General features: G+C 40.1%; 9 protein-coding genes and 1 long non-coding RNA gene across 16 annotated transcripts in view; 2 read left to right on the forward strand and 8 right to left on the reverse strand.

Moving 5' to 3' along the window:
* The first annotated feature begins 2374 nt into the window (after positions 1-2374).
* itga8 (integrin, alpha 8) lies at positions 2375-52866 on the forward strand. The gene is made up of 30 exons (XM_014996008.2): positions 2375-2798; positions 3010-3140; positions 5631-5731; positions 5812-5935; positions 8975-9036; positions 9470-9515; positions 11927-12052; positions 12188-12232; positions 15644-15687; positions 19434-19490; positions 19608-19660; positions 19756-19961; positions 25594-25791; positions 30416-30461; positions 30552-30659; positions 35140-35195; positions 36236-36393; positions 36510-36641; positions 37857-37924; positions 38388-38535; positions 40032-40124; positions 42984-43063; positions 44255-44335; positions 45406-45511; positions 46775-46933; positions 49265-49381; positions 49484-49597; positions 49687-49788; positions 49880-50002; positions 51639-52866. The coding sequence occupies exons 1-30, from the start codon at positions 2605-2607 to the stop codon at positions 51726-51728; spliced, it is 3168 nt and encodes a 1055-aa protein (XP_014851494.2). The 5' UTR covers positions 2375-2604; the 3' UTR covers positions 51729-52866.
* Positions 52867-54088: 1222 nt separating this feature from the next.
* LOC106923118 (ataxin-1-like) lies at positions 54089-69387 on the reverse strand. Its single transcript, XM_014996006.2, has 3 exons — positions 68990-69387; positions 62701-64721; positions 54089-62530 (listed from the first exon to the last, which is right to left on the reverse strand). Exons 2-3 carry the CDS (start codon positions 64492-64494, stop codon positions 61847-61849), a joined length of 2478 nt encoding a protein of 825 aa, XP_014851492.2. The 5' UTR covers positions 64495-64721; positions 68990-69387; the 3' UTR covers positions 54089-61846.
* Positions 69388-74496: 5109 nt separating this feature from the next.
* LOC148155044 (uncharacterized) lies at positions 74497-76951 on the reverse strand. 4 transcript variants are annotated; one of them, XR_015765694.1, is made up of 6 exons: positions 76660-76951; positions 75545-75654; positions 75338-75455; positions 75094-75161; positions 74904-75019; positions 74497-74804 (listed from the first exon to the last, which is right to left on the reverse strand). It is a non-coding gene; the product is annotated as an uncharacterized LOC148155044 (long non-coding RNA). The 4 variants fall into 4 exon arrangements; XR_015765693.1 differs by having other exon boundaries at positions 75545-75633; positions 76660-76949; XR_015765695.1 differs by lacking the exon at positions 76660-76951 and adding an exon at positions 76245-76639.
* Positions 76952-102075: 25124 nt separating this feature from the next.
* Positions 102076-107544, reverse strand: LOC106906619 (protein FAM8A1-like). The gene is made up of 5 exons (XM_014971958.2): positions 107047-107544; positions 105790-105910; positions 105282-105405; positions 105036-105175; positions 102076-104931 (listed from the first exon to the last, which is right to left on the reverse strand). The coding sequence occupies exons 1-5, from the start codon at positions 107510-107512 to the stop codon at positions 104787-104789; spliced, it is 996 nt and encodes a 331-aa protein (XP_014827444.2). The 5' UTR covers positions 107513-107544; the 3' UTR covers positions 102076-104786.
* A 1547-nt stretch (positions 107545-109091) lies between these two features.
* On the reverse strand, positions 109092-110031 carry fabp4b (fatty acid binding protein 4b). Its single transcript, XM_014971946.2, has 4 exons — positions 109849-110031; positions 109596-109771; positions 109406-109507; positions 109092-109211 (listed from the first exon to the last, which is right to left on the reverse strand). The coding sequence occupies exons 1-4, from the start codon at positions 109919-109921 to the stop codon at positions 109158-109160; spliced, it is 405 nt and encodes a 134-aa protein (XP_014827432.1). The 5' UTR covers positions 109922-110031; the 3' UTR covers positions 109092-109157.
* An 8591-nt stretch (positions 110032-118622) lies between these two features.
* On the forward strand, positions 118623-122294 carry LOC106906611 (hairy/enhancer-of-split related with YRPW motif protein 1-like). The gene is made up of 5 exons (XM_014971953.2): positions 118623-119804; positions 119992-120067; positions 120237-120320; positions 120463-120544; positions 120647-122294. The coding sequence occupies exons 1-5, from the start codon at positions 119719-119721 to the stop codon at positions 121252-121254; spliced, it is 936 nt and encodes a 311-aa protein (XP_014827439.2). The 5' UTR covers positions 118623-119718; the 3' UTR covers positions 121255-122294.
* A 1335-nt stretch (positions 122295-123629) lies between these two features.
* On the reverse strand, positions 123630-128917 carry stmn2a (stathmin 2a). Its single transcript, XM_088014150.1, has 5 exons — positions 128607-128917; positions 125922-126022; positions 125599-125772; positions 125325-125516; positions 123630-125217 (listed from the first exon to the last, which is right to left on the reverse strand). Exons 1-5 carry the CDS (start codon positions 128623-128625, stop codon positions 125155-125157), a joined length of 549 nt encoding a protein of 182 aa, XP_087870276.1. The 5' UTR covers positions 128626-128917; the 3' UTR covers positions 123630-125154.
* A 391-nt stretch (positions 128918-129308) lies between these two features.
* upp1 (uridine phosphorylase 1) lies at positions 129309-134225 on the reverse strand. 2 transcript variants are annotated; one of them, XM_088014100.1, is made up of 8 exons: positions 134123-134225; positions 133719-133798; positions 132769-132880; positions 132361-132519; positions 132136-132250; positions 131148-131357; positions 130893-131039; positions 129309-130761 (listed from the first exon to the last, which is right to left on the reverse strand). In XM_088014100.1, the coding sequence occupies exons 2-8, from the start codon at positions 133760-133762 to the stop codon at positions 130610-130612; spliced, it is 939 nt and encodes a 312-aa protein (XP_087870226.1). In that variant the 5' UTR covers positions 133763-133798; positions 134123-134225; the 3' UTR covers positions 129309-130609. The 2 variants fall into 2 exon arrangements, with proteins under 2 accessions (XP_087870226.1, XP_014827440.2); XM_014971954.2 differs by having other exon boundaries at positions 134054-134222.
* A 700-nt stretch (positions 134226-134925) lies between these two features.
* gra (granulito) lies at positions 134926-139524 on the reverse strand. Of its 3 annotated transcripts, none has more exons than XM_088013812.1 (7): positions 138555-139524; positions 137164-137246; positions 137042-137091; positions 136759-136816; positions 136530-136593; positions 136383-136445; positions 134926-135332 (listed from the first exon to the last, which is right to left on the reverse strand). In XM_088013812.1, the coding sequence occupies exons 2-6, from the start codon at positions 137243-137245 to the stop codon at positions 136415-136417; spliced, it is 285 nt and encodes a 94-aa protein (XP_087869938.1). In that variant the 5' UTR covers position 137246; positions 138555-139524; the 3' UTR covers positions 134926-135332; positions 136383-136414. The 3 variants fall into 3 exon arrangements, with proteins under 3 accessions (XP_087869938.1, XP_087869937.1, XP_014827442.1); XM_088013811.1 differs by having other exon boundaries at positions 136530-136636; XM_014971956.2 differs by having other exon boundaries at positions 136530-136639.
* Positions 139525-139677: 153 nt separating this feature from the next.
* Positions 139678-142426, reverse strand: part of rbm12bb (RNA binding motif protein 12Bb) — a 5172-nt gene continuing 2423 nt past the window's right edge. The window contains exon 2 of the mRNA XM_014971949.2: positions 139678-141882. Coding sequence (XP_014827435.1) covers positions 139953-141860 — 1908 coding nt within the window. The 5' untranslated portion in view covers positions 141861-141882 and the 3' untranslated portion in view covers positions 139678-139952. The remainder of the gene's footprint in view (positions 141883-142426) is intronic.

Consider the following 142426-nt stretch of genomic DNA (forward strand, 5'->3'; position numbering starts at 1 on the left):
CCAGGAGGCTGGAGAAGTATGTAATTTTAACAAGGGAAAACATCGAGGAACTCTGTATAAATTTATGACGCAACAGGAGATGACCTCTGGTTTCAAATGTCTAAGCTCCTTTTTGTAGCTTTGGTAGTAAATCAGCACAAACCTATGTTGTGTGTCCCAGAGAGAATCTAAATCATTATCTTAATAAATCCCCAAGACACTAATGGCGACTTAAGTGGTTCTCTGTAAACAGAAAGTAATCCCATTCAGACAGAAGATGGTGTTTGTTGAGCACCAAAACTTTCATAAAAAAAAACAAATCAAACTCTACACTTCTACTTCAAACACAATGCCAAACTGTTGGCTGGTTTGAAACACAGGCATTTTCAACAACTGTAGGTTGGAGATTAGTTTAATTAAACTTATTAATGTATTAATTTGCAGAGAACTGTTCTCCCACTCTGGCCATAAACACTAGTGTAGTAATCTAGCCCGCATGTATTTTAGTAAAGAAAAAATGCAATTCAATGAGTTTATAAAGAGGGAAAAGGAGCAAGGGCTTGGTGTGAAATAAACCACTGCTGTTGCTGTGCTGTAATCAATCCAGAGTGACCTGCAGTAAATCTCTGATCATTGCACACTGGCAGACTAACGGGATGAGGCCTGAACAATGAGTGTGTATTCCTGGTAATGCTGGTAATGGGAGATTCTGCTAGACTTGAAGACAGATGTGAACGTGTGCACCAGCACACTTCTACACTTGGACACCTGATAAATAGCATTGCGTCATGGTTGCCTTAAAGCAAAACCATTGCACTGTTTTCACATTTGATCATCCTCCTCATCTCCCTTTTATTTCTCTAATGGTCACAAGGAAAAAAAACAAACATCTGCAGCTGATCTCACCGTTCATGTTGTGCAGTTCTTTTTCTCCTCTTTGTTCATTTAGATTTTCAAAGAAACACCTGAGATAGACCAGACCCTCTTCTGTTCCTTGTTCTCTCTTTTTCGTCTGACACCCTCTTTACTGCTCTAAAGGAGATAAACCAAGCCTACCTTAAAAAAAATGGACAGAATGAATGGATTGGTGTGAAACATTTTGGGTCATTTGAAGGTCTCCACTTGGCAGGTAAGAATTTGTCTTCTATCCTGGCCACACTTTCCTGATTTTTATTTTCTTTCTGGTGTTAATTTATTACTTAAACCTGGGCTGACTTAACAATGGCCCCCTGGGGGACTAAAGGGACTTTAAACTCACAAAAACAAAGGCAAACTTTTATCCATGAATGTGTTTGAGCCCTGTTAATACTTGCATAAGGTGGTTGGTGTCTATTTTTAGGGGTCACCATTTCGGAGAATGCTGGATGTATGGTTTGGTAACTTCAGGGCCACATTGTGACCTTTTGCAGATGATGTCATTGTGCTGGTGTCCTCAGGTTCAGCACACACCGGAACAGTTGGTGGTTGGGGATGAAAGTCAGTCCCATATTGGCTGACTGGATAACTATAAGACGGGTTTTGTTCATGCAGAATTAAAAATAATTAAGCCTAGGTCATTTAAATGGTGTTGAGTTGCGTTGTAGTAGTTGTAGTAGAGGCGGGCTTCACAATCAAATTCTGCTCGAGGCCCCATACAACCTCGGGCGGCTAATGTAAATTAGCCCCTCCTGCGTTTATAAAGAGGGTGCAACAGTTTCTCCTCAACATAGCAAAGATTCTACAAGACAAATGCTCCTAAGTGTGCAAAACTAAATATACAGAGCCAGTCTGGTGTGGCCTGTCACCTCAGGATGGCTTTTCACTGGAGGATATTATTTCCAACATGAAGGAAGTTTGTTACCTCAGCGGTCTAAGGGAGGGTAAAATCGCCTGGTGTTGAGTGAAACGGTGATGCGGAGGTGTGGTGGGGGCACAGCAGGCTACTTTAAAACGTCCACAGCCTATAACTTGAGAGATTTCTGCTGTGAGCCGACCTAATAATTAGCGACATAATTACAAGAGATTATTCTCAGCGGAAGGAAACGCGGTCCTGTTTTAGAGGTATGGATGGCTTGTTAAAAAGGAAGACTGAAAGGTGTTTTAATTCACTAATTACGCGCGTGCGCGTCCTCTATTTTGCGCGTGCTCTGTGCTCAGGCATCTGTAAATTGGTTTGTTACATAAATGTTACTTTAATACAATAAATTACTTCGGGATGGGGTTTATAAATTAGCTGCGGTGTAAATTGAGCGGTGACGCGCCAACCTCCCTTTGAGCGCTTGGATGTGGTTTGTGCCTGGTGTGTGTGTGTGTGTGTGTGTGTGTGTGTGTGTGTGTGTGTGTGTGTGTGTGTGTGTGTGTGTGTGTGTGTGTGTGTGTGTGTGTGTGTGTGTTGGGAGGTAAGGGGGGGGGGTGGATTACGTTTTGTGCAGAGGGTGGGAGCGCGGCGGTGCAGTCTTGTATAGCGGAGGCTCTGGCTAGGTCTGGTGGTTTACGGGTGTCAAGAGGCAGATCTGAAGGAGTGCAGGCAGAGCGATCTTCACATTCTGGACAAGCGCGTAAACTTCTCCCTCACCTGCACATAGGGAGCCCTCTATATTTGCCCTCCTTTTCTGTGGAATCCCGCGCAGCCTGCTGTCCTCCAGGATGGAGCGTGTGTGGGATTGTGCCTCCTCCGCTGGGATGTTTATGCTGGGGGTGCTCTCTGTGCTGTGGCCGGCGCCAAACCGCGTTTGGAGTTTTAACCTTTACGCAGAGCATCCCACGGTTTACAGCGGACCCGACGGGAGTTATTTCGGATATTCTGTTGACTTCTATCAAGCAAGCACTGAGAGGAACACGTGAGTGACCAAATCAGCTCCAACAGACTCCTTAAAAGTTTGTTCTCGATTTTTTTTTTTTTTTTCATTATAAAATGGTTAAATTGGAAAAATGTGATGTGGATAGTGTTTGGATTGTTCCCCTATACTGATCATGTTAACTTATCAATTAGCGGTTTCTGTCTTGTATATGCCTTGTCCCCTTCTCCTCCTCCCCCCTTGTGCCCAACAGGATTAGTGTGCTGGTGGGGGCTCCTAAAGCGAACACCTCCCAGCCGGGCATCGTGGAGGCTGGAGCCGTCTATTACTGCCCCTGGCCAGGGCAGCCCGACAGCTGCAGACAGATTCCCTTTGATAATTCCAGTGAGTCACCTGATGCATTTTCAAACTTTTTATATTATTATTATTTCTTTCGGATCACAACAGGAAAAAAAACACTGACATATTTTTGAATAATTCTATTTTCTCGGGACTGCGACTGTTCATTCAGACAGAATGGACATATCTATCAGTTCGTGATAGACATGTTCATTAGAAATCCACCAATGAGGCTTTTCTTGACCAAAACTGACTACAACTTTCTCTGAGGTCTGAACTTCTCCGAAATTTTGATCGGTTTAGATTTTTCCACTATTTTAAGATCTTTAATATAAAAGATGAACAAAGGGGAGTTTGGTTTTTGAGACTGTAGTTTTTAATCAATCAGAAAATAAAGCAATTGCTCACTTTTGATTCAAAACAAATGTCTCTATTCTTTATTTGATAGTACAATTCAAAAACCCTCCAAAGTGCAGAGTGCTGATTGATGTGTTTTTCTTCTTCTCTGAAACTGATGGTTCTTAGCTTTAAAGCATTTCATAAACTCTTTTGTATTTTGCCTGCTCATCAGTTTCGTCCATTTTGATATTTTGATTGCTTGCTGCTAATCTTCATGAGTTATCACACATGTTGCTGCATTGAAAAAAGGACATAAAATATGTGGATCTCATGAATTTCTCCTGGCAAAAAAAACAAAAAAACAAATCACCCCACAAGTCTGCTGCATCATGTTCATAGTGCTATTCAATATATTATCATCAGTGTCCAGTCTATGTCTCTGACACACTGAATAGTTAAGTGTGTGTTCATGAACTAGAGGGAAAGAAGAGGGGGTGTGATAGGGAGGGGGTTAAACTGTAAGCACATGGGAATTTGGTTCCCAGTCGAAAGACCGGGGGATTGGGTGAGGTCTGCTTTTTATTAGATCTTGAAAATGTACGCCTGTGTCCTTTCCACGCCCCTTGTCCCGCTCTGATTCTCCATCAGTCTGTCCCTCTCCTTCATGCTTTTTGAGATCACAAGAAGAGCTGCAGATTGAACTGAATGATAAAAGCACTGGTTACTTCTTTTTAAGGAGAAATCACATGTTTTACAAATTCAAGAAAAGATGCAAAACTACACAGCACGTGGGACAGAAGGCAGTATTCAAATCTTTGACTTTTAAGGAGATAAGCTCCGGGCGGATGGAGAGTGAAACTGTGGGTTGTTATGCTGGTGTTAGAGAGAATATGAAACTACACGCCAAAGTGGAGAAGTAGCCATCCATCCAGGTTGGGGATGAAGACTCATACATGTGTAGAGATGGGCACGGTTACAAAAAAAAAAAAAAAAAAAAAAAAAAAAAACAATACCCCAAGCTCCTGGTAACTCTGGAGGAGCTGCAGAGATCCATATTGAAAAATCTGTGGATATAATTCACAGGTTGTGCACTTTACACACTTTACGTTTCCTTCTTTTATGGAAGATTAGCTAAAAGAAAGCATCTTCTTGAAAGAAATATATACGAATCCTACACTTGAAATAACTGAACTTAGAGTTAGAGTTGAAACCATGTCCATTTCTTTCTACTTGCATCACTTTGTGTGTTGGGTTACATTCGAAAAAGAATCCGACCTGTGCTGTTCACACTGCCATGAAAAGATCGGATACAGGTCGCATTACGTAAAAAAAAAAAAAAAGGAATTGGGTCACTTCGGGCTGCAGTGTGAACGCACCTATAGACTCCCAATGAAATGCATTGAAATTAATATTTTTATCTTATTCATCTTGACGATTATCATAAGAAGAGCATAAGAAGAGCTTATGTGTTCAGGAAGAAGCTTGCATTGTGAATCAGCACTTCTCTTGAACTCACTAATAGAAGATGAAAGAAGACAAAAGCCTAATAGTGTTAAGTCAAGCATGCACTGTTTGTCTGAAACCACTGTATTCCTGTAAATCACTGTGTGTGTGTGTGTGTGTGTGTGTGTGTGCGTGTGTATGTGTGTGTGTTTGTGTGTGTGTGTGTGTGTGGGGGTGTGTGTGTGTGTGTGTGTGTGTGTGTGTGTGTGTCCGTGCACATGTGCTAGAGCAGAGTTCTTAATGAGGAGGGGTCTGCGTGGGTCTGATGAGACCCAGCTGGTCTTTAAAAAAAGTGTTGGAAAATATCTTCATCAACTAAAACTCATACACCAAATAGGACATTTTATAGAGATTTCCAGCGTGGAATCTAAGCTGTCCTCCTTGTGATCTTGTCTCAATCTGAGTCAAGTTTCTTGAGTGTTACTTGTTTATGAGAGAGCTTTAAGAGAAAAAAACAAAGCCACCATATCCTGTCAAGTGTTAGTCTCAGGGGGGCAAATGGTGTTTTGCTGTGTGTGTGTGTTATAGGCCTGTTTACACTTGCTCATTAAGGACAAATGATCACAGACCACATTACCATGGTCTACGTCAGCTTTTACAGCAAGCACTTTGAAATCTCTGTTTTGTTGCTGTTTTTTGTGTTTATGCCTTTTTCCATCCTCCCATCTGTCCATCTACCTCTTCTTCTACCAGATAACAGAATGATTAAAGTAAACGGCACCAGAGAGCCTCTAGAGTTCAAGTCCCACCAGTGGTTTGGAGCATCAGTCAGGACGCACAAAGGAAAAGTGGTGGTGAGCGGACACAATATCGCCGTAACTCTTGAAGTTTGGAGGTGTTGATAAAACGAAACTCAGAGATTTACTCTTTGCAGGCCTGTGCGCCTCTCTACCACTGGCGGACGGTAAAGAGAGACGGGGAGAAGGACCCTGTGGGAACCTGCTATGTTGCTGTCCAGAACTTCAGCGCTTATGCAGAGTATTCGCCCTGCAGAACCAGTAAGTAAATCTGCAGTTTCACCTGCAAAAGCCTCCATCTGCATGTTGCGCTTTTAGGTGTTTAGATTATACTCAACCTTGGTTTTTAAAAAGCGAATCGCTACAGAAATTGATGACGTTGTGTTTTGCTGAGCTTGTTTTGCAGCGGACATCAGAATTATTATTTCATGACTGAAAGAGACACATTTCAACCATGGTTTAAACAGTGGTGAAGAATTAGACCAGAAATAACTCCACTGAATAAAAACATAGAATTGTGCAGAAGCTTATGATTTATTGCAGGTTAAATGTACACATAATCTCCCACTTATATTTGGCAGTGATGGGTTTCCTCTGGCCATCAGCAATGTCTTGGCATAATTCTGGGTGAATATTTGACCACTCGTCAAATTGGAAATGACAGAGTTCATTTGAATAGGCTGGTTGACGTACTGAGATTTAGGCACAGCCTACAAATTTCCAGCAGGTGAGCAGGACTTTTCTAGAACCTTAATGCTGCCCGGTGTTCCTTCTTTACCCAGATTTGAGATAATTGTCCTGTTGGAAGACTCTGCTTCAAGACAAGATAGTCTGCAGTCATTTTGCACATGCTTTAAAATAGGAGTGAGGAGTGAAGAAAGAAATCCCTGGAAAAGTGATATTTCAAGTCCAGGAGCAATGTTTACTGCTCTGCTTGGTGGGAACATTTATATAACTGTGGACACTGATACTAACTGGTTGGTTAGGTAGATCTTGCAATTGGCAGATGTACAGTCATACTACTTGCATCTTGACAACTGCTTTTTTAGAACAATGTAAACTGATAAAAAGTTATGGCTGGGTCTTCTTAAGATTCAAGGTGTTAGTTCTTTGTTTGAGATGTAATTGTTTTAAATAGCTGTGTATTTGTTGCTATAAAATCAAGCAAAAATCCTTATACATGCAGGCTTTTAAATATTTTTTTAGTGTTTGCAAAACATTTGACATAAAAAAAAAATTAATTAATTAACAGGGAGTCCCAGAACTTTTCCTTCTCTGACATTTTAAGACACAGGAACTGCATGGCAGTAATTTCTAGCCGTCCAGAGACCATAACCTTTGAAACCTGAGCATAACCTAATGCCTGTACCCAGCCAGTGATCACACTGGTGATTATTTTTCTCTCATGAGATCATCGCTAAGACATTGTATTTATTCTTTTCAAAGTTTAATGAGGTACATGTGAGATACTTGAAAAAGAAACAAATCAGCATGACTAGACAGAAACAAGAGGGCAATTTCTGTCTCTTCTTTCCCCATGACAAATCACCTCGCCCGATCTTTCATAAGCCCCCACGGAAACCTAAAAAATAATCTCTTCATCAGCTAATCAGTCTCTCTCTCCTCAGCCCTCTTCCCTCTGTCATCACAACTGTACGTTAGATTTATGGCACCCTTCGCACCCCCCCCCCCCCACCTCTTACCTACACGTCTTCTTTTCATGCATCCAACCCTTTTCTGTCTCTTTCACCGTCTCCATGCGAGTCTCTAAAGTCTGTAAGTAAATACGGCACACTGCCAAGATGTCACGATCTGAAGAAGTGACGGCAAACAGGTGGTACGAAGTAAACAGCAGATAAAATCTCGCCCTTGGTGTGCCCTCCATCATGCTCACGCTTTTTATACACACGTCCTCTCTTTGGTAACTGGCTCGGTGTTAAATATTTCAGTTTACGTTATTTATGTCTGCGCTGACTAATCAAGACATGAGTAATTGCACCGTAAACTCAGCAGTTCCCATAGGGGAATATTTTGAAGAGCTTTGAGGACCGGGCAACTTGAGTCTGTATTGTGTGCTGGAGGCAGCGTTTTCTGCCACCAGCTGTTTTTTTTTCCCCCTTCATATTAACATATTTTGGCGGCCGCTCAGACCTCTGCTGTAACTGACTTATTGTTTACTCTGTAAATGCTCTTGTATAGTCACGCATCATTAAGTTTCACCTCAGGCTGCCAGGGAAATGAAGACAAATTTATGATGCACACGGTAAGTTTGGTGTGTTTATGTGCAGTTAGATTATATCATTTAGAACAGACAAAAAGATGATTAGTTTTTTGTTGTTTTTTTTTATGTGAGATTCAAGTTTCTCTTATTGTTGGGATGAGACATCCTGTGTTACACTAAAACAGTCTAAAAATTCAAGCCAAGCACGTCCAGCAGATTTACCAATTACGCTGATTTTGTTTCACGTTTTTATGTGAGTACTTGCTCACTTCACAGAAGATTTAGAACCAGCGGTAAAAATTGTAGCAGTGGTTTCGGTAAATTATGCTGTAATAGCTGGTAAGATGTGAAATCCCTTTAAAAAATCATCATATCCAGTGAACTTTCCACATTTTTGTTGGGATGTTTTGCAAAGCCGCCACAATGTAACAAAATTGTGAAAGGTGCATTTTTTTTCAAAATGTTTAATAAATGAAAATCAAATCCTGGCGTCCTGTGTATTTAACCTCTTGAGTCAATACTCTGAAGAAACTTTCTGTTCAGCTGCCAGAACGTGTCGACTATCCTTTCTCAGCTACAGACTGATGTTATTTCAGCTTCTAACCTGTCTTCTTCCAGAATATCCCTTTATTTATCTCTGTATGTATCCAATTCCCAAGTATCTCTGACTGTCTTCCCTACAGCATGATACTGCCACCACCATGCGCCACAGTGGTGATGGTGTGACTTGGCTAGTATTCTTTGATCCTCGTGAATGGCATTTATTGAACTTCACTTTCTGATTAGGTGACTCCAGTTACACGAAATTTTACTTAGTGGTAAAAAAAATAAAAGGGGCTGGACATCAACACTTTTTCCAGGTATTATGTTAAAAATACCTGGAACCAGATATCCCTTCGTCTGCAACCAGACGAAGGGATATTTAGTTGGTTCTTCACCTTGTTGCCAAAATCTGGGTATGCTTTAGATTTGCTGTTCATACAAAGCAATCAAATCCAATTAAAAAAAATAAATAAATAAAAATATTTAGTGAAAAACAGTCTTCCATACATTTTGCATGTGTTTTCTGTTACTTTCAGATGATCCAGACCCAGAGGGACAGGGATTCTGCCAGGCTGGTTTCAGTGTGGATTTCACTAAGGTAAAAACCTGCAGGGTGCATCACAAGTTTTCATCGGTACGATGTCCTGGATTATCAAATCGAAGACCTTCAGAGATTTATAGATATTGAGGCGGCTCTCTTCCCTGGAGAAGCCCCGCCTCCCAAAGTGACCCACTGCCTCTTAACATGCCCACATTCTTTCACTGTAAAATCAGTGTGAACCTTGACCTCTGCCTCATGGTCCAACTCTACCTTCCTGTACAGGAAGCTGTCATTCTCTGCAGGATGTCAACAGGCATGACAGCAAAAAACATGTGTGGCACACGCCCACACACACACACACACACACACACACACACACACACCTATAGCCTCCATGACAAAGCCAAACAGTGTAGCTCTTCTGTTTGCACAAAGATGTGCAGATTACTTCATAAATTATGGCAAACTGACAGTTTTTTTATCATTGCAGGAGGGAAGGCTTGTACTAGGAGGACCTGGAAGCTTTTACTGGCAAGGTAACTAAATCACCAGTGTTGAAATGATAGAGAATGATCGGTATGAGATCTAGCAGTGAAGCCCAAATATGCACACTGATGCACTTGCTGAATCTTTTCTTTAAAAGGTTTGAAATAGTTTCTCTCCCTGCCGCCTTTTTTCCCGCTTTTTCCTCCCTTGCTCCTTTGCTTAATGCCTCTCCCTGGCTGCGGTCGAACAGGAAGTGGGTGTTTAGGTGCTGTAATGAGCTGATCGGGGGTGAAATGGAGTGTGGAGGAGCTGCCCCTCTGCTCAGAGATATAACACAGGGTGGTTAGGGAAAGCCTCAGAGAAAGGGGAATAAAATAGGAGAGTGCACACAGTGAGGAGAGAGAGTAAGCTAGAAACGAGCTTTACTGTAGTTGTCACAGATACCATGGTTCTTCACAGAGAAAGATGAGAGGTTAGGGAGTGTTCAGATAGTGAGACAGAGGAGAAAAAAGACATGCATGTTTGACTAAAGCGGAGGGATAAAGTGTCTTAATAGGTGTAGCTGGAGTGTGACAGAGAAGCTGCTGGAGTGTGTCTGTACTCCTCCAGCTCCAGGTGCTTGAAGGTGTTCAGGAATGTGTGTGGCCGCCAGAAATAGAAAAGATGTGCACCTGTTTCTTAGGAACATGGAGACTGTTATTGATCACTCACACACACTCCTTTCTGTGTTCTTTGTTATCAAATCCCGAAACTTACTGCTGATTCTTTTGAGCTGGAGACGTACCAGACTTATAGTTTTCTAGCTTGATTTACAGTGTTGTTAAAACTCACTTACTGATACCAAATTTGGGCATTTTTTCTCTATCAGATTAATATTAATAACATTTTTTTTCTCTGTTATTAAATGAACTGGATATTTTACACAACATTCTAAAACAGCAGCAGTTCCCAGTACTTTCTCTCTCTTTCTGGTATTGGACGGGTGTTAGTACAAACAACGTTGAATTGGAATATAAAAACTTGACGACATGCTGCTAATAAGCTCTTTACAATTTTATCTGTGTCATTTTTTTGCCTCGGAGCTCAAAACTGCAACATAATAATAAGAAATTAATATATTGTTTGGAGAAATTTACCAAAAAGTATCACATCATGGTATGAGTAAAACCATCACTGTTTTAGGGAATCACAGCAAACAGAAACGTTATTTGTTCTGCTTAATTCAACTGTAATCATGACATCAAAAGCATGTGTTGTTATTTTGGTACATAGATTTAAACAGAAGTATAGAATATACACCTTATGAATTTAGTAGTAGTTTTCAATTGAGCATTGTGAAAATGATCAAACCCCCTTTTGTAGCTTTACCATTAAACTAAGCTGATATGATTTGGTTAATTCAGACTACATGCTCTAGTATCGATCCTTTAAAAAGCAGGTATATTGTGAAATGTGTAAGTATGTTTGTATTTATGTCCTTCCTGATAAATAAAATATCCAAATGCATTATCAAAATCACCCAAATCAATAAAGTATTTTTGCAGATGGCGAGTATATGCAAACTTCTGACATGCGCTGTCGTATTAATGCTGTCGCTGCTGCCAGATGTTAAATAATGAATGGTCCGACATGCAAGACCCGCATTACACACGCAACATAAAAAGCTTAATGGATGGTTCCCTCTCTGTCTGCAGCGTAGCGAGGCAGGCTGCCTCCTGTTAAAACACTTCCTACAAATGTTTATAAAAGCACTCAGCCCGGATTTTTATGGCCTCTAATATGCACTGATTATCTTTAGCCTTCGGCCTGATTCATCATAAAATAAGACTTAACATACAACCTTGTTATCGCCAGGTGTGAAGAACGTCTCAAATCAGCAGCAGTGACTCATGCATCTGTGTTAACAGTTTGTCTCATTAATCTGAGGGAGGTTTAATATTGACTGGACGTGTTAGCTTGAGAGATAAACTCAAAGCACGGTGGGAGAGGAACGGGAGGGGGGGGGTTAAGAGGGCACATTTTCCTTCCCGACAGTTCACTCACACATAAAGGAGGATTTATGGAAGGTGGAGGACGACCACAGATAAAATCATTTGTTTGTTTAACCTCTTGTTGAACAGCAGAAGAAGGGTGTTGGTTGAGTACGCACCTATCATTTATAATCCTCTCTGCAGAGAGAAGTGGAGGATTTGTGATTTTTTTTTTTTGTTTTTCCCCAGAAAAACATTGGGATATTTTTTTCTGCTCTTTCTTTACCAAGAATGTGTTACTTTTACTCTGGGAATGGTTCACATGGAGTGGGCAACCGAGCCAAACTTTAGCAGCGGTGCTCCCCTACTAAGCTCCCATGTGGTTAAAAGCGCTGTCCATGAGCAGATGTCTCAAGGACTCTCTTCTTTCTGTTTGTTTTTTTTTTCTCCAACAAGCTTGTGTGTGTTTATGTGTGTGTGTGTGAGTGCAGGTCAGGTGATGACAGCGGGGATAGCAGAGATACTGAATGGCTACTCTTTAAAGGCGGTCCTGAGACGAGTTCCAGGAGAGAAACAAACCGGAGCTGCTGAAGACACAAATGACGACAGTTACCTCGGTAACCCTCAGGAACGCACTCGTGCATGAAGCATAAGCTTAATGATAACCGGCCTAATTATCAAGAATTAACAACATCATATACCAAAACCATTATTTTTCTTAAGATTAACTCCAACGTTGTGTATCTCTTCAGGTTACTCTGTGGCAGTGGGAGAGTTTACAGGAGACTCAGAACAAGGTGAGCAGACTAATAACCAACTGCAGAGAAAACCTGATCAGGATTTCTAGGAATTATTAGTAATCAATGATTTTTAAACATAACACAGTGGACAGTTTCTCCTTTCCGCCGGCTAAAAATCTATTTTTATCTTGCCACAATGTATGGAAAGCAAAGAAAGGGCAACCATCTCCAAAGATCATTGATGGCATTGGGACATCTCAGTCAGCATCACAGCAGACAGACTCTATATATCTGTCAATGGATTGTTCTACATGCATGGCAGTAAAAAGCTTTTTATGTCCTACCATCACAAACATAATCCATGTGCGGGTGTGTTAAGTTCCTCTGCCATACTGGACTTGGGCTGAGAACTGGATAACTAACACTCCTGGTGTGTTTGTCTTAAAATAAAGTGGAAAAGTGCCTCATTCTATTAAATAGAGCAAATGAAATGTGGACCACTTTTGAGTCCTTAGTTTGAGTTCATGGCAATGTAAATGTTTTGAAATATCAGGTAAAATCTATGGATAAACAAAAAAAATCAGTCTTCAGCGTCTTCTTCGACAGGATAAATCAACCTTCTTCCATACCTGAACCTAAATCCTGGAGAAAACATGTGGGATGAGCTAAATGGAGTAGAATATATGCAATGAGCCAGAACTCATGATGTTCTAGAGTGATTGTGCAAAAATGAAAAGATCCTTCTCTCTCTGTAGGCTTCAATTTAATGAAATGTTTAAAGAGAAGAGTCTCTTTGCAAAAGAAAGTTTCACAACATGGCTACAAGTAAATGTCACAAAGTTTGTCGATTTAAAAAAAAAAATCTACCAGAAGTGCCATTAATTGAAGAGATGAGTGAGAGAAGATTTGACACAATAAAATGTTTAATACAGTGATGGATAAGGAGTGGACGATGCTATCTTGGCTCAGAAGCAGTAACAAGCGGTCGTCTCAAACCATCTGGGTCATGACCTAGGAGGGACAAGGCTTTAGGAACCCCTGATAAAGGGATTTCCTGTCCACCGTTCTGACTGATTAAGATGATTGCTGACAGACTTCACAAACCTTCTCAGGTCAAGAGCTGATCCTGGCTTTCGTCTGGAGGTGATGAAATATGGGATGCAAAGAGATGCAGGCACGCACAAAAACAACAAAAAAAGAGAGGTCTCGTTTCTGTGCTTAAAGGCACAATCAGAGGAGTCTTCCAGGAAGAGACACGTGGTTTTTTTTAGGTATGAGTTTCAGTCTGGGAAATCTATTGTTTGGAAGTGTTGGCTTAAAAGCAAACATTATCTGGCTCCAATCTTACCGAGACATTATTCCACAGAAGTTACACGATTTCCTGTGTTTGTTTGGCTCCAGCTGGTACACAAACATGGATTTCATGTTGGTGTGGATGTGTGAAGTAGTTTCTAGGAGAGCAAACAGTTTTTTTTAAACCTAAAATGTGTATGTTGATAAAGTGTTACACAGATGCACCAATATTTAAGGTAGATGTTTAGTATCTTACAGCTTAAACAACAAAGAATATATATATAGATCTGATTCTGAGTTTGAACTTCTTAGCAATCTAAAATGAAAAAAGGCTTTGCAGAGCCTTGCAAAAGTGTTCGGATTCCTTCAAGCTTTTTTTTTTACGCTGTCACTCTGCAACCACAAATTGAAGTGCTATTTATTTAGGTTTTTCCATGAAGTAGGCAACTGTGAAGTGGAAGAAGAGAGACAGATGGTGAAAATATTTTTTTACAAACAAAAAAAGTGGGAGGTACGTTTGTACTTTGCCCTCCTGAGTAAATACAATGTAGAAGCAACCATTCCCTGCAATTAGTCTTTTGGGGGTACGTGTCTACTAGTTTCGTACATCTGGAAATTAGACGTTTGCAGCTTCTAAAAGGTTTTTGTGGTCGAAGGCCTGTCACAGGTTTGTTTTCGTCAGTGTTCTGCTCAGTCCTTCCTCCTACCATCTCTGACCAGCTTCCCCTTCCCCTGCTGAAGTAAAGCAATTTCTCAGCATGATTCTGGCAATTTCACATTTTACAGTAGGGATGGTCTGTTCAGGGTGATGGGCTCTGTGTTTCACCTGAGTTATAGATCTCTGCTGCTTCTTCAGAGTTACCTTTAAAGCTGTCAGGTTTAAATGGACAGTAGGTTTGCAGTTGTATTTTACTGTTTATATTTTAGATGATTGGCAGAGCATTGTTTCTGTGGGATATTTAGATTTTGGGATTTTGTTTCATCACTTAAACCTGCATTAAGCCTGCACTGCAACTTCATCAGCAACTTGTCTGGTGGTGTGTTTGTTGGTGCTGCTTCTTCACTAGCAAAGCCATAAGGACATTCACAGAACAGCTATAATTATATTCAGATTAATAAGACTTTTATGTAGGCTGATTGGACAGGATTTTATTTCAGGGTTTCAGAGTGGAGAGGAGTGAATACAAATGTGATATATTTCAGTCTTCCATTTGCAAACCCTTTGAAAACTGTATAGTTCTTCCTGTGCATAATGAGTTTATTTTATTTTTTTTCTGTGCATTGAAGTCATTGTGCATTGTGGTTGTAAAGTGACAAAATGTGAGAAAGTTCCTGGGCTATAAATATTTTTTCAAAGCTCTGTACGTAGGAATGTGCAAGCTGTTTCGCTTTTCTTCTTTCAACCATTTCGGTTTCAACTTAAAGTTCTAAAGTTCATTTCATTGTTTTTTTCTGCAGTCCAAATAAAAAGCACAAGGAATTTCAGCACCAAAGCAGCTCTTTTTTCTTACTGAAGACAAATCAGACAGAACACCACAATCATGATATTTTTCCACACAATTTATAGCTTTCTCTTCAAAGAGCATCACCACACAGTCTGTCAAAAAATTTCAAGAGAGCTACTCCCCATTTTCTCAGCCATCTTTACCAATCAGCATTCAGTGGAAACTCGGTGGGACAGCTCCGCATTTGCATGCCCTCATACCAACCCTGCAGAGGCTCTGAACACCCTCAAGCACAACACATGTCACGGAGTCTTAAAGTGAGTCTAAAGAGGCAACACATGCTCACTGATGCGCTATGTTGTGGTACAAAGCCCCTTGTGGTCGTGTTCTTTAAACCACCGTCAGACTGGAGAACTGGTTGGAACTGGGAGTTCAGAGCAAAGATGGAGCGGGGAATTAGTCTGGCGGTCGAGTCTGCTGGGTTCAGACCCACGAGGCAGGAAGTCGGGGCTCTATCTGCTCTCTGGGTGGGACCCTCTGATCATCCTCACAAGTTCAGAGCGTTGCACTCATCAATCACCGTTAGGGAAGAGTCTGAGTGCCCAGTCGGTGGGGTTTGGCTGCGGGTTCGATGGGAGGGCGGCGGCCTCCCAGATGACGTTTTATCGGGATGTTTTCATTATCTGTGCACCATTTTCACACAAATTTAAATACGTCTTTATTCTCCTAGAGCTTATCACTGGAGTCCCAAGAGGAGCACAAAACTTTGGATATGTGAGTATGGACAGCAGAATGCTTTGTGCCCAATAATTCAGTTAGTAAAATGTTATTTAGATCAGATTGTTCACAGTTCACAGATGTCAAACTGTCATTTTGACACCAAACTAAAACACTCAAACGTATTGATCTTGTGCATTAGTAGGTATTCAGAACCCACATAAATATCATACAGTTTCATAATCGCAGGCAATCATTTGTTTGAAATTGTATTCATTAATTAATTAATTTATTTATTCATATTATAGCCCCAAATATGTCACTTTTTTAAATTAAATAAAATACAAGCAAATGTTAAAAATCATTCAGCTATTTTCAGTTTTCTCTACCTGCTTTAGGGGACTTGTTACTCATGAAGCTAATTTTATGTTTGTTTAATTAATGGATTCTTCTGACATTTTGTCATAAGTCATTGTCCTACTGGGACAGCAAAGGCTGCCTGTTGGCTTTGTGTTCTTTCCCTTTGTGCTTTTTACCCTGCCTCTAACCTGAGAGTAGAGAAAAAAAACCAAATATATTCTCAGTAGTAATCATTAGAATGCAGTTTAATTCGTCTATTTTCATTTTATATCCCTATTGCAGAGGGCACAGTATATCATAGATAAATAATGTCCAGTGTGTAATATTGCAATGACAAATAATAACTTTAATCCAATGTTTGGTCTGCTATTATATTTCATGTGTGGTACATTCGTGGTCTCCATAGCAATAATGTAGATTCATCTAAAGAGAACAAAACAATTCAAATCAGAACTTGTATTTATAGATTTATTACACACAGGGATATATTTAAATGTTTTATTTCTGCTCATTTTGACATTTATGGCTCGCCGATAACGAAATTCGGTATCTTAGAAAATTCCACTATTACATAAAACTAATGAAAAAATGGCTTTAATACACAAATGCCTACTGGAGAGTTTGTCCCTGCAGTCTAGGTCAAGGCTGCTTCTCTTCATGACTTTCTGCATCGACGGAGCAGAGCGTGGATGAGATCATCCATTGGTTCAGCTGAATGATCTTAAATACGCTCCAGTTGTTTTAATGGCAGCCTTCAGTTCATCTATACTTCTGGTGATGGTGTTTCTCATCTTTCTGGAAAATACCCTATAGATTGTCTGTGACGGTTTAGTTCAGGCCAGCTTGCTGACCAGTCAGGCACAGTGATACCATCACTCTTCTGTTGGTACCGTGAGCAGTGTGCCAAGTCCTGCTGGGAACTGAAATCGGTATCGCCATTGTTAGCTGTGTTGGCTTTGAACTTAAAAACCCAATGGACCAACACCAGCAGGTGACATGACTCCCATGTTATCCTTGGACCTCAAACAGCTTGGATTCTGTGCTTCTCCAAAATTCCACCGACGCTTAGGGGATCTTGATTTCCAAATGAAACGCAAACTTTACTTTCAGCAGAAGCCCTCCTCCAGAAAGGAGGACCAACAGTACAGTCATTTTCTCCATCGTTCAGGTAAAACTTTCCCGCTATTTCTTGTCCAGGAGGGGCCTATCACCAGTTGTGGCACATGACCTGGGTACATATGTGTGGTGGCCCTTGTAGGTCTGACTCCAGCTGTAGTCCATGCTTTGAGCTTCTCCTGAAGTCTTTTGAACGGACTGTGACAGTCCTTTCAACCTGCATTAGCACATTTTCCTTCCACTCAACTTTCCATTACTATGCTTGGACACAAGACTGCCAAAAGCTTGTAGTTAACCTTCTTGTAGAGGGCATCAGCAATTGTCTGACGGACAACTTTCCTCACTATTTCTCTCTAGACAATAACATAACCATAAACGGAGAACTTTTAATTTCCAAACAATACTTTTATTATTGGTCTCTGTGACATTGTAACATTCTTTTTTAGTAAGAAACTGAATTTTGGGTTTTAATAATATTCCCAAAGTTACAAAATATAAAAGCTTAAAATAATTGACTGTCTCTCAAATGAATCTTTTGGGGTTTTTAAGCTGAATTATTGAAATAAATTACTTGTTCAATGATATTCAAATTTATGGTGAAGCACACAAACGTGAAGACTTCACTTAGTAGAAACATGGCAGGGGCTTCTTAAAAATTGACTGCATTTGGCACTCAAGAGGTTGGCACAAAATGCTGACAGTTTAGACACATTTGAATAAAAACACTGTTGTCACATCTATTTTAATATCAATATGTTTCCCCGAAATGATGTTTGTCCAAATGAATGTAGCCCTGAGTGTTGCTATGTGTTAAATGGCTCTGTTTGTGCATCTTCAGCTTACAATATGTGTTTTCTTATGGGAACGTGTCCCCAGGGCCGACTGTGTCAATCCTCCTTAATGACATAGAGCTTCCGCTTTATTTAGAGGGCACTGACCCCACCTAACCCTCCTCACCCTGTTCTACACACACACACACTCACAACCCCTTGACCTGCAGTGCAACCACAGGCCTCACCGCAAACAGAATGCCAGAACAATCTGCCCAGTACAAACATTTCTCCCTGTGCTCACACACAGCAGAGGCGGCTGTGTGTGAGCAGGTAAGCCGCGTTAGAGGCTTGCCGGCTCTGGAACGGCTGTCGGGCCCGATCAGGTTTCCTCTGTGACCAATCCAACAATTGAGACCAAAGGGAAGTTAATTTTCTAGCTATTGATCCGGTGTTTGTGTTTACGCACGATCATCTGTCCGTAAATTTCCGTAAGTCTGCACTGCTTTAGTTCATTTCTGGGAGATCAGTGATTGAGTTAACATGCATCCTCCTGCACACACACACACACACACACACACACACACACACACACATGTGTGTGCGTGTGTGTGTGTGTGTGTGTGTGCGTAGCCTCTGGCTGTCTCCATGTGGTTGTTATTTTAGTTCTTATGAAGGAATTCTTAGCCTCCCCTTTCTGTCTTTCCCTGGAACTGTGGTTAGGATGGGGGTAGTAGAGAGACATGGGGGCAAAGAGGGGGGTATTGCACAAAGAGAGGGGGAGCAGGGAGAAGAAACTTTCAGTTTTATAGAAGCTTTTTTATTACTTTTCTTGAATTAATGCCTGTCATGTGGTTTGTATGTTTGATCCTGAGGGGCAACGATGCTAAAGTCTGGTGTTTTTATGAGTCAAGTCATTTTTTTTATATAACATCAATTCACTGCAGATATCTCTTGCTGACCATTTTACAAGAAAAGCTGGTCCAGTTCATAAACAGAAATATACGACAGGTCAATTAGAGCTGCACAATAAATAACGATGGCAGTCTTCATCAGTGTTAGCAATATCACAACCGCAACGTCGTGTTTGAATGGTGACTCTTATATTCCCATTTGGACAGCCTCAAGCTGTGCTTGTTTTTCACACTTTATGGTTTTAGTGACTAAAGATACTGAAACTCACAAAGTTTGGAGGAGACATTATGTTATGGTACAGAAAAAAAAACTATGTGTTAATTATAAACATTGTCATCAAAATGGTCAGTTGTGGTATTGAAATGATACATTTTCCTAATATTGTGCAGCTCTAGTATAAATCCAAAACATTATACACACCCATTCAAATTCAATCACATACATCCCAGCATAGATATAATACAATGCAGTCAAATACATTTTTATAATGACAATTCATAAAAAGCTGCAGTTATTGACTCTGCAGCAACTCCTCGTCTTTCTGACAGTGGGCAGCTGGTTGCATCAAGTCATTCGCTTTGCAGCAATATCTGATCCCATGCAAGCATCACAGATTCTCACCGTTATGTCTGTTTGTTTCAGGTAGCAATGATCAACTCCTCTAATCTCACCTTCATCCAGAACTTCACAGGAGAACAGGTGGGATCACCATCGTCACATCTCCAGAACCAAGAACCTGTTATCCTTGTCCTAAAATTGAATTTTTATAGGTTTTTGGTTAAAAACTAAATATTTGTTTCCTTGTCCGTCTCTCAGATGGCCTCCTATTTTGGCTACTCGGTGGCCGTCACTGACTTGAACGGCGACGAGTAAGCAGAGAATTCCCTTTGTCATTTGAAACAAAGGTAATTTCACCGCCGTCCTTGCCTCTGTTCTTGAAAGCCTTTGTTGTATGTCCACCTAGCACGGACGATATCCTGGTTGGAGCTCCCCTCTACATGGAGAGGGAGATGGAGAGCAAACCCAGAGAGGTGGGAAGGGTGTATCTGTACCTGCAGCTGGCTCCACTCAGGTTCTCTGAACCCATTGTTCTCAGTGGTACCTACACTTTTGGACGTTTTGGGACCGCAATAGCACCGCTGGGGGATGTCAACCAGGATGGATATAACGGTATGCTGAAAATATGCTTTCTGATGATGAAAAAAATAAGAGAAATTTTAAAAAAAAAAGGAATCCTATGAATATTTTTCATGTGCTGCTGCTACACATCTCTATGTACGGTTTACGTTTTGCGGCGGTCTTCATAACGAGCACCAGGTTATTTTTCTGTGATCTTGTGACTGTCTGCCTGTTAGTTCTCTGACTGAGGAAATCCTGTCAGGCTCCTTAAATCCTTTCAGCCAATCAGGAAGTGCGGCGATGAAAGGTTCTGCGTGTGCGAACCTTGCTTCATCGTGTGACGACTGCGTTGAAGGCACATATGTTGTGTGTATTGGGGGCTATTTTTACCTCACCAGATGTGGCCTGAGATAGAATCATCTGGGATTTTTTATTTTTTTTGTGCTGCAGCCCAGAGTTCATTCCTCCTGGAAGTGTTTGTTTTATTCTCACGTTAATTAGACAATGACTGACACGCACAAAGCCTGGAGCCCAAACGCTAAGACCTGTGGATTGTGCCATTAAAGATGAATGAAGGGAGGTGCATTTGGTCCTTGTATGACATCAGTCCTACTGATTTATTTTTAATTTACCCATGGGCAGCATGTGTTAAAGTGCATACCGTCCCTTTAAATCCCATTAACCAGCAGATCAATAACCAAGGGATCAATACTGACACTTTTCCTTACTACAAACATAAATCACATCTGCTGCCTGTCAGTCTGGGACACCATGAGGATTTCTGGGAAACAGTTCAGATATGTGCAGGATTTTATAGTTCAGGATTATGGAGTCAACCTAGCAGATTGGTGATTTAGGATTTCTGAAATGTTTTTGTTTTTTCTTGCCACTGTTAAACTACTGTGTTCGTGTACAGTGCTTTTTCGAAAAAGTATTCATTTTCAGATTTTACCACCGTACAGTTTCATCAGGGTTTGTCTGGATTTTATCAGTCCGCAATTTAAATTCTGTATAAATTCAGATGTTCTGTAACGGCATCAGAGGTTTGTTAGAGAACATCAGTGAACAAACAGCATCATGAAGACCAAGGGACACAGCAGAGAAGTCAGGAATAAAGATATTGAGAGGTTAAGAGCAGGGTAAAGTTATAAAACAATGTTTCAAGCTTTGAAAATCTCACAGAGACTGTTCAACTCAAAGAGATAAAGAATGGCACAACTTAAGAGATCTGCAACTCAGGTGAAAGACTTACTTAACAAGTAAACTATTTATCTGGCCAAAACGATGGCATTGTTGAAAGAGAGAAACATGTGGCAAAATGTTCTCCAGTCAGATAAAACCAACATTTAACTCTTTGAAATACATATTAAGTGCCATGTGTGGAGGAAAATGAACTATTCTTCCTACTTTGAGACACAGAAGTAGCAGCAACATGCTGAAAGGGATGCTTTTCTTAAGCAAGGGATGGGGAAGCTGGTCACAGATGATGGATGTAATTAAATAAAAGGCAATGCTGGGAGAAAATCTATTAGTTGTGAATTTGATTCTAGCTTCCGGTATGAATATGTGCTCGTTTGTGAGTATGTGACTAGAAAATACATGTATAAATTAAATTTTACCATTTACAGTCAAAATGTTCACAGGGTCACGTGTTCTTTTGCGAGGCACCGTTAAAACCTGCCCTCTGATTTGACCAGGATCGCAGACATTCTTTGTGAAATGACACTGATCTCCCACAGCAACCCCAAAATTCTTCTCGAAAACAGAACCATACCCGTTCTCTGTCATATTTAACAATATTTCCCCCCCCCCCCAAGTGTCAGCTGGTAAGCCCTTACAATTTAGCTAATGTAATTTGCCATGTGGCTCCGCTTGTTTATAATTTTCATCTGACAACACCAGCTTTTCCTGTCACCATCGGGTACAGTATATCAGCCTGTTTCAGGCTGTGAGTAAGAGTCTCCTATAGTTTTGGTTTCAGTGATCGCAGTGGGTGTTCTGCTGGATTGTCTGCATTGTGTGGGACGCTGTTGAGCAATACCAATGAGTGACTTTCACATTATTTGAAGACTTTTTTTTTTTTTTTAAAAAGGAGCTTATTATTTTTGTACAGCTATTCAATTATGTACACAATGGCTCACGTAGACATGCAGACTCAGAACACATGAACACACATAGGTTCATTTATACACTTGCATACACACATGGTTGCATTTATCCTCTCTCTACCCCACAATCTGCTTCATGTGGAACCAGTTGTTTAGGCTACGAGAGAGGGGGTCCAGAGACAAACAGGATGTCTAGAGGGATTTTGGACAGTTACAGTACTGATGGGTATTAGAATGTAGGACAGTGCAAAGGAATGGACACTAACAAGTTAAGGAATATATCCCAAAATCTGATTGTATTCTAAAAAAAAATGGATTTTTATCTGAAACAGGTGCTTTTTTTTTTTTTTTTTCAACAATCAGCATTATTTCATTTTCCATGTTTTAGATAACATCACAGTAATATAACAGTGATGTAAATACTTTAAAGAGCAGACTATCACCTTTACTTTGACTTTTAAGTCCAGGTTAGCTGAAGAATTTATCTTTCTTCAATATGCAGGCCTACTATACTGTGGGCTCAAGTGTATATTCAAATCAAACCTGCTTTATCTGAAGCGTTGGATATTTCTGCATTGTTTTTGTCATTGGTTAGTAAAGTTAGAGATTTAGAGCTGATTAAAGGATGTCTTAGTGCAAGTTGAATATGTGACTCCAGGTAAATTCCTCTGACTCACATCCATTTTGTACCAGCACTTTAATTTATAGCCTGTAAAACATTTTATTGCCCAAGTTCTTAGACATAGAGTTCATGACCGTGCATATTTCTAGTTTGTTTTTTTGTTGTTTTTTTTAAATTCTGGACAGAAAGTTATTGAATCTCATGTAAAAAAGTTTATTTAAAAAAAAAAACATGGATTAAAAACACATGAAAATTGAAACGAACTAACTAGAGCTAGAATCAAAACAGACAAGACAAAAAGATTACAATGTCAGGCTCTATGTAAATGCCAAAGAATAAAAAATGAGTGATTTGAAGTGTTCAAGACTAAGAGCAGATCTAATGTGGAAGTCGTTCCATCAATTAGGAGCAGTGACAGCAAATGCCTGGTCATTTTGCGATCATTTTGACAGCGTTGTAATTATATTTTCTTACAGAAGACTGTGAGTAAATTACTGAAAAGTACTTTAACTTATCTGTTGTCAAAGCAGGTAGGAAACATCCACCTAGCCAGTACAGACAAATCTATGATGGGTAAATAAGACAAAGTGATAAAGTGTGAGGCAAATAAAACATACTCCTGAGCTCAAAAATAACCCACTGAAATCTTCAATCAAAGACAGAAAGATCATATCTTCAAGACTGACATATTATAAACATTTCAAGAATGTAAATTCCAGCATTTGTTAGATAAAACGCCCATCCATTTCAGCAGCAGCACTCTCTAGACAAGAAAATAAGATCAGTCTGTGCCTGTGCTATGGAAAGGCAAAAGTATGCAGATCACTGGAATCGGAACGTGAACTGAAGCAACATCATCTGTAGAACATGTGTAGGCTTTGTGCCACATAGCAGGCTTGGCTTTCCATGGCAAGGGGTCACTATTGCTTTTTAACGATTCCAGGGGGGAACGGGAGGCTGAATCCTGCAGCTCACAGCTTATAGTGAGCTCAGATTGAGCCAAGTGCAGAACATTTTGACTGGCCGTTGCTTCACAGCTCAGCCTGACCCGAAGCATGCCGTGAAAGCGAAGCTGTGGTTTTTGAAGGTGAAGATGCGTTAATAAATCACCACGCTGGATTGCAGTCTGTCTGTTGAGAGGAAGAGAAAGACTAAGACACACAGAAACTAAGAGCTGAGAACATGAAATAAAGGCTTGGCACTGCTTCACAAAGGGAAATGGATTGTGTTTATGGCTCCAGAGAGTCGCTACTGACAATGACTTAGAACTCGGCGTTCGAGATGAACATTTAATTATTGAATTTGAATTTCTTTCTAAAGCCATCCCTCAAATTTTTTTGGGAAGCCTCTTAAGAATCCATTAGAGGTAATCTTGCTGAATGTGTTTAAAGTTGAGAAAGCTGCATTTTAAAGCCATGTCAATTTATAACCTTTTGGATATCAAACATTTCTCTGTGTACAAATATCACAGACTTTCCCCGAAGTTTATGTTGAATACTGAAATCAACTGTTACAGCTGTGGCAAAAAAATTTAACAGACTGGCTGAGACTTGTTTCTTTTTAATATCCGGGGTCCCTACCAGCTTTGCACGTCTAGAGACATTTCTGCTCATTATCTTTTCCAAAACGGTTCAAGCTCAGTCAGGTTACATGGACAGGGTCTTCTGTACTTTCGTTTTAAGAGACTGGGTGAAGGTCTTAACTTTGACTGAGCCATTTCAAGGCACAAATGCTTAATCTAAACCCGGCTGTGTCTTTAATGCAGACGTCTTGTTGCGATGCAAACTTTGATCCCACAGAAAACGAAACGAACGTACAGAACGATTTCCTGCACGTTTTTCTGCGGGGACAGCATCTTCAGGGCGAAATGCCGTTTTCTGTCATGCACAGGGTTTGCGCAGAGGTCGTAAAGTTCAGTTTTGATCAGAGCATCTTTTCCCACCTGCTTGCTGGTGTCTCTGCCGTGGTTTGTAGCAAACTTGAAAACGGCACCTTCTTCTGACTATCCCTCAACACCAACTTTCTTTTTCACAAATCTCTACAAAGGCCGTCTTTGTGGAGGGCACGAATAGTTCTGTCAACGGGTTCTGCTGCCTGAGCTGAGGATTTCTCCATCTCCACTAGAGCTACATTTCCTTTTTGTTCAACAACAAGCCTCTAAGATCTTGACCGGACAGCTGTATTTACACAGAGATTAAATTACACCCAGGTGGACCCTGTAAGTAATATTAGGTGTAAGTATAATGGGTGACTTCAGAAGGAATCTGGTTGCACTGAATTGTTTTAAGGAATATGAAAATAATTGGGGCTATAATTTTCAGATATTTGTTTGTAATAATTTTGAAAAACATTTTTCTACTTCCACCTATCAATTACGCTCATAAGAAGATACCAAATCAGCCTCTGGTCAGATACGAAAGGTCAGAGCAAAGAATTTAATAACATGCAAAGCAAATAAACATTTGGTGAAGTAACTAAGTAGCCATTCCAAAGTTTGAAAGGTCAAGCTTTTTTTTGTTTTCTTCTTTCCCTTTTCCTCCAACCTGAATGTTTTTTTTTCTTCGCTTCTTGTCTCGGAGGAGCTTTTAACAGCAGTTGATGTCAAAAACATGCATTCGTGTGTGTGTGTGTGTGTGTGTGTGTGTGCGTTTGTTTGTAATACCTTGTGGGGACGATTTTCCTGACATATACTACATTGTGGGGACCAATTGCTCCTTGTGGGGACCGGAGCCTGGTCCCCACGAGGGGAAACCCTGTTTTTGGGTCAGGGGTCAGAGTTAGGGCTAAGGTATGAATTGAGTTTTGGTTAGGGTTTGGGTTAGGTATGTGATGGGTAGGGTTAGGAAAAGGGTAAAGGTAAGGTTTAGGCTGTAGAAATGAATGGAAGTCAATGTAACGTCCCCACAAAGATAGCAAAACAAACGTGTGTGTGTGTGTGTGTGTCACCCCTCAGACGTGGCAGTGGGCTGTCCGTTCGGAGGCGAGGACCGCGGAGGCAGAGTGTTGATCTTTAACGGTAATAGAGACGCGTCCACACGAGGCCTGACCCTGAGCCAGGAGCTGCGAGCCTCCAGGACGCCCGGCGGCGGTCTGCCAGGGTACGGCTTCACTCTGAGAGGAGGCCAGGACCTGGACGGCAACGAGTATCCTGGTAAAAGTTCAACAATTCAATCCCTCTCCTTCTAATCAAACTTCCTTCTTCAGCTCACGTTCTTTTCACAGTTTCATCTTCCTCACCTCCATGTTTCATGTCCATGTTCTCCCACTTTCTATCTGCTAAAGTCATCAGAAGGGGGCACGGGGGATGTTTGCCATGAGCTGCTCCCGCATCCATGCTTTAGGGATTCACAGGACTCAAGAAGGAGAGAAAGTAGAACAACACATTATCTGCATGTTCTGTCTGCCTGACATGCAAAAGGCTGCATGCAGCAAAATCCCTGCTTTATATGCCACCCACATCTTCACCTTCACAAATATGTAAAAAGGTTACACCCGATTTATAAAACTAATTAAGAAGTAGGTCATTTTTCCCAGCTATTTGTGTCCACGAGTTGCAGGCTCACAATAAAAAGTATCCAAATAAAGCAGATCTGTAAAAATCAGCTTTACTACGTTATTTTCCACCTAATTTGGAGTCATTCTTCTCTCAGCATTACTTAAGCTGTGTGAGTCCCACTTTAACCCAATTTAGGCTGAAATGAAGAATTTGTTTAGCTTTTTTTCCCCCTTTTCCTTTTCTTTGCCCCCCGCTTTCCTTCCTCCTTTTCCTTCCCATTTGCCTATGAAAACAGATTTTCTTCACTCCACAAACAGGATATTGGGGAGAAAACACACACACGCACACACACACGCACACACATTCACAAGTATCGTTGGACTCACACGAGCGTTGAGCGTGTGCAGGGCACCAGGTCCCAGTCAGACCTGCACAGGCCTACTGCAAATCAGATTCAAACTTTTGCTGGTGGAAACCCACCGGGAGAAATAAGCTGAAACTCACGGGTGGTGGAGCTTTGGGCCAACACACACGCACAAACACACAATCATACACTGCATGCTCCGTCTGTCATTAGATAGATATTTAATGGAAGTGCTACACATGCACTCTTTGTGTCGCTTGCAGGAGAGTAACGTCACACACACACACACACACGTTCAAAGGAGCTGAGGGTGTTTGATCAGCGTCACAAGGGGCCTGCACAGGCGTCTGGGAGGCCTGCACGAGCCACCATATGCTCCCATTAACATTAAATGTCATTAGTTTACTGGAGAAGGAGACGGAAGTTGATGACTAAGCTCCACTTTTAGCTTTAATGGACTATGAATCCCCAAATTACATCATGCCTTTGAACTTGCAAAACAAAACAACAAAAAAGTGATCTGGAAGAAAAGGTAGCAGACAGAATTAGACCGTGCGCTAAAAAGTACACTGACTAATAGGAAGCCTAATTACGAACCAAGATGAGGAGTTTTGAGTTAAATGTTGGCGGGAGTCGTGCCTCTTCGGTTCCAGGTTAAAGGTCAAAAACAAGCAGTGTTTCACCTTCCAATCTCAACAGTTTGTTGAAAAGGGAACAGACATACCAGATCATTTTTATTTGATGAGTATGGAGCCAAAGGGTAAATCAGCTGGCTGTTCCATTAGTTGCAAAAGTTTTCACACCCTTTAAAAGAAATAAAAATAATTTTTAAAAAATCAAGACAAAACACCAAACTCCACTGTGTTGCATTTTGACCTTTCTAAAATAATGGCCTATGTCATTTTTTGTCAAAAGGGAGCTAGCAAAACAGGAACGGGAACCCCGGTTTTAGGTTTTTCCTCCAAGATTAATGAGTATTTAGCTCCATCCATCTTTGCTGCAGAAGAAAAAACTTTTCCATCATGTTTCATTGTGAGGCTTTTCCTTCATTCATTGCAATAATACAGTATTAAACCATATGGTTGCTTCATTAGCGTGTGTATTTTAGTCTTCCAGACAAAACAATCTTTAACTAAACCAGCCGTATAGTGTTACCCGTATGGTTTGATTCCTGCTTTTGAGACTGAAATAGGTACTACAAGCGAACAAAATATTTGAAAGGTTCGCAAATCCAAGAATAAAGAAACCATTAGCTTCTCTTTTTTTAACCGCTAAGGGCCGTCGGCCCTCAGGCTTCCCTCACCAAGGCCGGTCTCCCTGCAGCCAAACAGGCAGTTGCAGCAGACATCCAGTGACAGCTTGACAGTCTGTCTAAACTCAGAGAGGAAGATGTGTTTTTCTTCAGTCCAGGAAAGACACCATCAGCTAAAGCAGTCTAGTTATCCAGAATGATCCTCCTGTACCTGTCAGTTCTATAAAGGTGTCGCGTATCTGCGTGTGGAAATACAAGCTCAGTCGTAGAAACCCCATAAAAACAACAGCATTTGTGCAAGGAAGCAGAATTTATAAAACAAGGAAACATGGAATTTGAGCTGATTTAGCTTTTCAATCATCCACGCGCACACTTATGCTCTCTAACACACACTTAACCCCAAAACCAGTTTCATGTCATGCAGAGTTACATGAGCAAACATGAGAGTTAGATCAGGGAGAAAATACATCGGTCAAGTCGACATATTTGTGGCAGGAGTTGAGCTACGTGGTTTCAGAAGTACAACGGTAAGATGGACTGAGGTATTTGGACGATGAGGTGGGTCTTCTTCCACACCTTTCCTCTGATGACTTTAGCAGATTGTGGTTTTAAGGCAGAGTTTCGATTTGTTTTCCCGTCATTCCTCCCTCCTTCTCTTTCTGCTCTGCTACTCCCAGTTTTCTGAAAGCGCTGTAAAAAGGAAAAACTCATACAAAACTTGAGGTTCTTAAAGCTGCTGTTTATAATTTTTGAAAACAATTTAGCTTCTGATGAAGGAGATGCAAGTTTTCTGAGTCCTCTCCGAACATTTGTTAGGAACATCAGTCCAGGTTGTACGGGTCAGCCACGGTCCAGTCCCAGACTGGAAAACAGCAATGATCTAACATTCATATCTTATTTATATACCTTAAAATGATGTCGAACAAACGTAAACGTATAGTGCGTTAATTCTATTGTTATTTCCTGCCCTAAATAGATACTTTTCTGATAATTTAATTAAATGTAAAATATTTTTATTAATCCCAGAGGGAGAATAAATTTTGTATTTTGTATTTGAAGTTTCTTCAGACTTGCTGTAAATGGCGTTAGCTGTCAGCAGGAAGGATCACCTGTAGCAGTCCATATTGCAGCTACTTTAAATAAGCCTCTGACTGAATACAGTGTTGCACAACAGTCTCCACATTCTCTGTAATCTTCATTTGATGAATCTCCAGAAGCAGTCTGCATTACAGGACCAGCCTTCTGCATCACCTTGTTTGGCCTTTTTATTCCACTGGCTCTGATGCTGCACGATGATGTAGTGGCTTTTTAAGCCTAAAAATAGGCTAGGATAAAAAAAAAAAAAAAAAAAAAAAGAAAAAACAACATAGCTGCACAGTTCATCGTGATAGCAGCTGACATAAAGTCGGCCACAGTGGACCAAAAACATGTATCGGAAGCAGAGATGCTCAGGGACTTTCTGACCCTGACCAGATAACGTCGATCAGACCAGATCATGCCTGGCTCTAACACACGCATGCACACACGCACACACACACACGCAGTCATAGAACAACTTACATAGGAACGTAGTGCACTCCCGGAGGAAAGGGACAAGGCCTGAATGTTTACTGTTGTGGTTTCGGGGGGACTCATTGACTGCAGCCAAAGGCAGAAACAGATGTGTTTCTCATAGATTCAATTAGTCTTGTTCCTTCTAAATGCACAAAGGGAGAAGTCACAGCAATTGGCAAGCACGGTCTGCAAGAGTACACTTCGACGCTCGCTCCCATCCTCCTGAGGAGCGTTGCTAAGAGGTTTTATGCTAAGAGAGTACAGATTTTAAATAATGAAATCACAAATACATGGCTTGCATTTTTTTTCCTAACAGAGGCAGCTCTAAAATATAAGAAACTATTTGGTAACGAAATCTCAGCTGATTTCTCCCGTGCAGCATAAAGTTACGGTGTTTTTCTCAGGATCACACAGCTTAACTTCCTGCTGCATCTGGCAGCGACGGCTTGTATCCATTAAGTGGCTCTTTTCTAGTTTCACATTGTTTTAATCAGTGCGTGTGTGTGCGTGTGCGTGTGCATGTGTGTGTGTGTGTATGTGTGTGTGGCTTAAATTGGTATGTGTCCCCTGACCACATCCATTAAATGCCGTCTCTATTTTAAACTTTGGGAGCCAATTAAAATCATGTGTTCATCACAAAGCCCATGAAAACAAATAAAAAATCACACATAGATGAGATCTGGTGCTGCTTACAATTTGGAGTCCTCGCAGCGCGGGATGTTGGGAAATGTTGTTGTTTAGCAAACTGTGATTGGGGCAAGTGAACTTGGGTCTGGTATGCAACGTGCGGTCCGCTCATGTCTCGCAAGGAATCGTATGCTCGCTATAAAAAAAAAAAAAAATAGAAATGCATGATTATTTTTTGTTTCATTATTGAGCTCTGTTTTAAAAAAAGGGACCAGGAATGAAAGAAAATGCAAAAGGATATCAAAGGGTCAGCTCTGCATCTCAGTTGGAGTGTGTGTGTGTTTAAATGTGTTTATTACATGCTGTGTCTGTGTTTGATGAAGATTGCTGGAGACCTTAGAATTAGTCCCATGTGTTGCATTCTTTGAAGCTTACTGTTCCCCCCCGTCTTCTTTCCTTGCTTTCCCTGTGTCTCTGTGAAGATCTGATCGTAGGGGCGTTTGGCGCGGGAGAAGTCTCGGTCTACAGGTACAGGTTTCGAAAACAAAAATGCTACTTTGTCACGTTTGTGCTCCTTGTTTCATCCTCCTGAAAATCTTTCGCTTTGCACGTGTTCAGGTCTCGAGCTGTCGTGTCCGTGGAAGCTACGATGAGCCTGACGCCCAGAATCCTGAATCCTGATGACCGGCAGTGTCTCCTGCCTCACACTAATAACATGGTTACCTGGTAAAATCACCTTCTGTGTTTCCATTTTATAATTTCACTAGCACATTTTCCTTTATCTGCACCTGTGTAAATATATACAGAAAAGGTATTCAGACTTTTTCACATTTTGTTAGATTGCAACCATAAACTTCCATGTATTTTAGTTTACTAAAGGTTGAGCTGCTAACAAGGAAGACTATATTCACAAATTAGGTTGCTTCTAACATTGCATGCCACACTTTTCAGATTTATATTAGCAAAACATTTTGAGCCAAAGTATCCCTTGTCCTTCAACACCACAATTATAATAAAATACATTGACACTTGTGTTTGTAACAGCAAAATCTGAAGCTAAAGGGGTAAAATGGAGAGCTTGAGTTGTCACGCATTTAATGAACATGGAAAAAAAAAACGTAAAAAAATTTCTGTACTTTTGATCGCTACCTGATCAGCTACCTAATTTTTATTTGGGGAATTATTTCCTTACTCCTCTTCTGAATTGGCAATCAGCCACACTTTAAGTTTATCCCCATTCCTGTTTTGTTTTATGTTGTTCCTTGTTATTTTGTACTCAATTTCAGTTTGGCAACAAAGGTCAGAATTCAATCTTTTGTTGGTATTAGTAACACTGAGAGGCTGCTGGAGTCTCAGGAGAGACTAAGGATATAGAAACACAGACAGAGTTGCCAAACTTCGGCGTTGTATGTAAATGCTAAACGTTTTTTTTTTGTTTTTTTTCAGTTCTTCAAGTTTACTTTAGCACAGATTAGGATTTCAGGTTCACCCTTGTGATCAGATAAGTTAAATTAGCTTTTCAAGGCCAGAAAGCTTGTCAGATCAAATGCCTTTTTATTTTTGAATATCTATTTATAAAGGTCTGTCCTTCTCTAAATACACCCCACTGACAACGTCCTCTGGTTCTGTTTAACAAAACATCTGATGTATCAGTTTATTTTTGGGCTGCTCTTTCTCGACAAAGACATTCTCTTCTGATTGACCTTTTCACATTGTTTAAAACAAAATTACCAAAAAGGAACTCTACACCAGCGTCGCAATGCGGAAATACACAAACGCTGGTCATAACAGAATGCTTTCCTCTTGGAGGAAATCAAAGCAAAGCGATTGCCCAGTGGTGCGGACAGGAACCTCTGTTGCATTGCTTCGTAGGCTCCACTGCACTCAGGTGGGGACATGATAAATTTACAACCGCCTAATGGAGAAAACAGCAGCAAACAAAAACGGTTGCTGTGCTGCAGCATAGCAACCGTTTTTATACTGATGAGGATTTTCAACAAGAGGAGGTCACTCAGTTGGAGTCTTATGGGTTTTTTTTTTTTCTTTCTTTTGAAACAAAGTCCCCCTCTCCCCCACCCCAGTTTATCTATTAAAAGAGACACAATGATTAACCTGATTAGGTTACATGTCCAGTTTTAATACCCTCTTAAGCTAGTCGTGTCTGCGGAGGTAAAAGAAAGCAAAAAAGAGCTCAAATCCTAAAACAAATATAAAGCTACTGAGCCCCACTGCTGCACTGAAACTCATATCTGGTGCAGAAATCGTCCTGCTCGAACTGCACCCTAAAACAGTATGAAATATACTCTTTCAAAAATCACACTCACATAGACAGATGTAAGAAATATTTCGCCCCTGGGCACTAAACGTCTGCCATCAAGCCAAAGACTGCTTGTCTAATTCTCCAATGCAATAACGAAGCAGCCCTGTGGACGGAGCCGACTCGTATATCCTGAAAACTCAGATTTATTGGACTCTGCAATTATTTTGAGACTGCATAATTCTGTTTTGAATATATCATTGTTCGTGTGGGTGGCAGACTGGGTTTTGAACACCCCTTGGCCTGAGTTTAGATTAAAGGAACCAGTCGAAATGTTCCCGCTGTTTGGCCGCTGCCTGATGTTGGTCCTGAAGTACTGGCGCTGGAGCCGCTGAACGAGTGTTTGGACGAGAGACGTTGGGCTTGGCTAGTTGCCACAGTGGTTTTTCTGTGGCGCTGTGTGAGTATTGGCAGCGAGCGGGAAAGGAACTGGGTTTGAGTTGGATCAACAAAAAGCGCTAAGCTGTGTAAATTTTGTCAAAATGAAATTGAGTCTCCTTAAATAAATTGCTATAGTCTTTATCAGCTTGGGGACATTTCTGAGGACTTGGAGCCGCACAGTAAGAAATATCTGCCACATTGTAAAGCATATGATTTCCTGACAAGTTCAACTGTTTTTAACCCTGGAAGTCATTAAAACAAAAGCTGGCTGCTGTTCTGTATATGTCAATGCACTTCTTAGGTTCTTTAACCATTTTGGCGGGGAAATATCCCTCCTTTTCCTAGATTAAAGTGCAAAATGAGACCTTTTTTTTTTCCCCAGGCAAAGTCTGGCATTTTCCAGATAACTTACATCCTTTTGTAGATGTATGGAAGCCTTTGAATTGTTTTCATCTTCTCAATAGCAGGAGCATAATTTCACTAATAACTAAAAAAAAAAAAAAAATCCGATTTGTTAGTTCCGTACAGCCATGTGCACGGCCTTGTAATACGGCTTTACAAACTGTGCACTTGAAAATACGTCATTATTTTTATAATATCACTCCCGTTAAAAGACAGCGTCCATTGGACCGACTGGTTTCGGAACCTGACAGAATATGGGACGGTGTCTGACGGTGACATCTACCAAGTTCCTCCTGATCGTCACGCTAAGACTGTGTGAGGGTTAAAAGAGGCCACTGTGGTTGCATGGCTGGCTGAGGGTGCGGATGACAGCACACCAAGATGTGTTGAGTTTACTCAGTGACTCTGGCACTGCTCATTAATTAGGACTCTAATGCTTTATTAGGACCATTTAAATTATTTTACAAGTACCATTTCAAGCTGTGTTTCTGAGAAATATTGTGCTTTTCTGAAAAACTGCCTCACATTTCCAGCCAGTATTTTTCACATACTGACTGTGGTCAGGATTCAGAACGCAAGATTTTTGCAAGTTCTCCACCAAAAAAAATACTTCCTTGTAACACCAGCTTGAGAAGTGATGATTTTCTTCTCCTTTGTTTCAGAAAAATATGTTGAGTTTCAAATTACACTTTTTGCAAAACTTTTTTTCCCTTGGAGGACAATGCTTTGCTCAGTGATCTTAATATAATAGTTTGACATGAGACCCGCACCTGGAGCTAAATGGAGAGATAAAAGTCTGCCAGCGAAAAGGGAAATTGTTAAGTGAGTAATTACTTGAATTAGAGCCAGTTAAACTGGAAAAGAAATTGTTTGGTGCAACGCATTGTCTGGCCTCCTTAAGTATGAAAAGTGCATACACCTGCCAAATAACTGCACCCAGGGCCAAAGGAAATGCTGGACCTAATAAAGAGTGAGAGAGTCACAAAGCAAGCAAAAACACTCTGAGAAAAAAAAAACAAAACAAGACTTTAACTATATCTTTATTGACTAATGCGGCAACAATACGTCCTTGTCTGAGCAAAAAAAAATAAAAATAGCTCTGTAATCCGATTTCATAGTGATGTATGTATGTAGTTGTGTGTGTCGTCTGGAGCAGACTCGGCTCTGCAGAGAGAGATTTACTGTAAAGACCGAGAGCCGTCTCGAATCGTGTAGGATGGTGAAGCGCAGATGCATTTCGGGGAAAATTGCATACAGTAATGACTAACCTGGGGGTCATTTTTGTGCAACATGCACTTAAATGTGACACACAGCCTTTATTAGAGTCACACACTCCCACAACTGAAACACACACATTCATTTAGATAGCACATGTTAAACAAAAACACAACCACCTGGAAAGGTAGTTTTTTTTTTTGTTTTTTTTTAGAACCAATTTGATGTTTTGTCACATTAACTCTCATTCACAACAAACTCATTTTAACAACTGATTATCGCCATTATTGTGTTATTGGAATGGAAATCCCAATTATCAGTAAACACCCTCATATCCACAACATCTGCAGCCTGGTTGTTCAAAACCTTCCCGACACTGAAACACACTCTCAGGTGCCAGTTCTGAAACAAAACCTGCATGAGGTCATCTGCTTCGTTGCAGCAAGTTACACCCTTGAGATCCTCCAGATTACTGCATTTTAGCAGTGTAGATCCCCCCCCTGTGGGAGGCACTTTCCTGTTGTTGATTAAGGAGGTGATAACGCACTAAAAAACACACTTACACATGGCTTAACAAACATTAGGAAGAGGAAATGCAGAAATGTTTCCCAGTCTCCCATGTCTGCGTGTCTAATAGTAGGGCCTCCACGGTGATTCCTATTGAACCCTGGAGAAAGAAAGAAATGAAGAAATGACTCGTTTAGAAACAGCTTATTTACTCAGTGCGTTGCTTTTTCAATTCGCGTTATGCTAGAAACGTAAGAAATAAATTAAAGCACTCAATTTGTTGAGCACAGTGCACCTGTACCTGCAGAAAGTCAGTTCTGATTTAAATAACTTGGAAGAGTTCCTCAATTTATTCAAATCACATTTTTCTCTTCTTCCCTCCAGCCTGAAGGTGGATGTGTGTGCAGCAGTAAGTGGAATGGGGATTCCCAGCAATGTAGGTAAGCACCTGTACACAAGATTAAACTTCGACAGTGAGGAAGAGCAATAGTCAGATCCGTTTTACCGAAGCGACTGCATCCATTCCAGTTTGATGGAGAAAAGGGCAAAATGGGAGAACGATAAACCCGAAACCCCTCTTTGATGTTGTAGTAATGTTTGATCCATCAGAAAAACCTGAAAATAGTTTCATAACACTTAACTTAGGTTTACTTACTTACATTTTGTCGCTTTGCAACAACAACTTTTAGTGTGTTTTAATTTGGACTTCATGTGACAGACCAACACAATTACTAGTGCCTAATTGTAAAATGAAAAAAAAAAAATACACTGTTTAGAAATTGTTTAACAACATATTTTGTGTACAGATTTTCCACTGAAGCCAGTAGCTATGAGAAATCCTCCAATTGGCATTGAATCAAGTGCAGTCATTCAGTCTCGGTAGAAATACCGCTGGGAGGTTTGTTAGAAGTCATTAGTGAGTAAACACAATGCAGATCACCGTGAATACATATTTATATGTTCATAAACGGTGACGGCAACATCATGCAGTGTGAAGCTTTTTCTCAAGCAGGATCAGAGAAGCTTGTCAGAATTCACAGAAAGAGGAAGAAACAGACTCGATACGACAGAGACTCAATGCGACAGTTCCGCGGTTTTCACACAGATGCAAATCCGGTAGAGGCATTCCCCGAAAAGCTTGTGTTTGTGGTTGCAGTGAAAAAGTAGAGCTGTCATTTGTTTTCTCACAGCACCGTGCACACTGTTCTTTTCAGGCTCTAATGTTGAAAACCATCTTTCATTAATATGCACTACTTTGTTTTGGTCCATTAAATAAAAATCCACTGACGTTTGTGGATGCAACATGACAAAATGTGCAAAAGTTGACAGGGATCCAACACGAACACATTGACAGTGAAGAGGTGTGTTTCTTTTACTGTAAGAATATCTGTATGCACCACTATTGTTGTGGTGTTGCTGTCATTAAGTCCAGTTATCCGAGATCTGAATCCTTCCTCTTCTGTTGCCGTCATCTGTTCAGATCTAAAAGCAGAGCTGCATCTGGATTGGCTGAAAGGCACGAGGGGCGGGGTTAAGAGAGTCCTCTTCTTAGACACCCAGCAGGCTCAGCACTCAGGGCTCGTCAGGCTCGGTCAAAGTCGCCCACGGGGATGTCTGAGCTACGAGATTTATCTGAAGGTGAGCAAACCCCACAGCAGCACGCACGTAGAATGTTACAGAATATTAAATTTACTAGTTTAACCACTGCAGTGATAATTAAAGTTCATATTACTTTCGATTCTGTCGCTTCGCAGGAGGAGGACGAGTTCAGGGACAAGCTGACCCCCATTGCACTGGCCCTGAACTACAGCCTGGCCCCACCTTCTAGTGACAAAACTCTCCCTCCTATCCTCAACCAGTACAGCAGCACCTTCCTGCAGGAACATGTGGGTGGAGAATCTGTAGACAAGCACAACATAAGGCTTTCGTTCAGCGTAAAATGCTCTCCAGGAAAAGCTTATTGCTCTGTGGCCCACCAATTAAACTTTAGATGATGATTAGAAAACCAATAGTAGGGTGTCCACATAATCATCGAGTCAGTGCTGACATGCTTTTTTTAAGATGCTCAACCCGTGAAATGATTTAGATTATAAAAACCCTGATGTGCCTGTTTTTTTTTTTATATATTCTGAGCTCCAGCCTGTCGTGCAACACATGAAATTATCCGCAGCCGCATAAAAATGCTGCAAAAATTACACGTCAACCAACTTTAAATGATATAACAGCTCAAACCTGTTACCGATAAACTCTATGATGGCTAAGGACATGATGAAGACATGGCCTGCTGTGCAACAAAACCAACAGGAGAACATTTTAGACATGCAAGCTGATGAAACGTAAGCCCTCCTTTGATTGCTCTGTAACAAACTGGATGTGTTCAAATAAACACTGGGAGCTTCTACATTTCCCAGAGCCTGAGGTTTGGCGAGCAGATTTGATTGAACTTCTAAAGAATATTCGTCCACCTGTTGATGACTTAATCTTAATTATTTGAAAAACACAGATTTCTCTGTTTGTAGGTTGACTGTAATTTGCACGACTCCACCATCAATTACGTCTCGACTTTTTGTGTTTCTTCAACACCCGCTGATGAAAGTTGCGAAGACTTTCTTAGCTTTTTACGAACAAATTAGTCAGATTGTCGGGTCGAAAGACAATCCGAGAACTCGACGTGTGCATGTTCAGACACATCTCCACGGATGATTTTGTCTACTTTTTGTTTCGTGATAAAATCTAAAGAAACGATTCTCATACATTATGAAGTACTGGGCATGTGTTTAAAAAAAATGCCCATGAACTGTTCTTACAGTGGCTATTAAGTTTTGCATGTAAGGCAACCATATTGGAAAAAAGTTAACATTCCTGTTAACTTTTTCATCTTTAAACTTGGTCATTTTAAAGAAAAACGAAAAAGTTACTGTAAATACCACTAAGTGTGTACCAAGAGACTAATACAGTTTTTTTTTTTAACATAGTAGTTTTATCTCTGCTAGCATATATTTGTTCAGTCTGGTGATGCTTGACAAAAGTTAGTGAGAAAAGTTTGAGAACCACATGTCCAGAGTTACCTGAAACATTTTCCCATAACCTCTTCTTCCCAGGCTTACATCCTGCTGGACTGCGGTGATGACAACATATGCATCCCCGACCTGCAGCTCTCCGCCAGCATGTAAGACTTGAACGGTCACGTCCTCTGACCCCAACCTGCAAACGCTCAGCAGTTAGACATCCCAAGAACAGGCACACAAGAAAGAAAAGACAGAATATCTGCTGTTCCTCAACCAACGAACAAAGTTTACATTGAACCTGCTCACATTTTGGTCCTTTTTAACCTGTGAGAGATTTTGCGTGCGCACGTGTGTGTGTGTGTGTGAAACAGCCTTCTCTGTATAGTGTTTCCAGCTGTACGGCATCTCCATGGCAGCCTTATATAAATATCCTCTCACCGGCCAGTGACTAACGTATACAGGCTCACGCACTGTTGGGGGAGGGGGTGGTGGGGGGTGTTGCATTCCTTTGCAGCTGATTGCACATTAACTCCAGTCCTAAAAATGATAAATGCAGTAATTTGCTTCTTTTTGTCCATTTTTGTCTCTGTGTGTGCGCGCTGTTGTCTCGACGCGCAAATCCAGGGATCGCTCAGAGTTGGTGATTGGAGACGACAATCTGATCATGCTGACCATCACCGCAGCGAACCGCGGGGAGGGGGCCTACGAGAGCGAGCTGCACACGCTGATACCACCAGAGGCCGACTACATCGGAGTGGAGCGCAGGGTGGAGGTAGGGACTCGGGATCAGAAGCTTACATGCACTCATCGCAGACATGATGTTTTAATTTTGAACTGGGTGCACAGGTGAACACACACTTCTGTTGGGTTGAATTTCCCAAAGCAAGTTGCAGAGAAGCCGGAAACTTTTTTGTTGTTGTTGTTTTTTAGCAGTCACCGAGTTTCTGCCGCGTTTCAGGCTTGATCTCTGACCGGTCTTGTTCTTGGTTCAGATCTCGCTCTTAAAGATTCTCCACAAATTGCTAATTATTGAGCTGAGTTCAGTTGGATGTTGTGTTAGCCTGCTTTCAGTTCTAATGTTTATTTGGTATACTTTTGTAACATCCAGTTGTTTCCATGTTTCGAACATTTAACTGTTTGCCTGAGGTAACGTCGAAGAATTTTGGAGGTAGAGAAACAAACCCTCGGCATGATGCTACCATCACCATGCCTTCTGCTAGAATTTTCTTAAGTTTAAAAATCTCAATCTCAATCATATTTTTGCTATGCATACACCTTCATATTCGTCTCATCCGACTCTAAAACCTTTTTCCAGAAGGTATTTTTCTCCATTTCCCTTCATTAGCAGTAATTTTGACGTCTCGGCATACCAACAGTGCAGTGATCTTACACACAGAATAAAGCAACCTTTTGAACGGATAAATCAGACTAGCATTATGATTTCGGAAAGGATCTAAGATAAACTAAAATAAAACAGATATATACCTTCTTTAAAAGTGGGTTCCATATCAAGAAACAAACAAAAAAAAAGAATGAACTCTTCTGTCAAGAAGTTGGCTATGAAAAGTGTTTGATTTCTCATCTATATATTAAAATGACTTGTATGAATATATATGAGCCTCTATGTACGGTTTTAAACCTATGACAATAAGACACAATCAGAACTAAAATGCAACCTGTGCGCCCAGTTTTTCTTCTAAATATTCTCTGAGTTAGTCTTATCTCTCCTCTCTACTTCAAAAAAACAAAAAGCTCAAATGCATCCCTAAAAAATCTAATTTAACGTGACATTCATGCTGATGGAGAGAGTATGTAGACTAACTAACACAGTTTTCTTATTGAGGCTCAGCCAAATATGAGTTAAGGAAGTCCGCTATTTGAGGCTGCAGTTAAGGTGCAGCATCACTTCCTGTTGTGTCATTAAGTCATGCATTTGGCCTAATTACTGCGAGGCTATCAGCAGGATATGCTTTACTGGCATCAGCCCAAAAGCCCCTATTATGATTAACAGGCTGCATTAGGAACCATGGTAATGGATAGGGTCAGCTTGTGCGCGTGCGTGTGTGTTTGCGAGCCCACGTGTGTGTATTTGTGCTAATGAGTGTGTAATGGAGCCATTTGATTGATTATATTGTTAGTGTCCGAGTATCCATCACTCTTCCTCGCCTGTCTCTCCTCCCGTCCTCTTGACTCTGATCTGATGGTCTCTCTTACTTCCTTCTGTCTTTCCCCAACATGCTCAGTCTCATCTGTTTTTACTTCCCGCAGTCTCTCTCTCAGCTGAACTGCGAGTACAAGACAGTCAACGAGTCCAGAATGGTGGTTTGTGACCTCGGGAACCCGATGGTGACAGGAACGGAGGTGAGTTGTGACTCCTCAAAAAGGATAAACACAAGACTCGGGCGCTTTAATAAAACATCCATGCTAGGAAATCCTCGCCTCCCCTTCAAGCCTAATTTGACTGATGGCTCCCAAAGTTTACCGATCATCACCTTGACCCTCATTCTTCACCCTCTGGCTCCCATGGTTGTGCTTGCGTCACGCTCAACTTGTGCATGCGTGCCACGGTAATAATCCATTAAGCTCCCGTGCGGCTGACACATGCAGGAAGCTGAGGCTTTGTAAGACAGAGCGGTCTCTACCTACATGAAATTCTAGCACTCTATTGCACACGCACTCGGCTAAAAAAAACAAAAAAAAAAAAGAGCATGGCGCACGAGGCTTTCTTTTAAAGATGTCAAGGCTGGCAGAGAGGCGCGTCAGCTCTTGGGAGTTGACACGGGGCATTCTGATAAATCAATTATGCGGTCATGTTTCACAGTTTGGAGGAGGGGGGCCATGTGTGTTTGTGTGCTTGACAGCTGGCCAGATGTTTCCCATATTCAACTTTTCCCCTCGCCCTGTTGGACGCTCGGGAATCCATCAACTTATGCAGAACATACCTTTACGCACACACTCCATACGAGCTCTCTAAGCACAAGTCGGACCAGTAGGGCTCATTGTTTGTGCCACATGACACAGCTGTGGCGGCTCAGAGCAGAGTGATTGGTGTCCAGGCCTGAGGAAATGCAGATTTCTGCTCACTGCTCTGCCTCTATGCCTGAATTTTTCTCTTTCTTTACTGTAAAGTGTTTAGTTCACTTAGTTTAACAGAACAGAAGAACATCCTTGTAATCTAATAAAGTGTGTTCTTAAATGGTTAATTGCAGATCTTCGTGTTTTCTATTGCATTTGCTTTTGCATTTATTTGGTTTTGTTACTCACATTGTGTCAATGTTTGCCCACTGATGGCTTAAAATTGTGGACGATGCACATTCTGTGTGTAAGAATGAGGTTTATGATAGTCTTAGGTAGAAATAACACAATATCATAGTAGATTGCTATATATAGCATTTATGTATTGTTTTTATTCTCATGCATTTTGTATTCTCATACAAAAAGAGTAAACTGTTTAATCCAGTGGTAGTTGTGCATTCTGTGCTTGATGTGCAGAATATTATATTTAAAAAAAATGATGTTCTACTCTTTGCAATGAAACAACAAGGTAATATTAGTTGGTTTATAATTGCATTATGGATTTTTTTTAATTGAGAAAAGTATCAAAAGGTTTACTAAAACTTATTTACTTTTTGTTTTCTTATGAATATAGCTTTTATTTAACCTAGTATGTCTCATTGCGACTGAAAATCTCTTTTTAAAGAGAGATCTGGCCAGGCTTAAGTAAAAATTGGGAATTTATGAAGACACAGTGGTTTACTTCTTCAGTTTTAGTCTTATTATGTCTGTTATTTCAAGAACTTTGATCACATAGCGCTAAAACTTCGGTCGATGTCAGTATCTAGCTCTTTAGTAGGAGATTATTTTGCATCATGGAGGTCTCTGCATTTCAGCTGGAGGATGTTGTTTTTTTTTGTTTTTTTTAGTCCTTCACCGTGAATTACACTGCAGTCTTTTCTACCAGACTATTTACAGGAATTCAATATAAGATAACAATTATAAAATGTTCAAATCTCATGATATTTTACCTCAGTCACATTTAATGAGTTTGTGAAGAAATGTTTTTACACATATCTTATGTTGACATGTGACATTTATAACAAGCTACATAAAAACATTTTTTTTTTATTTGCAATGCTGCAAACTTAGACTGACGAAAGTACCAAAATACAAAGAAGTTCTCAAACCACTGCCTTAAACCGCTTTCCCCAATGTTGCTCTGAAGAACCATTGTTTTTCTGCATTATAGCTAAACCTAATGAGCCAAAGCTGAGCAGCCCCAGGACTGCTATACCCAATTGCAGAAGAAGTTTATTTACTTCACCTAAAAGAGCTTTGGACACACAGACGACTCAGATTGACATGACAACTTCAGGCTCTTTGGGAAAGTTAAAACGGGTGTCAATAGCAGCTTCTTTTACATACATCTTCACACACAAAATCAATTCTTTCAACAAACAAACGAAAATCTTGTTGGCAACTCCCTGAACTTTCAGGTTTTCTCCCAGCAGACCAGTAGCAGAGTTGACTGTGTTGCCCTTGATTTTCCCTGTCACCCATCCTCTTCATTTAGCTGATGGAGGCTCGCTCCACATTTCATGCCCTGCCTCTTTAGATCTTCCCCCGCCTGGTGTTTTTTTTTTTTTTTTCCCCTTCCAAGTCTCCCTAACGTGTCCCGTAAAGACAGCTTGACTTTGTAGCCCCTCACCCCCTGGAGACATGGCTCTTGAAGTTTTTTAATACAAGTCTGCATGCTGTCATTCGACCCCCCCCCCACCCCCAACTCCTCTGCATCGGAGGCTCGTCCTGTTTTTCAGCGAAGATCACATGTGCATGTAAACACACACGCACCACAGCAGTCGATGGCGTACTGAAGGCTCCACGTGTTTTGCGTTAGCCTGGAGGACAGGGAGATTTAAACAGAGGAGAGACGAGGAACTTGACTGTGGTTTTTAAGTATGTGTCTGTAGTCTGGCTTTTGTCAGATTTAGGAAACTTGCTGTTATCAACACACGCATACACGATCCAGATATTGTGACTATGAAGTAACGAGGGGGGGGCAGGATCCGGTTACAAGGATTTCACTGTCTGTTCAGCGCTGCCTTTGTTGTACACATGCATCTAAGTCCTCACCGTCTTCCTACAGGGTCCCTCCTCATTCTGTCGTCACGTGATTTTAATACATTTTCTCTGTTTCTTGGGTTTCTTGATGTTCCTGAGCAGCTGTCCGTTGGTTTGAGGTTTTCGGTCCAAAGGCTGGAAGACTCCGGACCGAAAATCAGCTTTGAGCTAAAGATCCACAGGTGACACAATCATGAGCTCACACACACACACACAACATACACACACACACACACACACACACACACACACACACACACACACACACACAGGGGAGTTGTTTGTCTTTCCTCCAATCTGTCTACATGTGTCCCGAGTCCGCGCTGATACCAGCACTGTCTGCGGTCTCATGCGGCTGGCCGCAGGGACGGAGAGAGACAGATGGCCCGGAGGAGCTAGGGACAGGAGAAACACAATGCAAAATGTTTGTTTTATTGCACCATTTGTCATTTTGTGCATGCAGCTATTCACAAAGTGAACCTTTCAAGGAGTCAGCTGAAGATCATGCTGTTTTCATTATGACTGTCTTTGACTTTTGTGACATTTTTGAGGTTGAGTCAAACAGCAGCTCTTTGTAATGAATGAGATGAATGCATGAACTGAAAGACATATAGTCCTGGTGGAAACTTCACATGCACTCATCATAAACAAAATGTCACATTCATTTTGAGATTTTATTGATTTATTTGAACTTTTCTTTGTCCTCCACTGTACAATGACAGCACAACAAGAAAGCTCAGTACGTTCTAGAAATACAAACATGAGTCTAAACTTTGAATTCACTGTGGGGGTTTTTTTTGTCTTTATAATGTCAATATTATACATGCATGCTAAAAAGAAAATATGCACACACTCCCACTTATATTAGTTGCTTGTTGCTTCCAGCCAAGTTGTTTTTACAGCCATCAAAAACCCTCTGGCGTAATTCTGACTGAATATTTCTCTGGACATCTTGGCAAAAATCACAGAGCTCTTTTAAAGTGACTGGCTTTAAAGGACAGCCCATCGTTCCCGAACGGACTGAGGTCAGGGCCGTCCCAGAAGCTTATGTTAGCATTTATATCAAAATCACTTTAAATGTGTTTTTGAGATCATCGCTGGAACTCATTATCTCTTTTGATTAGAGCAGCCGCGTCCTCAGTTATGAAACGGTTATTACATCATAGCATACAGATGCTTGTAATTGTCATTTCTGATTTTTGTTTTCACCCTTTTGTCGGGCCGTTCCTTCAAATACTCGTCTTGTTTTCATTTTGTCATATGACAAACATGCATCTCTGTGAAAGGGGTTTATTAGTTAGTGTATGTAAAAGCAGATTTTAAGGCCTTTTTAAGCAGTTTTGCTTAATGTGCTTGTGATTTTTCCCCTACAGCTCCAACAAGGACAACTCTGAAAGCAACATGGTCAGTCTGAATTTGACCGTTGCCGCTAAAGCTCAGCTTGATTTGCGCGGGTGAGTCCAGCGTGTCTGCAAGTTTTTTGGTTGTTTGTAGGAAACGATGCTTGGATTTCTATACAACAGCACATATTTATTGACAGATTCAAACCAAACTGTATGCATGCGGGGTTATTTGTCAGCTCCTCCACGCTAATGCATACACACAAGCTCTCACATGCGCTTCAAAGCCTGGTGCCTGACATGCCGTTGTTTAGGTGTGGTCAGTGGAGCACACAAACGAAGAAGCAGTGGGAGGAGCGCATGCCACACTTTGTCCTGTCAACTGCTCTGCTTCAAATGTTACATTTTAGTTGTATTTAAAGTACTGTTGTTGTAAAACATGATGGTGATTTTACTCTCAAGTCGAAATGAGCTAATTAGCCTTGATCCTGGGGTGAGGCTTAGATAGTTCGGTTCCACATCCATGCAGCTTGCAAACGCCACACTGCTCACTGGAAACCTAGACATCTTTTTTTTTGTTTTTCCCACTGAAGTTAATTAATTATAAACTCTACAAAATGCATCCACAACAGTGATCAGATTGAAGATCAACATATGTATCCCGCACTGATTTTATTTATTTATTTATTTATTTATTTATTTATTTATTTATTTATTTATTTATTTATTTTTCTTGTATGAGATTTCAAAGTTGCACATGGACGCTCCGTTAATCTGGCAAACCACGATTAAATCTGTTTGCAAACTAGTTTGAGTTTGCAAATGTTCTGCAGATTAAAAGTAGCCCCCATGGATTAAGCAGAAAAATCTTTTGTGAAGATTTTTCTGCTTAATCTTCACAAAAGCAGAAAAAGCCACTGCGTAAGAATTGGCAATGTTTATATCATTGTCTTAACTTGCATGGAGTTGCATTTGTTCTCCACATGCATTGCCTGGCTTCCAGGTACTCCACGTTTCTTTCACAGCCCAGAATCATGTTTATCATGTTAATTAGCCTCTCTTAAACTGCTCTAAGGTGTGAGTGTTTGTTTGGCCTTTTTTTCTCTCTCTCTTTTCTGTTTGCTGCCCTGTCTGTGTTTTCAGATAAAACTGTGTGTTTACATCCAATCAATTTGTCCTTGCAGGGTGTCTCATCCCTCTCAGGTTGTGCTGCCGTTCCCAAACTGGGAACCCAAAAAGAAACCCGTTAAGGAGGATGACGTCGGTCCACAAGTAACACACATATATGAGGTACTTTTCAGATGCATATATCAATCAATCAATCAATCAATCAATCAATCAAATTTTATTTGTATAGCACATTTCAGCAGCAAGGCATTTCAAAGAGCTTTACATAATTAAAATAAAAACAGCATGTGAGAAAGAGATTTAGAAAACATCATTAAAACGTATGTGTCAAAATCGAAAGCAATTACCTCCATTAGACAGAAAGATCAGCTGAAAACTACTTAGCCAGTTTTCTATTAAATGAAGTGGTGAGGTGTGGAGTGGGAAGAGGCGAAGGCGCATCAAACTCTGCTGCTCTTGTCCTTACGTTTGGTGATGAAGAAAAAAAAATGAGGGGATAAAATAGGTGTTTGGCGTTGCAGTCAGGCTAAGAGGAGGCGAGAGCTCTTTGGGATAAAGTAAACAGCAGCACTAAAACACAGTCACGGTAAAACCAGTGGCTCTATAAAGAATTAGGATGTGGCTGATCAAAGGTTTCCAGCTCAGCGGTAATTACTGCTGCGAGGGTAAGAAGGCCTTAGAAGGAAGAAAAACAGAAGGGAATAAGGAGTTAAGTAATGAAGGAGGGAGGACAGACACACGGAAACGCGTAATAAGTGAGTGTTGCAAAGTCAAATTTTGAGATAACGACAGAAAAGGCAGAAGGAGTGAGAGCTGCAGACAGATTAGAGCAAGCCATTGTCAGTCTGCACCCATTTCTTTTTTTCTTTTTCTTTTTTGCTTTAAATGGCGGGGAGCTTCATTGAACCTGAATGCAGGCAGCATTGTCTGGCCTGTCCTGCAGCTGATAATGATTTTCATTTGTGGTACTTTTCCCAGTGGACAGCTGCTTCTAGTTAGAGTTTTTTCCCTCTTTTTTTTTTATTCTTGCCCTGCAGCACCAGGATAGGATCATGTCCTGTTTGGATGACTTGCTTCAGTATATTAGAGGTAGGGGGGTGATGGGAGATGTGCATCGGGGTGAGACGAAGACGGCAAAAAGAGGATTTATTAAATCGAGGGTCGATTTAGTCTCATAACTCATTCCCACTAGTTTTGACAATGAGCCCGGTGAAGTTTTTTGCTTGTCTTGCCTTTTCAATCCCCAGAGACTGAAGGCTACATTAGCATTATCTCCATGAAAACACAGGTGGCCTGTCTCATCGTACCACAGTTATGATAACCTGATTACAGCCCTGGTCACATGAGACCTGCTAATAAGGCAGAAGAGGGTAAAACCTTGACAGCTCTCTGTTTTTGCTTCTCTCTCTCTGTGTGTGTCTCCAGCTCCATAACTCCGGTCCCAGTAGTATTGGGCAGGCTGAGCTTCAGGTCGGCTGGCCTGCCCGTTTCCGTGATGAGAACCTGCTGTACGCCATGGAGATTCAAACTGACGGCCCAATTAGCTGCCGGACAAACACCAGCCTCAACCCACAGGGCCTCCAGGTACCATCAGTGTTTCACAAGCTCATGCACTTGGACACGTATTCCAAAACCAAAACTTTTGGACTCATAGATATACTTGCTGTAATGGAAATCAATAAATATACATAAACCTGAAATATACATAATTTAAAAATACCTTCTGTCTGATTCATTCGACAAGTTTTTTTTCTTGTGGTTTTCAACACCATCCCCTGGTCAAGATGGGTTTTCATTGCAGTAGCATATAATCCTCCGGCGAATATCAAACAAATTGTCTTCCTTTATTTGGATTCATTCAGTGAAGCAAAAAATCCCATGTTATGAAATATTATTTTAACAAAATCATGGGTGCAACACCGACTGCCCCCCATATGGCAATTCTCACTAAACAAATATACCTGAAGTATTTTTGTAGTTTAAACTTCTCAATTTTAAGTTGAGGTTAGAAGTGTTTTCTTCTTCCTGGGTAAAACACTCATCACTCTTTGAAATGAGGAGGACTAGAAAGCTTCCCATTCAAATAATGCAGACGTGTTGATTGTTGCAAGTCAGGATACGGCTGTAAAAAAAATTGCTCACATCTATAAAAGTTGACTTTTTAACAATGGTAACTGTGGCATAAACAAAGCTGAATGAGGACCACACACAGTGAGTACGGTGGGGAAGGGGCTTAAAACAAATCGTCAGAGCTTGATTCGGCGAAGATTGGCATCAAGTGATCACCAGGTCTCCATAGTGGTCTTTTAATTTATTTGCCATAAGTAATGTAAAGGGACTCGTGGCAAAATACTTCTTTGTCCTACCCACACAAACGTAAACATGTACGGTTTCCTAAACACTTAGCCGACTTTATTAACTGAAATGAACGATCTGCTTCGGTCAGATGAGGCCAACTTTGAGCTTTTTAGAAAACCAGTACTGGCAAATTGAGTTTGCCATGAAACCAATGTTGAACAATAGTAGAACATCTTTCAAAACCACTGGCGTGTACGGTGGAGGGAGGATCTGTGAAGCCGTTTGTCTGTGAATGATGGTGAACAGCATCATGAACTCTTTTGAAATCTGAAAATTAAAATAGAAATCTTACAGCATCTACCAGAAAATGAGTTGTCACTGAAATAAAACAAAAAAATAATAAGAATCAGAAAATGTTCACCAAGCACAAAGTCAACCTTCTCCAATAATGACGTTAGTCCCAGACTTAAATCATATAGGTGTGGTACCTATATGATTTAGGAGAACCTTTAGGTTGAACCGACTTGCTTTCTCTGTAAAGCACTCAATATAAAACGCTTATGTTTTTTTAGTGTGAAGGTGTACTCCTACCATAAATGGTTATTTTAAGGCTGTCTACAGTGGCGTCAATAAATGGGAAAGACAAATATATCCCATCTTATATAAAATAATGTCCTGCATACAGTTCTTACTGCAACTCCAACAAGATCTTAAAATAGCGAAGAAGGATCGGGCTTATTTCAGACGTTGGAAGAGTTTCCATCGGCAGTGATCCCATCTTTGTTTTAACTTCAATATTGGTTTCTTTGCTTACACTGGTTTGATTACAGCAGATTGTTCTTGAGCTGATATTTCTGAGATAATGCCGCAGAACCAGCCATTTAATCAAATCGGCCAACTGTGGCATAAAACGTTCTCATTTATTCGTTAAAAAGTCTGTGGTTCTGTTTCTAACCACGGGGCTGGAGGAGAGGAAGAAAACAAATGGCATTCCGGTTCCAAAAATAGTTAGTCTGAGAAGAAAAAATAATCAATGTGTGCTCAGCGTGCTGGCTTTTTCAAATATTTAAATTAAAATATTAAATCAAGCTGTTCCCTCTGGCCTCCCTCCAAAGCTGAGCTTCCAGAGCAGAAAAAATAAAAATCTATCTGTGTTATCTGAAACTTGAGGACATGTGGGTTATTTTCTCCCGTCTATTTTTCCTCATTGTCAATGAGACAGTGTAACCGGGGGAAATTAAATCTCCCCAAATCCAACTTTATACCAGACATTCTTTGATCAGATTTTACACTTGTTTCTGCAGCTGGACGTTTTATGGGATTTTATTACGTCTTCCAAATCTTTGGGCTTTTTGTCCTCTTCAGCGGTTGATAAGGCCACATCATGTGCCTCCCAGACGCTGATAAAATAAGCAGTATGTGGCGGTCGTTGAGTTTCACTGTGGAATCGTCTTCAGAAAGCCCAAATACATGCCAAAGATATTTGAAAATTGTTTTTTATTGCTTCCTCCTCTGCTTATTTGCGATGGTTAATCAAGGCAGAGGCATGTCTGTTCTGCAAAACTGAAACCCGTTCCACCGTATTTCTAATGTTCTGTCGCTGTCTCCTTGTTTCAGATCTCCTCTCTGCAGGACACCCCAGAGCTGCTGGGTTTCCTGAGGAACACCACTGATCCTCCTCACCGCCACAAACGATCCGTCGGCACAGCTGAAAGTTATAGCAGCAAGACCTTGGTGAGTGCCTCCGTCTTCTCTCAAGAAAACAAGCCAGAAAAAAAAACATTCATTAGTGATCCACAGGTGCTTCATGTCTGTCTTCCCGCTTCCCACATTCAGAACTGCACCAACATCTCCTGCCTACGGATCACGTGTGTGGTTGGTCGGTTGGATCGAGGCCAGAGTGCTGTGCTTAAGATCCGATCGAGACTGTGGGCACATACGTTTCTACAGGTAGTAATTCTCGCATCTCATAATTAATTCAAATGTTGCGCTTTAAATATTTTCACACCCATTATTAAGTTGCGTATTTTGTCTTAAAGCGGCGTAACGACCCATACGTTCTCAACTCAACGGTATCCTTCGTGGTCGTATCTGTGCCTTATCGCATCCAGCCCCCTGCTCTGCCTCAACACAGAATATCAGTAAGAAAGCAGCAATAAACAAATCACTGTGCATGCGCATTCTCAGCCTGGAAAAATAAATTTGGCACCATTTGCATCTCTTTTTCTCCAGATGGGAACCCTCGTGCTGTGGGGGACTCCTGATGTGTCGTTTGCTGTTCCGCTCTGGGTCATCATTCTGGCCATACTGCTGGGCCTGCTGGTGCTGGCCATGCTGACATTGGCGATGTGGAAGGTAAATAAGCAGAAGTAGTTTTCACGGTATTGTGCAACACTCTTATTCTAATTCTGATTTTTTAAAGAATTTGGTTCTAAAAAGGAAGAACATTCTTCTAGTCTGTGGCCCTCATCAGTAGTTCCTCAGGCTACCATAAGCTTGTGAAAGTTTTTCATTGGACTTGTCATCTTTTCTGACATTTTCTATTCAGTCCTTTTACCGTACTATGTCAGCATAACATGCAGAAATTTTCTGTATTTTTTTTATAGTTCTAAAAAAAGCTAGAATAATTCAGGGATCATTTTGTTCAGTTTGTAAGGACATGACCAAAGATCCAGGTAAAAACGGGTTTCTTTCTTCTTTTTTTTATCACTCTTAGATGATCTCACTGAGAGTTGCTATAGCCTGCTGCTCACCCTGTCTCCCTGTCCTCTAAATACAATGGCAGGATGTCTTATTGACTGTTTGATCAAAATATTCAGCATTTTCAATATCTGGCCAGAGGACGCAACTCCTTTTGTTCAGCCTACATGCACAGTTTGGAGGTGTGCGCACTTCTCCTTAGAATCAGACACCAGTGCAAACTGATCTTTGAATTCAAGGCGACCGATCACAGCACTGTATGTATTGTCATGATGTTCCAGGATTGATCATTTTAGCTGCTTGCTGAGATCCTTCAGGATGCTGCCAGAGCAGCGGCAGGGCGTCCTGCACACAGTGCTGCACCACTAAGAACAGTGTGATAAATTACAAGAAGCGCTGCCAGTCCACTGTGGGCTGGAAGCTGTTGTAGCTGTGGCATGAGGCCTGAGGAGACATGAGAAGGTCATGCTGGTAGATGAAGGCTATAGCTCACCGAGAAGCAGCCTCTATTGTCATGTGGTTCCTCTTTGCAGTTGGAAACGGATATTTTGTCAGAGAAAAATCTTCAAGATCTATTTTTCAAAGTTATACATTACTTGTTCAAAGCCCAAAGTTGTTTCTCGGAAGCTTTTTATGCCTAAACAATTAAATGGTCAAAGTAAAGTTGCTTATGGTTAGATGTCCACTACCGGTTCATAGGTGGTCCAAGCAACAACAAAATATGTTCTTAATCTCCTGAACCAGCTTTGATTGTTCCAAATGTGAAGGAACAATAAAGCAGCTATTATCAGATATTACCACAACAAACTGTAATAGGGATTCACAATATTTTAAATTGGAAAGGCTACGGCCAGCTCACATGTAATATTTCATAAGCTCTGCAGCCAACTCATTTCTTTGCCCCGTTGAATAGTTTCACTCCACTTAATATAAAGGAGGTATAAATTTCAGCTGCTAAAGCTTACAGAAAGTGTTGGAGAAACTGTGAGGACAGAAAACAAGAGCGAGGGAAAACATAGATCGATCACAATTGGACAGAACAATTCTGAAATGTGATTTCAAAATTTATTTGATTTTCTTGAGTCTCACAGTCCTAGGGTGGGAATTGGCATAAAACCGTGTCAAAGTCCAAAGAAAAACTTTGAAAGATCTTAAAGTGCAACCATCAATCAAGATCTATTGACTCAGAACTTTAAACTTTGGCACGGTTTTCTAATTCGGTTTCTCCAATATGTTTTTGACAGCATTTTTTCTTCTGTTGCATATTGACTTGTGAATGCGATTCCCTCAGTGTGGTTTCTTCGATCGAGCCCGGCTGCCGGCAGATGACGATGTCTCCGACCAGGAGAAGCTAACGTCTGATCAAACTGGGGATGCCTGAAGAAGACGAACGACAGCACTTGATTAAAAGCTTGTGGTTTAGGAGGAAGCTGCACCTTCTGAATGACCTAATTCAGATCTGAGATCTGTAGTATCTGGAAGCTCCAGTCCCTGTTTTGGAAGTCTTCTACCTTCATTTGTTTTAAAGAAACTGACTAAAAGCAAAAAAAAAAAAAAAAAAACCTGCAGTGCCACAAACTCTATGACCAGAACAAGTGAGGTCACAGCACACAAAGTGGGGGCAAAACAACACACAAGTCAGGCTAAATTACCCACACATGTCAATTGTTTATACGTTGCAATGAAGCACCACAACTGAAGGCCGAGTGGATTATGTTGAGAGGACAAAATGTCTTGTTTTTGTGCAGCACGAAGACAACTGAGCTCTGTGCACAAGTGCATTTAATGAGTTTCAGTGAGTGTGTATGGATTCCTGCAAATCTGTGTGTAAGAAGTGCAGCTTATGAACTCAATTTCTCCCCGTTTCCTTCAAACCAAGCCGAATACCTTGCAGTTTACATTTACGTTAACTAAACACGCTATCACATGCATAGGGTTTAGAAAAGGGGCACAAAATGTCAAGGTGTATATTTATAAATGTACGTGCAATATTTGGGCGTTGTGTGATTCTGAAGCTTGTTGTTACACTGGCACTACTTTTTTTTAGAGCTTCATGTCTTCATTGTATGTGTATATACTGTAAGATTGGTTGGTCGTTGTGTTAGATAAGTATTATTTCTAAAAGCAACACATTTTTTTAGACAAGTACCAACATGATGAAACTGTTACAAAATAAATAACTTATTGTCTTGTTGCAGCTCTGGGGTTTTATGTTTGAAGAAAAAGAGCACATCTCCACAGCTCAGGCTTCACACTGCTTGCTTAAGTTTGCAAACCTTTGAGTTTTTTTTCCCCTCTGGAGAAGATGATACTTTATGAACAACACATAGCAGTAAAAAAAAAAAACATTCACGCATCAGATTATTCACGTGTTTTTAATGTGAATAAACGACAGTCAGAAAGTATCTGGTTGTCAGCAATGCTGTAATTTAAAAAAGGAAATGTAAATTTAAGGTTTGAGCAAGTTTTGGTTTTTTACATCAAATGTTTATCAGAATAAAAGTTTGGTTATTAAAGGATTTTGGTGGTTTGCTTTAAATACGCAGGTAAGTTTCACAGTGTTACTTCTGGGTTTCTGTGCCTCAGAGGAAGGACTCTTGCTCCCCCAAACGGTGCACTGAAAAATGCTAACTTTCTTTCTGGCCCCGCAGAAAACAAATGAGACAACAGAAGCAGGACGGCGCCACCGTGTGGCTTTCAGCTGAATAACCTTTTATGGTAGTTTCTGCTAACAAAAACAGTTAAGCTAGGAGCTGTCTCTCCAGCTTCAGAGGCATTTAAACACTTTTAATATACCTGTGAACGTTTTCTGTTTAAAATTGGCCTCTGTTTGATTAGTTGAACTGTTAATTGCCATGAAGCTGTTGTCCTAAAGAAACATGAATGGATTAAAGTTATCTCTGTGCAGAAAAAAACAGTTTTATCTTGATTTATCATTCATGGCAGGACTGGATGAATAGAGGTAGCTGCTCATTTGCTTTATCATTCAGAACATTTTCCGTACAGCAGCAGCTTGAAACAATACGAGCCGGTTATTCTTTGAAAGAGAACGCATCTATTAAATGTGTTTATGTTTTATTTTACTGGAAACTAATGAATTTTATAAAACCAATGCATTAGGAATCAAATGACTTTTGGATAAATCCTTGGAGCAATAGTTTCTTTTTGTATTCTAGTTTAGTTTTAGCTATTTCAAATTAGCATAATTTGTTTTAGTTGCTAAAACGAAACCTTTGAATTAAAATTTGCATGATCTGAAACCCTAAATTTATATAAGATGTTTGTCAGAACGACTTAGCAACATGGCACTGGTTCTGCAAAGGGACTTCTGGTGTGTGTTACTGTCTGTGCTCTGGAATGGGAAAGCTTTCTCTTGGAAATATCAACGCAAGAGAGAAAAAGTGAAGATATTTTCAGGTCCAACTGAATTAAAACATTTGTCAATCTCACTGCTGGCAAACCACATAGCACATTCAAAATATTGCCAAAGCACATTGTGTCAAAACCATGAACTCTCTATGCCAGACTGTAATGTTGGTGTAAATTTAGCTCCTTGCAAAAGTTTTTATACCTATTGAACTTTATGAAGTGTAACGTTCAAGTCCTGCAATTGAGAAGCATTAGTAGTAGTAGTCAGTGTAATTGGACAAATTGTGTAAATGTTTAAGTGGTGTGAATACTTTGCATGACGTCGTTTGAACCTCAGTACGAGTTATCATTGAGGAGCCACCACACGCTGCGTTTTTCTTCAGACTCTTTATTTCCTTGAATATATGTGATAAAAATTAAAATCAAACATTTGAAGTAAGAATAGTAACAACAAATCTCAACACCATCAAAGTAAAGAAACATTATTGGTACTTACTACATACTGTATTGATAGGACACACTGCATCTTATACAGAAATTCATCCAAACAGACTCCGATTACAAAATTATTTATTTTTTTTTAAGTCTTTGACTCCCACTGTTTCCTGGGTTGTTTAAGCTGGTGCAAAAGAAAACGTCTTAGGTGAAGCAACATCTTGTGTGTTATTCAACTGAACAGTGGCAATTTAAATTGTTTCACAGGTCTGTACAAGGCGATGAGAGTTACTTCTCTTCAGTGGGAGTAAGGACAGACCGACGTTATAATGGAAGACTTTGGCTATTTACAAATTGTTAAGATGTCTAACAGATAAACTGGTATTTCTCTAAGAGAGATTGTTTGTTGCTTCTATGCATTTGTCACACCGACATCCTCACTCTTAGCACACCGATATGTCAAAGTGCAGTTTCAAAGATCACCACAATGTGGCACTTTTATGCCGTTCTTAACATTGCACAGACAAAACTGTGAAATTACTCATTTACAGGAGCCATCTTTAACCAAAATGGTTTCTTATTCATATTAAACCCTCAGATTAATGCTGGTGTCAGTTTTAAAGCCTCTTCACATCCGTGGCACCTGTACTCCCAACTTCTGAAATGATTTTGTTCCGTCTTGTTCTACTCTACAGACTCTACACCTGCTCATTTTCACTGCGCTGCTTAACCCACAGCTCAGCATATGTGAAATTGTCTGCATCAGCAAGGATCTTACGAATCAGCGTGGAGATAAAGTTCTGTTACTGACGGCACATCCCAGAAGACAGCAAGCATTTCTCTATATGGGAGTATCTGTTCCTGTTCGCACCTTCCCGCCCCTGGTACAGATGAGTAAAAAAGCCCGAAATAAATGCATATTTTAATTCTAGACACCGAAACATGAATAAGTCCAACTTCTAATTTGAGTCTATTTTATTTGGTGGGGGGAAAAAAACATCCAAAAAATGTTTGAACAAACTTACCAATGACACATTTATTAGAACCACTAACTACATAAGCAGAATTAGTATTCATCTATTTTTAATTTGATGAGTGCATCCTGAAACTATGACATATAATTAAGTTTTCATCAATTGCACGTCATGATAGAGATGCACATATCTTCTAATCAATCTTCAAAATAGCAAAGATGAGAGAATATATAAAATATATTAATAATTGCCACTTTTAGAGACTTTACCAAGTCTCTAAAAGAACCATTAATTTCCAGGCTTTTCCGCACATCTTTATCAGGGGAGCCAATAATTGTGGGGGGTGTTGTAGGTCTCTAATGATTAAGTAATTTTAAATACAGTGTACAGTTGAGGCCAAAATTAATCATACCTCTGGCAGATTTAACCTTAAGGTAATCTTTTAATTTAACCGACATGACAGGGGTTTTGTCTTTCACCTCATGAAGACTCTGTGGAGGTAGCTAAAGATTAGGGTGATGGCAAAGAGGCTTTCAAACCTTTAACACTGCAAAGTTCAAATCTCTAAATACAAAAAAAAATATATATATATATATATATATCAGTTAGTAATTATTAAAAGGCTTTGATTGCTGTAAAGATATTTTTTACATTGATTATGTAGAACAGGATAGCATTTTTTAACATGACATACTTTAATTCAAGTGTTTTTGCATAATTGTTAGGGTTTTATAATGTTTTGAGAGACACTTTTCTAATTTTCCATCAGAAAAAAAAATCTTTTTGGTGGAAAGAAAATTTTATTCAAATCTAAATCTGCCAGAGATATTATTTATTACGGGCTTAATTGTGCACACTCTGATGCCCAAGTAGTTAGAATAATATGTTTTCTTTACATTTTCTTTCAGAACAGCTGTGACAATGTGATTTATTCTTGACAGATATATGTCTGTATGTCCTCTCCAGATTTTATTGATCAGTTTGTTCAGAACATGTAACAGTGAAGATTAAACCACAATAATAAAAAAACAGGAATGTGTCTGAAAACCAAAATATTTCAATTTTAAGCATAGAGTTTAGTGTAGTTTTTGCAATTCTTTTCAAAACAATAAAAAAAACATCTGTAAACAGTTTATAAAGATTTGTATTACAGTTTAATGCAGGCGACAGCATAAAGTATGGATTTGTTGGCTATAAGAAAACTTTCAGTTGCCACAGACCAGGTAAAAAAGGTGAACGTAGCATCTTGACCCACCAAAAGATTAAACACAGATAGGATTAAAAGCTCTGACAACTGAGGCATTTTACTGTAAACCTGCAATAATAAAATAAAATAGCTGAATGTTCTATATATAGAATACATAAGATTTTTCACATAAGTCATTGTGAGTGCACTGGCTATGTCAAACCCTTATTATTAGTCCAATTATTTTATAATACTACAAAGTTGCTTGAAGGAGAAATAAGGCAGAAACATCTTTGCTTTTTCATAATGAATAAAAAAAAGAGAATAAAACTGCTTTTTGTTTTCAGTGTGAAATATTTGTCAGTATTTGCTTCAATGTGTAATGATGCTAATGAGCGTCCTTCAGTACAGATTTGCTAAACAAGCAACATGCTCAACTTCCTTGACGTTGAAGTATTGGTGATATAAATGGCAAGTGAACAAACCGGTGAACACCTGTAGTGGCCGGATAGCTTTTTGTGTGTGTGTATGTGTGTGTGTGTGTGGGTGTGTGTGTGTGTGTGTGTGTGTGTGTGGGGGTGTGTGTGTGTGTGTGTGTGTGTGTGTGGGGGTGTGTGTGTGTGTGTGTGTGTGTGTGTGTGTGTGTGTGTGTGTGTGTGTGTGTGTGTGTGTGTGTGTGTGTGTGTGTGTGTGTGTGTGAAATTTGAATGTGACGTCCAATAATTAAAACTGATCTTTGTCTTGTCAGATAAAAATAAATCAGTTTTCTAACTCGGAGTTTCTGCTCCGAACAAAACTGATGTTTAAAATGTATATTCGACAGACGTCAGTGTGTTTTAACTTGTCTGTAAATACATTATGTTTTTTTTATTATTATTTTGTAATTGCTTTCAATGAATAATAGACTTATAGTTCATGTTATTGTTTATTTTTTTATTATTAGTTTTGATATAATTTGTTCTGATTTAATTAATCAACTAGCCAAGTCTTTTACGGTTTGTTTATTGTTTGTTTGTTCTTGTGTCCAGGAAATAATGGGCACCATTAGCATCTAATTACCAGAATCACAGCACCAGTCCATAGTTTGTGGTCCACTATGGTTTTCACATCAGGCCAGAAAATAAATATTCAAAAATGGGCCTGGTGCCCAAATTCAAAGATGCAGAAAAAACAAAAAACAATAGAACATTAATTTCCATGATGCTACATCCACTTCTTTTACATCAGTCTATGAACGTAACATTTCAATCAGAAATAAACTCCACATTTCATTAGTTGGACTGTCTCATAACATGTCAGCACTGTATTCGAAAAACAATTCACTTTGGAAAACTACAAACATGAGCCAAGTGAGGAGAAAGAAAATACCTGTTAAGACAAACAGTTCTACTTTGTAACAGTGAAGGATATAAGACCACATCATTGGAGGAGAACAGTCAGAGGGCAGTGTTTTTTTTTTTGATGTTTTGTTTTGTTTTTGTTTTTTTTTTAATAGCCTGAGCAGTCGCACACAAACAGAACAGTCTGATTTCTGGGTATACAATAAACACCTCTTAGGAGTTTAATGGCTATTAGAATAAACTGCAGTCCATTTTTCCACACAAACTAAACTTCGAGGAGCCTCAGCAACGCTGGTGTTCCCAAAAGAGACCTAGCACATTCATGAACATTTGATCAATACCAGAGTCGAAACAAACAATAGCAGAACTTGTAGGTATTGGTGAGTCAATGGAATGATTGAAGAAGGAGGCTTTGTGGCACATACAGTACATTAAAAGGTTAGATTACACTCTGTACACTCTCTAAGATACAATTTCACTGTACATGATCAGCACAAGGTGGCTAGTTAGCTCTGCATCTCTTTCTTTCTCTGAATAGTAGCTTTATAAATCCTCAGAAAAATAAAAATTTGCTTCATGTCCGTTTTACATTCTAAATTGGTATCTCTCATTGACAAACCTGCAAAACATGTAAAGTGATAAGAAAAAGTCACTTTTATTGTTATATCTAAAAACTGCAAGAGAGGTTCAACATTGCCAACAAGCTCCAACTGGATGCTCCATCAAAGTGCTGCTTTTCAACACACACACATACACACACTTGACTAATGACATGGGAATGCTATCTCAGGTCTTCACACATACACACGCACGCCACAACAAATACCATCTGTTCCCTACGCTTTCTTCCTGAGTATGAACTGTAGAAGGTCTCCTTTTTCTAGAACAGAAACACAAAGATTTTGGTGTTTTAATCTTAACACCACCACTCTGATATATCAGGAACTGACCTGAGAGAGACAAACCAATGCTTAAGGTTTCAATGTAAAACCCGATGTACTGCTGTAAACTTGATACGTGCTAAATATCAAGGCCTTGGTGTTTGTAAAATATGCAAAGTAGCAACAATGAGACCAGTCGCCCATAAACCTGAACTCTTTGCCATTATTTATAGATACAAAGACAACTTTTCTTGGCGGGGGGCCTTTAGGTCAATTCTGGTGGGAAATCGAAACAAATTGTGGCAGTAGCATTTTGTATGCAGTTAAAATCAGCAAAAGATGTACATTTTAACTTTTCGCAGCTCAAGAGCGATACTAACCATTACTAATAAAGCAGTATCCTCAACTCACATAATAAAATATTCATCTGGTTATGTAGTTTCCACATGGCATGCAAATAAGGAAATAGGAACTCACCTTGATTCCCATTGGGAGTTTTTAATTGAATTTCAGTTGCAGCTAATTAGGCTTAATGTCAATGATGTTTTTTTTTTGTTTTTTTTTTCAACTTTTTTAAAATCAAAAGCCAGAAAAAAAAATTGCTTGAGCAACATCTAGGGGCCTAAATTATGACTTGAAAGGTGAAGTTTACCACCAAACCTCTCCAAAATTCCAGTATAGCTGGCATGTAAGTACATTACAACCTCTGCTATTAAACAGGTAGCTACAGTGACTAAATAAAACAAAGGTTGATGACAATGCATTGTCTGAGTTGTGCTCCTTTTCGTAATCAGGTTGTTCAACGATCTGTACAAGTTTTCTGACTTGCAACAAAATGTTAGGAGTGACTTTTGCAGACCCAACTAGCAAGATCCCAGCACATATACAAAAATAAAATAGCCTCGTTTTTTTTTTTTGCTGGAGTCCTGACCCACCGCTTACCATATCTTTCATGTAATAACTTCTGGAAGTTTCACACCTGCCTTTCCTAAATTTCTACAGCAGCTTGACGCTTCAGTCAGATTTTTCTAGTTGCATGTTGGAAAAATTACAGAGATATTTAAGCTTGCAGGTAGGATGCGGTAATGTTGGCGCACCTATATCCTCAGATCCAAATTTGCAGCTTAACGCTATCTAGCATGTGAACAGGAGGTAAACAGTCAAGCAAGTTGTGTGTTTTTCTGAGTTCGTGTATACTAATACAAACAATTTGTGAGCATGGGTATTTATAAATAATACAATATTTTTGCAGTTGCTTTATTTTTTTAGGAGTAAATCTTCTGTTGATTTAAATTCCTTTGTCCCTGAGCAGCTATGGGAAGCTTAGTGGTCAGGGAGTAAATAGAAGAGTAAGCACTAGGACAAGATTGATTACTGTCCACAGTTTCAATGCTCAAGTTGTTTTTATGTTTTTCTTTGAAAAGAGATTTTATCTTTAGTGGAGGCATGACTGCATATTCTAAGGGCAAATGTTTTGTATTGAAGACCCTACGTATTTATATTAAAGACCCTACCCATCAGTCTTTTTTGTTGTTTTAGAGAAGCGACTTTGTCACAGTAAAAGCCTGCTGTGTTATCTGAATCTTGAGACTCTTTAGTGCTAGATGAGTCTGTGTACAACGGTTAAGATTCATGGGACATCATCTATTTAAGGGGTGGTAAAGTGTGTATTTTGCAGGCACATAGCGCCATTTTATAGCTCATCCAAGTAACTATGTTACCTTTAGTTGTTATAAAAATGTTGCATATGTAGAACATAATTTGAAATTCATTTGCTTGTGCAATTTGATGCCTTGAAATTAGGCCTCTGTCTCTTTAAGAAGTGCCTGCTCTTTCCAACCCTCCCCTTTCAGCACGTCATCGCAACACTGCTCCTCCATTGTGCTGTTTACAACTATTTGTAGTATCACTGAGCTGCAAAATAGTTTGCATGATAAGCTCAGCAAATTCGCATTTCCACCGGGTGTTTGCTAAATGCTGCAGCTGCCATTCTGGTGGAGCTGAGGGAGGAAGGCGCAGAGCAGGAGTGCTTTGTGGGGTTGAAGCTCAGCTGTGGACTGAAGCACCGAGGAAGAGATTTGTGAGAAGAGACGGCGCATTGTATGAGGAACGCCTATGGACTATGGGAGAACTAAGGAGTTCTCAAATATGAATGAAAGAATCAAAGCAACACTTCATGTATGATAAATATCAGGGCAGAAATATTGGTGAAGCAACCAGTCCTCATGTATACTTCAGTCCTGTTTTATTCTCCTGTTATACAGTTGCAATTTGTTAGCTTTTGCTCTCTATAATACACTAATACAAATGCACTGAGACAGTTTGTGTGTGTCCAACAAAAACAAGCAGAGTTAGTAGCCGTATTTAATTTCGTAGAAGGGCTCTCTCTCTAGCTATGACGGAGCTCATTTATTAACATTTTGTTGAAATGTTAACTTTTCATCATCTCAATAAGCAGAAGCCATGAATAATGTACCCTGAAACATTCATTCCTTTAAGGAAAGTTTCAGGGGTAGTGAACCGAGAAATATCACCCTGGGAGTTCATCCACACAAAACTGTTGAGACTAGCCTGTTGCAACAGCATTGCATCAGACTCTTAGCCACATTCTCATTTTACACATCAGGCTGGTAACAAACAGCACATGCATGACTTGTTGAGTCATTATCAAGGGAATTATTACATTCAAGCCTTCTTAGTCATCATTTCCACAACTTGGACCGAGTTCGCAGCTAACAGTATCGCCTCATATCCTCTGCTCCATTTGACAGCCACAGCAAAAAAAAAAAAAGCATACAGACCAACAACCAAACACAAACATTCGCACAGAGGAACAAGGCCTCTCACTACAAGCTCAGGCAGTCATGATGGTGTGAAAGTTATAGATGATAGTACAAAAGTCAAATCAGACCAATGAGACAGAAAAGCTCTCAGTCAATCCAATTAATCATCGTCCTTAAAACACCAAATTTCTCTTACTCAACCTTCCACTCACACACTTCTTCAAACATGTCAACAGTGTCTGTGCTTCATTGTGTTAATAGAAAAATCATTCTAGTCCCACATAAATCCCTCTTATAACAGACGTCCATCATTCATGATCAACATTCACTTTGCATTCATTGTTGCTTTCAGCATTGATTGCACTGATCTTGTGTGTTACCACTTGTCAAGGTGCTCTACGTTACTTCTTCCTTGTGTGAAAGAAAACATGTATATCCTGCAAAATCTCAGGCTATATTACAGTAGTCATGATTGAGTGAAAAGAGAGAGAAGCTAAACACAAAGCTGACAATAGGTATTTTAAAATTCTCTTAACAGTCAGCTCTTTTCTTGAAGAATCTTTCGCCCCCAGCACTCGAGTGGCCCTCTATGCTGATTTTGACTTCCTGTGGTAGAAAGGAGGGCTTAGGCAGAGTCACAGGTGGCTCTTCTTCAGCTTTCTCAGTCTGGTCTCGCTCTGGAGCTGACCAGCGTCTCTTGCGAACAAAAGGTCTCTCTGGATCAGAACAGAGGGCAGATGTGTCTGTTTTCAGTGGTTCCTGTCTTACTTCTGCCCCCGCAGAGCCTGCCAGCATTGGTCCACCTCTGAACATCCCCTCTGCCTGTTCTGGAGAAGGTGATGTCACGAGCCCACCGGTTTGTCCTGCTCCAAGTCCAGAAACATGAAGTTTCTCCATCCTGTTGGCAGTGGAAGCCTTCATGAGGAGACTACCGTTACTGCCAGGAGGGTTGGGATTGATACTGTTTGTCACGGTAGGATCCACGCAGTGGGACAGGTCAGAGAGTGAACCCATCTTCAGCTTGGTCCCCAATGCTTGACTGTCTGTCAGCGAACCATTCCTCAAACTGCGGAGGGTCAGTGACACACACACGTCACCGACACACAGCTTGGCACATGACAACTCAAACAGTTGCGTGGTCCGGTCAGGACAGCAAGATGACCAGCCCTGGCCGAAAACAAAGAACGGATACTCCACCAGCACCTCTACGCACACCTAGACAGGAGTATAAACACAAGAGACTCATATTAGTAAGGCTTTTTAATCTTTTCTTTGAGTCTGAAATCTTTCTGTTGTACACAAAGACTTGAGTTCTTCAAATGTTTTAATAATGTTTTTGGAAACAACATGGAATACCCTAAAGATATTACTCAGAAATAATTTACCTGGGCTTTGAGCTCCCCCACAGAAAACTGAATGAGCACTGCATTGGGACTTTGCCCACAGTCTATGCGCTCCACAGTGCTGGAGTCAATCTTCAGCTCACTGCTGATCTCAGCACTCTGGATGAAGTCTTCTGTTTTGAGGTCCTCCACACGCTTTAGCTCCCCATCAGCCAGCTGGATGATAGAGCCTCGCATAAAGAAAGGAGGGAGGGCTACAGGAGAAGATGGGGAAGAGATGGAGGGAGAGGCTTGGACAGAGGAGGGAGAAGGAGTGGGAGCAGGAGTGGGAGCTTGGGATGGAGCAGCCACCACTGCGGGAACTGGGTTTGAGGGCAATGCAGGCAAGGCTGCAGCCTGTGGTGGGGCAGAGGGCGGTTGATTTCCATCTGGGCCAAGAGCTTCACATTTAGATAGAGCTGTGGCCAGGTAGGCATGTGGCATGGCGGTGGAGATTTGAGGGGTAGTGGCAGTAATGGCACTGACAGTGCGACTGACCTCTATTTCTGTGCCATTGTTGGCACTGCTGACTGGTATGAGAAGGGACTGGCCACTTGGGATGACCAGGTGCTGTGGCAGTGCTGCATGGTAGCTGACAGTATGCTGGTTTGCACTGGTGATGTAGCCAATGATGGGAGTTTGTGTGGAGGAGTAGAGACTGGCTGGCAGTTCTTCAGGAGGCAGACTGGTTTGGATGACAGTATGAGGAACAGACTTGACGACTTCTGAGGAAGAAAGCGAAGTGAACGAAGAGGCTCTGGATACAGGCTTCCCTAAACAAATGCTTCCTTTCTCAGTCTGGACCAGGGAAATTTTATTTGAGCCAGCATCATGTTCCACTCCATGGTTTGGCTGGGCGACAAGCACCAAAGAGGTCTGCAGTCCTGCAGGGTTTTGGCCATAGTCAGCAGGTAGGAGGATATGCCTGGCCTCATAGCTCTGGACAGGCTGATGGTTGGCCCCAGAGACTTTGGCTTGTTTGACCACTTCCACTTCCCCATTCAGCACACTCTTAGCATGGCCTTCAGGTTTCTTTCCAGCTGAACCATCTGCATACTGAACCACAAGCTGTGATGGGGCAAGTGTAAGCGTTTGTGGGAGAACAGCTGCATGAGGGTGGAGCTGAAGGTGAGCCGCAGGTGATGCGACAGCGTTTCCACTCACAGTCAAAGGTGTTCTATTGTCCAGATGGATGTACTGATTGGTTACTTGGGGAGAACTTGGAAGTGTGACAGGAGCCAACTCTGAAGGGGAGAGTCCAATTTGAAACTGCTGCTCCCCTTTGGCGCTGGGTGATAAAAGGGCAGTGGTGTAACCATCTATCTGGGTGCGCTGTCCTACTAATGCAGAGCTATTAGGTGCAGAAGTAGCATTAGTTGGAATGATATGGGAGGAGATGTACCCAGCATAGGGCCCAGAGCTGATGAATTGCACATTGGGTCCCAGCTGGGTAAACTGGATTGTTCCAGCCTGTTGGGGAAGGGTTGCTGGATAAACTGCAGGCAGAGAGGCCAAGGGCACCGCAGAAAGGGTAGTTGCTGGGGAAGGGATAGACGTGGTAGGAGAAGAAGAAGATGTTGAGGGAACAGGACATCTTGGACTTTCTGTCTCTCTGGACTTGCAGCGTTCACTGGCCACACTTGCAAGCCAGGCCAGGTTTTCTGTGTGGGGACTGTCAGTGGGTGCTGCAACAGGAGGTGTAGTTGCCGCTACTACAACTGGCCTCTGCTCCAGAGCCAGGATCTCACGCTTCTTAGGAGGCAGGCATCCGTTGCTCCGCTCTTGATTGGCTTTCATTGTGTCCAAGATGTCTTAAAGCTCCTTTGCACTACTTCTCTGTACCTTTGAGAATATTTTCTCTGTGGTGTGCTCTCTTCGGCTTTGACTCGTTGTGTTCACTGATTGAGAACTCCAGCCGCCGCACCAGAGAAGATGGAGTCGTTCCAGCTCAAAAAATGAGCCCCACAAACTTCATGAGGAATCATGTTTGACCAATCTGTCTCTTCCACAATGTTGACAAAAATCTGAAAGCAAAGAAGACTTAAATTAATACGTACATGCATCAATATATACATTATTTACATAATAATACTATTTTATTACTAAAAAAAAATTCTCACAAGTCTGAAAATATACCAGTCAAAAACAGTAGACCCTTTTCACCATATATATATATATATTATATATATATATATATATATATATATATATATATATATATATATATATATATATATGTGTGTGTGTGTGTGTGTGTGTGTGTGTGTGTGTGAAAATATTGAAAATATTTTCACATTTATATATGTGTTCATATGCGTGGTACCTCAAAATATTACAAGTGTGAAAATTAGTTTCCCAGTTAGTTCTTTACTCAGTTAATTCTTTGCTCTGCCACTTGGTGGCACCAAGCATAAAGACAACATTTGACTATTTTTTTCATGCACCAGAATAAAGCTGTGGTTGTCCGAGAGCACCCTTTAGAGATTCCACCTCCAGGATCTCCAAGAACTTGTACTACAACAAAATCTTTTCCTTAAGGTGTTAATGTATAAGGAACAAACAGTGAAGAACAGGTTTGAGCATATTTAGCTGCTGAAAAAGTTACATTAAGTAGATTCCTTAAGCAGTTCATGACTGTGATTTTTGCATCCACTGTCCTTGATAGTACATAGCCATGGACATTTTCCAGGGTCTTATTTTCTAAAATGCCACAGTTTTTTTTTTCATATTTGTAGAATCCCCTTCTTGTAATATCTGTCTTTTGCAGTCTCAAAACTTGTGTTGAGTCTTGCTTGAAATATGTATACGCATCACGCCCATCCCCATAAAGGTACTCTGGATCAGTAAGTACTGGAAAAACAACTTACAGTTGTATGAAATTTGATTTTAAAGAATCCAGCCAGATCTATAAATGGGTATTTTTTTCTGCAGATATATTCTATTCTGCTGTACATTCTCTGAGCAGCCTTTCGAAGTATAGAGGAACACCGAATTTACAGCAAACAATGAACAAGAGCATTTTGTAGTTTAGCTTAACAACAAGAAGACTAAATGAAAAGCGAAACAAGTTCTTGGCACATCTGGGGAATTACGTTCACTGACACACAGAGGACATATTAAAGTACTGGTTTACAATTGTTACAAAATGATATTCTGTTAAAAAATTGTGAGCATCTAATATCTGTAGAAGGTAACTCTATAGGTGTTTTGTTTAGTGTAGAGTCGGAGTAGTTGGTCCAAGAGGCTGAAACTAACAGCTGGTTCAAAAGGAACCAAGATCAATGTGGCCTACCATCTTAAACAACTCTGATCTTGGAAAACATCATTGTAGTTAAGCCAACAGTATTTTATGAACTAACAATTATGTTTGCATTAGGTGGTTATTTCCAACAAAGTTGAAAAATATTTAGAAAAGGAATGAAGATAGCAGGTTTTTGATCACCAATTATCCTCCAGCATGAAACGTGTATGCCTAAGTGTTTCAGGCTAGGGCATACAGTAAGCAGTAAAAATGTCGAGTTTGTGCTGTTTTAAGTTTTACCCTGCTTTATTCCACTAATAGGCAGCTGATCTGACTGGAAAAACCTTACATGTTCTGTTTTCATGTTCTCATGCACAAGTTTCAGAGAGGAAGATCATTGGTGGCGCATTGTCTCCTACCTCTATTTCCCCTGTAAATAATCATCAACCTCCCTGCAAAACGCCTGAATGCAAATATAGCAGCTGAAATGTTTAAAACACAGCAGTCTGCATAAACCGCTGTGATGTTTTTCAGATTACAGCTAAGACAACTTGCTTTGGTCTTGGCGCCTTGGACTAGCCATTAGAAAGAGACCAAGTAACTTGGATTTATTTAAAAAAAAATAAAAAATACCAAAGAGCTAGGAGGTGATTTATTAACAGCTTATAACCTTTCAACAGATCCGCACTTAAACAATCCTGAACTGTCCCTTTACAAAGTAGTTATTCTCATGCACACCTGTCTTCCTTTTTTAAATTAAATTCAAACATTTATTTTAAATTTTTCATGAGCTTTCACCGTTTCTTTGTCAGAGTTTCAGTTCCTTCCGGCAGGCTTATCTGTGAGTAAATCCACTGGACTCAAAGTTGTTCATTAGCCAGGAGCTCCACTGAAATTAACTCTCCTTATAAAGCACACAAATACACATTCATTTTTCTTCCTGTGCATTGAATTTAGAGGACTTTCACTTTACCATTCAACCACACTAGAGTGTTTTTATGTCAGTGGTTCACTACAAAAGGCAACCACAGACATGTTACATAAAGACGGAGGGTGGGGAGGAAAAAAAAAAAAAAAAACGAAAACGGAAGGCGACTTTGGACATGTTTTATTTGGAAGCATCTACCTCTAGTGTCGGTTTCGACAAGGTCACTGCATCCACAAGCAGCGACGAGAACCTCCGCACCGTCTACAGCGGAGAAGATTCGGCAGATGTAACAAAGGAGGGGAGCAGCAGAGATGGAGCGAAACAGCGACAAAAAGAGGAGAGCAAATAGAAAGAAGAGAGGGGGAAAGAGGCAAAAGATGCAGGAAGGGTGTGGGGAAGGGGGGTGAAGAACGAGAGGAAGGTGATAAGAAACGGGGGAGGACATAGAGGAGAAGATGTGAGTTCTGCTTTTCCCTGACCCACATTGAGCAGCGCCTGCAGCATCAAGAGCGCCATTGCCCCCCACACCTCCTCCTCCTTGACGAGAGATCCCCGATCAGCAACGCAGCCGCCACTACAGTCTGTCTGAGCTACACTGTGCAGCGCCGCTCTGCACTTTGGCAACAACCCCACCTCAGCAACACCGTGTCAACACTGTAATGACATCACATCTGAAGCGCAGGCATCTCCTGTGCTTCAAAGCAGTGCTGGCAGACAAAGCCAGCTGACACACCAACAGTTTGAACGGACCGAACGGCACACACAAAGCTCAGCAGCCAAAAAGCCTCTCCAGATTTTCCTGTGTCAGCCTATAATTAGAGCGGTGACACCAACACACATAAGGCTTAGATGTTACTATGGAGAACAAAGGCGAGCCTTCAAGACTGTGAGCCACGCAGCATGGGAACCTTGACTCAGGACTGACACCTCTGAGATGAGTGTACAGAGGGATGACAACACAGTGGAGTGGAGGGGACAGGACGTGCTCTGTTCAGCTCATCAATCAGAGATAAATGGACCATCATCCCCAATGTGTGGTCCATTTTCTCCACTCCAGAATGGCGCATAAACCTCCGAGATGGGTTTGTGTGGCTGAGCCCCTTTCTCTGTGTTGTCTCCAGGTGAGAGTCTCCCTAGCAGGGTTGTATCTTTTCACTTCTGCTGCAGTTGCCAGTTCCTCCAATACCACCCACCCACCCCCACCTCTTTCTTCTCTGCCACAGCCATGAGTCTTTCTCTCATGCTCCCACTGAGTGTTTACTCCTTGCATTGATCCGTTGCTTCATAGCAATAACATTTCTCTGCAGGAGGGATTATGCAGTGGTGCATCGAGAAAGAAAACCACATCTTTCTTGGCGGTTGTACTGAAATGTTGGGAAAGTGAGAGCAGACCAAAGGTCCCTGGGAGGGACATGCCAACTATACAATATTTGCCACCAGTCATAGAAACACAGTGATTACCCTGTCCAGCGAAAGGCTATATATAGAAAACAAAAACATCATTATCAATCTGAGCTCTTGCATGAAACAGAGAGGGGAGGTACTGTGCAGGACAATATGTACAAGTGTTTTAACAGTCAATTGCTGCATATAGACAAGACGTCACCTTCTCTGGAGTACAAACAAATCAGCTTTCAGTGCCACAAAGCAGATCTGTAAAGTGTAACGCTTTTTTTTCTGATATTTCAAACAGACATTTTCCTGTCTGGCTGTGCAACAGTGCCGCCTGCGCCTTTAAGAGGCGGACCGTCCGTGTGGCAGCGACAGTAAGAACAGGCAGTGGGGTTCAGGCTGTTTTGTCTTCACAATGACTCCAGAGTTCTGCATCACTGCTTGGCACACTCCAATCGCACCGTGCAACAAGCAAAGGACGTGCGCACACACACGCATGCATGCAGGCAAGCAAACGTAAACAGGGTCAAATCCACCACTGGGGACTTTGGACAGATCAGAGGACAGATGCTGGGACTCCGGTCTCTGGGGGCTTAACAGTGAGAGCGCATGAGTGGAGTAGCAGGACAGAATTACTACTATGCCACAAATCAGGAAGAAAAAACACCCCCACCCCCCCCCCCCAGTCTCCACCTCCCCCTCCCTGAGTAATAGTACTAAGAATAGCTCACCAGTCTGTCCACAGCCACTGCCTGCAGATCATGTCCAATGATTCTTCCTGTCAGTTTGTGTCTAAGTATCCCAGGATTCTTCTTCCTGATTCTGTCCTTTGTGCAGCTGTCTCCGTGGATCCCGGTTCGCAGGCTTACCTGCCCTTTGCAACGAGGGCCAGTGGTAAAAGGAAGTTCCCCAGTGCTGCAGACCCCACCAAGACCTGCGTGAAAGGCTGCTCCACTGAGTGTTATGCAAGGCCACCAGTCCGCCAGCTCCCTCTCTCCCTCTCTCTGCCTAGTTGCTTTTCTGTCTCCTGCTCTCTGTGTGAGTGAGTGTTTCTGCCTGCCTTCCTTTCCCTCCCCATTTCCCTCCCTCCATCCCTCCCTCCTCCTGTTTCTTTCTCTCTCAGTACTCTACTGACACAGCTCCTCCCCCAGCCAGCCTCATCAGCCGCATCAGGTATTCATTCAAAAAAACACACTCCACTTGGCTCGGCGCCCAGACTACGCTCACACTGAGAAGCAAGGGGCGGAGGGAGCAACAGACTGCGAGAGGAGAGAGAGACTGAGAGCTGGAGACTGAAATGCTTTGCTCAGACAGACGGGCTGCATGAATGTGAGCTACTGTGGGAGATTCGCATTGACATGTGCAAGCCCAGACAGTACACATGCATGCATGCATAGGATTAAAATGTTCTAAGTGTAATGCTCGCTCGCGTCCTTTTTCAAATATATATTTTTTTCCCACTGAGGCAAATCTCTCTGTAATCTTCCATGTACAAGTGTGCCCTACCAAAGCTTTTTTTTTTTTTTCTCAGCTACGGAGGGTTTCAAAAAAACCACCCAATGTCTTAAAGCTACAGGAATCTTTCCCCCAAAGGTATTTCCTTCAGCGAATGGAGAAAATGGTGGTTACACCTCTCCCCTCCCAATCCAATGCTTTTCTCCTTGATTATCTCAAGCTACTCACACAGCAAGGTCTCGGATGGGCACCTCACCGACTGTCATCTGACTACATTGAGATCAACAGCCGTCTCATTCTCCTGAAGGAAAACATTGACAGAAGAAGCAACTGCAAAAAGATTTATAAAAACTATTCTTGCATTGGTGATTTATACATGGTTCTTCGCCTTCTGTGTCTGTGTCTTGTTCTGTGATTGACTGGCAACCTATCTAGGGTAACCCACCATGTGTTGCCCATTCACCACTGGAGACAGGAACAAGCCTCCCACCCCCCACAGGGATAGAAAATGATTTAATGGACTACAACGGGGAACTCAAACTCCAGCCTCTGAGAGTTGGATTCATGCAACTTTTAGACGTGTGTCTGCCATTAAAATACTTGACAGAAATGATCAGTTCATTAACAGATATATGACAACATGCTCAGGAGGCAAGTTAGCCATTTGATAAAACTCTTCTTTTAGCCACCTCCCTCCTCTCGTCTTCACCTAGCAGGCTTTCTCTGGCTACTGTCTCATGTTCCTTTCTCCTTATGTTTCTTTGTTTGGTATAGCCTAGTCGATCCCAGCGACTGTACTCTGCTGCTTATCATCAGTGGTTACAATGTCCAGTTGGATGGCCATTACCATTTTGCTAGTTTGTCTCTAGAAGTCACACGGTGTCTTAGCTCGGTTATTTTTCACTACTTTGGTCGTAATTCCTACTTTGGCTTAGGAGTCTCTAGTTTGTATTGTACACAGATGTCTCTGCATTCTATACCAGCTCCTTCTGTGTGGCATTCTATGTCTTTAATTTCCTGCCAACATATTAGATACTGCATAGTGCGGTGAACAGGCCTCTATAGCAGTGCTTCTCAAGGTCTGCCACTGCACTGCCACGAACAGCACTTCTGTGTCTTACTTCAGTATTGAAAGTTGTAGCCATTGGTCGAATGTGGATTTAAATGAAACTGCAGCTATCTGTTGGTGGCACTGTAGCTCACATACCGGTTTGCTTTCAGTCTTCACTACACAAAATAAAACCTGTTAATAGGACTCAATTCTCAGACCAGGGGTCAATAACTGAGTCTGAAGGGGACAAGTCTAAGTATAGGCTGTTGACTTTTGCTTTTGTGACTCGAGTCAGAGTTTAAGGCTTGAGCTTAAACTCTGACTCGAGTGTGAATGTGGTTCTGCCTCCAGCTGCAGTTCAAACCTCCAAGTGTTTCACAATCCTCTAAATGGTGTTGTTATCCCCATTGCTTGTGCTACCAATTTTGTTCTTCCACTCAACTTTTTATTCGTATGACTGGATACAGCACTCTGCCAATAGCCGGCTTCTTATTTTAATGACCTTTTGTGGTCAGTGACAACCTGTCATGTCAACAGTTTCCCCTATGATTGTATGTCATAACAAGGCCATAACATAATATTTCTGTATTAAAATTCCTAAATTCATTGGTCTTGTGAAATATAAAATTTTTCCAGAAAACAGGCTTTTTTATTCACTTTAAGCCATAATTAATAAAAAATCAGCAGACATAAATATTTGAAGCAATTAATCTACATCCTATATGAGTTTGACTTAGTAAAATAAATTATGTTTTGTAAGATATTCTAAATTACTGTGTAAAACAACTGTTTTGTAGGAGCTGCTCGGAGGTGAAGCACAAATGTCCATAGTACTGGCACACAGATGTAGACCCTCATAATAATTGCTCATACTGTGTTTCCTCAGCTGTTCAACTTGACAAAAAATGTCCAGGGTGTTTTCGCTGCCAAGCAGCTGCAGCTTCATTTTCTCCTGTGACTCATATTTCTTCAAGAAAAAAGAAAAAAAAAAAAGCTGCCAAGTCGCTTTAAAACAAAAAGACTGTTCAGAGCTATACCCAACATTTAGAGAATTGAAAGCACCTCCACATCACCCTGCTGCGTAAATATGTGGTCACTCTCAAGTGTCTCAAATAACACATTGTAGGTGGACATAAATGTCGTTTGGTGTGAGCAGAGGAGAGCCAAAAAAAAAAACAACCTAGTTTGAGTTTAAGACAGCAAAGAGTTGGCTCTATGAAGAAGATGAGCAGTGAAGCCGAATGGAGGACAGAACTCTCTCACTTGTTTGAAGCTCAATCAAAGACTTCAGCACCGAGAAAAACGTCCATGCTTACATCTTTACTTATAGTGTTTGCTGTCGTCCAACCAGACTGAGGAGTTTTGTTGGCCCAGATGAATGTATTCTTTTTTTAATTTTGAGCCCAGTCAACTGCAGACTTTCCAGCAAGTGCTACATTCCACATTGTGGTGCAAACAAAATGAGAGGGCCGTGAAAATTCATAACAAGACTTGTGTCATTTTACAAATACTAGACAAAAACAACCCTGAACAGCACTGGGCTAGTAGGAGTAAGAGGGAAGGAGAAGTGGACTTTTTCATCAATTAAATGTCTAATTATGCTTCCATTTAAAAACCAAAAGTGGCTGTATACGTGTAATCTTTATCCTTTCACATTTTTATGTTTTTGGAAAGATGCTGTCTAAAAAAAACAATCAACTATGAAAACTAAAACAACTTTTAGCAGCAGCAGTTTATGTCACTACAAGATTGTCAACTGCACTGCAACCATAAACACAAGTTCATAATAACTGTAAAGAGTCGCAGAAATGCTTTGCCAAAGCCTAATATAAATCCAAAGATATGGAGAATATTACCTTGAAATCACTGTGAGTCACACCGACAGTTCTCCAAGCATATTTTGTGGCTCTGTGCACACTGCTTCCTTATCACCACTTGCACAAAATAAATTGGGCCACTAACACTGCAGGAGACATGTCCAGACATGAAACACTGATCCCCATGCACATGGGACAGGAGAGCATGTGCAATGGCTGTTTCAGAAAAATAGTTTCATAGATATGCTTCTTTTGCAGGGACAAAACAAAACAAAGCTTTTCAAAATCAGTTTGCAATGTCTTTGCATAGATTTTGGCTGAAGTGTCATGTTAAGAATGACTCAGCTGCTGCATTTTAGATAAGCAAAATAAACACAGATATGTACTTGTGCAAAACAGTACGTGAAATATGATAAGGCTTCTTTTTAACTATTTCTGATAGAAGGTATGTAGATCAATCACTTATTTAGAACCAAATCAGCCATTTAGTTTTTTTTTTTTTTGTTTCCAATTAAACTAGAGCCTTGGTTGCAGAAGGCTTCACAGGGCAGCATACACCTCTTACATGTCTGTATTAACCACATCCACATAAACCTTCAGACATATTACAAAATAAATTATATAAATATTATGGGGCTAAGCTGTTTGTATATGTGTGTATAATTGTATTATAGTAATAAAACATAACCGATATTGTAAAAAATAAAAATATATAAATAACAATGAGCAGTTATATCTGAATAATGAGATTGTAGTTTGTCATCCACTCCTCAGATAACAGAAAACATCAGCTAATGTAAATATTCCTTAGCTTAACTAAGCTAGCATAACAGACTGATGTATCCTAGGCGCACAAAGAATCATTACTGCAGATCCTTCCTCCCAGCACCTGTCAGACTTTATGACCATCGCTGCCCCAAGAGGCTCAATAAGTGTTTACATTCATGCTGTTGTTTGCACACTCCAGTTGGGTTTTTATGCAAATATGCATACATGCTCATTTTGTAAATTTTTCTGTCTTTTTCCAGTCCTACGCAACTCCACATTTCCTTTTGTCTGAGTATGCTATTTTTAGCAATGGTACCATACTATTTTTATACATATATATATATGTTGGGAATTTTTCCCTGGTGCGCAGTTTTTATTCTTATTTTTATTTTAATTTTGTTATAAACATACGTGCTCCTACTTACCTCAACTTGCTGCTGTTTCCCACTGTGGGACAATGTGACACTTCTATATTCTGAAATTATAGTGGATTGGCATATTTTCCAGAAGTAGATTAAAGTAAATTTAGGTGCTTTTTAAGCATACTGTATTTTTTGTATTTCCTTATTTAATAATGATAAGAATAAAATAATATGTTATAGTAAATAAACAAGTTTGATCAAAATTAGCTGAGCGCTTCTTGCGAACATAGTGCCATATTGTTCTTAGGTCCAAATGTGGTCTCTACTTATTTACACCTATGTATTTACCCAACTAAATAATTAGCTATCTAATAAACTTGAAAGCTATGTACAGTTTGTGAGAGAGAGAAAACAACTTCTGATATGTGAAAATGCCACTTTAGAACAAACGTCAAGACAAAAGAGCATTCAGGGAGAGACACACATTACACAGTAAAAACTGCTGGGTTAAAAATAACCCAATACGTAACCCAGCGCTGGGTCAAATATGGACCGACCCAACGCTGGGTTGTTTTAACCCAACTGGGTTGGGTTGAGGGTTTGACCCAGCACATTGGGTCATGGCAACTAACCAAACGTTGGGTTAAATTGACTTGTTTAAATTGGTTAAACTGACCCAAAATTGGGTTGAAATTCATAACCCAACACAAGGGTTATTATACCACTATAGTTGGGTTAAAAAAAATTATTTTAAATTTCACTATATAAAAACAGGAAAAGACATATGAATTTAAAGCTTCTTTTATTTCCACATGATACATATATAGAGCCAGCAGATTTCATTTACAAAAGTTACAAAACATAAGTAGTTAAATCACTTCAATTCATTTGGCTACAACTCCAGAAGTATCTGTTACTCCATATTAGAAAACATTTAATGAAAAAAAGTCTGTTTTAAAGCAAACTACAAGTAAACCTTTCAGCCATTAAACAAGGAGCATTTTTAACGACACTTTAGCATTTTGCCTGTCTCCCTGCATGAGGACATACAGGTTGTCACATTTTGTAGATGCACCACCAGGTTTGTCCCAACCTGATGGAGAGAGAAGACAGAAAATAACAGGCCATTAGTGATGAACTTATATAAACAGCAAACAATTTGAGCATGATTCAGAGATGAATGTTGACTTACAGGCTGGATATCAATGAAACCCTCTGAACTTCCAGGTTGATGGATCTGAAACTCTTCTCCCAAATGTGTAAGTAGGGAGGAGCACTGGCAGCAGCTGCAGGGCTACATCATCTTGTCTGCATGGGAAACATAAGCTTGTGTTAAAATGTTAAATGTTAACAGTTTATAAACATCTCTTGAGCTTCAATACCTTAAGGGAGAAAATTCATGTTGTTGAGAAGACGGCCGCTCCTTTCTCTTCTTGGCCATACAAAAGATCTTCGTTGAGAACAAGAGAGAGAAGCACAAAAACAGGCCTTTAGTGAATTTAAAGGTAAAGGGCTACATTCTCAAAAACTAATTTCTGACTGATTCTAGTTTAACACAAAACCTCACTATTGAATGTGATGCACTTAAACAATCTGAGCATTATTCAGAGATGAAGGTTGACTTACAGGCTGGATATCAATGAAAACATCTGAATTTCCAGGTTGATGGATCTGAAACTTCTCCCAAATTAGTAAGGTGGAGCAGGAAGGGGTACTGGCAGCAGCTGCAGGACTACATCATCTTCTGTATCAAACATAAGTTAGTGTTAAAATGTTACAGTAACTAAAAAGCATGACAACATTTTAGAGAACATTTCTTCTGAGCTTCAATACCTTGAGGGAGCAGACTCATGTTCTTGGTCATGCAGAAGGTCTTCGTTGAGAACAATGAGTTTGGGTTTCGCTTAATTCTCCTGAAGATCCTGGATGTAAAATTACAAAATCTATCAGAAAAGACAAAATCACAAATCAAACTTTAATGACTGAATTAAATCTTATAGCTGTCACCACTGCAAATAACTTGTAATTAGCCAGCAATTTCAAATGTTCAGAGTAATTTTATGTTCCTAAAAATAAATATAGCACTTAATAAAATAAAATGACATATAATTTAATTTAGAAGTAAAACTTAACACAAACTTAGTGCTGAATAACTTTCAGCACCAACTTTAAATAAATGTATTTGTAATTAATACCGTAGTAACAATAATAATAAAATGAGCAAACATTAACATTAGATATTGTCTTAGTTTTGCTTTTAATTCGTTGCCTAAAACCAGCGGGAGTTTGAAAGCAATGTGCCGGGAGACGGTCGTTCTCTCTCGGCTTAACGAGCCGCTCCGCCCGGTCAACTGACAGAGGGCGAGACGAGCCGGCGGCTGGAGGGGAGCGATAAGTGCGAACACGTCCGAGCATGTTTGTAATTAAGCTATATGTTAATAAACCGAGCGCATAATTCAGGTTTACACAACTAATTTATCGCCTAATAACTTTGCAAAAGTTATTTTATTTTCAAAAAGCATAATATACCCACATTATTAAAGCTCTGCTCGCTCTCCTCCGCCATTACTGCTGGTGTTCGAACACGTAGCCTCAGCCCGCTAAGGATGCGCGCGCATATTGCAAAAATCAGGGGACAAACCGTCAACTACCTTTTCTTTTAAAACTAAATCGATTTTTAAAAATTTGACTATGTTAAGTTACGAACAAATATGATTGAGGTTATATTAAAAACTGAATTTAATTTACTTGACAAATTGTGCCCTTCCCCTTCATCTATTTTTTCCCCAACATCCGTATTGTAGCAACACCGAAGCTCTTTGTCAGAGGAACCTACCGTAATAAACATTTTAAATAACCATAAAAATAAATATCAAACATGTTTGAAATAAATTCAATTTATGTATAAAATTCTATAAACGTTGAAACTTTATCTTCTTTTTACTTACCATGTCTTATTTCAAAGTAGAGGAGAAGTCCATTATGCAATGTTCACAGTCATGTTGAAAATGGAGGCTTGTGAAGAGGGGCGTGGCTTCTTCCAAGTTTCATCTTTAACCCAACCGTTTGGGTAAATCTACCCACCCAACTCCTGGCCCAACAGAAGTGTGCAAGATGTAGACTTCCGATAAATTTCTGACCCAACTCATGAGTTATGAATTTTGACCCAATATTTGGTCAAACTAACCCAACCTATGACCCAACAGCTTCAACCCAGAAATTGGGTTATGAAAATAACCCAGCATTTTTTACTGTGTAATAAAAAATGATAATAGAGAGTTTGGTGTGTGTTGTGGGCTTAGGTGGGGGGGCTTGTGGTCGACGATCTGAGGGGTAAATAACCTCAGATCGCTCCTGTCTGAGTGCAGGTCTATCTCTGCCACTGCATACTCCACACTATGTGGGGAGAATGTGAAAGCAGTTACTGCCATGGAAACAAGAGGCAGCTCCACAGCCTCCAGTCCCCATTAGGAAGGATGGGCGGCAACGTGGCTGCAGCTCAATGGTGCTGTAGCATGACACTCTGAAAGAACCTATTGAAAGCCAGTGAATTCAGTAGTTAATGAAAAGAGCAAAGGGACAGCAAATCCTGTAGGCAGGTGATACCGAAATCACCTTCCTTTGTTGAAATTGTGCTCCAATTATATTCATGAAAACTGAATCTACTTTTAACAGTTTCAAACAAATAGAAAGTTTGTTTGTAAACTTTGGGTTTTGTGTACTATTGTGAAAACTTGTGATGTCAAGAAGCAACCTGACATATGTAAGAGTGTGTAGCTTCTTTTTTTTCTTCTTTTTTTTAACAATAAGCAGTAGCTTTGTCAGTATTCTCTGTTGATTTCAAGAAGTTGCCGCACTTACTGAGGCCTCAAAAATGATGTAATCTTCACATAATGATGTATTTCTTACCTCAGGGACTGAATCTTGCAAAACACGTATTAGTGCAAAAATGATTCATACTGTAGTTGAGCAAATAAAGCCTGATGTGGAGGAGTGGATCTGCAGTATTCTAATAAACCTTTAACAGAAGAATGATTATTAGTCCTTTTATTGTTTTCTGCGAATACCCTACAGACAAACGTCAGCAAACCACAAACCTTGACATTTTGACATTGTCATTTTTTTTTTAAAGTAATAATTCCCAGTCAAATACTAGCTGTGGTTTTACACTAGGATGCCATTAGACTGGCTTCTTTAACTCTGTTTTATGTACTCTCTGAGTGGCGAGAGCCAAATTCAGCAGAACAAAACAGATTTCATCCTGAGTGCCAAGACTCTTTTCATTCAGCTGAAAATAGCAAGCCACTGCTTACGCACATCTCCAGAACATAGTTTAGGCAACTAAAGGATCGGGTGGGAGTGATTTGTGGAGGAGGAACACAGCCGCTGAAGGAACTCGGTAGGGTTGGTTTGAGCACATGAACCAAATGAATCAGACACGCACCAGATTGTGCAAAAGGAGAAAAAAAAAAGAGCAGAATGAGGAGCCAGGAAGCAAAGTTATTGTTGGCTTTTAATCATAGTACTCGGAGATGTTCACATGAGATTTGGAGGATGGGTTATAGGAAACCATTTTGAGTAAACACATTCTGTTTTTACTCGGTAACATTATGTCATGACGGAGCAAACACAGCTTGCAATGAGGTTATGTGTTGCATCCATTGTCACAAATGCCACGTTTAGAGTGAGGAGCTGAGTTTAACCGTGACCGACTGAAATGGCCTCTGCGACGTCGGCCCAGCCCTGTTTTCCTTCTCTCACCCAGCAGCTTCCATGTGGTCTCAACAGAGGCAACTCTTCTCTCTCCTGTTACAGTTAGACCGCAGCTCATACATGCTCAGTAATATGAGCGTTATTCCTCCTTTTTTCAAAAAGGTCTTAAAGTGGCCCTTATTTGTTAGTGAATTGACAGGAAAGTGGATAATGAGAGAAGGGGAAAGACATGCCTCCCTACGTGGGTTGTGCTTAACCCCTGTGCCCCCAAAGCACCCCGTATGCATAGGGGATTATTCCTAAATACTCAAACTTTATTTACAGTTAATCAGATTCACTATAACTAGAAGGGCGAATGCTGAAACTGAGCCAAAATATGAATTTTACAGAATAAATGGGAAAATTGCTTTGATCTTTTCTGCCCACAGCATCACTATATGCACAATGACTCTTTGAAGACGTTTGGATGATATAGGTAACAGGAACATTTATTTTTTTCTTTGGGATCAATGAATGCATGTTTTAGTGGAGCTAAACATTGTCAAATTTGTCTTATGTTGGTTTTCTTACGCGTAAATATGCTGTGATTTACAGGTTTTAATTTTGCCTCTGCCTGACTGCTTTACATTCAGCATCCTTAATTTTGTTGCAAAAATAATGATACCTTTGCAAGTTTTCTTCGAAGGGTTGCCATTGACTCTAACCAGCACGTTGCAGTGCAAGGTTTGGGCACACTCAATTTGTATGTAAAACAAAAAAAAACATATCCTGAAATGGCTTTTGGCAAACTGAAAGAAGGTCTTCAACACAAATCACGTTGCTCTAAATTGTGTTTCAGCATGTGAGAATGAACTATTACATCAATTAATCTTCCAAAAAAAAAAATGGTAGAGGCGATTGTGGCAGCCATCTTCCTCCTTTGTCACATATGTTTTGTCAACTTGGGTTAGTTGCAACTGAATGAATAGTGAAAAGCACAGTGGCCAGTATGAATTCAGCCCGTTTACCATTTGTGTGAGGGATCATTACATCAGAAGAAAAGTGCACTCCTATCATCACAACCTCACATGAAAAGAAACAAAGCTGTGAACATTTAACATGAAAGTTTCCCTGGATCATAATTAAAGAGGAAGCCCTAGGACTGATTCCAGCTTGATGGATGTGAAGTAGTTTTGTGAAACCACCACTGCAGAGCGTCTTCAGTAGTTGCAGGAGGGGACGCTAATACTTGTGGAAGACTGCCTTGTGACAAGGTTGGCGACAAAGAAGTCTCTTCTGTCCAAGAAAAACACAGATGGACCACAGAGTCATCCTGCAGGAAGTACAGTGGAGGAATCACAGAAGACTGATGCAGAGTTATTTTTACTGATGGATCCTCCTTCCGATTCCTTTGAACATCTGGAAAATAATTTGACTGGAGGGGAAACAGCGAATATTCTCAAGAGAGGAGCGTCCCGTCAGCATGCAAGGGACAAGAAACTACTTACATTTTTGCCGAGAGCACTGCCATGCATACAAAAATTAGATCAATACATTCCCCAAAGAATAACTGTTTTTGTTGTTTTTTTAGTTACAAAGAATAAAAACACTTCTGAAGTGAGAACTTGAATTTTCCCTTAAATTTTGATTTAAAAATGGACTTTTGGGAATTTTTAGAGCAATAGGAAAAACTTGGGAGTTTTAGTTTTATCGGTCTTTTTCGATTTCACTAGTACTCTGCTGTTTTCTGCTAGGAATATTTAAGAAGTGTTTAAGTGGAAGCACATCTGTGTGGTCTTGATGAGGAGAGGTAACATTTATCTCTTAAATGTAGCCAAGTGCATTTTAACATATATGTGTAAAAAGTCACAACACTTATCACAAATCAATCATTTTGTTGTCTCTTGATAAAGAATAAAATCAGTGTTACTACATAACATTTTGTTTTCTGGTTAGCAAAATATCAGTATATTTGCCTTGCTATCTCAAGAAAATCTATGCAAAATATATTTACAGCAAGACCAGTTGAACTAGGCTTCTTTGCACTTTAAGACGGATCTTCTTTGTTTCTGTTGTCTATTTGTAACTATGGATTATCAATCTAACCTCCCTAAGTTGTATCTCTCTTGGCTTGCAGGCTGAAAACGTTGGCTCCTTCACACACGTAAATCTAAAGGTAAAGAGCAACTGGGGTAATCCCAAATACACCTGCCTTTATAACTTTAGAGTCCATGGCGCACTTGCTGAATGAAGATGACAACAAGGAGGAAAGGGGTAAAAGATATTAAAGGGGAGGAAAAAGTGATGTATATTCTCATCATCCATTTATACTGTAATAGTCTAGGTTTTGTTCTAATGGATTGAGAATAAGGGCTGCACAGTGGCGCACTTGATAGCACTGTTGCCTTTCAGCAACGAGGTTCAGCAATAGTAAAAGTGTCATGCGTGGGTTCTCTCCGGGTATTCCGGCTTCCTCCCACAGTAAAACCATGACTGCTAGTTTGCCCGTTCAAATTCTCCTTACTTGTGAGTGTGTGCTGCATGGTGGTTTGTCCTGTGTCACTGTGTTGCCCTGGGATGGATTGGCAACCTCTACAATTCCATGTTATGAATTTAAGTTTTTTTTTTTTTTTTTTGCACCATTTAAAATGAAAACACTGACACTTTTACATAAACTGTTGTTACATTTAACACAAACTGTCTGAGAGCATTAATATATTCAAACATAAACTCTGTAAACAGTGCAGCAGCACTACTTTCCTTTTTGTCCCTTTTTTAACATGTGTAATGTAAACTAATATTGTTACTAAATCTGTCTTTCTTCTTTCAGAGGTTTGCTGACATGATTTTGTTTGTTTTTTTATTTTTTCCCTCTTGAAGCCAGCCAGCCTCGGCAGATGGCTGCTCATCCTGAGCCTGGTTCTGCTGGAGGTTTCTCCTTTTAAAGGGAGTTTTCCTCTCCACTGTTGCCTTTTGCTTGCTCAGGATGGGGGATCCCTTGGATTAAACATCCATCGCGATCTGCTGGTGACCCCTCCGCAGAATCGCCACCTTAACGTGGTGGAGGGGTTTGAGTATCCCAATGACCCAGATGGAGATTTTGTCTTGGGCTTCAGCCAGTAGTGAGGCTTCCCAGGACAGGTTGCCACTGGGGAGGGATCAGACTAAGAGCGATTCAAGGTTTTCAATGAAGGACGACCAAAGCGATCAGGTGTTTCTAGGAGACGGGCCGTTATCCCAAGTCCAGTTTTGCAGGAAGTTTCTCCCTATAAAAATTCAGTTATCTTCCTCACTGATAAAAATTTCAATTAATTCACTGTACTCCAATCCTCTCCTGTGACTGCTGTCTGTGTTTCCATTAAGGTACCAGAATGGGAGGCTCCTAAGGTCAGATGAGGACTTTGGTCTATTTGGACGAGGGGCTTCCGTTCCACATGGCCGACGTGTGAGACAAGTGGAGATGTGAGCCAGATGCACTGCTGTGGGAGGTTCTGGCTCAATACTTGGAGAGGAGCCACTCACCCACACTTGAAGGAGGTCCACACCTTGGAGCAGTCGCCTACACCTGAAGGGATTGATGGGTCCATGCTTGAAGGAGAACTGTGCATGACAGAGGGCCAGAAGGAGGCGTGCACATGTCAGGTCCATGGTTCCCGGGCATATGCCAACATGCCTGGGCTTCTGTCCACATCCTCTAGGCTTGTGTTTTAAAAATAAAGGCCTCAAAAGTACTTCAAATGGTTACTGGTGTTGTATGTTAAAGAAAAAACCCTCTAGGGTAGATTTAGAGCCTGTTGGAGGAACTGCATATCAAACATGGCTTACAAACACCTCAGGAACCCCCTGAAGAAAACCTGATAGGAAAAACTGGACTAACTGACTAAACCCCAGGGAGGAGCGACAAAGTATCTGGACATTTTTAACTCATTGTACGAAAGCTAAAGCTAAACTTCCACTGAGTTTTGAAGAAAGTGCCTAAAAATACTTTTCAAAAAACATTTTTTATTTAGTCTGATAATGATGGCATTAAGGCTTTAAAGAAAACTGAAAGGTTTCAGCATCCACACATTTAGGTTGAGGAAAGTTTCCCTTTGTGTGTTTGAGTCGCTCTGGAAAGAAAATATTCAATCTTTCCCTGATGAGAGAATCTGTGTGATCCCAGAGGTGTCAGAGTCCACAGACGGAAATCAGTGGTGGAGAAAGTACTCAAAAAATTTACTTAAGTAAAAGTACAAATACACAGATAAAAATGTACTCAAGTAAAAGTAAAACTACCACATTATTTGTACTTAAGTAAAAGTAAAAAAGTACTGGCTTTAAAAAATACTTAAGTATTAAAAGTAAAAGTACTTAGTGAATGCATTACCTAATCCCTAATACAATATCATTAAGTGAACCGATTATATTTAATTTTAATACATTAGAAATGTGACATTTTAATGAACAATGCCACAGATAAAGCATGTTTTTATTATGTTTACTCTCTGTAACATAGTTTGGACTTAGATATGTGATTCTATGCATCATAATTTCTTGTCTCCTGTCCCAACATAGCATGAACTTCACTTTTTTTGCCACTAGTGGCATTTATTTTTAAAGAAATCCAACAGAAAGGGGATGGAAAGAAGGTGGGTGGGGGAGGACATGCAACCGAGGAGCCAGTAGCAGTAAGTCAAGACCATCGAACACGAGACCAAGTCAAGACCAGCACCCTGCGCTACGTGACACAAAAACATTAAGTTTTACCTATCAAAATTGCTTCTCAAATTGATCGGAAAGATCCACATTCCCATAAAACACCTAGATATGAAATACTTACAGCTGAAATAAATTTAATCAGTAAAGATTCGTCCAGAAGAATCGGATTGTTCCTGAATATCATATCACTATATTGCAGACTTTGGTCACAGCGTTGTCTCATATTTGCGACACCTCAGTCAACACCTCCACAAAGTAATTCAGTGCATGAGTGACAACTTTCTTAACCATGTAATCCCTAAAATGGTGGGTTTTATTTTGCAAATTACTTGAAATAAATACGGTTTTTACACCTTTATTGACACATGAGTCAAACTTTTTTCAGTCCGTGTCTGTTGAAAACATTCTCCGCAAATGGTTTGAAATTCTCTGCTTTGTCTTTTGATACCATAATAGCTTAAAAGCATTACAAAAACAGAGGCCCATTATGTAGAACATTTTATATCATGCTTAACTTTCTAGTCTGTTAACGTAGGAGGGAATGAATTTTAATTTATGAGCCTGAAAATATTTATGGACCTGTTGATATAAAAATTATAGCATTAGCTCAGAGAACAAGTGTCATTACGTAGAAAAGATGAAATCCTTTCAGCTCTTTATTTCTCCAAGCTAGCACAGGGATGCATTTTTTGGCAATATGCATTTCCAGCCTGCCAAAATATGCATCCCCTCTTTATTTTCCTCAAATATTATCCTATTGATTTAAAACTTCTACCAGCAGATCATGGAACTAGTCTGTAACAAGTATAGAATATCACAGCTTGAACTAAAGTACAGGCTGTTCATTACAGGTTAAAAACTGCTCTGTCAGCTTCATTACACAGTGAGTAGTTTCACGTTTCATTGTGCACCCTGGAGCTGGAACCCTGTGAGTGAATTGAACCATTGTTTCTCCGAATCGCAGGTTTCCATCATTCAGTGTGAATCTGCTTTGTTCAGTTTTCTTTTGGAATCAAAAAAGGATTTGCTCCTGGTCAGGATAGGCGATGCAGAGCGATATCGCACTGCGCCTTTAAATGCAGTATTCTCTCCGTATTCACAGCTGTGCTGTCTCCCACAGCGCTCTGACTGCCTGATCAGGGTTTCCCCCTGTGTATTATAGGCCTGGCGGCCCGTCATCCTTTACTAGCGCCACCGCCAAGCTAAGCCTTTCTTGTTTATGTTTTCAGGAAAATAATAATTTAAAAAAAATTTTTTTTTTAGGTTTATAGGTTTATAGTTTATGCATTTAAAGCGCGCTGCAGTAGCTGGGTTAAGTTTACCTCAGCACAGATCCCGCGCGCCTCTTTTCACTCAAACTGGACACAGGCTGACCTGTATGGATATTTACATCAACCCAGCTGTAGTATCACTGTGGGTATTTGCCATTTATTCCAAATGAGATGGCTTCATGGAAATGAATAGGGATCTATTCATAACCATGGTATCATGTTCTCTCTGCTACTTTTATTATTATTTATTTGTTATTTTTAAAGATATTTTATCTAGCATAGGGCAGCCTGTTCATGCAATTATAAATAGAAGTCTGACCTCAGGTGTGGTCCCTGTTAGTTTTATACATGCAGTAGTGCAGCCACTGCTTAAAAAACCTGGCCTTGATCCTACTGTTCTGGCTAATTATCGGCCTATTTCGAAGCTGCCTTTTCTTTCTAAGGTTTTAGAAAAAATTGTATACCGTCAGCTGAAACAGTTTTTAGATGAGAATGGCATTCTGGAGTTTTTTTAGTCAGGCTTTAAAACTCTTCACAGCACAGAATCTGCTTTAATAAGAGTTTTAAATGACATCCTTCTTGCATGTGATTCTGGTAATCATGTTGTTCTGATTTTACTTGACCTAACTGCTGCCGTAGACCACAACATTTTAATATCACGATTACAGCATATTGTAGGTATTGGTGACACTGTTCTTACCTGGAGGACAGAACATTTTCAGTGAAAATTAGTGACAATCATCTGCTGCTTCAGTTCCATATGTTGTCCCACAGGGCTCAATTCTGGGGCCACTGCTTTTTTCTCTGTATTTACTGCCTCTGGCTTCTGTCCTCAGGAAACATGAGATTTCATTTCATTGTTATGCTGACGATTGCCAGATTTATTTGGTCCTGAAGCAGAAGGATGTCCATTCCATCAAGGATCTCCTGGCATGTCTAGGTGATATTAAAGCTTGGTAGGCCTTGAACTTTTTAAATTTTAATGAAAAGAAAACAGAGGTGATGGTGTTTGGACCCAGTGGCTCCTGTGAGTCCTCCTCTGTTGACCTGGGACCCTTGGAGGTTTATTTTAAACCTGTTATTACAGATCTTGGTTTTAAGGTGGACAGTGATTTCAAATTGGACAGCCTGATTTGGACAGCCAAATCAGAGCCGTGGTTAAGTCCAGCTTTTATCATTTAAGGCGATTGGCATCAGAGAAATCTTTTCTTTCCAGGCAGCATTTTGAAACAGTGATCCACGCTTTTATTTCGACTTGACTGGATTACTGTAACTCACTATATCTGGGAGTCAGTCAGTCGCTGCTCTCACGTCTGCAGCTGGTACAAAATGCTGCTGCACGACTTTTGACAGGAACTCGAAAGAGGGAGCATGTGACCCCTGTCCTGGCCTCACTTCACTGGCTGCCTCTGCCTGTGTATTTTAGGATTCATTTTAAAATTCTTATGTTTGTTTTTAAATCACTGCATAATCTTGCCCCGGCTTACCTCTCTGAACTTCTTCACCCATACATACCCTATCGGTCTCTCAGCTCCGCAGATCTGCTGCTCTTGGAGGTACCGAGATCCAGAAGGAAGCTCAGAGGGGACATGGCTTTCTCTGTCCTGGGTCCTAAGTTATGGAACGACTTGCCTTTGCAGGTCAGAGAGGCCCCTTCACCGTCCACTTTTAAACCTCGTGTTAAAATCCATCTATTTTACTTGGCTTTCAACTCCAGTGGTATCTAGTTTTAAATTGTATGTTTGTTTGAGTTTAAACTGTAAGAGTTTTTATTTTTTTTCAATTGTTATGTTGTGTTTTAATGACAGCACTTTATATCAGCTGTAGTTGTTTTAAAGTGCTTTATAAATAAAGTTGGTATTGTATGGTGTGGTATGTTTTTTTTCTGCAACATGCTTAATGCAACAGGGGGGAAAAAATCTCATTTACTCAAAAATGACTAGGAGAGGGCAACAAAACGCAACTAAACTGATAGAAGGACATTAACTGGTCTTGCTTTTCTTTCCAGGCAGCTTTTCTTAAATAAAATCTCCATTGCAAATGTTTTGGGTAGAGTGTCACTTTATGCTACGGTGGTAAGAGTAAACAGGCGATCTCACAAAGGGGTGATTCATAAACACACAGTAAAGAGGCTGAGATGGAGGATGTTAGAGAATGAGAAAATGTACGAAAATAAATAATTAAGGTGAGATTAAACATAAAATTATTTGGCTGATGATCTGCTTGGTGCATCATCCTTGTCACTGAGTTCAAATGTAAGAAAAAAAATCTAATTATTAGATGTTAAATGTTTTCCTTATGAACAGAGCAAGCAATTAAGCGAAGATATGATATGTTTAAGGGGATCCTCCTCACTCAGTTCAAAATAGGTCAAGCAGATGGCTTAGAGACAGTTTCTAAATGTGACTGATGTGTCTAACTAACTTCTGGAAAAATACTTACTCTATAAAACACTTGTATTAATTTGTTTGTTTATGGGCATTGTCATAGGTAAAATCTTAGATTTTTACACATATGTATGAGTTGAAAAAACAGGAGAAATACAAAACTTAAATTTATGCACATTTATTGACTTGCATTCACGAATTTAAATGTCCACACATGCATTTTTTATTGAATGTAGCCCCACCTTACACATAACTCCTTGTGTTTCCATAGCAACTAAAACAAACAAGAACCTGACACAGGTTGTTTGACATCATCATGTCATCAATGTTCTCATCGATGATGTCATAAAGGTTCAAAAGATTATTAACATTTGGAATACAAGAATTTTCAGTTTGCTTTTCAACTTCCTTGGAGATACAGCATTTTCAGTTTCAGAGAGACAATTTCAACCAGTGACTTTTGAAACCATTTCAAATTACTGTGAAAATGTTGCTTACTATCGGCTGGGGCCTTGGCTACCTAGTCACAAAAGGAGTTCAGAAACTACTGGGAAATAATACCGAAGAAGTTGTTGAAGAATTCAGGGACTACGAAGAGGATAACAGGAGGAGATACTTTGGTTTTGAGGAAGCGATTCCTGAAGACCAAAGTGACACGGAAGCTTCCACCATCATTGTCAGTGCCATTTCAGGTGTCGTGACAAGTTTAACAAGCTTTACTCCAGAAGATATCGTGGCTTTAGAAAGCATCTGTGGACTGCATTGGGACACTTGCTCTGGGGACGCAGACACTGATAGTGAAAGTCTTGATAAAGACCAAAATGACATGGACGCTTCCGCCAACCTTGTCAGTGCCACTTCAGGTGTCTTGACAAGTTTGACAGCTTTTACCCCTCAAGATACTGCGGCTTCTGAAAGCATCTGTGGACTGGACTTGGAAACGTGCCCTGGGGACGCAGACACTAATTATGAAAGTGTTGAGGAACAAAGTGACATGGACGCTTCTGCCAACCTTGTCAGTGCCACTTCAGGTGTCTTGACAAGTTTGGCAACTTTTAATCCTGAAGATACTGTGGCTTCGGAAAGTATCTGTGGACTGGACTTGGAAACTTGTCCTGGGGATGCAGACACTGATGTTTGCAAAAGTGTTGAAGAACAAAGTGACATGGACGCTTCTGCCAACCTTGTCAGTGCCACTTCAGGTGTCTTGACAAGTTTGGCAACTTTTAATCCTGAAGATACTGTGGCTTCGGAAAGTATCTGTGGACTGGACTTGGAAACTTGTCCTGGGGATGCAGACACTGATGTTTGCAAAAGTGTTGAAGAACAAAGTGACATGGACGCTTCTGCCAACCTTGTCAGTGCCACTTCAGGTGTCTTGACAAGTTTGGCAACTTTTAATCCTGAAGATACTGTGGCTTCGGAAAGTATCTGTGGACTGGACTTGGAAACTTGTCCTGGGGATGCAGACACTGATGTTTGTAAAAGTGTTGAAGTTCCCCTTGAAAAAATGGTCCTGGCTGTTGAAGCGAGCTGTGACGGCCGGGAAGATGCAATACATTTTGAACAAGTCTATGAGGATTCATTGGTAGAAGAAACTTCTTCTGCTGATGGAAACTCAAAAGATAGAGTTCAAAATTACGCAGACCATTTTGATGGCATGGACGCTGCATATATGGACGATTCCCCTAAGGAAATCCCTTCTACAAGCACAATTGCTCATAATGTTGTGGCACAATTTGAAGTAGTGTCTGAGCATTCTACAGTAAGACAATCTTCTTCAGAAATATTCACAGAAGATGACATTGAATTCTCCGAAAATTATGACAGGAGGGGTTTTTCCTCTAAAGAAACATCCGTCCTGGGATATTTAGATCTGGAAAATTATGTGCCATATTTTGACAGAATTTCTGAATGTTCATCAACAGAAGAAACATTTTCAGAAGAAAGCTCGGAACATGATGTTCAACCTAAGCCACAACATCATGAAAGCATGCATGCTAAAGAAATGGATGTTTCCTTTGAGGAAGTCCATTCTGAAAGCAGAAATGCCGGAAATTTTAGGTCACGAGTTTCCAAGTGGCTTCGCCGGGTAGGGACTAGGTTGGGAAATCTCCGACCAAGGAGAAAAAACTAACTACTCTCTTTCTTGGTGAAGAAAAGTTTGAGGAAGCTCCTTAGCAAGTTCTTCACCTCTGGTTCCATCCACTTCGGAGGAAGTGGATGGAACATAGCACGCACAGAGTCGTTCCCCAACTCCATTGTCAATGCAGCTTATCGGAGATGTGGCCACAAGATTTCCTGTGCCTGTTTTAGGGACAACCCTACAATCAGCTCGTAGGCACCAGAAGGGAGGGATGCTGTCAAGCCAACACAGAGGGAAAACAAGAGACAGATGGAGACAGCTAAGGGGTAGATGGTTGGACGAACTCCCACGCACCGCACCTGTTCGACCGATCCAACTCTCACTGAAAACGAGCCCGACTTACTGCTGGCAATGCGGACCAGACTCTGACACCGGTCGTACAAGGACCTGACAGCGTCTATCAAAGGGCCCGGTACCCCATACTCCCGGAGGACCCCCCCCCACAAGACTCCCCAAGGACGTGGTTGAACGCCTTCTCCAAGTTCACAAAACACATGTAGACCGGTTGGACAAGCTCCCATGCACCCTCCAGGATCCTGCTGAGGGTGTAGAGCTGGTCCAGCGTTCCACGGCCAGGACATAAACCACACTGCTCTTCCTGAATCCAAGGTTCGACTATCCGATGGACCCTCCTCTCCAGGACCCCTGAATACAACTTGCCAGGGAGGCTTAAGAGTGTGACCCCTCTGTAATTGGAGCACATCCTCCGGTTCCCCTTTTTGAACAGGGGGACCCTCACCCTAGTCTGCCGATCCAGGGGAACTTCCCCCGATGTCCATGCGATAATGCAGAGTTGCATCAACCAACACGACCCAACAACATCCAGAGCCTTAAGGAACTCCAGGCGATTCTCATCCACCCGTGGGGTCCTGCCACCGAGGAGCTTTTGGACCACCTCAGCGACTTCATCCCAGGAGAGAGAGTCCCCAGGCTCAGCTTCCTCAATGGAAGGTATGTTGGTGGGATTGAGGAGGTCTTCGAAGAATCCTGCCCACCGGCCCACAATGTCCCTAGTCGAGGTGAGCAGCACACCATCCCCACTATAAACAGTGTTAGTGCTATACTTCTTCTCCAGTGCAGTGCAGCACCAACACTGTTTATAGTGGGGATGGTGTGCTGCTCACCTCGACTAGGGACATTGTGGGCCGGTGGGCAGGATACTTCGAAGACCTCCTCAATCCCACCAATATGCCTTCCACTGAGGAAGCTGAGTCTGGGGACTCTGGGTTGGGCTCTCCAATCTCTAGGGACGAGGTAAACGAGGTGGTTAAGAAGCTCCTCGGTGGCAGGGCCCCATGGGTGGATGAGATTCGGCCGGAGTTCCTTAAGGCCCTGGATGTTGTTGGGTTGTGTTGGTTGATGTGACTCTGCAATATTGCATGGACATTGGGGACAGTTCCCCTGGATTGGCAGACTGGGGTGGTGGTCCCCCTGTTCAAAAAGGGGGACTGGAGAATGTCCTCCAATTACAGAGGGGTCACACTCTTAAGCTTCCCTGGCAAGGTCTATTCAGGGGTCCTGGAGAAGAGGGTCCGTCAGATAGTCGAACCTCAGATTCAGGAAGAGCAGTGTGGTTTTCATCCTGGCCGTGGAACACTGGACCAGCTCTACACCCTCAGCAGGGTCCCGGAGGGTGCGTGGGAGTTTGCCCAACCGGTCTACATGTGTTTTGTGGACTTGGAGAAGGTGTTCGACCACGCCTCTCAGGGAGTCCTGTGGGTTGGTCCTCTGGGAGTATGGGGTACCGGGCCCTTTGATAGACGCTATTAGGTCCCTGTATGACCGGTGTCAGAGTCTGGTCCGCACTACCGGCAGTAAGTCGGGCTTGTTTCCGGTGAGAGTTAGACTCCGCCAAGGCTGCCCTTTGTCAGTGATTCTGTTCATAACTTTCATGGAAAGAATTTCTAGGCGCAGCCAAGGTGTTGAGGGGATCCGTTTTGGTGGCCTTGGGATCGCATCTCTGCTTTTTACGAATGTTGTGGCGAGAAGACTGCGGTGGACGGAGGCGAGAAGACTGCAGCGGACGGAGGCGAGAAGACTGCAGCGGACGGAGGCGAGAAGACTGCGGCGGCAGGAGGAAAGAAGACTGCGACAGACGGAGGCGAGAAGACTGCGGCAGACGGAGGCGAGAAGACTGCGGTGGACGGAGTCGAGAAGACTGCGGCGGCAGGAGGAAAGAAGACTGCGGCGGACGGAGGCGAGAAGACTGCGGTGGACGGAGTCGAGAAGACTGCGGCGGCAGGAGGAAAGAAGACTGCGGCGGACGGAGGCGAGAAGACTGCGGCGGCAGGAGGAAAGAAGACTGCGACAGACGGAGGCAAGAAGACTGCAGCAGACGAAGGCGAGAAAACTGCGGTGGACGGAGGCGAGAAGACTGCGGCGGACGGAGGCGAGAAGACTGCGGCGGCAGGAGGAAAGAAGACTGCGACGGACGGAGGCGAGAAGACTGCGGTGGACGGAGGCGAGAAGACTGCGGTGGACGAAGGAGAGAAGACTGCGGCGGACGGAGGCGAGAAGATGGAGGCGGCATGAGGAAAGAAGACGGAGGCGGCAGGAGGCGAGAAGACTGCGGCGGCAGGAGGCGAGAAGACTGCGGCAGACGGAGGCGAGAAGACTGCGGTGGCAGGAGGCGAGAAGACTGCGGCGGACGGAGGCGAGAAGACTGCGGCGGACGGAGGCGAGAAGACTGCGGCGGACGGAGGAAAGAAGACTGCGGTGGACGGAGGCGAGAAGATGGAGGCGGCAGGAGGAGAGAAGAAGGAGGCGGGACATTAAGACCCTGGAAAACTAAATCCTCACACTTCTCTATGGAGGACCAAAACCGACATAAGAAATAAAAGAATAAATATATATTTTGATAAGAATTATATTATTCTTCGTATATTTTTTTTATTTATATATTTATCTTCCAGAGCTCCAGTCCCCTCTCATTATCCAGCACCATCCCCAGCCATTCTGACTGTAGAGGACCAAAACCGACATAATAAAAAATAGAAGAATAAATATATAAATACATATTTTGATAAGAATTAAAAGCACAAATATATATTTTGATAAGGAATATATTATTCTTTATATATTTATTTATTTATTCTTTTATTTATATATTTATTCTTCCACAGCTCCAATCCCCTCTCATTCTCCAGCACAATCCGCAGTCATTCTGACAATGGAGGACCAAAACCGACATAGTAAGAAATAAAAGAATAAATATATATCCGGCATGTATAAATAATACTAATAATAATAATAATAATAATAATAATAAAAAATAATTATATATATATATATATATATATATATATATATTTTTTTTTTTTTTTTTTTTTTCCCTTCTCACCCACCGCGGGTGGTCTCTTCTCTGAGCTCGGGTCCTCTACCAGAGGCTTGAGGGTTCTGCGCATTATCTTGGCTGTGCCTAGAACTGCACATGTCTGGACTGAGATGTCTGATGTTGTTCCTGGGATCTGTTGTAGCCACTGCTCCAGTTTGGGGGTGACTGCCCCGAGGGCCCCGATGACCACAGGCACCACTGTGGTCTTCACTTTCCAGGCCTCCTCCAGTTCCCCTGTCTCTCTCTCTCTCTCTCTCTCTCTCTCTCTCTCTCTCTCTCTCTCTCTCTCTCTCTCTCTATATATATATATATATATATATATATATGTGTGTGTGTGTGTGTGTGTGTGTATGGAGACACACACATCACACCACATAATAATGAAATAATAAATATAAGAATAAATATATATCTGACATGTATAAATATGTTATATATATATATATATATATATATTCTTCTATATGAATAAAATATATAAATAAAAGAATAAATATATATTTTAATAAGAAATAAAAGCATAAATATATATTTTTGATAATAAATAAAGGCATACATATATATTTAGTTTTTTCTTTTCCTTACACACGAGTTTCCGTCAAGATATTTTGCTTCGTCTTTTGCTTTTTTGCAGTTTAGATGCTAAAAATTTACCTGAGCAGTTTTAGAAATGTTTTAATACAGGTTATCCAGAGGCAAATACTTCTTTCTGCCACCATTTTAGAATTTAGTGGAATATAATATGCGCTATTGATTAAAACGTGGGAAATTGCTTATTTGCTGACAAGCTACTCCATCATCCTAGAGTTAAATAAATACAAACAAGCATTAGCAATATAAAATTAATCGGGGGAAAAAAATAGCACAGAATTACATATTTGAATGTATCTTAATAGGACATAAATTAAAGGGGTCAAGATAAAAAAAAAGAGAAATAACAGAAACAAAAGAGCCTTGAGTTGATATCCGATTATTTTATGAACAGTGGAAAATGACGGGGCACTAACGTGACTGGCAACAACGAAGGGGGCGTGGCCTAAATTCAGCCGGGACAGGAAGGGTTTTTTTACGCTTCAAAGTGCTGCTTTCGCGGCTCGATTATTCTGATTTCCCCTCAAAGCCTGCATGCTGGCAGTGAACATTTGATATACGAAAAACAAAAATAGATATGTTGGTACTAGTACACCAGCAGTGTTTATAATGAATGGGTCCATCACACGGACTTCCGATTTTGTCCGGTTCCATTTCAGCCAAAATTAAATAAATAAATAAATAAATGAGTGAAATAAATAAAAAAATTGTTAAATAAATAATTTAGCTTTTTCATTAAACCAATTTTTCATTGATTTATTTTTCATATTATCAATTTCTCTTTTTATTTATCTATTTTTCATTTATCCCTTTATCCATTTACCCATTTTTCATTAATCTATTTTTCATTTAACCACTTTTCAATTTCCCTTTTTCATTAAGCCAATTTTTTCATTTATTTATTTTTCAGATTATCTATTTCTCAATCTCTCTTTTATCTATTTTTCATTGATCTATTTTTCATTTGTCCATTTTCATTTATCCCTTTATCTATTTACCCATTTTTCATTAATCTATTTTTTATTTAACCATTTTTCAATTTCCTTTTTCCATTAACCCGATTTACTATTTCCCAGTTTCATTAATCAATTTCTCATATATCCCTTTTTTTATTTACCCATTTTCTTTTATCTATTTTTCATTTAACATTTGTTTGAAAAAATGTGTATTTTCCCATTTTCCAATTCCCCTTATTCATTTAGTATTTCCTTGTTTTCTTATCACATTCTATTTTCCCGCAAAACTTAGAAAAAATTAAATGCAAATTTGGAGAGACACGTCATCAGGCTACACCTTCCCCAATTTGTTTGGTTAGCGTCACCTGTACTTTGCTTCAAGAAAGATGGCGACCTACTACCGGGTTATCAATAAGCTGAAGCTCATTAACTTCATTAGAAAATAGTGTTATTAGTCCTGACTTTATTTTTCGTGTGGCCGCTCAGACAGAACGTGTTTCAGCTGGCGGCTCTCATGGACTCAGAGCTTCACCGTCGGGGGTTTTATAGTTTGGACGAAGCGGCCGCTGAAGTTGACTTACGATTGAAGATTCGGGACGCCTTCGTAGCTACCGGCTGTGGTCCAACTATAAGGAGCAGACTTTACTGTACATCGTAAGTGAACTGCAATATCCAGAGGCAGCTCTATGGAGCATCGAGCTGAGAGAATGAGAGTGCCAAGCCTTGGAGATCTGCATCGGAGGTCATCTTTCAGACATGGTGGACCGCTGCTGTCCGTCCAGGATCCTCCGGTTGCCCAGACGTTGCAAGGGGTAAGCTAACGCTGATGTTTGTTGTCCAACTACAGTCATATGTAATCAATAGGTGCTCAATTACGATGGCGGAAGGTTTTGAGTTGATCTCGGCAGTAGGTGACAAACTGAACGCCGCCAGGATGTTGAGACCAGCACGTCCTCTGATCCAATACATCTTATTAAGGATAAAATCAACAAAACGTGTTCAAATTAATGGCCCAACAAAATTAATAATCTCGGTAATTATTGTTTAAACAAGGTGTTGCGCCTTTCGGTACCATTACAAAAGTAAAAAGGGACTCAAAGACCCTGATGAGCAGAGCAGAAATTTAAATTGGCTAATCAGCCACAGCTGTGTTCATGATTGGAGATGCTTGTTAACCGAGAAATAAATATGAAGCCTGAAAACCTAAAATCTTAACGGACTGAATCCGTTGTGTTTTTAGCTAATCTCTGCTGGGTTTGTGGGGCCAGGCGGTTGCCACGGCAACAGGTTGATTAAACGACAGTAAAAAGGTAGGAGAGGTAATCTCAAGGATTTACCTGCTAACAACAAACTAATCAGTATTATTTCTATGAGTTTGGATATCCTGGTAAATAATTGATTAAGCTTCTGTAAACCCAAATTCATGCCGGAGTTGTAGATTAATATTGAGTCATTGCAGGACGCAGGATTTAGGTCCAATCTAGGTCAACTATTCACACCGATCTACGGAAACCCCGTGTTCGTATCTGTTCGTGGTCAGACACGAACCATGTGGAGAAAAGTCACAGCTCACTGTGACTGTAAGGCTGCATAGGCTATATTTATTAGCTTTTTTTTTTTTTTTTTTTTTTTTAGTATAAAAGTCCCACTGAATAAACACTGATTGAACTGCACCACTAGTTCCTGCTTGCAGGGGTAATTTGTAGTTTGTTTAGATAAGTTTGTATTTTAGTTAATATTAGTATTTAAGGTTTAATAGTTTTGATTTTCATTTTTGGGTCTTTAGTTTAGCCAAACTTAGCTGTACTGTTAATTGTTTTTGTGTTATTTGATATTGTATTCTGTTTAGTTACCCCTATTGTTTCTTAATTGGTCAGTTCAGCTAATATTTGTCATTTGTCCCACGTGTCATTTGTTAGGTCAGTTACGTTTGTTTGTGCAGCCAGTTTGTTTACATCTATAAGAGCTGAGTGACGCTGACACCTACCCACGTGAAAAATTCTAGTACATAGCCTGAGTGGCTTGTGCTTGTTTGTGTAGGTTTGTGCCGTTAAAACTTTTGCTTGTGCCGTTTTGGTTTCTGAGATATTAAAACTTTTTTTTTTTGGTCATCCAGAGGTCACCATCCTCCCATTGGTCCAAAACAAACCAAAGTGAGCTACTTTGTTTGTGCCGTTAAAACTGTGGTTTGTGCAGCTTTCGTTTTTGAGAAATTAAGTTATAATTTTGGCCGATAATGTCATCAGCCACCCATTTTTCTCCAATATAAACAAAAGTGGACATAGTGAATCAGAAAATATTCAAAAATTGATTTCAATAGAAGAAGAATTTTATAACCTCAAAAATACAAATTCAAACTTTGTAAGATCAGAACCACAAAAAGAAGTTTTTGCATTTCATTGTGGTGTGAAACTATAATACAGTTTGACTGTGGAATTAAAACAACGTCCAAACATTAAACAATTCAAACTGAATGGACATTCAATTCAAACTGAATTGGACATTGTTTTGTTCTCTGTTTTCAGGGAAGAACTCGTCTGAATCCGGGACAATGCTGGGCCTTTGCAGATTTCCCGGGACGTTTAGACATTGCTCTGTCCCACAAAGCCACCATAACACATGTGTCCCTGGGACATATTCCTAAAAGTATATCCCCAACTTCCTCAGTCTCTAGTGCTCCTAGAGAATTTTCTGTCTATGTAAGTCAAGTGAATCGAGTGTCACAACTGCAAAACAAATATATATATATATATATATATATATATATATATATATATATATATATATATATATATCTATCTCCACCTATAGTATATTTTAGCCTTTAAAATGTGATAGCAGTGATTCAGTATGACATCACTTGATCACATTCTAAACTATGCAAACTTTCTGTCTGCACTAATGAATTTTCTGCTCATCTCAGGATGTGATATGTTTTAGATACACCAACTAATTTTCACCTATATAGACAGAACAAGACAATGAACTGCATTTTTATCTAATTTTGTCTCAGGGAAAGAAACATTTAGAAGATGAGGAGAGTCATTTGGGAACTTTCCTATATGATCAAGAGGGAGACCAATTACAGACCTTCAAACTTCCTGTAAATATGTCAAATTAACATTTTATTAACCAAATACAGTTATTACAGAAGCCCAGAGTGACTGATCCTGTTATAAATATTGAGCATCTTTCTTAACATGCAACCATAAGTTTCTTCACTGGGTATTACTAGCATTCAATATAAAAAACCCACTTTAAATAAAATGGCAGATATAGTATTATTGTTCATTCAAAATGCTCCAATGAAAATTTCTATTTAAACCATAATAAATTGTTAATTCTGCAGTTCCAGAGTATTGAGTGAGAATGTAACTGATAGCAATGAAAAATTAATCAGTCAAGTTTGTAGCAGTTATGTTGTCTAGAAATAGTGCCTAAATGCAACACCATGCCCCACCTACATGCACAACCAGAGAAAGTTTTGTTATTGAACCCTAATTATTCCAAAACACAGAGAGCAATGAACTTGTTGAAACTGTTGATTTTTTTTGGCCATCATTTAAGGAGGAAAATATTTTTTTTTCTTGGCATAAATCTCATTAAAAAGGCTCTTATTATGTTTTATTAATAAGACTTTTATTATGTCTTGACAAAAAAATGAACCTCTTATTGTTACGGAGTGGAAGCTTCTTCAATCAGGACAGAGACTCTGATTTCTTTTACTGAACATTTCTGTTCACTTTTTATTGAGGAGAAACAGCAACAGCTGTTCGTTACCTAGCAACCAAAATCAACAGAAGCAAGACAGTGACAAAATATATAACCAGATCCTGTTAAGCATTTGTTGCACACTTGAAAATTAATCAGTGTGGTGTTGCGCAGGTTCTTTTATTTTGACAAATGATGTGGAAACATGAGAGCGACAGTGAGCGCCTTCGCTGACCAGCCGTTGCTGCGCTTAATTGCCGTTGGCTCGCTCACAAACAAATATTTACCACATGAGTCAAAGAATAAATATTTACAATACAAGTCAAATAATTAACAAAACACTTCCACACATACCTCGCCACTCCGCCCTAGCCCACCTTCCCCACAAGAGACCCAAACAGCAGCGCTAATTGACATTTACCTGTGGAAACATGAGAGCGACAGTGAGCGCCTTCGCTGACTAGCCGTTGCTGCGCTTAATTGCCGTTGGCTCGCTGAGTCAGGAGTGCTGCTCACCGTGCTCTATGTGCCCACTGGTGGCGAAGTGTTGTCACTGCAGTCCAGTGCATCTCAGGAAGATAAGTGCAGCTGAAGAGCACAGCCAAGATAAGAAAAATGGAAGCAAATAAACAAACAGAAAGGGGGTGGGGGGTGTAATTACTTCTGATGTCCATTCTCTCACACATTCTTCAAAATAAAAGACTTCCTCTATCTAAATAAATCATGCCTCGCACTTCAGCTTTTGTAATTATACAGAGTCATGTTAAATTCAATTAATAATCATCATCATGTAAATTATGCTTAACATACAATTGTAAATAAGTCACTTTTAATGCAAATTGTACTTAACATCTTCTATAAATCGCAATTTGGATCAAAGCTACGCCAACGTTTGCTTTTGGCCGTGCCTCATGAAACTAAAATAATACCATGTAAAGAGTAATTGTTGGATATCTCCGCTGCTAATGCAGCATCCATGGTTGTCTTGACAACTCACACCAGTCACGGCCTCAAAGAGAAAAGCTACTGTACACAAAACCAGCCAGAAACCCATTGTTATGGCACGGGAAATGGTATAAATGTGCAGCCACACTTCAACGCCTTCACTCAGTCTCTCTTTGTGCCTTTACACCATTCATCTATTACATCTATTTTTGTAACAACAAAATGAACAGGAGTGCAGGCAACGTTGTTCTATATAATAAGAATTTAATGGCTCTTCTTTTGCCACAGTGAAATGAAACCTATTTTATTCGTTATGTATTGTCATATAAAGGGGGTGGAAAATTTGGGGATTGTATATATTTTTAGTGAGGTGTTAGAAATTTGCTCAAGGATTTAATAATTGTGAAATCCTTTGATTAGGAATAAATGATAAAATAAAAAAAATTTGTTATTTGCAAAGGCGATGTACATTGCATTGCAAAGGTTTTCATATCCCTTCTTCCGTTTTCCACATTTTGTCTCATCATGCCCACGCACTTCAACGTATCTAATTGGAATTGAAGAAAACCTTCTCCACAGTACAATGCTCCCACCACCAAAACCTCATGACAATAGCCACAGAGATATTTGATTACACACAGCAGGGTGCGCAATCCAATCTCAAGCAGACCGTTGGAAATTTGTGAGCCAGCTATATTGGTCTGCCGTCGCCACACGGCAACCTGTTAGTGGAAACCTAACAGGTTTTACTTTCTACTTCGTTAAGAGTATCAGGACGACAGATTTACTGAGGCAGAAATTTCTACAGATCTTCCCAATAAGAGCCTCCACATAAATGTTCTTTGAAACCCACTTCTTGTCACTTTCCTTTTTCTCACATGGGTTCGGAGAAAAAGGAACCCTTGTCACTTTTGGATGATGGATTGTACACTGCCTCGTGAGATATTCAAGCAAATATACACGTACATTTGTATGGCTTTTACAGTTATCGCTTGATTGAACTTGATTGAACATGATTATCAGGGGTGGATGATGGAGTGGCCATGCCCCCACCCCTCTGATCCCACCTAGTGGGGTAGCACCGCATGTAAACTCCCAAAAATTAAACCGGTATTGCCGTATTGCTGGCCGTGACATGACCAAATGTCCGAGCAAGCAGGTCTCCTCTTTATCAGCAGCTCTTTCCTCTCCAGCAGGACTCAGGCAGCCTGTCATTAGCAGCTCCACTTGAGAGGAATACCAACAGGCGCAGACACACCGAGTGAGCAACAAGCAGCAACAACAACAACCACAGGCAGTGTTTCCGCCCACGTTACCTTTCCACCACTTCAAAAACACCTGGATCCTGCTGCTGCCGCTGGCGCTGGGAGGAAAAGCAGCACCCACCTGTTAATTCTGGAAAAACCTGATCAAAAAAAAAATATTAATAATAACATCTCCGATGGGGAGATCATCATCTCTCACAGAGAATATTTCGGGGCCAGACTGTTTCCCCTCGCCGCCCCCCCGTGTCCCAAACATGGCTGTCAGAGGAAGCTGTGAGCCCTCCATGCTGCGGGTGGATGACTCCGCTTGTTAAAAAAGAGGCAGAAAGCATGGCAGGAGCTCAAGCTGGACACTGCATCAGCTCCACACCGTATGGCAGGCCATGTGGCAGCAAGCTAGTGGGATTTTCAAGCAAAGCAAAGCATCAGACACAGAATGACATGGAAGATTGTGGAGAATTATACCAACGCTTGCACAAAGTTGTAGCTCCTCATCTTTTCTTCTTTGTGATCTTATAATAACTTATGGAATTTTATTAATTTAATTGACACTTAGATTGTTTTAAATAATGAGCCCCGAACACCTCATCTGGTTTATACGCAGATTATAAACAAAGACGGTTTGCAAGTCTGCCTCAGATTAAATTCTTCATCAATTCCCAGTTGTGCAAGGCGGTTTAACCACATTTCTCTGTCCTCGGGAAGGAGCCTCTTGTCTTTGGGTTATATTACACCAGTTCCTGTGGCATGATGGCTGCCAGGGAGGGGGTCACTGTAATCTGGCAGCACCATCTGTGGCTGTCATCTGAAGCTGCCACTTAGAGAACCTAACACAGTCCCCCATGTCAACACTCGCCACCAGCTCAACCTTCCCTCGCCTCCCTCCAGTAGGACATGCAACATCTCAGAAAACTCTGAAATATACGGGAAATTATTAGCTGTGCTGAAATGTGGTTTAAGAAAACGGATGTCATGTCATCATATTTGTTTTCATTTTTTTTACCCAGATGAAAAGTGAAACCTTGAACATATTTCAGCCTAAAATGGAACACAGATGCTGCAGAGCACTTAACTTTTTCCCTGAAATATGTCAACACAAGCTAAGTTTGATGTTGGCATAAATGGTAAATGTACACTAGATGGAGCCAAACGCTAGGACAATGACATTAATAACTAGCAGTTCTTTCTCGGTGCAGAAATACATGTCTGAGTGCTGTAGTTATGCAGTAAGTCATCCAGCTGCAACACATTTGCCTGATTTTAAAAAAACACAGAATAAGCCAAAATCACCGAGGTAAATGTGATCAAGGGCCATAAAACTTTAAAAATGAAAAACTATTTTACTAGAAACTTTCCAAAGGAAAAAAAAAAACCAACAAAACAAATCATCTGTAAATTCTTGTAGCTGTATAACAAAAAAATGACTCCCACATTTGCTTTATTTAAAGAAACGTATTGAATTTCCAGAAGTCTGTCTCAACAACAACAGGATGTGGGTCACTTTTTCTTCTGAAGTATTTGTTGTGTTTAGCTGAGGTTAATTAATTGGATGCAGCCAAATGCCTTTGAGTAAAAGTTGGTGAATGTTTCTCCTTGTATTTATTAACTAAGAAATGTGATCAATAAAAGATTATTATGTAACTGTATTATTACGTAACATAATAAAAAAAATTTGTGATATTTTTTGTTGGCCATGTAAAGTAAGCCAATTCTGGGAAGAGTTTGGTTTAAAAGTATGATCTAAGAGTAATTAGAGGCCAAACAAAAACTGTAAAAAAAAAAAAAAAAAAAAAAAGAACACCCTGTTTGATTTTTTTATATGTAGAGTCTTGGAAACCCATGGAAAACATTCAACAAGTCTCAATATAACTTGAGTTTAGATGTGAAATGTGTTTTTCAGAAATCATCTTTTTCTCTTTCTTTTAAATAATAGGCAAGGAATTCTGGAAATGTAAATATTTTTACTAAAAGAAATGTTTGGGGGGTTTTTCCATACTGATCTAGACCTGGAAAACCTTACAAGCAAGTTCTTGACTGACCGTAAAAATAAAACAATGCTTAAGTTACATTTAGTTTAGTGTTCTAGTATTTGTTGCCAGTGATTCTGCGACTAAAAAACAAATTAAAAGAACTTCTTGAAACCCTAACCCTTTTTCTCTCCCCCTTTAATTAACAAACAAATATTTAATTCATCTGTGTGAGCCACTGCAATAAAAGATGAATTTACGTTAAGGCTTTTTTTTTTTTTTTTTTTTTGCACATCTTTGCGAGAATATGTCAAAAATTGTGTAGGATGTTGTAAATTTTTCATTTGCAGTTAATTATTGAACAAAAAGTGAAACAAAGGCTTCACAGAAACACAATGAACTTTGGGTGATTTCATTTAATTTTCATAAATGCAAAAAAAAAAATAATCTAAGTCGCACCAAAGGAGTCTCACCTCAGCTTCTTCACTGTCTGCATGCGGCTAAAGCAAAGATTGCTCAGGTGAAGGTTTACATTTTCATTCAATACATCTTGTGACGTAAAACCAGAGCTTTTGTAATTGTAGAGTAAGCGCAGCGCGTCACTCCCACAGTGTGAATCATCGTTTGGACAGTCTGACCACAGAGCTGCTGAAGTAAATCTGTGGACTCCAGTTTCCAATGAGACGCTATATAATATATGACTACAGAATAAAGACATTTATTTGTTAATAACACATTTAAATACAACCCAAAATGGGCGCTGAGTTGTCGCGGGCGCAAAGCACAACCCACGTATGGAGAAGTCAGTCCTCGACGCGGCCGTCACAGGTTCGAGTCCCAGCCTGATGACTTCTCCCTCTCATTTTGCGCTTCCCTGCCTGACCATTTTCTAAAAGCAAATACAACCCAGAGCATTTATACGTTTAAGAACTAGTTTTCTGTCTGAAATTTTACAGATTAGATTTCAATGGAGCATTCCAACTTAAAAGTAATCTGAATATGCACAGAAGAAAGGTGGAAATTCATACTGAGAAGCCCTAAGGAGGCACTGAATTCCACATTTCGTACTTCAGTAGAAATTACTTCATCACCTTAAAACACTTCCAAAACCTTTTCTGGTATAAACTGATGAGTAGGCAGGAGAAAAAGTGACCATGTAGGAAACGATTAAAGCTCAAACTCATCATCAGGGATGATCATTTATGATTCTAAATAAACCATAAATGACAATACTGAGTGTTTAGTCCTGTTCAGCAACACTCTAAATGCAATAAAATATCAGAACAGTGAGATGCAGAAATAAAAAAAAATCCTGCCTGCTTCATTTTTAAATGTCCCTGGCATCAAAAATACAATCAGCATACATTTTTCAAATCAAAAATAAAAGAAAACATTTATACCAATACTTTTTTTCAATTAATTAAAGATTTTGAATTAGTTTTTATTAGGGATGTGCCGATCAGGTTTTTTCCTCCCGATACCGATACCGATCACCCATGAGGGCCGATACACCGATACCGATCACCGATACCGATCACGTAATTATTATTATCATAAACACTACTGGTTACATTATGTGGAAAAAGGAACCATGAATTCACCTTAATTTAGACAAAAACTTGTTTTTAATAACTTTTTCCAAGAAGAAAACTAAACAAAACAGGCATTGTGCAAATTGTACTGCTATTGATAATACTATCTTTAACAGACTGATAACATATGAAGGCTCTGAAGAGGCTAAATAATACAAAGAGCCAAAATAAAACCTCTCAACATTGCCAAGAAGTTCAAGTATAAAACTTAACATTCAAAGGCAAAAACAGGTTCCATTACAATAAACAATCCAGAGTTACTGAATGAAAACTTCCTGTTAGCATGGCGGCTAGCTGATTACTGCTAGCTCTGATTGGCTGTTTCTGACTGAGCGGAGTAATTATGCAGAACAGGGAGGAGATCGATTATTTTTTTTAGAGATTATCTGTCTCATGTTAGGACAACGAAAGTTTTAATACATAGGTAAAATTTATTTTTTTAGTTAGATGCTGCAGCTTTAAGCAGAGAGGTTCGGTATGAGAGTCACCACCAGGTGGAGCAGAAGCGAAGCTCCGTCTGTCAAATATAACTACCTGTAGTGTAGCAGCGGTTCAACAGCGAGAGCAGAACCAGCGTCTTACATCGCAGCTCGAAGACTTAAATAATTTCGCGGGTTATTTGTTTAGCTTTCTGACCGTCATGCTAATCCAGGTGAGTGTTTGTAGCTGTGCGCTGCTCTACCTGCTATCTGATCCTCCGTATGTCTTTTTTACTGCAGTGAGCCTCGATGTAGCCAAACTCCGTCAAGTATGGCTTTGTTTTTATTCCATACTAGATTCGTCGTGTTGATGCGTTTTGACCTGCTTCAATTTTCCGCCGCAACACGCAAACTTCCCCATTCATTCAGTGCGTTATAGTTACACATCGCTTAGGATTTGTTGCTGCGCGTTTGCGCAGAGTGAAAGAAAGAGGAGACCAGCTGCACAGGCAGGCTGCGAATTGAGAAGCAGGTGATCGGTATCGGTAAAAGAGACAATGATCGCCGATCACCGATCATGCACTTTTTCACGAAAATCGGCCCGATTGTGATCGGTGACCGATCGATCGGCACACCTCTAGTTTATATATATATATATATATATATTTTTTTTTTTTTTTTTTTTTTTTTACATTTTAAGAAGTCTCACTTCTGGCTTTTGGAAAAGGAGCTGTGATGCAAAGAGATACTGAGGAGTACAATGACATAAATGCATAATTCACAATTCAAACACTGATCCATACTTGGCATTCACCCTTAATAGGGGGACAATTACAAACAAGGCAAGCTTGTGTTAACAAGAAAATAATGCATTTAGCTTCATCCCTCCTGTGTATAAAGCAGCAAACAGACACTGAGTGCAGAAATGCACCAAACAGTGAACCTAAAAAGTTCATACTGAAGTGTTTCAGACTCAGCACCGGTCCAAGATCTCTTCTCTTCACAGCAGTGTCACAGGTTTTTTCTTATATATATATATATATATATATATATATATATATATATATATATATATATAGAATTTTTCTGTCAGCTTCAGTGTCATCTGATTCTGGAGCGCTTGACAACTATCGTACCAGCAACCATGTCATAGACAGTCCTGTTGTGCTGAAAGAAGAGGAGCGTGATGAATGCTGGGAAAAAGAAGGCAATGGAGAAGTTCTTGTTCAGGGCTCGGACCGTTGACCTGCAGAGGAAGACATGAGTGAGGACAGGGTCAAGGTTTGAGGAAGAGTTGGGATAGATTTAAGAAGAAAAAAAAAAAAAAGATATAGAAAGCAAGTTGCTTACGCGGACAGGGAAACATTTGTTGCCGGCACTACAAGCACCCTATTGGGCTGAACCAGAACCGACGAATCGCACGTAACAACTCTGAGACCGATGAGAAATTTCCCTGGAGTGGCTCCGCCAGCTCCCCAAATGCATACAATCTGAATGCAGAAGGGAGAGATGCACCTTCGTCACTTCTTGTCTGCAGGCTGCAGCTATATGCAGCTGGCGCCTGGGAAACTACGAAATACTACTAAAGCTTCTCACCTCATAAAAACAAACTAATATCCGATACACGAGGGCAACGAGCATCATTTTCTGCAACTCCTCCATCGATGTGTCTTCATCGATTTCCTCCACAATGAAATGCATGGCAAACTTGGAAACGTCTCTGAGAAGCAAAACAGATCCAGATGCAAACAGTTGAGGTTTTTCCACCTAAGAGTGCCTTTTTCGTGTCATTTGTTGGAGCAGCACAGCAACAAACTTTAGCACAGTTAGGAATAGGTCTATTTTATCTAGGGGTATAGAAGAGTTGAGTAAAAAGAAAAAAAAAACACCCAACACATTTCAGTTTTATTTGTAAAACAATAAAATAAATGAAAGTTAAGTATTCAGTTCCTTTTACCACATAATTATAAACTACTTTGTGCTGGTCTGACACATAAAATCCCAAATAGTTTTGCAAGGCAGTGTATACATTTAACTTTCCAAATAGGATAATCAAAAAATAATAATCTGTCACCTTTCTCCCAGATTAACAAAATAAACTCACTTAATTCCACTTAGGTGCATGATACTGATGATTATGGTTGCTTTGATGAAAAACAATATGAAGAAATCCACCATCTCTGCCATAAGTCTTTGGAGAGGTGAAGGAATGCTGTACTCTCGACCTGGTGAGAAGAAGTATGAAAATGAAGCTGTTTCAAAAGAACATAACCTTTAAATCCACAGTATTCAAATGAAACGAGAAATTCATTTGCAATCTGGAATGAAAGTTTTACTATTTCGTTCTGTACCTGAGAAATCAAAGACCTCAACAAATGCTTGAATTTTCTAGAAAGTCATTGAGTTTTAAAGGACTACTAAAGGCTTTCCAACAAAATCTCTAACACAGGATTATGCACATTCTGCAACTCTATTAATGCAATAATGGCATAATGTCAGTGACAAAAAACATTCCCCAATTGATGCTTTGTCATATTTGGAAGTATAGAATACGACAATGGCACCAGATGCATATTACTTTTAAAAATTACGGTAGATATTACAGTAGAAGCCAAACTGTGACACAATATGTTGGGTCAATGATACAGCTCAAGCAAATTTTAAAACAGCTAATTTTAAATAGCACAACCTGCTTAGCACACAAAAGTTGCACCAGCAATCATATTTAAAACTCAAACACACACACACACACATTTTATTAGTTTTAGATGTAGTTGAGAAATTTTGTTTGTTTTATTTTGAAGCCTAGAATACGTTTTTAACTAATTGTATAATTCTTTCAAAAATATTGGGGATTCTGTATTTCTGTATTTTGATCAAGAGTTCTTTTAAAGTTGTGTGACAGAAATAATCATAAACGCAAACCTACGGAGCCCGTCAGGTGACAAGGAAGAGAAAAAAACTCAAGGCCACGACTTAATTCGTGGGCACGACTTAATAACTCGAGGCCACGAATTAAACGTGATAGGTGATGAAATGTACAACTTCCCCGAAGTCAGCGTATTGCTTAGGTGGACGCTGGAGCTTTTTAAGCAGCCGAAAGTGCTAAGAATCGCTTCCTGTCTAACTAGCAAGTAAGGGACTTACAATTCATTCAGAGATTGAAATAAAACGAAATGAGATCGGATTTGTCCATTATTAATGATAATTATTAAGTCGTACCCACTAAAGAAGTCGTGGCCACGATTTTTTTCTCTTTCCCTCCCGTCACCATACAAATCACACCGTAGGCCATGATTTCATTTGTACACAGCAAAATCGGTTGAGTGTAAACAAAGGCGGTCAGGTCGGCAGCCTTTACCCTGTCTCTGTGCATTTCCATGATCCCGCTGCTGCTGCTGCTGCTGCTGAGCGGCCGCTGGGGCCCCGACAGCCGCTTCCCCCGCTCGGCTGCTCGGGGAATGGACCGTAGGTGGATAAGGCAACAACGGGAGGCCAAAGGAAGCATTTTGCCAGTTCTGAGGATCAAAAACAAGAGCGGTGGACGTTCCGCTGGGTGGCTGTAAACAGGGTGGGACGGTCATAGTTGAAGCTAGCAGCCAGCTTTGCCAGTTCACATATCCACTGTAGTACTGCCACATCCATGCCTGTAGCTTCTCACAGTACTCCACAGTCGAGCAGCTTTCGACGGACTTGTTTTTAGGCTCTGGACTCTTCCGCGTGTCTGTTCTGTGGGTAACGTCGTCAAGCAGCGCCTTAACTTGTTCAACGAAAGGCTTATTCTTTCTCTTGTCCACTTCCATGGCAGTGTTTTCTCGGTCTGCCATGTTTACAGGCGAACCATGACGTGCGGACGTAAGGTTGGATCAGTTCATCCGGAAGAAGTCAAATAATTATGGTGACATTTTTGAACGTTACTGCTAACTGAGAAACTAGTGTTGCACAGTTTTGGCATCAGCTACATTGTATATTCATAAATTAATTTCAAATTATAAGAGGAATGTGCCCCCCTTCTCAATACAGTAGTACCGTCCAATATTTACCTGCCATTACAAGAATCAGCCACAAGATGTCAGCTTTTCTGCAAGATAGAAACTAAACGAGAATCGGCGTTTTAATTTTCATTTTTAATAGACTCAAAGCATCTTTGCCCCTCTACTAAAGACCCTTAAAATGATCTCTATGGTATTAATGCTCTCAGAGTTAGTTAATTTAGACTTTAATATAGGTTCCTTCACCCATCCACTTTAAAAACTTAATCACTGGGGCTGCAGTTTATGTGAAGATGGAGCTACACTCAAGGTACACTTAGAAAAAACACCTGTTTAAAGAACTTCCCACTACAATGACTAAAGATTGAGTAAATGAACAGTTTCATTATGTGCAAGAAAGGCCCAAAGTCTAGAGCTAATTAGAAAATGTATAACATTCTTTAGCCTTTGCTTGGTGTATGCATTTGTACCCCAATTAATTTCTTCAAGCAGTTTGCTAAAAACTGGACTTCACAATTTTAAGAGATTTGATATCCATTATGAGCCACAAATAACTATGGCTAAACCCATCCTGAAGAGTTAACATTTACAGGACAGTTTTAGCTAGACTCTTTATAACCAGAAGGAACAGATAAGTAGCTTTAGAACAATACATGAATTCAGCAGCCAATAGTATGATTGTGTTTAAGAGGGTAAAGCCAATTCAAAGTAGTCTGCTTCCTAAATCCTCCACCCCCCATCCACACAAAGCTTAATCCAGACTAATGGGGTTAAAGAGAGGGGTGGGGGTTTAGTAAGATTTTCAATGGAAATGCACTTGACAAAATATGCTCATGTTCAGTGTTAGTTGTTGGCCCAAAGCCAATTCAAGCATTCAGCTGCAGCCTTTGTGGCTTCATGAGCCGACCCAGTTTCAGAGAACCTGACCCCCCCAATTAGGTCCTCGTTTCAATTCCCCCCCCCCCCCCATCTGTGCAAGATAAAATGCCTCCTGCACACAGAGAGGGATCCCAGTACCAACCGAAGGAGGGATTTGACCTCCCTAAGGAATGCAATGTTGCTCGTCCTTCAGGCTTAGGCATCCCAGCAAACTAATGCTTTTTGCATCAAATAGTTTCATCCAGCTGAATTACTTTCATTAATTTAAAAGCAGGCATGGAACCAAGTCCATGAAGCAATAAGAGGCATTAGAGTCTCAAAGCTATGATTAGTCTTGGAAATCATCCCAGTTCAATCAGTCTTGTGCTGATAAGTAGCTTTGAAAGCTCAGAATTAAAAACTTGTACAGAGGGGGCAGAACATAAGCTCCACCCACAATTGTACTGCAGATTTAGAGACCATTACATTTGAAGCCATAAGAAAAAAGGAGAGAAAAAAAAGTGTAGAGCTTAATTAACCACAACCACACCGAAAGTAGCATCATAGATTTTATTTAGAGCTTCATAGACCTCAATTCATTAGCATCCGGCTCACAGGGAGGTTATGCTGCCTTTTCATAGGTCCTAACTGCAACAACATCATCCATGATACATTTCTGTTGAGACAAAGACAAACCATTTGTCGTTTTAAAATGGTTAAATTACTAAAAATGGAATAGCTGTGATTTCCCCCACTCCCCCCAAACTTAAACACATTTTTACACTGGTTTCGTTTCATTAGTAGTGAACTACATTTTAAAAGGACAAGTGTGATGTTCGAGCTATTAAAAGTTTCAGACATTTTACTCACAGCCGTAAGTTTTCCATCTTGAACCTCTCTCTCCAGGGTCGTAGTCTTTCCTTCCCATGATTGTTTCTGCACAAGTTTTCCATTCTCCAAGGTGAAGATGGACTAATGAGGGATAAGAAAGGAAAGGAAAATGGGTAAACGTGGAGTAGTTTGGATCGTAATATAAAAACACTTGAACAGAATGACCCACCTTTGCGTTGCGCCCGTCTGCCGTCGTCTCATCAAACTCTTCGTTCAGCTTGAACTGGATCGAGGTCGTCTTCAAAGTGCTCTCAGCCTTTATTGAAATGACCCCGTCATCCGCCACGCTGATGATCAGGTTGGGCTTTGCCAGGTTCCCCATCTGGCGAGTGGCAAAGCTCATACCTATAGACAAAAAGAATTTGTATGCAACTAAAACTCATCAGACCCATTTAAAGTATAATTGAAAAAAGAAAACTTACCGACTGCCTTCATGTATTCATCGAAGTTCTCGCTGGAGACTAGAGTCCACTTTCCTACAAACTGCTCGACCATGATGCCAGAGAAAGCGCTCAATCAGCACCACGAAACACTTCACGATCTAAAAGCCGGACACAGGCGACTTGACAAACTTCCCTATTTCAAGCCGGCTGATAACTTCCAACCACCAATCATCAGCAGGTGCCCCGTCGCTTCGGAAATGGCCAGATTAGGGGGCGTGGTCTCGAATAATTAAATAATAATAATAATTGAATCATGTGATGATCGCTTTTGGTTTTGGCTCTGGCTTTACTGACTTCAGCATTGTTTAAAGCGAGCAGATAATCGTGAAATATGATCACCTGATTTCTGCCTGACTGCATAGAAGGAACAATATGCATGCTTTTTGTGCTTTCCCTATAGACTTTTTTAAATAATTTGTTTGTTAAAGATTTAATGTTTTCTATCTATGTAGAACTACTCTTGTCGTCATTAAATAACATGTTATGTATTTTACTTTAAAATTATTTGTATACTGTTTGTATTCCTCTGTTTCAGAAGGCCATTCAGGTAAACATACACTATAAAACTGCCAAACTCAGACGTATTTGAACAGCTAATTCATTTGTTCTTATATGCATTTTAAATTAAAATGCTCGTAAAGATAAAGGCGTTGACATTTAAATCTTTGAAACTTGTGGTAATTTAGATGTGAACCAGCAGATGGCGGCATTTGTACAGCAATTCAAGTGTGAAGTTTCCAAACGACTTCAAATTATTTAGGGCACTTGGATAAAAGTAGCCCAAGTGGCCCCCTATTCTCTGACACGGAGAAACATTTATTTCTAATATCTGTTTTATGTTTTAGTACTTTAGACAGGGGAAACTTCTATTATCAGATATTTTATAAATACACTGCCATAATTTTAAAGTCTTTTCTCTCTTTTTTTTGATGAACATATTTTTGGAAACATAAAGGTCATAAAGATCCTAACAAAACAAAACAAAAATGTATTAAGTAAATAAATAAAACACATTGACATATAATAACAGATCTCTATGGGGAAATTATACAGGATTTTTATATTGATAAGACCATGAAAGGAAGGAACTTACCAACCTATGAGGATTTCATAGACACCCAGCAAATCAAAAAGGAAAAAAAATAAAATTATGAGGTAGGTAATTTCATTAAACCAAAATATGAAGCAACTAAGTAGCTAATCATTAGCTTGTAAGTCTGTCTGAGGAATTTGTTACTAAATTTGATCATCATTGGGGGGGAAAGTATAATTACTGATTGATAAACTTAAAATGAATTCTTCTGTGCTGCGCAAAGAATCTTTCATGCATTCGCAAAGATATGAAACCTTCATTCTATTTGAGAAAACAAAAACATTTGAATGCACTTTTCCTAACATTGGGGTTATGTTATATTGCTGTTCAATCAAATATTGTTATTGCTTGCCTCTGTTTGCACCCCAACTAACCTCAATATTCCTCCCTGTAGGTGCAAAATGTACCTGGAGGGAGCTTCCTTGAGACCAAGCAATTCCCTGAAGAAAGATCTTTAGCCACTTTGTGCCTTTACCTCCAAACAGGCTGGATTTATGGTTGCTGCCAGAGTCTTCCCAAACTGGACCAGGCTAATCAAGGTCAGTGATTTGTAACTATGCAGATTACCAAATCACTTTTACGCTAAGCTAATCCCTCACCTGACAATTTTAGAGCCTTGGAAAACATAGGCCCAAGAATTAGACACTCAACATCTCCATCACATTAAGGTTGTTGTTCTATGGCGGGACTGTTTCTTATATCTTTATGGATTATTTGGCTTGGAAATACTATGTAAATAGTAAAAACAAAAACATGTTTCATTCTAAGCTCTCATGCTAAAGAGCATTGGTGTCAACACTTTGGAATTTTTTAAAAACACTTTCGGTATTTTGGAAAATTTCCAACAACATTAAACCAAAGAAAAAGAATGGATATGAACGATGTCACGCAACTTAAGGATTTCATTTGGTGTTTCACATATATTACCTTCAATGACAGTCACGATGTAAAGGAGGCTTGGCTGCAATGTGTCTTGGGAGACTGTTTACCAATCCAATAAGCTGATTACTTGTTGTTCTGTCAGCAGGAGTTTCTCTGTGTACATACAGGTGCCGTCCAGCAGCCCCAGAGCCTGTCTAATGAACATGAACTCTTGCTGGCATCCACAGAGGAGTCCCTTCCTTGTGGTTTTCATCAACACTTTCAGACCCCATTGATGGGAGAACAGTGGCCAGGAACAAAAGCTGCGTATACTGTACAAACACAGCTCTGAGCGGACGCACACTGACTCATTCTTCAGTGTGTGTGAGAACGGAGGGGGACCCCTTTCAGCCCCTTTGTGTCGGTGTCTGTCAACAGTGTAGTTGGAGGCAGAGCTCATTGTGGCGGCCAGTGTTGCGTATTGACACAGGGCCTCGGTTAGCTTGTTCCCAGGGTCCAACCTGAGCACTCATGAATAATGGAGAGAGGATCCTCAGGGCCAAGGAGGAGCTTCTAGTGTCTGACTGAGCTTTTTGTAAACTGCAACTTCATGTGCCAGCAGGTAAAACTGGGTCATGGCTGATTATGCCTGGAACTGAACCTGGTGTGATATGGTGTGAATCTGGTTGGGGAGGCTGTGCGTCAGAATAAAAAAAAAAACAAAAGAGAACACAAGACATCAAAGTTCAAATACGCATGCGTTTCAATCAGTTAGATTATCATTTAAAAAAAAGAGTTTATGTCTGCAGTTCAGTTCTGAATAGTATTACTTATCTGGTAATCAGGTAAAACAACATTGAGATCTAGATCTCATTTTCAAGAGGGACCTGGGCAGAAACTATATAAATACACAGAGTGACATGCTGCAAGTGTTTCTTTCTGTTAATTCTGGTGATAATGGCTTGCAGCTCATAAAATCAAGCCGTGAAAATGATTTAGTTTATATATTATCAGGCTTTCTTCAGTGCCTCTGACAAATTGTAACTAAACCACCTTCTAGTTATGTGCAATCCTTCTTAAAGAGGAAGTATTATGTAAAACAGTTTTGTTTTTGTTTTTTTGGCTTTGCATCATGTTTTAATGTTATTCTCTCATCAAAAACATACCTGAACTGTTGCTTTGGTTCTTTCATGCATGTCTGAGAAATCTTTTTATCTCCCATGGCAGCCATTCAGTTGTGCAAAATGATTGTTAGGACAGGAGTAGCAATTTCCAATCTTACAAGCAGATTCAGCTCCTCAGACTAGCCAGCAGCAATTAACAAACACCTAGTGGAGCCGTGCATCTGCTGAGCTTATTGTACAAGCTACCTCTGAGTGCAACGCTGGTAAAAAATGCTATTAAATAGTTAATACAAGAGCAACCTCCTGAAGGTGGAGTGCTTGGAAAGAGCAGCCTCGAAGGAGGCCTAAACAGAGGCCTAAATAATTTCAGGGCATTAAATTGCAAAGTCAAGTTCTTTTATGATATATACAATATTTTTTTCACCACTGAAAGTGGTTTCTTCCTATTAAATATTGCTATGTGGCTGGGAAAACACATAACACTGCCGCTTTAAGTGAAGAAAAATGTGACTTCAAGTTCGATGAGTGGCATTGAACAGGTGTGTGCTGCAAGTCTGGCACCAGCAGGGGGCATCAGTTCAGGTCAGGTTCCCAGCAGTTCCAAACTACCATCAGAGAGGCTCACACGACCTGAGCGATGTGCCCTCTCCTCTTTGCCTTTTTCTGCAGCTGCAGGGAAAAGCATAGGGGCAGGCGCCAGGCCATGCTGCGTAGCCGGGGTGAAGAGTGTGTGTGTGTGTGTGTGTGTGTGTGTGTGTGTGTGTGTGCGTGTGCGTGCATGTGCTTGTGTGTGTGTGTTTGTGACAGGGTCAGGGAGGTGCCTCTTGCTTGTGTGCTTTGAGCTTTTTCATGCTTCCTGCTTTGATCTTCCCTCTCATCCCTTTATCCCACACGCTCCCTGAGCCTCGGGCTGCTGGTTTGCAGCACACCGACGGTGGGGCTGCGAAGGGAGAGTTGAAGGAAAGAGGGTGAAGGAGGGCCAGTGAGGGGGGGTCCCTTTCACAGTGAAGCTGCTTGTTCTGTCAATGAAGCACGCTGTGTAGGGAGAGAGCTGTTCATGGGGTTCAGTCAGTGGGTGAGTGGGTGGGGGTCACCAGGAGCTAAACTGATGCACAAAGTACAGTTCTCTCGTCTTTTATCCATTCTCAGATCTCCAAACAGTGGGATGGAATTCCTCTGGCGCAGTGCTCAGAGGGTGGCCTCCTGACCCCTTACAATATGGGAAAGTGCACCCCTCAGCTGGTAGTTATATAAAGCCCACCAGAGTCATGAGAATCCTTGATAAATCACTCGGCTTGAGGCCACTCGTGTCTTTCTGCAGCTCACAAGGAGAGATTATTTTCCACAGGTCCTAAGTAGGCCCGGTTCAAAGTGACGCTACCTAATCGGTATGGCAAGAAGTTAGAGGATCATCATGCGAATATACAGTGAGTTAGGATGCACGCTTTTATCCTCCTCCCATGGCCCCGGTAATCCTGGTGTAACCTTGCAGGCACACACGCACACACACCTGCTGGCAGCAGACTGGGAAGCACAGATGCATATGCGCGGAGCACAGCCCCCATAATTGAACACTAATTGGAAGGAGGGGAGTGCACTTATCTTTATTTAGACATGTGGTAAGTGTTGGGCAGAGGGAAGCAAGTCAACCATCTCTGCAGCTGACTGCACTGAATATTTTATGACAAGCTCATGAGGGTGTGTTTGTGTCTGTCATGGAGCTATCCGGCTAAAGAAATAATCAAATTAGTCCCTTTAAGTGAAACAGACGATACAGTGATGATACAACATTTTGTTTTAGGGATGAATCTCAAGAAAAACACTTTACAAAAATGACATACAACACTTGGAGTTTTTTTTTTTTTTTTTTTTAGCAATAAATATGGAGAGAATCTTTTTTTTTTTAGTAGGCTTCTTATAAACTTTACACTTAGAAATGTTAAGAAATCAACTTAATAGATCTAACGGTGGGACATGCTTGGATTCTGCTTCATGTTTGTGTAAGAGTGAAGAGAAAAAGTAAAGGGGGCTGTGCTAACAGGGGCTTTCAGCAGATCACTGGCAGTTTGACTGCAGTGGAGAGTAATGGGGCTGGCAGGGCGGAATCAATTACTGGCCACAACAGATTTTCCCACAGGTCAGAGCTTGGGAAAGCACTACTTCACTGCAGAGCAGACAGCTGGCAGAGAGCATCCACTGGGAAAGGAGCCGGCTCTCTTTTTAAAAAGAGAAAGCTTTTTATGTATACATAATAATAAACTCATCGCACAGCAAACTGACCCTTTTTTTCTTTATATATTCTGCCTGCATTTACAGTCACTTGCAAATTTTGAATGCTTTCGCATTTTGTCCCACAACAGCCACAAATGTCAATATATTGGATTGGTATTTTAATTGGCAGATCGAAACAAAGTGAGGTTTTGAAGTAGAGAAAAAGGGATTTGTGTTTTTTTTTTTTTTTTTTAATATTACGAATAAATATCTGAATCAGAATATTTTGGAATATATTTGCATTCTGTCTCTTACACCCAGCATCCCTTAAATATAATATTTTTTTGTAATTATTCAACACAGTGTACATCAACAGGATGGCTATTAGTCATGCATTCCATGAATCTGGCCTTTTTGGAAGTGGCAAAAAGACATTGATGTAAAAAGGTCATAAAAAGTGCCATTTAAAGTTTGCCACTGGTTCTCATAGAGGACTCACAAAACAAGCAGAAGAAGGCGTTCCCGTTAAATGACTCTGACATTGAATGTTTTGGTAGAACACTATGAGTGATAAAAAAAAAAAAATACTAATACTGCACATTACCCTGAACATAACATCCCTGTGGTGAAACGTGGCGGTGGCCGCATCATGCTCTCTAAACGCCTTCATCTCCCAGCAAGAAACATACAAATACTTGCTGCAGTGAAATGACTGAGATCATTCATACACTCTAACCAGTCAAAAGGAGCTTGATCTATTTTGGAGAAAAAAAAAATGTTTGAAATTGCAACTTCTAGATGAGCAAAGCTATATAAATACACATATACCCTACTGATACTCTATTGATATGCAAACTGTGTTCTTCCAGTGGGGACACAATGCATGGCCTTAAAAGTAAGCTGTCTTTCTCTGGACAGACATCATGCGCTGTCTCCTGCTGCGCTTATTTAGAAATCGGTCTTGTGATCTGCCTTCCCACCATTGTGAACTTGCAAAAAGATGAATGGCACCAAGTAACTAATTATAAGGCCTATGTATCTCTGTGGGGTAAAATGACTGGCATATATTCCATTTAGCTATTCTTGTTTGTCAAAAAAAAAAAAAAAAGATTTTTCATCTTGTGATTTAAGCAGAGAGGTTAGTGGCAGCGTTCTAACCTGAGAGGTGACCATAGGGGAAAAAAACAACTGAATGAAACAAGAAACAAAACCCCATGCTAAACAAAGAAACAAGGAAGTCAACATATCCTTCTTGGCTTTACCTATCCAAAAAGCACAAATAGAAAGGATGCCAACAAAGGCAGGAAAGTAAAGAATGAGAAGGCGGGTGTATTGTGGTTGAACAGTGGGAATGGATCTCAGGCCTGGTCTGTTCTCTGCCCGATATAGAGCCTGGGTGCTGACTGGAATAAGAGGGGACAGGCAGGAAGCTGTGGCCCATAGGATAACATTGTTGTACAGGGGCTGTCTTGGAGACATTTCCCCAAGTCAGACGGCTTATTTAGGACCAACTTGGGTGGCATTTTCCCTTCCTTACATAATATCATACCTCTTGCGTGCAACAAAGTTCAGGCTTTTTCCTTCGCCAACTCCCCTGCACCATTCCTCAGCTGAATAAAACATGAACAAGGAAATTATCTCACATGCTCAAGTGCCTTCCTGACGGCCTCCCTTCCCCACAGCACCCACAAAACACAAACCCCACTGCAGCAGTTGTTGAGTGGCAGGTATAAGATGTCAAGATGGTGTGCACACAGGATGCGGGCCCGGCTGTGAGCGCCGCTGCTGCCGACTGCCACGACGGTTGACATAGTAAATCAATCCTGATGGGAGGGTGCGTAGGACAAGGCGGAGGGCGGGGGAGGAGGTTGGGGAAGCGAGGGCTAGGCCTCCGTCAGACACACTCAGCCAGCCAGGGAGAGACTGTCGACGGGCGGGAGAACACTCGCCGGGAAGAGCTCACACGGAGATTGAGTTACCACGGAATTAGATCGGGGTTGTGGGAAACAGCACCTCCAGAACACGCCCACACACTCTCATTCACGCAAACACACGTAAACACACACACACAAACACGCACAGGCGCGCACACACACACACACACACACACACACACACACACACACACACAAAAGAGTCACCCAGGGAAACCTGAGGGAAGATTGAGGAAGGCAGCTGGGCACACGCCAGTTTCAAACAAATGCTTGCTTATACCTTTTAGCTTCCTGGCACACGGTCGGTTTTGGGAGCAGTTTCATCTACGAGCTGGTGCTAAATGAAGTGCAGCGGTCACCGGCCGCGCTGGCATGCTGCTGAGGGTTGTTCAACTTAAAGATAATCTAGAGAAATGTGGCAGTCATAGACAAACGAGATGAAACTGAACAGGTTCAAACAGAATCGGACCACTTATAATGTTCACCCTGGCCTTCCTAAAGAAAAGGTTTTGATGCCAGAGGCCAAAGGTCAAGGTTTTGGGGGAAGCTAAATCATAATTAGTGACCTTAAGGAGCCAGAGGAATGCTGACGCTAATGTAGAGGACCTTGACAGTGAGGTGTGAATGGTTTGAGTATGCATAATGGAAACCACCTGAGAAATCCTGTCACAGTGGAGACCCATTACTATAATAAGATGATAAACAATATTAAAGTGATTCAAAACATCTTTAAGCTGTTATCTGTCACTCAACAAATGTCATGTATGTGAGATGATACAAGATCTGATAAAAAGGGATAGTTTGTCCGACTTGCTTTCTCAAACTCAACAAGATCTTTGACGTTTGAGATAACTGAGTGCTACTTTATATATTTTATAAGTATAAAATATATAATTTTGAAGTATCTTCCAGTTAGGGTCAGTATGAATTTCTTTTTTTAATTATTTTTATTTCCAGATCTATTTTTTTTAAGTTGCCTGTCAATGTGACAAATGATTGAGCAGCACCAGCTTTTTTAATGTGTCCATCCACCCATAAATCCATCCATCTAATCTGTGGGCAACAAAAATTAAGGCTGGTGAAAAAAAAACATTATTATAGTAATCGTAGTAATGACATTTGTTACATAAAAATGTGTAGAGCATGTTAATAGACATAAGCAATCCAGATATACGCTCGCCATTGTTACAGTTCATTCATTATTCTTTGCTTCCTCATTTTAACACCATTTGACATCTATTATCTTTGCAGGCCTTGATTTTTCGTGTTCAAATGAAAAGATCACACTGACAAATAATAATGAATAATCAGTATCCATCCTTCATTACAGTCTGTGGTTTTTGCAGGTTCACAGGAAAGTTTTATTACAGTGGGAAGGAGGAAGCCTACATGGTGGTGCGCCGTTACTGATCTTCCATTTGCAACATGTACAGAAGAACTGAGTCTTCTGTAACTGTCTGACTTAAAACAACAACAAAAAATATTATCTTGGTTCTGTACATTACATCTTCCTGGAAATGTAGTTTTCAGATGTTTACTCTGACAAAGTTTCTATTTTTTTTTTTTTTTTTTTAAATAGTGACTGTCTTTGCATGATGTTATCTTCAAATGACGCGAGAGATGTGTGATGCTCATCATCGCCCTCACTTCATGCTGTACCTGACGTTATGGAAATATCTATGACCTGCTAAGAGCAGGAATTGTTGGTCTTGCAGCAGTTGTTCACGGGAATCAAGATCTCATCTGCACTTGTCTCGCCCCAGTGCATGAACTTAGCAACTGACCTGATGGAGCAGAAACAGCTGTGTCTCAACAAGGTAGTGGTTCTGTGAGACAGCCAGGGTGGAGGGCTGGGGGAGGGGGTGGGACTTCCACTGATGGACTGTCAGGTTCAGAGCAGGAACCCTATAAGTGCAACATTTATTCTAATTATAAATGCATTATTGCTTCTGTTTGGAATAGAATAGAAAAGAATAGAATAGAATAGAATAGAATAGAATAGAATAGAATAGAATAGAATAGAATAGAAAGTTAAAGTAAGTGAGAGCACACAAAAAGAAAAAAAAGAAAAATAAGAGACAGTGCAGTAATGACAAATTCACAATTAAAAAAACTGTACAGTTACTAAAATATACTCAGTTATAGGTATATATGCAACTGAACAGAATAATTTAAAGAAATAAATGTGCTTGTTTTAGAAAATGTAAAAAAAATATCATTAAGAAAAGAACAAATAATAGATTCAGCTTCAGCGTTTTGAAGATCTAAAAAAAAAAAAAAAAAGCTGAAAAAGAAACTTTAACAAGAAGACTTTCACTGAGGCTCATCTGTTAGCTACTAACAGAAAATAAAGAACAATTGCTTCTCTCAAACCTTTCCAGTCATACATATAGCGTTTATTTCTTAAACGAACACGTCATTTAGGTGTCAGCTTTAGTTCGAGCTCGCTAACGAGTCCAGTTCGGACCACTCCCACCTCAATCTTTAGGCCCCGCCCCCTTCCCGCGGTGTGAAAGTCATCCCAGCAGAAGCAGATCTGATGTTCAAACTGTTGCTCGGACCCTGTGCGGCTGCAGCTCTCTGAGAAGCTAAACGCGCCTTCATCCGTGTGAGCCTGGACATCAGAATGAAGCGAAGCCTCAACTACAGCTCATCAGACAGCGAGCTGGATGACAATGTGGAGGTGGAGAAGGACAGTGGCGACGAAAATGGGTAGGTTTTTTTTTTTTTTTTTTTCCCACAATAACTATACATGATAGATTATATGTTATATCTTAGAATTTAGATTGTATATATTATATTTTATATCCTTTTTAGATTAAAGATATATTGTGCCAACAAGTCATGTCATGTTTTACGATGATTTAAAAAAAACAATTGAGACATATTTTCCTTTCAGTCAAGCTGATTCTCCAGGATCGATGTCACCCTCCACCACCACTACACAAGTTCAAGCAAGAAAAAGGCGCAGAGGGGTATGCAAACATCTAGCACTGACTTTTTTAAACCTCAGTTCTTTTTTTCCCCCTTCCTCTATTCACAATTATTATTGTATCCATTTTAATTCATTTTATATATTTATATTTTCAACCTATTTTCTGAGGGAATGTTGATATGTCTTTATATTGAAATGTTTACAAATAGATAATAGAGAAAAGAAGACGTGACCGGATCAATAATAGCCTGTCAGAGCTGAGAAGACTGGTACCAAGTGCTTTTGAGAAGCAGGTGAATTACTCTTCCCCTCATTACATCCTGAACCCACACATTTGGTTTTGCTTTTTTTTTTATTTTTTTTTTTTATGCAGATTATAGCCAAATTCAGTGGAAATTTGTGTAAAGTCACAATATTCATCTTCCTGCTTTTCAGGGATCAGCTAAATTGGAAAAAGCAGAAATTCTGCAGATGACAGTGGACCACCTGAAGATGCTTCATGCATCTGGAGGAAAAGGTGAATAACCCTCAGACGTCATAATGCAAGCCAGAACTTTCTGCTGTAGGTTGGACATTCCTGTTGTCTTACCTGACAGGCTCCTGTTGTCTTGCCTCACAGGTTACTTTGAGGCTCATGCTCTTGCTAAGGATTACCGCAGTCTGGGCTTCAGGGAGTGTCTGGCAGAGACGGCCCGTTACCTGAGCATCATCGAGGGCCGGGACAGCACAGACTCCCTGCGGGTCCGCTTGGTGTCCCACCTCAGCAACTACGCCTCCCAGAGGGAGGTTCACACTGGACTGGAGCACTTTGCTTGGGGCTCGGCGTATGGAACAGCCCCGTCCCCTCTCCCCCACCATCTTCTTCTGCAGCACCCTCAGGGCAGGACACCTGCGCCCAGAACAAACAGCAGTCCACCCTCTTCCTGCTCCTCTTCTTCTTCCTCATCCTCCTCATCCGGTGAGGCTTCTGGAGCGTCCAGACTCAGCATGCTGTCCCCCACGGAGTCTCTCAGGGTGCCTCCTAACAGCTCCTTACCCCTCAGTCTACCTGTGCCGACATCTAAGTTGTCCCCACCTCTCGTCTCGTCTCTCTCCTCGCTTTCGGCCTTCCCCCTCTCCTTTGGGGCCTTTCCTCTCATCTCCCCGACGGCCATCGGTACAGTGAGTCCCACCTCCACCATGTCGAAGCCTTACAGGCCGTGGGGCATGGAGATTGGGGCATTCTGACGCTGAGCACTGGACTCAAGGCAACAGCTGAGCTGTGCCCACCATCACCGACAAATCCTGCTTCAACCGTTCATACGGCAATAAACTAAAGAAAAATAAATCAGAATAATTTTATTTTGCTTAGAAATAAGTTTGGGAAGTTGCAGGTGGACGTAATGCCCTTTTAGAATTTTATTTACTTAAAAGGTGATGTGTTATTAAAAGGCGTAATTTAGGTAGTCTTTTCGCCTCCAGGTTGAGGACTGATGTAAAAAAGATGAATGAGCCATGATAGATTGATTGTAGAAGAATTGTACAGATACAATTAAAAAACTGTGCAAACTGGCGACCACCAAGGTTGGACACAGGAGGATATGGGCCCCTGGGCTAGAGTTTTGGTGCCCACTCAATTTGCTTTTACCTATGCAAGTTATAAGTAAATGTCACGAAAATGGTTTGTCCAAACCACTAAATAAAAAGAAACGAAAGTTTCTTTTAAACAAATAATGACTTTGCCATCTATTGGTAACAGTGAGACAAAAACATTATATCTATATGCCAGTCGTCTCTGTGGCTTTTTAACCAAGTCTCTGAAATACACCAAAAACAAAGGAGGCCTAGGAGACGTGCTTAAGGTTTGCTGTTGTTGCACCTGAAGTGTTTGGGGTTAGCTAGATTAAAAATGGGCCTCTGACATCATTATTTACAAATAGTTGTATAGTGGTGTTTAACATGAAAATCTTGGCTTATAATTTTCCTTTGAATGCCTGCAAAAGATGTGTTTACCAAATCTCCATTCACTGAAAGATAAAAGTTTGAGGTGAACAACTTAAGTTACTGCCCCAGTTAGTCCGGCCCAGTTGACTACAGATGTCTACATTTTAAATTTCTTTAATTTGTTCTGTTTTATTTAGCAATATTGCAGCTATGTGCAAAAACATAAATTTAATGTTGAGCGGACTGCATTTGGAAAACACGTGTTTTGAAACTTAAAAATGATTGTTTATGTATCGGTTATACCTTTTTTTTTTCTTTTACAAATAAAGTGGGTCCAAAACACATTTCTGGCATTTTTCTGTTTTATTTAATCCTCAGCATTTTTGAATAAACTTATTCCTTTGAGAAATCTGATTATGTGATTATAAGCTTCTTCCCTAATCAATATTTGTGCTGCAGGTGTATTATGGCAGCAGCACCATGGAAGTTCATTATAAGTTAATAAGATCCAGGTTATTAACTGGAAAGCAGGTCCTTTGCCATGTGCCAGGTTTGAGTAACAGAATCCAAAAGCATTGTTGCCCTTATGAATACCCAGGAAATCATTAAGAGCCAGAGGAAATCCTTTACAATGTTACCCTGACCTCACCAGCCTGGGCTGGTCTGGAACGGAGACAATAGTGTGAACAGGATGGGGACATTGGTGGAGAAAGAGTTATTAAGTATCACCAACGAAGAAGCAGATGGTCTCATAAATCACATCTTGACTCAAATGGGTTGTTTCTTGTTTGGTTTCTATAAATTGAGATTTTTAGAGGTTCATTCTTTTAGTGAGGCAGTTTTATCCTTCTAGAGCACCCAAGGGGTAAAATGTGTTCTTAATTTGTTGTCTGTAGACTAAAGCCACATACTCATCTAAAATATATCTACGTCACTTAATTTACCATCTTCTGATAAGCAAATCTGTAGGTTGAAAACAAGGTCACAGCGAAAGCCTAGGTGTTTATTTGTTTCCTTCTTTTTTAAATAAAACAGTGATCTGCTTTGCAAATTGAGGCTAAAGTCGGATGCTGCCACCTGTTGGTAGAAGATCACTCTTACACTAATGGATTTTGAACAGGTGACACTTTTTGTGGAAACATGGAAAAAGTTGTGCAAGCCAGGGCTAGTTCAATGGTTTCAGGTCAACCTATTATTATTATTATTATTATTATTATTATTATTATTATTATTATTATTATTATTATTATTATTATTATTATTATTATTATTATTAAACATTTAAAAAAACAAGTATGTCTTTATCTTTCATTGATTATTTTTCTGTACTATAAACTTTTTCTTATAATTAATTTGCAATCAACAATCATTGTTGCTTCTTTATGTTTGTGATTAAATGTGTTCATTAGGAGTGTTAGGAACTCACCATTCAGATCGATTTTGAATTGTTTTTGGCCGATCCTAAAACCAATCAGATTAATAGAGTTTATCAGTGTGTTTGCTTATAAAACATTTAGAAATAAAAATTTGGTTTCTATAAATATAAAACTCAAATTCCAAGCATGATGTACAGCTATATTGGTTTCTTACCATTGAAAACATCCATATGGTCTACTGGAAATGTATTACTTAGACTAAATGAAAATAAATGGAAAAATGGTTTTTTGCAGACTGCAGTTCTCAAGGTGTGTAGATAACTGGTTCTTTTATTTGGCAGTTTACAATTCCCCTTGTGTTTTATTACAGAAACGTAATAGATGGTGCATGCCATGTTCACAGAACTCCCAAACCTTTATTCAGCAAAGCTTTCACAGAGAAAAATATGAAGAGGAAAAAAACACAAGCAGCAGACTACGCAGGCAGATATCAGTGGTATTCTGAAGGTTAAAAAGAGACTACTTCAGTGTGCTGTATGCAAAGCTTCTTGCATCCATTATCTACCTAAACCTCTATGGAGAAAAGATGCTAATGATGCCTAGTCGCCCACACAGACATACTTTAGGTTCACACTATCAAATATCAAGATGGGAGCAACAGCACATTCCACTGTCCAAGACACTGTGAATGACACCAGTTTGGTCTCATAACATTCATTCATTTTGTGAGACTCATCTCCAGAGATCCTAGGAGAGCTATTTATTTGGCAAATGACTGGTTTGAAAAAAGGTGTGAATATGCAGATGTACAGTTACTCCCTTTAGGCAAATACATTCCTAACAACAATACAATTCATCTCAGAGGAAGTGGTCTGAATCTATGGGTGTCGAGCATGAGTAGGCGACATGGGGGAGATAACAGATGCACCCAAACCAGATTTGCAGCGTACATATCGACTGTCACTCTTCACGAAACATACAAATATTTTATCAACATCATCGTCGTCATCGTCATGACATCATCAGAATACACTGAAAATCCTCCATCTTCTGCCAACTCCCAACACTGAGGCCTTTCATATGATAAGAGTTGTGGCGTAAAACTTGAAGAACATAAACAGTCACGAACAAAAAGATTGAGAGCTAGCTAGATAAATAAATAAAATGTTGGCTATCAAGAAAGATTGATAAGTAGCTTTCTATCTATTTATCTAACTAGCTAGCTTGATAACATGTTGGTTATCAAGAAATTTAGCTAACTAGCTTTCGGTCTATTTATCTAGCTAGCTAGCAAGACAACTAGACACAGAGAGAGGGAGAGAAAGAGAGAGAGAGAGAGAGAGAGAGAGAGAGAGCGCTATCTGGCAAGCTAGCTAAACAGATAACTAACCCGCTATCTATCTAATTTTTATCTAGTATCTAGATAGATAGATAGATAGATAGATAGATAGATAGATAGATAGATAGATAGATAGATAGATAGATAGATAGATAGATAGATAGATAGATAGATAGATAGATAGATAGATAGATAGATAGATAGATAGATAGATAGATAGATAGATAGAGTATTTACAAAATAAAAGTCATATGGTTGCACTTTCGCTAAATCAACAAATCTATTCAGTTGTAAAAGGAGATTCATAGATGTCTGTATCACTGATAATAAGGGTTGTGGATAGTTGTGACAAGGTGTGCAGTGCTGTGGTGGTGAGTTTCTTGAGCCTCTCAGCCTTCACGGCAGAGTGTCTGTTTTGGAGAGGTTGAGGGCAGGGATGGATGGATGGATGGATGGTTCGACAGACGGACCACAGGAATTGTGTGAAGCTCATGCTAGCTGCTCTTCCCTCAGCAGCTCTTTGTTCCTGCGCACAGCTGCGGCATGCTTCTCCTTAACACAGGGACACACATAGAGACAATGATTAGTTTGAAAATTCTAAAACCCAGACTGCAACACTGATTCCCACTGATAAATGCCTGAGTTTTTGCCACTCTGACCTTCTCCTGTAGGCGCTCCATCATGGCTGCCAGCTGGGCCTCGCGATTCTCCTTAATCTGCTCCATCTTCATCTGGAGCTTTTCCTCGGCCATCTTGCTAAAGTTGCTGTTCTCCTCCATGGCCTTTAGCAACACGTCCCTTTCATGCTCCCGCTTTTCTGCCAAAGCCTTCAGCACCTGAGACTCTTGGTACTAAGAAAAAACACATCATGTTATTCATTTTGAAAAGCCTCTGCTATTTAGAACCCAAAGGTGATGGTCAGAAAGAAAATACCTTTCTTCGCTCTTCAGCTGCCTCCAGTTTCTTCTCAATCTCCTCCAGGGAGAGATCCCTCTTTGGAGGAGAGGGAAGGTTGTGGGCAATGTCTGACACCGGAGACTGGGGCTTGAGAATTACCTCAAAGGCTTGCCCTGAGGCCCGTTTGTCTATAGGTTTAACCTCCATGTCTGTAAATCAGACAAATACAATGAGAGTGCTAAAGAAATCCATTAACATACCAGTTGATTAATTACTAATGCTTCTTCTTCCAGGGAAGAGAAAACATCCATTAGGGACCATTTGTTTGGTTGTAAAGAAAATCAATTTTTCAGATCCTTCATACCTTCAAACTCACAAACAAGCTTGTTGCGAGTCTCTGGGTAGAAGCAGGAACAGATGAGGGAGAGGACGGACAACTCCTTCATCTTCTCTTTGTATGCTGTTGGGAAATTAAAAAAAAATCTAATCAGGTTAAACAATACACAACGAAGGTGCTTGCTCAATAATTAATCCTGAAATTAATACAAATAGTTGGCAAACAGAGGTTGCTCAATAAACCATATAATGTTAATAAAGCATTTGTAGCCCTTGAATTTTCCCACATTTTGTCATGGTAGAGTCCCAACATGTAATCTATTTGGATGTCATGCAATACTCCAGCAAATGCACCCTTGTGCTTAGTTCCCCAAGAGTCTGAAATAAGCTGTTTCACGGTTGCTCTGGTTGTTCGTTTAAGGTTGCTGTCCTACTGGTAAAAGGTAAGCCTCTGTTTCAGCATTGGTGTACAGTATTTAGAGTAATCTGCACTGTTTTCTGTCATACTTGTAGGCTAAAAGTAATCTTAGAGCATTTTATTGGGATTCAATGCGGCATAATCATGAAGTGAAAAAAAAAACGTCACATGATTTGACTTTCCTCTAGATGCTGACTGTGCCTTGGGTGGTTTTGTGGCAAACTGAAAATGGGATTTTTATGGCTATTATTACTTCTGCTTATAGGCCAGATTTGTTGAGTGCAGTGCAGTTGTACTGTTAATGGATTTTTCCACCTGAGCTAAGGATTTCAGCATCTCCTCCAAGAGTAATTGATTCAATTAATCTTTACCTGACTTGTCAGATGGATTGTCATATCTTGGCAGATTTGCATTTGTAAAATACCTTTTCTATTCTCTAGATGAGAAATTGAATAGTGCTGTTGAAGCTTAAGGTTTGGGTTATTGTTTTCTAACCTGATTCTGCTTTAAACTTCACCACAATATTATCCATGTCATGTCTGCTGTATTCCTTCACCAGCATGATGTTGTTTACTAATGTTCTCTAAAACAATCTCTGAATTCTTCACATAAAAGCTGAATTCATACTGATATTAAATAACATAAAGGTGGACATAATTTCCTAACATAGTGATTTTTAAAAAAATTACTTTTATTATAATTTGGGGGCATAAAATTAAAAGGCATTGGACACAATTTCACAACTCACTCTTAAAATTTTTATTTGTCTTTAAATGAGTGTATTCTTTTCCTTCTACTTAACAATATTTCATGTTCCTCTATAATGTAAAACTGGAATAAGAATGTAAGAATGTAAGAGAATAGGTGAAAGTTCAAAGGGTATGAATAATTTTGCGAGGTATTTTATCATTTCACTATTACAGAATCAATAACGTATTTCAAGTCTTAAAGGTATGGAAGCATTGTGTTCCTCCATTAATAATTGAAGAATAATTGATGTATCCAGTCTGATGTGGTCACCATACATTTCTTAAAAGAAGCCAGCCATAAACACAAAATCCCATTTGAATCTAGCAAACTGGGCCTGCATGTAAGTTCGTCCAGTTTCCTTGTTAAATCTTTGTTCCAAAGCCTCCCGCAAGCTTATTTTGTTATCGAGACAGCAAGAACCGCCTGATTAATGATCTGCACTCCATTTGTTTTCCTTCTTTACATCTTTGTGAAAGTGCCCACCTAGGTCCTCAGAGAGGACAACAGGGCTGCTGAGCCTTCTGTTCCAAAGGCCGGCGAGTGAAGCAGCTCTTTTGCTGCAGGGCAGGCCTGCCTCCCACCTTACAATACACTTATCTGCTTTAGGATGCTCTCCATAACAAGGCATGCAAACACACACAAAACAATCAAAATGGAATGATTAGATCAGGATATTGCTTTATAAAACACTCTAATTAAAACAAAAACTGCTGAGCAATTTGTCTCTATGGCAAACTAATGTGGGAATATACACCCAATAACAAAAGCTGTAGTGTTTTAGTTTAAATCCCCAACTATTATCATCATTGATGAATATATAAATAGTTCTTTTCTCACATTCCATACATGCCACCAGCTGGAGATCCATCCTGGACTTTGAGGAAATAAGACAAGCTAAAGAATGAAAAGGCTCAGTTCTCATCACGTTATTTAAAATATATATAAAACTACATAAACTTGAAGAATTACATCTCTATGCAAGCTTGGTTATAATAAAAGTCATGTAGAAAGAAGCCAGTGCGGGATAAATATGACTGTTTTGCTGTCGGCTCAATGATCGGCCGCTTAGCATCTTGGGTGGGGTCCGTCTGCATTATGCTGCATGTTGGGGGGCCGCTGTGGCATGAAGCGGCGCAGGTGCAGCACTGCGAATAAAGCTGTTTTAACAGTTCCGATCAGATTATTTCCGCTATGTGCTGCATTATGTGAAATGAAAATATTATCAATGCAACAATCCAACAAACGTTTGAGACAATGAAGAAGGATTCTGGCCTTGTAAGCCCATTCTTGCATTTTGCAGATTTCAACTGAGACAACACACTCGAGTTCAGTAGAAGAGATCCGTGCTTAAAAATGTTTTTTTTTTTTTTTTTTTTTTTTTTTTTTTAATCCTTTACAATATAACGCCAGACGGTATGCTGCGCCTTTCTGGTAACGGAAAGGATGCACCTGTCATGAGTCCATCCATCCATCCATCCATCCATCCATCCATCCATCCTCCCATCTTTTCAGTAAGGACCACCAGTCTTAACACACTTACCGGTTACAGTTTTAGCCATGACTGATGTATTTCTCCGCAGAGGATGCTGAAGCTCTGTTCCGATGAACCGTGATGCTGCTTAAGGCACTGAGTCAGCGAATAGACCGGGCTTGGACTGGGAAGCGGAGAGCAAGAGGAACGCGCACAGGAACGCGCATTCAGACCCTCCTCTTGCCTATGACGCGCACGGCGGGTACCAGCATCCACCATGAGCTGCAGCCTTCAGCCTAACAAGCTTGAGTCAGTGAATCAGGAATGAGGTGATTCAAAACCTGACCCAAATAGGAATTGTTTACAAAGACTTGCATGATTCTGCCACCATGTTGTCCCACCTGACCTGTGAATCTGTGTCCCTCTTCCAAAGTAACAATGGGTGCCATGGGTTACCTCATTGGTTGCTCCTTGTTTGACCTACAAGCGTAGCTTAAACATGTCTTGCCAAGTTTGCAGATGTGAAAGTATCTTCATTTTCAGATGATGGATTGATCAGCTCTCTTAATACTGATTTATCACAAAAAAATCAAGATGCAATGAAATTTGAGTTTTATAACATGAGAAAAAGAAATAAAAAGATGAAGATTATGTTTCCACAGCACTTTAAATACACTTTTGTTTTGAGTCAAGCTTGATATATGTATAATTATTATAACACAGGTAAAAAAAAAAAAGGGGAAGCCATGGGAATAATTTACATAGAGTGGGTGATCTTCAAAAATAAGATGTATTTTGAGTGGTCTAAAGGAAAAATGCCGATGATCTGATAAAATCATGCTCTGGAGCACTGATCTTTCATTACCTGCCAATACTTTTAACTGATGTAGCAACAAACATATCGTGACACATATAAAGAACACACAAGTACTGCCACACTGCAAGGACAACTGTTTTAATTTATATACACACAAATATATATATATATATATATATATATATATATATATATATATATATATATATATATATATATATATATATATATATATATATATATATATATATATATATATACATAAATCTATATACTACATGCAGTTTTTTTAGCACCAGTAGTTATTTCAAGTCATGAAAAGTTACATCTGTGTAATATGTTGAGTTATATATAGAAAATAACACAGCCAGAGATTATGAACAATAAACAGTCCAGACAAGATACAAGCATTTTGGTTAATTTAAATTAAACAACATGGGACAAAATATTTGATATCTGTATCATTACTTTGACACTTAAGTATTTAGGTAAAACCATTAACAGATATTATATATTATGTTAAAGCACAGGTGGAGTTCAAGTTTTAAGGATCCAGAACTTAAATATATAAAAGTGCCTTAAATCAAAGATAATTAAAAACTTTAGCATCTAAATCCATTCAGTATTCAGTTAAATCAAATTCAAAACTAAGACAAAGGCTAAATAGTAAAATAGTGCATGTGTGTCCCCTTAATACCAAACCACCAACAATGTATGAATACAAGGCATAATGTAAAAGGGGATGTATTATGTATAAATTGACTTTGAGCTTTATTTCAAATGACATCCAAAGTAAACCATGAGTGTTGCTTTGATTCTTTCACACGTTTGATAAATCCTTGAATGGCAGCCATGTGGGGTTGCCTAAACGACGGGTCTCTGGAAAAAAAACTACTTCTCGTAAAAAACATTGTTAAAGGCTTAATGGGGAAAAGTTGTTGTCATGACTTGCTGAAAGCAGAATGCCGGAGAGAGTAGAAACTTCTCTTAAAAGAGACAATTTCAAGGTGTTAATTTGGGGAATTTCAAATTTCTTTTAAGCCTTGCTTGACATATACATCATTTATGACTAAAGGTTGCATGTGATATAAAATGGCACATAGCGGAAAGTACATAACATTGCCCCTTCAAAAACGGATTTATGTGAAGACATATCAACTACAACAGCAGCTTAAATCTACTGTTGTAGATCATTTTCAGTGCTTGGTCATTTATAACCTATATGATACTCAGACAAAATGTTCACTCTTAACATTCATCTGTTCTCCGCTTTGGCCTTCAGCTGCTGCTTAATGTAGGAGCCAACCAGTATTTGAGGACGAAGCTGATAACTGTTAAGAACTTCATGAGAGCTGCTGAGCTGATCTCCTTTCAGCCGATCCAACAGTGTGACGCAGACAACAGCCGCTGCACAAAACAAATACGAGAAACATGCAAGACAGTTAACAGAGGATCACATAAAATGTTCCTTTGAGTCGGTGACACTTTTGGCAGTTATGTTATGATAGTGTTGTCATGCTTTTTTTTTTTTTTTTTACCTCGTAGACCACTAAGTTTGCACATAGCAGCAAAAACGGATGATTCCATCTCGATGTTGCAGACTTCCGCCTCTTTGGCTTTTAGGAGGTATTCCTGTTTGTCTGTCTCTGTGTAGGAGCAGAAGGCGCCATCCAGGCGGGCTTGACCTTTGGATTTTATGTGACAGAGACAAGGGAAAGAAAAGAAATGGAAACACTGTAAGTGTACTGCAAGGGAAAGAATATGTTAAACCATCAGCACGTTAGAGTACACACCTTCATAAAAATCCAGCGTGCACATGGTGTTACCGATGACCGTCTCAAACTGGTTAAGCCTTTTGCTGCACTGCAACAGCTCCTGGGCCAGGCTTTGGTCCAGATCAGTGCTGCGCACCACCGTCTTTCCCAGGATCACCTGCTCAAACTTAGGCTGGAAAGTGGCATCCACTGACTGTTTGGTAACAACAACCGTGCCAGGCTCAAGTCCTTAAAAACAAAACAAATTTGCAAGTGAGAAAAATAAACTGTTGCATAATCTGTCAAAAAAAAAAAACAAACACTGCTGACTTTAACATCCAATGATCTAAAATATAAAATATATTTTGAGTGATTTTACGGTTTTGATTCCGGGATTCCGGTCTAAACTACACAAAACCCTGATTTGACAATCCCATTTAGTGTTTTTTTCTAAATATCTAGAGAAAAGTGCTACTTTTAAATCTTTACGTTTCCATGCCGACTGTGTCATAAAAATAATTAAGAACAGAAATGCAAAAAATTAGTAATACCTTGTTTAATTTTTAAATAATTAAAAATCCATAATCCCCTAACTACAAAATTACAAGCAGTGAATTGAGCAGCCCGACTCTGCACTAAAGTTGAACTCATCCTGACCTCCTTTATCAAACGTGTTGATCTTCCTGAAAACAAAGATCTCCCTTTTTAAATACTTATCAAACCCTTAAAGCAATTTGTCAGCAAATGTGTCCATACCTAATTATCTTCTATTCAACATTGTAGGTAATTATTACAAAACGTTTTTCTTATTGTCAGCTCTGAAAACAATCAGAACATGAAAAAGGCTGAAATGGTGAGACTGAAGTTTAAAAATGAAAATAGTTTTTCTCTTCTATTTTTTTTCCATTTCCTGTTTTTCTTATCACCGTCTTATTTTAAACAAGCCACTCCCAGCAGCTCCACATTCTACCCAGTTGCATCACTTATCAAAAGAAAAAGATTTCACACAAAAAAAACACTAATGTACCTATTCCTCCTGATGTCCCTATGCGTATGATTGTAACATCGGTGCAACGGGCATGATGAAGAAGCTTTATGAGTTCGTGTAACATTATTGCAATAGATGGAATGCCCATGCCATGCTGTGAAGGACAAGCACAAACATGTCACACAAAAGTTAGTTAAATATAAACTAGACAGATGATGGAAACCTTAAAGGAAACAAGTCGAGCCGAGCCGTGTTCGTACATACACTGACAGAGAGAACAGGGCCGACTTTGTACATGGCGTAACGATCCGTCCCAGCGCAGATGTTGGGATACTCAGATTTGGGGTCTTCCATTGCGAGCTCAGCTGCAATGAACTCGGTGAATGACTTCATCCTCCATGGACTCCCTCCGACACACACAAACTAAAAGATGCATTTACACACAGAAGAGTTTTGACAAAAATCAAACGTTACCATCAGATAATGTTGGGACATGACATGGTACTATGATTTAAAAATAAGCTCATTTACCAAAAACAAAACATTGAGTTACACGTCAAGGATCACAGTGAATAATTGCAACACTGATCATGTCAGTGAAACCAATTTTATACAGTGTAGAGGAAAAGTTTAAATCACTGCAACTATAAAAAAGGTATTAAAATTCCTTACTTTGACATCACCAAACATGGCTGGTAGGTTATGACTTCCAGTTCCTAGACTGAAGTGATAGAGGATGTCATCTTTCAGAGCATCCAGATGTGGATTGTGTACATAAATGGGGCTAAGAGAGGGACAGAGGGCAGATATTAAACATGCAGGTTATTCAAACCAGGCTAAATCGATATCACTGTTATATATTCATAAATTAAATCTATTCTTAAAAGCTCAGTGGGTTTAACTCTGAATTAAATATGTGTATAAAGACTTAAAGCCGTCAAAGCATCTTAACAGGGCACAGCAGTTTGTCCTTTTCCATTTATTGTTACTTAAGAAGATCTGTGGCTAACACTTTGCTGTTAGACACAATGGCAGTCACAACACCAACACAGTATCATATTTTAACACCATGCCTGATAAGGGTTAGTCTTTAAGTAGTACTTGTTCTTGATTCAAAACCTTCTGCTTTGGGATCTGCAGGTGGTAATCTTAAATGTTCACCACTGCACTTCTCTTTTGAGTAGTATCTGAAGGAAAGGTAAATGTGCTCAAACATTTAGAGTTCAGATCAAAATTACTTATAGAACAAAAGGAAATGAATGTACCACAGCTTCAGAACTAATGTTACACAATAGTAAATTGTAAATCCTAAGCAAAGGACCATGACGTTGACACTGTAAAATAGTCCAACTTTGTTGTTAGAAAAGCTTCATTAGAATCAAAATACACAGAGGAGTTAATCTGTGTGAATGTGCTAACAGTGTAGATAAGCTACTGTTTATTACTGTAGCATTCACTTAAAAAAAAAAATCTGTCCTTACTCTGTTGGGAAAGGTCATAGTCCTTATATCCTGCCACACCCAACAGTTTCCTAACTTACATTATGATTTGTTACAGAGAGCTTCTGCTTAAGCCAAAACCAAAAAAATAACTGTCAGCAAATGTTAAGGGTAAATCCTCACCTGCTGCACTGCTCCTTTTGCTTTTCCTTCTGGTCCATGTCCATGGGGGAAAAAAGCTGAGTTCATACAGTAATGCTCAGCTACCGGTAGACATAGAGAGAGAGAGAAAAAAAAAACAGAAGACACCTTGTTTTAACAACACCTGTCAGGAACGTGTTATAAGTTCGAACCAGCTGCTTGTTTTAAAATTTTAAAAAATCGCCGGGGGCGGCGGAAGTCATATATTGGTTGTATTTTTTAATAACACTAACCGTCCTTGTAGTAAAGATTAGACATCCCGCACACACAGCAATTCATCGCGGAGGGTGAAAAGAATGAATAAACTTCATATTTACCTTCAGGATGAACTAACTGAACGGTTGGACGACGACAAGTACCAAATAATCAGCAAATAGGTATTGCACCTTGAACGGTTTATCTTCACAGCTGTTTCCTCCGATATGTAGAAATTAATTTCTGCCTCAACATCTGACGCCGCCGCAGTTGACATGAAATACCGGTGATGACGTACGAGATGCGTCACCTTAAACATTAGTCCTCATTGGCTGGGAGGTACTTGCTCTGTGTCACGTACAGAAGTGACAAACTACAGATGCGCAATAACCCTGTATTACAGGAATGTGCAAAGTGGAAAAGCCCCAAACAGGACTGTAAGACTTCTAATGAGTAATTCGTGGTGCAAGTTAATTCTGTTTTTGAGAAATAAAACTGAATAAAACACTGAAAAACGTCTTTTCTGTTATGGAGAAATTATTTCTATGAGAAATGATGACATTGAATAATAAAAGGTGGTCAAATATGTTGGAAATACAAACATAGGAGTTATTTAGCTAAACCAGATGGTTCAGCTTTAGATTTTTTTCAGTTCAGAAAGTATTTTGCTCCAAGAGGAAATGGCTGAATAAACATCCCACAATCAAAGGGATTCCAATATATTCCGATGAGACTTTGTAATAATGTCCATAAACAAAATACTCCTCATATTCACTAACAGCCATCCTTGAAGGATCAGTTATTCAACTTGTCTTAGGGTTGTTTTGCTTCAGAGGTGATGTTATAGACAAAGACTTCAGAGAACAGTCTATTATAATTTCAAAGGCAAAAGGGAAAAGCTTTCATGCATGCACAATCATTGACGTGCACAGACAACTTAAAAAGTGATACAAGTGTACACAACAAAGACAACACAAATAATTGATGCTGCACATTTTAGTGGATTTTTTTGTGTTCTTTAATGGAAACAACAGTATTTTTGCATGTGTCGTACATATAGACAATATCAACGAATTACTTAATCCAATATTTTCTGCTGAATTACATGAAGTTCAAAAGCTACACTTTACATCAGGTCAGAAAGAAATATTGGCAAATTTGCCTTGCTGTTTCGAGCCTTTTTTGAAACAGACAAGATAAAACAAACATTTCACACAGCAAAACGGCATCAAAAAAAAAAAAACAACAACAAAAAAAAAAAACGTGAAAGTAACATGCCAACAGTAATGTTATAGGTTAAAATAAATTAAAGCAGAGAAGCAATCAACACGGTGCAAAACCTATTTGCTGTAAACATCACTTGTGCAAGTTTCTCAAGATGGGGGAGGCCTTGCTGCCATCCTAACAAAAGAGAAATGTGAAAAGTTTTTTTTAAGTCATTGCACAGCAAGATGATAATGTAAAAAAAGTGCTGGCCAAACTCTAAAACAGTGTTACAATAATTATCTGCAAACTCAGTTGGTCAGAATCTAAGCCTAATGCAGACACTACAATAGTGTCATGAAAAAGAAAAAAAAAAAAAACTAATTCTAGAAGGACTCAGAGATTCGAGTGTGGTGTAGCTTATCATATAAAACTAATGGAGCAGTGATCTTGCTGCCCTTCCAGATGAACGCAAATAGCGCCCCTTCTGGAGTTGATAAGAACTACATCTCTACTCTATTCCAAAGGCATATATAATGCTGATAACTGACTGACCACATAATTCAAGTTTGATTAGGGCTTTAGCTTCTTATCTGAATGAGAAACTATGTGCTTTTCTGGATGAGAATCTTCTAACATTTCTACACTGGAATCAAAACAGAAATGCCTCAAGTCATAATCAGGCACACAGCATGTTGACAATATTCCAGACTGTGCCCAGAATATTGCACTATTTTTAGAAGACCATGCGATTTGGAAAATGACAGGCATTGCAATAAATTCAATAAATAACAGCCAACAAACATTCCAATACTGGTGTTACCCATACTGATTTTATAACAATGACATATCAATGCATTGGTAGCCTGAATCGCATTTGATGTGACATAGCTGCACAACGCAGCACATAATTGAGAAAATGACCGGATTGGAGGGAGATTTTGTTTTGTTTTTTGCTTGTTCTCTGATTAGTGCTCTCCTTGCCAAAGTGGTTATTACAAGAACAGTCATGTCCTCGTAGGGTTAGAGTTGTGCCATCCTCTTTAGAAGTACAGATAATGAGTGGATTTAACATTGCTTTGTTAGATGTGTGAAACTTGCAATGTTGATTTACAACCTAGCTTTTCTTTACATGTCTCCACAACCGTCTTGGCTGCTTTGGTCAGACCAATTTACATTAAGTGAAAGTTTTCCGTCAAAATTAATCTAAACATTAGCCATATTCTAAATCCTCCAACTCTTACTTACTCATACATCTTCTTTTACACCATTCCACTGTGTTACTCCCAGCTCTTGCTGGCCTGGATCCCTCTGTCAAAATAACGTATTAAAGATCTAAAACCTGCGATTAACGACGACAAGCATCAAGCTTTAAACTCGAGCTCGTCGACTTACTGCCTCGGGCAACACAATGGGGTGGTCCGGTAGGTATTCTGGCCTCTTCTTGGCTTCAGGGCAGCTGGCCAAACCAATTAAAAAGTCTCTCGTATAACATATTCTTTCTACTAAGACAAATGAAAACAAAATCTAATATTCAGACATCTTCTCTTTGAACCAAATTCAATGTCACAGGAGGAGGGAGCACAGTGTGAGAGCTGAGATGCATTAACGCTTTGTTTCTTACCTTTTTTCTGTTTATGAAGGTTGAAAATCTTCAAGAACTGCTCTATGCCAACAGTACTCTGTCGAGTGCAAAGGTTAAGGAGTCAAGAGAATTTTTCATTTTAATGACAAAACAGGGTCTCTATTAGGAATACCTTTGAAACGTCAAGTAGACCATAGGTAAGTGACAAAAATAGCAAAAAAAAAAAAAATTAAAAAAAAGGAACTTTTATATGCATTTTAACACATTCTAGTTTTATATCAATCCTGACATATGTTGCAACATTACACAATGTCTGTCTCACCTCCTGCTCCATCAAGGGCTGTTCACCTGCTGCAGCATTTATTTGTGGCTCTATAAATAAAGTGACAACCTGGTAAATTAAGGCAAACACTCTGATTTTCAGGTTGACACCTTGAAACTCACCAACATTAACATGGACGCAGCGGCGCAGGGGCCTCGCTGGCTCCAGGTGCCTCAGTAGGACTCTTCGACTTGATACCTCCATTCTGGTGTCAGTAAGTTTCAGATGTTTAAAACTTTCTATGTTAAAAACAACTTGTTTACAGTTACTGCACTGAGAAGTGGAAAAATAGGTTAACAAATGTATGCTACCTTTGAAGACCATTCAAATAAGAGAAAAGCTATCCAAGCCAAGTTGGCTAGAAACGTTTCTTAAACATTTTAGGGGTCATAAAAAATGTTTTTTGTGGCAGCTGTGAGATGGACATTTGTGTTTACTGGTTTCTTTTTTTTTTCTTTAATAACTTTAAATCACAGCATGATGTGCTGCTTTTTCAGTTTTCTTCATTTTACATGAATAGGTAGTGACTAGTGAATTTTACTTTGGCCTCACAAAAAATGAAGTTAATAACAGCCAATTCATGATTTTACAGGGGGTCAGTTGGTTTTTCCACACAGGTTTGAATAGCAATTTGCCCCCTATTAACTTATTTTTCTAATTATCTGCTGATCTGAAATATGCAAATATCACAAAGGCAAAAACAAAAGACATTGGTCTTTTATTTTTTTTCACTGCATGGTGCATTCTAATGGCTATAATAAAATAATCGAAACAATCCAAATATCTAGTATTATTTTAGATTTTTTTTGTTGCATAAGCACTTGAAAACTGTCAAAACACACATAAGATTTGTGAATTAAAATTGTTGTAACAATTTTGTCATTATTTTAAAACATTTTAACATTGGCAAGGAGAGAACATAGATGTGTTTTAAAATATCTATAGTCTGTTGTAATTTGTCACATGAATCCTCTGCTGAAGAAGGCTATTGTGAGGGTCATCATGAGTAATGTGCATTTTTCCAGCTATTTGAGTATATATTATGCAGTTTGCAACGTGTACTTGAATGCAACATAAAGTTACTGCAAATTTCTGCATATAGGGCCAAACGATAAAACCATGTTTCGGAGATAAGGGCAAAACAGTGGATATCGAAGTAAAATAATTTCTAAAAACAACTATTATCACAGTTTTTGCATGACAGAAACACGCTTAAAAAACTGAATCAGCGACGGCAAAATAACGGCAAAACGTCCCTGCTAGCAGTTGACTTCAACGTTTAGGCATCGGTGCGAATTTAACGGTCAAACTCGGGATTGTTTCAAATGGAGAAAATCAAATTGCTTCATATCCTGAAAAGTTTGTAACTCAGTTATTGTTAAATAATTTCAGGATTTCGGATTAGTTTCGTGGAATTGTTTTAAAAATTGAGAAACCGGACTGCACTGGAAGACCTAAAATAAGAACTGGTTATTTTGTATTATGAACAAGATAACTAATTTCAAACATTTACCTCTAACGTTGTGGACTTTTCCTGGCGTGGCTTTCCTCTTTTTCCCTCTTCTGCTTAAAGTGCCTACTCAGCTCACCGGCGTCATGCCTCCATGCTACTCAGGGACAAATTGCACTTCCGGCTTCTGACTTTCGCAATAAAAGCTTAACGTCCGGTGCGTTCGAGGTGTCTTTTAAAATCGAAATTTCATACAGCCGAGAAGAAAAAGTTGACAGAACGCCCTGAGCTGGATTCCGAGTTAAAAAATAGTCACTGGTATTTTAGTTCAAGTCGTGAAAGTAGGAAAAATAAATTTGTTTTTCTGAGGTTTTTAGTGTCACTAAATAATTAGCACATACAGTGTATGTTTTGGTGATAATCCCACGTATACTTAAATGTACTGAATTAAACTCTAAAGAGCAAACATTACAACAAACGTGTCTGTATGTGTTCATAGAAAGTAAACATTTACCTTCAGAACATAACATTTCCCAGTTTAAGATTAAGAGCATATTTTTAAAAGTGAAAACCAAGCAGCCGCTCCAAGAATTCCTTAGACCCATTTCAGATATTTTAAACATTTGGGCCCCTACAGGCTGCTTAAAAGAATGAAAGAAAATTCAGATTTTGGAAAAAATCGTTTATTGAATTCTTTTGTTAAAAAAATGTATGTCCAACTCCTTTAATTTTTCTTTGTATCATTAATGATATTTTCATATTACACTTTTCTAGCCATGCAATTGCAACCGTAATAGTTTTTCTATTTATCCATCCTTTGTTTTACCTTGAGAAAAATGCAGGCAGTTTTAGACCAACTTGGCCAGAAATAAGTGTCTCTTAGAACTCATCTCTTAGAACTTTAATGTATCCTTATCCAAAAGGATACATTAAATCCTTTAAGTTAAAAATCTAAATAAATAAATAAATATCCTTATCCAAAAGGATACATTAAAATGATGTAATGGAGACTGCAGAAGACAATGCCCTCATTCAACTAACACCAAAAGAGATATCAACCTGATCTAATTGGTCTACTAGCACACTAGACAAAAGCAATCTTAAATTTGTCATTGAGCTACCCTCTTAGTAACATTTATTTAGATTCTTAACTTCAAGGAAACAGATTTGGAAGAAAATGACAAAACTGAATCAATCGTTTTTTATTTTAAAAACAATGTATGACATGTACAGGTTATAAATTGTGTTCCAAAACTTACTAAAGTACTTTTTGAAAACAAAAAACACCAACCGTTTAATAGAAAACCCAAAATAAACTCAACAAATACTTCCTTGTAAACATAAAAATGCACTTAAGAAAAAAAAAATCATACAAGAGCTATATGCCACATTGCCAGCTTTTCAAATAAACTAAAAGTTTTGCCTGTTACTTTGTCTTAAATGTGAACCCACAAATGTATTTCAAACAAGTAAAAGCTGTATTTTTCTTGGACCAATAGGCCTCCCGTTCAGTTCCTCAATTGCAGTTAAAGCTTCCTGACGAGACTCAAACACCAAAGTGGCAGAGCCTTTCGGTTTTCCGCTGGGCTCATACTGAAGTGAGACAGATCCAGGTATGATGCGATATCCATAACAGAAATCATAGACTTCCTCACTTCTAATTTGGAATGGTAAGTTAATCAACTGCACACAGGTGGGACCATCATAGCGTTGACCAGGTGGACCAAACCTCCCATGTCCTCCACTGCCCCTATCCCGCGGAGAACGAGGTCTTACCCCACGATATCCATAGTCCTGACTTCCATGGATGCGGTCCTCTTTAATAGGCAAATTACCATCCCTGGGTTTCCTTGTATCAAAAAAGGAAGTGTCACCACTAGTGCCATAGAAAGGCTCATTGTTCCTGCCCGAGAAGTGCCCCTCTTTTGGCAAGACATCTTGCATTGATGGTGGCTCAGCAGTCAACTGATCCATCTGAGCACGTGTAACACACTTCACTCCAACTTCAGACCCCAGAAACCGCCGTCCATTGAGAGAAAGCGCCTCCATGGCCTCTGCCTCAGACCCAAAGAGAACCAGAGCCTGTCCGACCCCATTACCTTTATGATCATGCAGGATCCGTACCCTGTCCTCAGTGACATTAAACCCATGAAAAAAGTCAATTATCTCAACCTTTCTCACATCAAATGGGAGATTCCTCACAAACGCACAGATTTTCTCAGAGTCGTAAGGATCTGTTGAGAAAGACGAGGGTTTTTCCTGATGCCTTTCAGAGTTTCCTGGAGGCGTAGTAGGGTCATTCTGAGATTCCAGAAGCCTGAGCATGTTCTCTCTTGAGACAGGTCGTATATGAATCCATCTGTTGAGGAAATGTCTTTTCTCCTGACTTATAGCATCACAATAGTCACCTATGTTCTTAAAGAGTACAAAGGCCGACCTGGTTCTTCTGCCATAATCATCAGTTAGAAACAGAATCTGGTCATTCTCAAGCTTCGAGTTCTGAAAAAGGTACTTCAAGTCACCTTTTTCCACTGCAAAAGACAGATTGTCCAACAGCACACAGTATTCTTCATCTGTAGGAGCAACAGGTCTCTGGGGCAGAGGTGATCGAGACCTTGCTTCATACTGGGGGTTTCTCTGACTGCGAACAGGTGCTCTTCCCCTTTCAAAGTTCTCAATCGTCTTGACAGTTGCTGGCATGCTACCACCAGCTCGTATCCAATAGTCAGCTGTTGTTGTGCGAACATCGATATACCTTGACCCAATATATTTCCCATCTCTCTTTAAGGCTTCCAATGCATCCTCCTTTGTTGCAAATCTGGCAAAGCCTTTTCCATTGTTTTGCCCTGTATCTTTCTTACACACGACAATTTCATCAATGAGTAAACCATGAAAAAATTCACGTATTTCTCTTTCAGTCACAGAGAAAGGCAAACCATTGAGAAACACAACATAGGGGTCATCGGTGTCTGCCGGTCGTTGGTGATGGGGAGGAGGGCTATAACCAGATCGGCTACTTGATCTTCTGCCCACCTCACGCTCCATGGATCTTTGAGCGGTTCTTCCATTGCCCTCAGACCGCCTAATCTCATCCAGCTCCACCTTTTGCGTTGTTCTTTCAAGTACATTCTGCATCTCTTGCTTGCTGCTCAGTAGCAATCTTACAGGTGACCCATTTATGAATCCCCCTGACCGTGCCATGGCTCTTCTGGCATCTTCATCTGAAGCAAAGATAATGAAAGCTTCATCTAGTTCTCCACCAATTATATGCACCCCTCCATCTGGAATATGAAGGCCCGTGAAGAACCTGCGAATATCCGCAGAACCTGCCGTGACACTCAGTCCCTGTAAACGGATGACGACCGCCATGATGAAGCACAAACAACGGCACCTGTAGACAAAGGGGTACAGAATATCATTACTGCCTTCAGAGCCTCACCAGCTCTGTAAAAATATTCCCACATTCAGTTGATCACAAAGGCTAAATAAATATGGAAAGAAATGCACGAGTTGAAAAAACATTTTTCCTTATGCCCACAAAAGCCACCTGAAAAACAAACACGGCTGAAAAGTGAAGGGTTGAAGTAATCCACATGAAATATTTGACATATGTCACAGAGTACTTTTCCTTACATGACCAAAAAAATTGGCTCAACAGAGGGGACTTCCACAATGAGACTATTTGTTCCATTATAGGTCCAATCCCAAAATTCTGCATGGGTTTCAAATACATTGTATTTTATTTTTAAATCATCAGTTATTAGACTAGTTCGTTGTCCATAAGAGCTCCAGAGGAAATGCTTCATCTAGTCCTTTAGGCACTCAAAGACTCCATCTCCACCAAACCAAACAAATGCGCTATGCCAGTCTCTCACAATCCCATTGTAGCTCATAAAAAAGGCTTTTGTAACACTGGTCAATCTGAAAACTAGCCT

Source organism: Poecilia mexicana, unplaced genomic scaffold, assembly GCF_051168715.1.
Source record: "Poecilia mexicana isolate PSO_F unplaced genomic scaffold, ASM5116871v1 scaffold_16, whole genome shotgun sequence".
In the NCBI taxonomy this organism is placed as follows: domain Eukaryota; kingdom Metazoa; phylum Chordata; class Actinopteri; order Cyprinodontiformes; family Poeciliidae; genus Poecilia; species Poecilia mexicana.

What these genes read in the sequence shown, in the direction of transcription:
- LOC106906611 (XM_014971953.2), top strand. Translation starts at nt 119,719, where the DNA reads ATGAAGCGAAGCCTCAACTACAGCTCATCAGACAGCGAGCTGGATGAC. An exon ending in GACAGTGGCGACGAAAATGG is followed by an intron (nt 119,805 to 119,991) that starts GTAGGTTTTTTT and finishes TTTTCCTTTCAG; the next exon opens with TCAAGCTGATTCTCCAGGAT. An exon ending in TCATGCATCTGGAGGAAAAG is followed by an intron (nt 120,545 to 120,646) that starts GTGAATAACCCT and finishes CTTGCCTCACAG; the next exon opens with GTTACTTTGAGGCTCATGCT.
- LOC106906619 (XM_014971958.2), bottom strand. Translation starts at nt 107,512, where the DNA reads ATGGCAGACCGAGAAAACACTGCCATGGAAGTGGACAAGAGAAAGAAT. An exon ending in ATGCACCTAAGTGGAATTAA is followed by an intron (nt 105,406 to 105,789) that starts GTGAGTTTATTT and finishes TTTGCTTCTCAG; the next exon opens with AGACGTTTCCAAGTTTGCCA. An exon ending in TATTAGTTTGTTTTTATGAG is followed by an intron (nt 105,176 to 105,281) that starts GTGAGAAGCTTT and finishes TTCTGCATTCAG; the next exon opens with ATTGTATGCATTTGGGGAGC.
- fabp4b (XM_014971946.2), bottom strand. Translation starts at nt 109,921, where the DNA reads ATGGTCGAGCAGTTTGTAGGAAAGTGGACTCTAGTCTCCAGCGAGAAC. An exon ending in TGAATACATGAAGGCAGTCG is followed by an intron (nt 109,772 to 109,848) that starts GTAAGTTTTCTT and finishes TTTTGTCTATAG; the next exon opens with GTATGAGCTTTGCCACTCGC. An exon ending in CAGACGGGCGCAACGCAAAG is followed by an intron (nt 109,508 to 109,595) that starts GTGGGTCATTCT and finishes ATCCCTCATTAG; the next exon opens with TCCATCTTCACCTTGGAGAA.
- upp1 (XM_088014100.1), bottom strand. Translation starts at nt 133,762, where the DNA reads ATGGACATGGACCAGAAGGAAAAGCAAAAGGAGCAGTGCAGCAG. An exon ending in CCATGTTTGGTGATGTCAAA is followed by an intron (nt 132,520 to 132,768) that starts GTAAGGAATTTT and finishes TGCATCTTTTAG; the next exon opens with TTTGTGTGTGTCGGAGGGAG. An exon ending in CACGCTGGATTTTTATGAAG is followed by an intron (nt 131,040 to 131,147) that starts GTGTGTACTCTA and finishes TAAAATCCAAAG; the next exon opens with GTCAAGCCCGCCTGGATGGC.
- gra (XM_014971956.2), bottom strand. Translation starts at nt 137,245, where the DNA reads ATGGAGGTATCAAGTCGAAGAGTCCTACTGAGGCACCTGGAGCCAGCG. An exon ending in CTGCGTCCATGTTAATGTTG is followed by an intron (nt 137,092 to 137,163) that starts GTGAGTTTCAAG and finishes CTTTATTTATAG; the next exon opens with AGCCACAAATAAATGCTGCA. An exon ending in AGCCCTTGATGGAGCAGGAG is followed by an intron (nt 136,817 to 137,041) that starts GTGAGACAGACA and finishes TGCACTCGACAG; the next exon opens with AGTACTGTTGGCATAGAGCA.
- LOC106923118 (XM_014996006.2), bottom strand. Translation starts at nt 64,494, where the DNA reads ATGAAAGCCAATCAAGAGCGGAGCAACGGATGCCTGCCTCCTAAGAAG. An exon ending in TGGGGGAGCTCAAAGCCCAG is followed by an intron (nt 62,531 to 62,700) that starts GTAAATTATTTC and finishes ACTCCTGTCTAG; the next exon opens with GTGTGCGTAGAGGTGCTGGT.
- stmn2a (XM_088014150.1), bottom strand. An exon ending in TTTGTGAGTTTGAAGGTATG is followed by an intron (nt 125,773 to 125,921) that starts AAGGATCTGAAA and finishes GTCTGATTTACA; the next exon opens with GACATGGAGGTTAAACCTAT. An exon ending in TGGAGCGCCTACAGGAGAAG is followed by an intron (nt 125,218 to 125,324) that starts GTCAGAGTGGCA and finishes CCCTGTGTTAAG; the next exon opens with GAGAAGCATGCCGCAGCTGT.
- itga8 (XM_014996008.2), top strand. Translation starts at nt 2,605, where the DNA reads ATGGAGCGTGTGTGGGATTGTGCCTCCTCCGCTGGGATGTTTATGCTG. An exon ending in GAGCACAAAACTTTGGATAT is followed by an intron (nt 15,688 to 19,433) that starts GTGAGTATGGAC and finishes TGTTTGTTTCAG; the next exon opens with GTAGCAATGATCAACTCCTC. An exon ending in GTTATAGCAGCAAGACCTTG is followed by an intron (nt 49,382 to 49,483) that starts GTGAGTGCCTCC and finishes TCCCACATTCAG; the next exon opens with AACTGCACCAACATCTCCTG.